Consider the following 144,179-nt stretch of genomic DNA (forward strand, 5'->3'; position numbering starts at 1 on the left):
GCGGGAAACCAGACCTTGCTGGGCGCCCCAAGAGGCCCCCGCGCAGGCAAAGGGAGAGACTGGCCTGGGTCACTGTTCCTTACCAAAGTGGCAGGGGCACTCCTCCCCTTCTCCCGCAGAAGGGCCTCAGGGGAGTGGCAATGACTTCCTGTTGGAATGGGACCCCTTAATGTGAAACGTGCCCAAAGTGGAGAGAGTCTTCCCTCCTCGCCCCCCAGCGCTCCTCCCAGGTACCCCAGAATGTTGCGGAAGCCTGCGGGATCAAACCTAGCAGCTGGGACTTGGCCCTCTCCACGGGCTGCGACGTCTGCTTATGGTGTGCTTGGTTTTGAGTGTGCGATCCCAGGGTTCTTGACAGATGCAGGCTGGTATACATGACACCCAGAGAAGGATGCTGTAAACGTCAAGAGATTGGAATGGAAGATGTTAAAGAAATGGAGTGGTTTGCGAATACTGAGATAGCCCTCCTGTAATAGAGGAGCTGCAGTCACCAGAATTACTCGTGTGTGGCACCCATAGTCCTAAGATGGTTTTATCTAAAAGCTAAGGCCTGAACATCCTAAATACAAAAAATCCCGTGAGCAGCAGTTTAAAACAAAAAGTCCAGTGAGCCTCAATTTAAAACAAATCGGAACTGGTGATGTCTCCCTGGATAATGCAATTAAGATGGCTTTTCCTGCGTTTCCTTTCTCCCATATTGGCAAACACAAGACTGTATCGTTATTTTTAAGTTAAAAACATCTCTTGCTGGCCAGTCACAGTGAGGCCTCCACTGGAGTTGGCAAGAGCAGCAGTTCACATTCGACTTGCACTTTATTTAATGCTTTCGTGTACATTACTTCTGTCTCCCCTGAGGGCAAGATCAGACAGTGGTATGTATCACCCACGTTCTGCACATAAACAGATCTCTCGGAGATACCACCTGACTTCCTCCAGGTTGCTGGCTAGGGAGTGCAGAGCTGATACACAAACGCAAGTGCGCTGAATGGAAGCCTCTTGCCAGTTCCATTGCTAAGGTTGAGCACTGCCTGTGGTTTTGTCCTCTTTCGTTCCCTCCTTGCCATGTCACTTGGCGATAAAGGCAGAGGAAGAAATCACTGCTCATGGTGAAACTGTTTATGATGTGGGAGAAGAACTAATTCACTGAAAAGTTCAGCTCCACAGGCTGAATTGATAACTCTGTTAGGAGCACTTGAAGTGAGGATGTTTTCCCTATTCTAGGAAATTCTTCCATGGAAGTATCTGTTCAAGTGACCACTTAAAAAAAAAAACTCAGTTTTGAACCCTGAAATTGAACAAACCTATTATACAGAAAGAAGTCTTATAAAACCTGGACTGGGGTTGAATACCATTTGCTGGGTCCCCTGTTGAGGGAGACATTTCACTTGTTATTAAGTAACCATGGCTTCTAACATGTATTCAGGTCTTGAAGCCTATGAAAAACTGAGGTTCCGCTGAGAGACGAAATACTTGCCTGCTACAGTCCCAACTTGTAGGAACTAAGGGTTGGGGGTGCGAATCTTTCTTCCTGCCTTTGGGAACTTTTCTGATATAGAACGTATGGTCCTGATGAAATTTTACACGTCTCTACTCAGGAATTACCTAAGACTAGATGTTTAAAAACCTTTCCATGCGTCACCTTCATAACTGTTTAGTTAGAAGTGGTGAGGGAAAGAACTTAGAGTGAGGAGAGAGAGGAGGAGTACGGAAATTGGATTTGAAATAAAACATTTGAACTGATGAGTGTGTAAAATCAAGAGTAGTTCCAAGCTGATGCCACTGTAGGGCGCCAAAGTTCTACTGGGCTAAACCCAGCAGCTTTCTTGGGGCGAGCAGAACAGATGCACTGGGAAGAGAGCGCGGAGGAAAAGGGGGTGGGGCTAGGGTGTCCTTTATTCTCCAGTTAAACTAGCCTGGGAGACTTTGTTACATAACAAGTCTGTGCGTGGGGGGAAGAAGACTTTGTTAGAGGGGCAGAAGGAGGGTGTGAGTGGAAAGAAGCTCTTTAAAAGAAGAAAATCTCGGACTACTGAGCTGACCTGGGAGCACAAACGGTCCTCTTCGCTTCAAAAATTCTTTGGCTTCTCCTCAAACTGGGGCCACGACCTCTTTTAAAGAGGGTGTACGAGGAGGGGATATAGATTTGAATGGGGTCCTCTCCCCTCACCCGCCCCACACACCAGCGACTTTGCCCAGTCTCCCGTCCCTCCCCCCACAAGCCCGCGCCTTCCCATGCCTGGGGGCTGCTGCCTCCAGGAAGCCGGGCTCTTTCTCCTCCGGGGCGCCGCGGGGTTGCACGTCTCCATCTGCAGCCCCCAAGGACTCTTCAGCCGGGATAAAGGGCGGCCTCCCCCGCCTGCCAGCGCCCTGGATGCTCAGCCGTCAGCTGCCGGGAGGCGCTGATTTCATTCCCGCGCGGCTTTCGCTGCGGACCGCGAGGGGCGGAGGGGCCGGGGTCCAGGGGCGGGGCGGGGGCGGGAGGCGGCGGCCGCGGCCAGCGGAGACTGAGCGCCCGGCCCGCCAGGGTTTATTACATCCCCGCCACCCGCAAAGGTTAGGAGCGCGCATTTAGAGACAGGATAATCCGACTTTAAATATTAAAAGTAAAAGCAGAACCAGTGGAATATTTACCTAGAGCCTGAGCAGATCTCCCTTTGCGAAGGGAGAGACCGCCGAGGAGGCCCCGATCCCAGGCCTGAGGTACTGGCGAGGCGCTTCCCGGGTAGCAGAGTCTGGGCGGCCAGGGCCCACCTGGAAAGCCTTTGGACTGTGGGGAGGGGGACTTCCGACCCCCTCGTTTTCCCAAGTAGATAGGGGTCTGCAGGGCTCGGTCCAAATCTTCTGCTTTGTCATATTCTCCTTTTTAAGGGCCTCCCGGACTAACACAAAAGGTGGCGAAGAGTACGTTGGATCAATAGCAAAGATTGTTATTTAGATAAAGAATTAATCTCCCTGTTATAATACTTTTTATAGTGAACTTTGTACCCCTTCCATAAGAAAAAGGAATTTAAAGGAAAAAAGTCTCAAACAGGATTAAGGTTTTAATTACAATTCCCTATCGAAATAGTATGTTTGATGAGCTGATCTTATCAATTAATAGTAACATTAAAGCTCAAGAAACAGATTCACGGAAAATATGCTTAAGGGAGTCTTTTTAAAAGTAATCGCACCGGGGAACTAGCAGGGCAGCAGGCCAGGGATGCTGCGTCCGAACAGGTTTCGGATCCGCGTCTGCTCCATCCAACTCGGCCAGAGCCGGGCGCGCATCTGGGGCGCAGGATGGGGCAGGGGCTGCGGGCCCCGCGCTGAGACACTAGGCCTCACGGGTGGGAGGAAAAAAATAAGTAACAGACGCCTCTTCTAAGCCGAGGCCCACATCAAAGTTGGGGCCCCACAAGGGCCGTGGAGTTCACTGCGTTTGGGTCAGTGTTATATTCTAGGGGGCAAATAAAGTAATTTGAACATGCATCAACAGTTTTCCATAAAATACGAGTTAAAAGAAGTAATAGAACTAATCACTGTCTCCTCAAATCAAGTAGAAAACATTTCAATGCACTAATTAGAGTAATTAGAATAATAAGCCTCTGCCTATATGTGGTAAGACAATGTGTACAAACAACTTTATTTAATGTATACTGGTAATCAGCGATGCGTGCCTGCTTGAATGCTTAGCGCAATAAAACTACCCTCCGTCCGCCCAAACAATCAAATACAAATTAGTTTAATGATTGTGCCTGCTGAATGTCTTAGAAATCCACAGGCAGAGGCGAGTAAATAGAAGCATCCTTGTTTGTATGCGACCCCGCCCTGGCTGGCCGCGGGGCCCGGTGAGTGGCCGCGGGCTGGCGCGGCGGGAGGAAGCAGAAGGCTCCTGCGCGCGGGGCTGAAGCCAGGCCCGGCGCCAGTACAGATCTGCGCCCCTTAACAGTCCCTGCTTCTGCCCTTGGTCGCTTTCCCACCCCTCCCAGCCAGCTTCCTGCCTCGCAGTCCCGCCGCACACCCCAAGCTCCAAGCGCCCCTGGCCTCACCTCCTCCGGGAGGCGAAAGGCCTCATTGGGACTCCCAATGTCCCTCTGGCTTTTAAGGGCTGAGTTTACCCCCACTGAGGGACTTCTCCCAGGGACCTTAGAGGGCGGGGCCGGGGAGGTCTATTTGCCCTGAGAGTGTCCAGCTCATGGAGATGGACGTCAGGCCTCCAGTCCAGGGGTGAGGCCCTTGCTGCTGGAGGGTGTCAGCTCTGTTTTATGATTACAGGGTGCCCAGAGGGGCTCTTGGGGTCCTATCTCTGGGGAACTGACTTTCCCGTGCTAGAGCTGACTTTGGGCTCAGTAGAGAGTGACCGTTTTCTGGAGGTTTGAGAATCGTTTTCTACCCTGCTTCAGCGCTTGGGTAGCAGGTTTCTCTCTACTGGAGGCTAGGAGTTGAGGTCAGAAACAGCCAGAAGTTTGATGGGTGGGAGCTGAAGAGTACAAGCTTAACTTCGCTCACCTTCCTCTGTCACCCTTCATTCTCTGCTTCCGCAGACCAGAAAAAGGCAAATTACTTTATCTGCCGGGCAACTGTGCGGATTTCCACCCAGATTTTCCTGGGATTGTGTCCTTTCCCCCCTTTTTTCTTGGGACATCGTCTCCCACAATTCTTTCTCCCAACTGGGAGCAAGGTCCTAGGCACGTCTTTGGAGAATGACAAGGGAAGGAAGGCAGGAAGAGAGCTAGGAGATCCACACTCCTCTGAGTTCTTGACTCCCCCGCCCCCGCAGTCATCCCACTGCCCCGCTGTACCTCTGCCCCAATCTGGTGCTGCCCTGAGGTGCCCAGTCTACTCCTGCGCCTGGGTTTCTCTTTCCGGAGTCGACTGCCATCCCCAAAGACTTCGTCCCCTTAACCACCACCTCTAGCCTCAGCCTCCCCAGATCAACTCGCCAGTGGTCCACACAGCCCCCCCACCCCTACCCCAACTGACCTCCCTGGGAAGAGAAAGGGGTTGAACTAGACCGCGGCGTCTGCGCTGTCGGCCCTTTCTACCCGGGTCCCGGCTTCGGAACCTGGGTGCAAGGGAGAATTCCTGATTTCCAGGCAGGCACTCTGGGGCTGTTTGTAGCATCCCGGCGCGCAGGCCGGCACTGTGAGTACGGGAAATGCCCGGAGAGGCTCCTCTCAGTTCTCTCCATTCCCTGCACTGGAGAGCCTGGTTTTGTCGGCCCTGGTGTCAGCTGCCCGGGTTCCCCGAGGTAGGGGGCATGCGGCTAGGGCCTGGTGCCTGTGTTTCGGCTGAGGACATGGACCGATGCCCGCCGGCAGTGCACTCATCCGCCTTGCCCAGTCGCTGCACTAACTTTGCAGGAATATTTGTTAGGGGAACAACATCAACAAAAAGTTATTAAGGTGAAATAATTCTCTCCAGAATCATGTGCTGTGGGATATAAAAGGTCACATAAAAATTCCTCTGACAGAATGAGATCTCTTAACAGTAGGAAAAGAGCTCACAACACTTTCACAAGGATTTGCCTGAATCTCAAAGCCAATGATTTACAATGGCTAGTGTTACGAACACACTAGAAACTTTTTTTCCCACTTTGTGGCCATATTTTGGGTTGTGTCGCTTTCTTTTTCTTTTTTTTTTAAATGACAAACCCACAAGAAACACTGGTGGGAGGAAAAATATATGAGCCAAGTTTTAAAAAAGGGCACAGGTTCAAATTTACTACACAGCGAGATTTCTTATTGGCGACGTTCGGCACACCGAGAGTTAATTCATAACAATCAAAATCCCCTCTATATCGCTCAGATGGGGTCCTAACGCTCCAGTCTTTCTAAAATCGGTGGGGGCGTTTATTTCCTTCTTTTTTTCTAAATGACAACTCCCATTCTGAGAGCAAAGAGCGGTTTGCCGCCAACTACAGACCCTTCCAGAGCCTAGGTTCTTGTCACACAAATCGCATATGGAAGTCTCCCCCACCCCCAATCCCAGACAAAGAGCTATAAAAACTCAAAAAGACGTGGAAGGAATAAACTTTAAGATATAGATGCACTTTTACTGATGTATTAAATAACATTTCAAACATTTTTTAAAAAAGAAATACATCTTAATGTTACCAACAATCAGAATTCTAGGAACAATAAGAGAGACTAGGATTATTTTGATGGGAAATGATATGGTTTGTAAAACCTCTAACAGCTAAGCCAAGCAGAGGTGTTTTTAAGGTAAAGGAAAGGTACTATATGATAAAATTAACTTTTTTAAAAAAGGAGGAACAAATTAAATTTCCTAGATTCCTACCAAACACCAGAACAATGTAAAAATATTTTGATTATACCTTTCCATAACCAAGCAAAGCCTTAAAAAAAAAACAACTAACTAACTAACTAAAAAGCCACTTTCTGGCACTCCAGTGCTCATCACTAGATAAGTGGGCATTGAAAAAACACTGCCCAAGTTCTGCAAATGTGGGTTAGTTGATTCCATGATTTGCTAGCTGGGTGGCAGGCCACTTTTACATTGTTTCCCATCCTGAATCAAGTAGTGGAAATAGGTTTCAGAAGCCCTGGTTCTCTCCTACCATTTGTCCTTTATTAAGTGACTATGAATCATTAAAAAAGTAAACTTTCCTAAACTGGGAAAATATTTATATAAAACTTAGCTGTACATCTTATTTAGTCATATTATCATAGAACTTCCAGATGCATCTTTCCCTTTCATTTTAAGCACTGTCCCTTTGCTTCACCCACTGAAATATACAAGCAGACCCAAAGAAACCCTCACTTCACCATCCTCCTCTTTTCCTGTACAAGCCCTATTCTTTACCTCATTCTTTGACTTGTATAGAAATTCAATAGAATATAAAACAGTTTCATGAATTCATTGAAAAATCAACAAAAACAAATCACAGAGAAGAGTGATCGAAAAGATAATTTCACCCTGCTCCCCAGCACTATCTAAGATGCTTCCAGAATAAGAAAAATAAAAAGCAAGTGAATGCAGCCTACTGTGCATGTACCAATGCCTCCAAATGCCACCCTTCCCCCCACTGCTGCTGTTGCATCTTTTTATTAGTTGTTTTTGAAGAGCTAAGAAGATAGAAAGATGAGTGCCTTTATCAAAGCCATTTCACCAGAAATTTTTGCCAAACAGTGTGTGGCCTCCCCTGGTAGGAGCAGGAGGGGAAGGAGAAAAGAAGAGCACTTTTGTTGCTGCCATCAAAAATATAAAGGAGGTTACTTCGTGGGAACCGAGAGTGTTTAGAAATGCCAAGCTTAATATTATTTGTGGCCATTCCCTTCATATGACCTTCAGATAACTCTTTCCCACATGATCATTTCTTCCTCATCTTATACCATAAATCTAAAACATGACATTTTTTTGAAGAAACATGAAAGCTCTGTCAGGATGGCTATATTCTACTTTCTTGTCTTTAGGGAGGAAAGAAAGGGTTTGTTTGTGGCTAAGTCAGTATTTTGGGGATGACTGCCCATAGATTTCTCCCAGTAGCTGTGATTTTTTTTAACTATGGTGTGTAATACATTCCAAAACTGGCATGGAAACTATCTGAGTAGCTTTAGGATCTGAATGGCAAGCATGGGTCAAGACCATGGTATGTCTGTTTAGCATGTGATGTTTTCCAGTCAGTAGTCCCTGTGGCTCTGAACAAAAATGCCTTCTCCAGGTCCACTGAAATGCCCTGCAGAGGGCAGATGCTGCTTGTCTTCTGCCTGTAGTGAAGGGATATTGACCCAGAACTCAAATCTATACATAGCTTAAACATTTTACCCATCAGCATGTCTGTGGTCACAAAACACTTCTTCTTTCTGTCACTTCTTGTTCAGACTATTGATAAGATCATTTGACTGAATCTGTTTGGGACCCATGTAATATTGACTAGGAGTTAGAAAAGATGATCAGATGTAATAAGCCCAGAAACTACCTTTCTAAATGGACATTTATACTTAAACCAATGTTCCAAGGAGGACTTTAAATACATTAGCAAGCATGCAAAGTAATCCAACACTTTTTGGGATTCTCACTAACCTTGAAACTGATTTTGGTAAGTGTAGTGTTTCACCTAAGATTGTCTGAAACAATCTGCTCTTTTCATTATGGCTTGAGTCTCTCCCATAGATCCCCTTCCCCTTTTTTGTTTTAGAGCTTTTTTTTTTTTTTGTTACCTGATCAGAAATAGACAGTATTGTAAAAAATATTTGCAAAATCATTTTCTATAAACCTAACAGTAATAGGATACAGGATCTATTCCTAATCATTTGGCAAACACACATATGACATATTGTCAGGGTATTTTTGGTCAAAAGTTATTTGTTAATTATGAAGAATAATTACCTAACTAAGCCCACTTTTCTGCAGATCCCAAATTATGTGAGGACATGTGGGTAGAGATTAAAGTCCACCAGTTCCACTGATGGTCCCCCCAACAGCCCAGTTGGATAAGGTACAGCTAACATGGAAAGAAGATGTAGGGATATCTGCATATTTTTACAAGGCAAACATCTCTTTGTTGGACCATGAGGTGCAAACAATTTTGAAGCTCAAACCCAATGATTGTTTGGATTTAATGCTACAACCATAGTACTGAAAAATATGGAACTGATAGATCTGGAACTGATGACAGTTTTTTGCAAGGAAAAGTAAATCAGAACAGTAGGCTACATAAAAAAAAAAAAGCCTCTGAAAGTTATAAACATGAAACCTGGCAGTATATGCATAAAATTTATTCCAAAACTTTATGAAGTATAAAGGAAGGGAAGTGTTTTACACACAACTCAATCAGTCAGTATAAGGTCTAGAGTTTCTTTCCCCCCTTAAAACTTGGCACTATCTTTAAAAATAAAATAAAGATTTCAATAATTAGAACAAACTATGAAGGTATTGTGCATTTCTGTTTTATGTAATAATAAAATATTACTTTAACATAAATATATAAGGATCTCTGCGTTTTTATTTTCCCCACAAGCACAACCAAATGTACCAAAACAAAGTATTTTTAAATTGACTGAACAAAAAATTACATCCCATATAGTTTTTGCTCATCTACTCATTTAAAGCTACAGAAAAACAGTTTCCAGAACCTTTTTTGCTTCAAAAGAAATAAATATACATTGAGGCAGGCCACTTAAAAATGATATGAAAATATTTCCCTGGGTAGCATTAAAAAAAAGAAAAATAGACAAAGAAACATTTAAACTATTTCTGCATTTCAAAAGACAGATATTAAACATATATACATAGTGGTAAGGTTCAGCGGTAACTTCATCCTAGTAAACCTGTGGGAGCTAGAGGAGCTGTAGACACACTCCCCTGCACTCCAGCTTCTGACCTTACCTACTTGATAATAAGCATCTGAAAATTCATTTCCGCCCTTTACCATTGGCTCTTTGCCCTGCTCTCGATTGCTTCACTAAAGGCCAGTCCCTACACCTCAGGGACAAGCAATGGGATGCTCCATGCCCATCTTCTTATCACATTCATTGGGGGAAATGAAACACAGGCAAATAAATATGCCCATAATAAGTCACCATTTATCTTGCAAAAACATTGAAAATGAAACAATCACAGGTGTTTGAAAAGACAATACTGTATAAAGCATATTCCCTAAAACCTTAACTACTAAGTGCAATGCTAATCTGATGCTGAACCATAATTTCATGGATGTGAGAATTTACTTCTTTAAAATAAACATTTATCTAATACCTAACCAAGAAAAAAAAGCCCCAAAGTTTTAAGGTTAATAAGACATGTCTTCCCTTTTAGCGCCCTTTGTGCTGATTCTGATTTTTAAAATTTTAACTTGTCACAGTTTAATGGTATTTATTTTCAATAGTTACAAGTTTTTTTTTTTTAATTTTCCACCTACACTTCTCAGCAGAGTCTATTGTGTTGGAAGTCAACCGTTTTCCATCAAGATAAGGTCAAAAATGCACTTAAAACTATTAACAAAGGGGAGAAAGAAGGATTGAAAATGGCATTTTTTTCCACTTCATTTGGCTTCCTTAGTGAAAGAAGGGAGGGGGGAAAGCTGTTCAAGTCAAACTGATATTTTCTGTAATAAATTATGGGAGAAGATACTAGTGTGAGATCCTACACATGACTTGATAAACAAATGAACTAGTGAAGACAAAACCAGACTACTGCCTATGGATGCATGTGGGTATCTGTGTGCTAAGAAACATGGTCTACACATCAAGTTCCTGGGTTATTTTCTTTATGTTGGGGGAAAAAAACTATTAGAGGAAAAACTTTAACCACTGCTGTCAGCACAAATAATTCCTCATATTAAGTTATTAAACCTAAAGGCAGAGAACTATACAGCAATATCTGAAGATACATATTTCCCTAGTTCTCATCAAAGTGTCACTTTCTTTCGGTTGGACAACTCTGGAAATATATTTAACCTCCACATTTCCTCTGAGCTCTTTCACAATGGGCTCGCCTGAAAAAATGAAGTAGTCAGTCACTCACTATCGATTTTTCTTTTTCTCCCTCTAAAACCTCCCCCCCAGAAACACTGCCTGAAAATGAAGTTTACTTTGTGGGTAGTAACAAAAACCAATGCTTGACTCTTATTTTTCTGTTTTAAACTCGATTCTTGCCTTGGATAAAGCGGGTAGACCATACACATTTCCTGAAAGCAAATAATTTATTTTGTATGAAGCCAATCGTCTTGCTTTGGTCAAAGGAGCAAGTAAGTCTTCCACCAATGCAAGGGGCATTTGAAGGTAAGCAAAGTTCACACACATTAAGAACAAGGGGCAACACAAGAAGAGCATTAGACATGGAGAGCAGCCAAGAGCTGGCTTCAATTCTCCCTGCTGAGTAAAGCAAAACAAAACAAAACCCCAAATGGCAATTTCAAAATTAACGGTGGGCATCAAGAGAAAATATGTTTATGAATTTGTTCATGTAAACTTCTATTTTCCTGCAGTGCAAATCTGTGTGGTTAAATTTTGCCTATATTCAAAGAATGTGTGTATTTTTTTCCCTCTTTCCTGATGGGGATCCACATTAAATAAACACAGCAGCATGTGCCAAATTCGAGCATCAGGAGCTGCAGTTTTGTGTTTATCACGGTTTGGTGAATTTTTTTTTCTTTTTGGTCATTTATTTAGTTTTGCCAGGTATTTATCTCAGTGCTTGCCATCTCTCTCTCTCTTTCTCTCTCACTCTCTTTTTCACACACACACACACACACACACACACACACACACACACACACACACACACACAGTCCTCACTCTCTTCAGGAGACACTCTACTTCATTGCCTGGGTACTCGCCTGCAAAGGTCAAAACATCATTACATCTGCTACCGTTTATAGGATAGTCCAGTGTCATAGTTGCTTTTCTTTCTCATTTTTTTTTCTTTTTAAGGGACGGGGAAATAATAATTAAAAATAAAAGAACAATCAGAAGTTAGAGAGGGAACAGTGGTCCGGGCAAGGACCTTGGACGCAAGGGGAGGGGAGCCCCGCGCTCTGCCCCTCCCCCCGCGGAGTTCACTGGACGGGCGTCTGCACCCCGTGGTGTGGTGGCGTGTCCCTACTCCCCCCGTACACATCCTCGGCGCCCGGCAGAGTCCCTCCGGGAGGGGTCATCCTTTTCTCTTTCTGTCTCCTGTTACAAAACCAAACTCTCACCACCTCCTTCTCCAGCTGTAAGCTGTCCGCGAGGGAGGTGATCTCCTGGGCCGAGGGCTTGGGGCATTTGAGGAAATGGCTCTCCAGAGCCCCCTTGACGCTCACCTCGATGGAGGTCCGCTTTTTCCGCTTGCGCCCCTGCGCTGCGATCTTGTCTATGCTCGTAGGGCTGCCCGAGGACGAGTCTGCCTCCTCCAACCACTTGTTCAACAAAGGCTTCAGCTTGCACATGTTCTTGAAGCTCAGCTGCAGGGCCTCAAACCTGCAGATGGTGGTTTGCGAGAACACATTACCGTACAGGGTGCCCAGCGCCAGCCCCACGTCTGCTTGGGTAAATCCCAGTTTGATCCGCCTCTGCTTGAACTGCTTGGCGAACTGCTCCAGGTCGTCCGAGGTCGGCGTGTCCTCGTCTGAGTGCGGGTCGTGGTGCGCGCCCGGGTGGCCCGGCGGGCCTTGTGGGGGCGGTGGCGGCGGCGGCTGCTGGTGTGGGTGCGAGTGCGGGTGCGGGTGGTGGTCGGCATGATGCGGCTCGTCGTGCGCGTCCCGCAGGCCGTGGTGGTGCAGCCCGGCCGGCTGCCCACCGGCGCCCAGCATGCCGTTCACGGTGAAGCTGGGCTGTGAGTAGAGCAAGCCGCCGTTGGACGCTCCCATGGAGGGCGGCAGGTGCGCTGCAGCCGCCGCGCTCCGCCATGCCCCGGGCCCGGGGTGGTGGTTGGCGGCGTGGTGCACCAGATGCGGTGGCCGCTGCTGCTGCTGCTGCTGCTGCTGCTGCTGTTGCTGCTGCTGCTGCTGTTGCTGCTGCTGGTGCTGCTGCTGCAGGGCGCCTGGCCCGTGCAGCTCGTCTCCGCGGCCGCCCTGCTGCACTACCACCGAGGGCTTGATGTCCGGCTGGCCCAGGGGGCTGGTGGACCACGGGGAGCCGTCGCCGCCGCCCCCTCCGCCGCCCCCGCCCCCGCCGCCGCCGCCGCCGCCCCCGCCGCCGCCGCCGTGGGACAGCGCGGTGATCCACTGGTGAGCGTGGCTGAGTGGGTGCCCGTTGCTCTGCAGCGCGCCGTAGTCGCCCTGCACCAGGCTCTGCGCTTCGCGGTAGCCCCCCGCTCCCTGCTGCATGCCGCCGGGCGGCTCAGCATGCACGATGGAGGCGCTGGAGGTGAGCAGGCTGTAGTGGTTAGACGCTGCGGTCGCCATGACTCTCGGAGCCGGACTGAGCGCTCCGATTAAAGGAGCCGCGCATTTGACAGTTACTTTTCCGCCTTGGGCTCCCTCTCCTCGCTCGCGCTGTTTCTCTTTGCTCTCTCTCTGTCTCTCTCTCTTCCCTAGCGGGCAGCTCCGACGCCCGCTCCGACGCCTTCTGTTGCTGCTCCTGATATTACTGCTGCTGCTACCGCTGCCTCCCGCCCGCCCTCGTTCTCTTTCTCCTCCTCTCCCTCCTTCTCGCTCTAGCTCACTCTCTGACTCGCTCCACGCTCCCCCCTCTCCCTGCTCTCTCCAGCTCTCTCCCGCTCTCTTGGCAGCTCCGGCTCGCAGCGGCACGCGCCTGGGCCCCGCCCCCTCCGCCCCCTCCCATTGGCTCCGCGCCCTTTGATTTACGTGGATACCGCTAGCAACCTCCCAGGCCGGCGCCACTGATTGGCGCAGAGCTGCCCCCCTCCTTCTCCCTTGGGCGCGGAGTCCTCCTAGCCCTCCTTCTGGTCCGCCCTAGCCTTCCGATTCAGATTCTCTTAGTTGTCACTCTCCCCTCCCTGCTTCCCCACCCTGGGCTTCCTCCGCCCGCTCTAAGATGGGCCCCGCCCCCCATCTGTCTCCCAGGCTGAGAAGCCGAGCAGGGGGGTGGTCCTGGAGCTCTTATCGACCACAGCCACTTGGAAGACTTGGATGGGGGGGATGTCCATTATCCGTTCCCAATAGGTCTTCGAGGGGGGTGGGAGAGGGCTGGAGGAAGAGAAAGACTGGGTCACACAGAACCAGCGGGAGTCGTATTTTCATTCACCTAGTACACACACACACACCCACACACCCCAGCGTCGCTTAAACCTAGAAGCCAGGAGCCAGACGCGTCCCCCGGTTGAAGTCTCTTTCCTCCCCATGGTTAGAATTTCAGTGCACAGGTGTCTCTTGCTCTTGGGTGTGCGGACACCTTTGCCCCGAATAAAGGTCCAGTCCTTCCTTTTCGCCCCATTATCATTACTCACTTCCTTTTGGATTCCAGACCCAATTTTCTCCCATTCCCTCACCGAAAAGACTCGGTGAGAGGCAGACTGAGCGTATGTGCGGTTTGAGAACGACTCTTGTTAAGGCGCTGAGTTGCCTGCTCTTACAGCGCAGCTGAAAACAAAACTCTAAAAGTCTCTGCCACGTTCACACTCGGGCGCGCGCACAGCTTTTGGTTTAGAGAAATAGTTTGCGGACAGACTTTCGCCTTGTGAAAGTCTGCAAGAGCCTGCGAAGGGTGCACAGCCTCGGGTGAGGTGGATTGCCAAGGGCAGCTCTGGAAAGGCATGCAGATGGGGCTGCGTGCGCTTTTGCGCGCGCTCCTGGCGCTTGACCGCGCAACTTTTCCGTTAGCCGCTTCAAAAGGATGCCGCTTCAAAAGCCGACAGGCCTATGCTAGAGAAACCTTCCTAATCGGTAACTTCAGCCCATGCCAGTGGGTGGGGTTAGTCTAAGCCCTTCATGCTGTAGCTTATTAAGTTTCTTGCTTAGTCTTCCTCGGTGAACTCCAGAGCTAGACGGTGTACCCGCTGCGCCTCTCTTCCTTGCGCTAGTGCGTGGCGCCTTCAGCCGGGAGCAGGCGGCTGTTGCCACTTTCCTAGCCTGAGAGCCTGGTAACTGGGACCCAAGCGTAGATTGAGGCTGGAGCAGCAGGACCGCCAGGCAAAATTCGGAGGCACCGGTGCTGCAAAGCGAATCAAATGTTATTGCTTGGGAGGGGAAGACCCCAGGGGACGTGAATCGCTTCCCTGCCTCTCACCCCTGGTCCCACTCCTTGTGGCACTAGCGTTGGCTCTTTCGGCAGTCATGGGCTTGTGAGGGAAGCCAAATCAACGCTAAGGGGGCATTTTGGGGCCTCTGAGCCTCTTAATCTAGACAGCAGAATGGAGCGGGCCAGAAAATTCATCATGACTAACGAGGAGCGGTGCTCTTTGGGGAGTGGCTGAGCTGTTTATAAATCACCACGTTGAGCACCCGCCCGGGCAGGACGCCTTGGCTGAGAATTTCCACGTGTCCTGTGTTTATGAGCCTGTGTGTGGGGAGACGGAGAAATGGCTAGGGGAGGGGCGAGCCCACAGCAAGCCAGCAGAACGGACCTGCACCCCCACGCGCGCACCCGCGCGGCGAGGCTAGAACATTCACAAGAGTGGCGATCGGTCCCAGCGCAAGCGCCCAGACACTCTGGCAGCGTGCCCAGGGGCTGTTAGGAATTAATAACTTTGGCCCGCCAGGGGAAAAAAAAAGTAAAAGTCCTTGCCTCTGAGCGCGCAGACTCAGCGGTTGACGCCCACGTCTCTTATATTGCTAGCTAAGGGGATGGGCGGCAGGAGAAGCAACCTCTTTCCGGCTTTGGCCCCGCGTCCCCTGCGCTGTGCTCGCGGCTCTCCCCCAGCTTGTGGAGGCACAGGAGGCTCCTCAGCAGTTTCCCCTCCCGGTTGATGGTGCCTTTCTTTTTTCTCCTCCCGGGAATTCAAAGGAGCCTATGGAGGGAAAAATTCATGTGCCTGGAAGGGCCGCCTCAGGGTATAAGTACCATCCCCGGCTCTCGGGGGCAGGTGCCTGCTTTTCTCTAGATTTAATTTCACAGTTCTGGAAGGACAAGCCTTTTGCAGTCTGTAGAATGATACACTCCAGGGAAGGGTGAAGTTTACAGACGCGTTTCGGAGGGAACTGAGGATGCCAGGTTTCCAGTCAATTTAAAAGTTCCTCCTCCTGGTCTCGTTCTCACCTCTCGCCCCTACCTCAAGCATTTGGCGCTAGTGTGTGCATGGTGGTGGTAGTGATGGTGTGGGGAGGCCAGAATGGGATGCACGTGTACATCAAAACTTCCTGTTTGCGATGGGACTTCTCTGGCTATTAATACTAGGAGATCCTTCCCACTTTGACGTCCCAGGTCTCCACTCCACCCCCTAGCCCCGCCTCATTCCTCTAGCGGACCCAAAAGCCGAAACGTTCCCTACTGGGTGAGCCGGAATAGTTCTGTTGGGATTAATGTGCCCAGTAAATTCCCGGGAGAGTGCAAAGCAATGCCCTATTCCCTGGCCTCAGCCTCTGCACCGCACCCCCACCCCAGAGCAGGACCAATCACTGGGCGGACAAGGTTGGGAGCTTTGCACCACTCCAAGTACCGCCTTCCCCTACCCTGCCTCTAGTCACCACCGCCTGGTAGCCTGTCGCTGGGGGCCCGGTTGGCGCGAACGCCGGGTCCTGAGCTGCATGGGCTTCCCGGTCTGCCTGCCAGCGCGGCGCTTCACCGAGACTCCTGGAATCTCGGCTCTCGATGGTCTTATCTCCACATCGGGCCTCTGTACACTTTCCCTCTTCTCTCCCACGCGCTGGCGCGGTTTTTCCGGCTGACCCCGCCAGGGCAGAGTCCTTATGTCTTCCTGCCTTTCTCCGCCTGCATAAAAGCATGTTGAAGGTGTCTCGGGCAGACACCTCCAGATTTTGATTCAGCTCATTCCTCTTCACTGTTCAAAGAAGCTGTTCAAATACAGAGCTGCTTATGCTGACGTGGAGAGGATTTCAAACAACCCTAAAATGCTTTGAACTGACAAGGTGTCTTGGTATCTCCCTCACTCCTGCACAGCATCTCCACATCACTCGTTAGGACAATGGCTGAACAGGCAGTTGGTGCGGGCCTCTCTGCCTGGGGCGCGGACAACCCAGTCCCCAGGACCCCTTCTGCAAAGACAGGCTGGACGCACACTGAAGAGGTCTTGGCGATAGCGCCAGCTTAGGTTCTTCTTGCTCTGGAGAAAGGACTATACTCAGTCAATATTCTGGCTGCACTGTTCTAAAGAAGGGGCGAGGGCTCCCTCTTGTCCGGGTGCACTGAGCAGAGCGGAAAAAAACTCACCCGGTTGAACAACACCGATAACAACAGTATTCATCCCTCACACTTTCATGCTCCTTGAGATAAAGAGCCAGGCTTGCTTCTGGACATCAACCAGCACCTTGACCCAGAGGCCCCCAAATTTTCACCTGAGTAACAGTTACGTAATGATTCCGTGCACTGTAACTTGAACCCTAATTTGTTAACTTGTTCATCTGGTAAACACACTCGGTGTTATATGTAAAATATCATTTATGTGTTTCTATTTGCCAGTAATTGGCAGAAAACTCACCTAATCACTCCTATAATATGCAGTTATTAAAACAGAGGTAAGATGGAATTCATTTGATCTTAGTTTTTCTCACTTATCTAAAGTCAGTATAATAGAAACCAGGAAACGATAGATAACAAAGAGAATTTTCTTAGGAGGTGACCATTGAAGAGTGGAGATGGCAACTGCTTTAAACTTAACTAAAATTGCCCTCTGATTTTTTTTTTTAAGTATTCAACTTAAGAGAGGTTTGAGTCTCCTCCTCCTCCTCCTCCTCCAACTCCCTGTCCTGTCCTAGTCATCCATTCCTCTGCTTTCTGCTCTCTGGCCAGCCCAAGCAGCTGCTTGATTTGGTGGGGACCTCCCCCGCCCCCACACATCTGAATGGAACTTCTTTGCTAAGGGTCTACAGAACGTCAAAACTGAGGCTCCAACTTCACAGCTACAGCTTTAAACAGCCAATCCACACAAAGAGGCAGCTGGCTGCTTTAATGAAAACTGCCTTAAAGCTTCAAGAACTGCAGCCTTGGGGAATGCATTTATAAGGAGCAGAGAAAATGCATTTTCAAGTTGCCAGTTGTTGGGAAAGACACATACGTTTTCTCCTGATTAAAGAATTGTCCCATTTAGAATTATATTCTACTCTCTATACCTACATTTTGCAAATTCTTAATTATGCATCTGTCCCCCATGTCATAAAAGGTCTTGAAGAAAGGTTACGTTTTCTGAAAGTTGGACCTTCCTTTTTTCATACACTTGGCAACTTCGTCCATGCCTCACATGCAGACAATTCTATTTTTATCTTAACTACTGTGTAAACTGCTGAAATGTAATGTACTAAGTTGTTCAGTGGTATATGAAATGAAATTGTTTAGATTCACGGATATTAATCCTTTCCCTTCTTCAAGTTATGGATCTCATCATTAAAAATGATCTGCCCTTTGTAGTCCAACAGTGAATATTTTATAGACAGGCCTGGCTTGAAGACTTCTAACACTGTCATCCTGACAGTGTAGCTATTTCAGGGATTACTTTGAGTAATTTATCAAAGGAAGCCTTACTAAATTTTGAGTGGCAAATGTGAGGTCTTAGGAAGAGAAAACATAAAGAACACATTCCAGCAATGTGTAAGATAGGTTCTGCTTGGAGGAGTTAATACAGTTTGTTCGTATTGAAATCTCAGGAACAGAACAGGAGGCATTTGTGATTCCTAACTCACCCGCCTGAAATTTCATTTTCAATGGACTAACAGTTAAGTGACTTCCTAACAAGGAAACCTAAAGATGTGTTTTCCTCCTCCTCACCTTAAAGCAGGTGGATGGATGGCCACTAGGAGGAAATGATAACTCTTTGATAAATTAAAGTGATTTTAATCTGAACCTTCATAGCTCTAAAGCATTTGGAAAGGCACTGAGATGAAGCTTTGGCTGCAGCCCTTTGCTTCTTTTCATCCTCTGGAGCAATCTGAGAAGCGGAAGGCGAAGGTCCCCGCACACAAGTGCGCACAGGCGCGGGTGGGGGTAGGGGTTCGGGGAGAAAGACGTGACCAACTACTTTACTGAACCAATTTCAAGAACTGGGGTTGGGTCTCTGTCACTGAGCGGAAACAGGCTGATTTTAGTTGAAGTTTGACTTCTGTTCTCTTATTCTGGCTGCACAGGGCACAAATGCAAATCGCTTCTAAAGTATACAAGTACACTTAACAATTGTGTCGTTAATGTCCCGGGACGCAGCCAGGTGGGGGAGGGTGCTTGGAAGAGGTGTTTTTCTTGAGAGCAGTTACCCACAGCGGTAGTAACATGGGCCAGGACCTCATGCTAGGTTTCTGTGTTTCAGCTCTGTCATCTTCTGCAACTCTGGACATAGTAACATTAAGGCTGACAGCATTTTAAAAGACTGGTTTCCAGAATGTGAGTCCTGAGACTGTAGAGGTTGGCATTGCCAGAAAAAAGACCTGGAAAAAGGAGTTTTGGGCAGATGAGAGCAGTAAGAGCGACCCTCCCTTCTCTCTCCCCTTTCCAGAGTTTTCTATGGTAACCTAGAGCAGCCGGGCTCCAGCATTAAATGCAAAATAGGAAGACGGACATGGCCGAGTCACAGGCCTGATCATATTAATGCCCTAGGTCAAAGGGAGAGAATAATGAGTAAGCACGGAGCTTAGTTCGTGGAAGGGAACTTAATTAACCTTGGGAGAATGAAAGAAAGTCAGGGATCACGCCTAGGACCGCGGTCCAGGGTGCTTATATTTACGTATGTGCGCGCGCTGGGGTAGAGGTGAAGTCAGCTTTATGCATTATTCTAATAAATTTTTTAACCCCGAGAAAAAGCTTGAGTTTGTGCTCCTCAAGGCTGTCCAACGGCTCACACAATCCGGCAGAGAACTCCGCCGCGGGAGCTAAGGATCTCCACGGGCAGACCTTGTGTTCTGGCTTAGGTCTGCACAGGAGATCAGCGGGGGTAGGGAGAAGGGGCTGCGGCGTCCCAGAGCCCTGGCTTGACCTCGGGAGGAACTGCTAGAGAGACAGCAGGAGGGTGTGTGTGGGGGAGGTCCATGGCCGTGAAGCACCCAGGCTGGTCCTGGCTGCTATCTGGGGGAGGAAGACGAGGGCGAGAAGCGGGAGGCCGGGCCATTGTCCAGGGAGGGCGCATTTTTGTCAGGATGTTGCTGGTTGCTATAGCGAGGAGGGAAATCCAAACAGAAGGGCTCAGTTCGCTTCCCTAAGGCCTGGGAGCTGCGCTCCCTCCTCTCAGCCAAAATAAAAGTGCCGCCCGGGGCCTGGCACTCCTTCTCTGAGAGAGCTGACTGCAGCATCCAGGAGAGGGGCCTGGGGGACCCCGGCACATAGCAAGGGGGGTGTCGCACCCGGCAGGGAGCAGCCTAGCCGGTTACTGCTGGTGCGAGCCACAGCTGTCGCAGCCCCACTCTCTCTCTCTCCTCTGTCTCAATCTCCCTCCCTCCCTCTCTCTCTCTCTCTCTCTCTCTCTCTCTCTCCTTCCCCCCCCACCCCCCACCACTCTATTTTGTTTAGGAAAGATCCTATGACTTTTCAAACTTCTTAGACTTTCCCCGCGGTTGAAACCCGTCTCAGCCAGATCTGTTGGGCACTGAAGGCCCCCTCTGAGGAGAGGGAGAGGGATGGGCGCCACATTGACAGCTCACGTAGAAGGAGCGACTGTACCTGGCGCACAATGCCCTTCTATGAGAATTTTAAAGTCACTCGAAGGAAAAGTGTGCCCCAAAGTAATGGATATGTAAAACTTCCACATTTATAAGAGACCCTAACTTTGTACTAGTTTTAAAAATACATGCATTGTCATTTAACTTTGAAAACAGCATGTCTTTAAACTTAACAATAGTAAGTCTTTACTGCACACAATTTCTCCCCTACGGTACAGCTCATAACATCAATGGGAGAAGAAAAGTAATATTTAGTTAATTGTGAACTGTTAGCTTCAGGAACTTTTAAAAAGAAGGCATATAGTTTACTGTAGGACAGATAAACAGTTAAGTTTTTATTTGTGTGGATAAGTTACCTACACCAAAAGGAGGGTGAATTGTAGAAACTTAAAAAATTAATTCTTACTCTTCAGGGACTTTAAAGCTAGATTCTTCTTTCTCCGTATCTCCTTTCACTCTGTCTCTTGGTTAGAAGCTTCACAAAAAACAAGGCAGAAAAGCTTTTATTTTTTAGGAAGGTTTTTGAAAGGCACAGTCAAAAGTATTTTTCCACTTCCACCATTTAAAATATATCCTTCCCTTGACAAGTTCCTTTACAAAAAACGGTTTGCACAACTTTGTAAGAAGTCCCTTAATTCCTAACGATATTCACATTTTAAAAAATGCTTGAAAGAAATCATGTTAATGAAGAGAACATTTGCAGTAATTTGGTGATAATTATCAGAATCACCACATATTCGCAGAGGCTTGAACAATACGTGTTCAGAGAAAAGCAAAACACATTATTTTAATAGTCTGATATGCAAACTATGGACCGTTCAATTATGTAGCTTAATAATGCATACATGATGTGATCTTGTTATTGGGATGGAAGGTTTGAGTGAGTCATTCCTAAGACCAAGAGTGCTCTCACATCCAGTGAAATCCATTGCCATGGATCAGGGGCCCCTGCCAAACTGCATTTAAGAGAATAAAAATTAATGACTGAGAATTTGAGCGTTAAATTAACATTAATTATATGACCTGCATGCTGGAAAGATTAAATTTCTTACGCCCTAATTAGATAACGTCTCCTCATACATCAAACAATTTCTATTTTCATTTTCAGGTTTCAGGAATACAATGGCAAGTGCAGGAATACAATGGCAGCGCACAGAGACAGTCGTTAAGCGTTTTCCTTATTTGAAGCCAGCTCTTTCCCTTCTTCCCTTGGCAGGATTGGAGGCCATATTACAGAGAATTAAGCTCATTCTCCACCTTGCCACTGATGGTGGTAGTTGGAGAGCAGGGAGCTTGTCAGAGGGTCCTAGGTAGACCCCGAACATAAGAGGGACTGCTTTGGAACTGCCCCAAACAGGGGTGAGCCATCAGTTAGTGCCCTAGGCCAGCAAAACAAAGTGGCAAAACTTCTGAAAGTCCAGCCAAAATGCGCCAAGAACTCTTTTAATAGAAAAAACTCCTAAGCGTCTAAGTGCAAGGTTGCAACTTGAACCAGTGTGTTTGGAATAGATAAAAGCAGTTTTCTTTTCAGAGGTGGGAGCGTAACCAAAAGCCGGGACACCACCACTCATTTCCTTCTGAAGCTGTTTAGAAGAGGGTAGTAGGCTATCTCTCTGGCGGTGCCCGATACTTCTCAGTCTCACACCATGCTGACCACAGGCACCCATGCTGGTTTGGCCAACTTGGCCTCTGCTTGACCCAATGAGGGGTGAACACATGGCAGGCAGGGCCACTGTGTGGAGAGTGGGTCAGGTTGGGAGGGAAGGGGTGTCGCCCGCATTTGAAAAACTTGTTGCTGATGCGGAGCTAGCAGAGAAAGGGCAAGGTTACGGGGAGCAGTACCCCTCCCCCATGGCAGATGGTAGGTGGTGGCGCGTTCATTCTGTTAGTTCGTAAATCGCAACTTGGAGGTTCCTGGGTTCGGAAGAAAGCTTCCATTCGAATTTGATTTGGAAACAATGTAGCAGGACTTAAATTTCTTTAGGATTCGGAGTTTCTTTCCCCTAGATAGTTTATGTGACTCTGGTTCACGCCCGCAGTGCGCCTCCCTCCTGCCTCGCCTCTCCTTCAGCCCAGACCTTAAATAATGTGGAGACCTTTCGGACCGCTGCCCAGAACCCTTGGCGGGCTGAGAGGAGTAAGATTAAAACCTCCAGGCTACCGAAGTCACTCAGCATAGAGTTACCACGTGTCAGTGTTTCCATTTAGCCACTTGCAGGCGTCTGGAGAAAAGCACAGGCGTGCAAGAGCGCGAGCCTGCACGGGGGTAAACAGTGACTGGCGGGCGGGGGCAGCAGTGTTCGGAAAGTTAGCAGGTGCCGCAGAGGCGGGGGCTCTGCCTGCGGACTCCCCATTCCGACTCTCGGCAGTCGGAGAGGGAGGGAGCATCGCGGCCCTGAGAGGCGAGGAGAGATGCGGCGGGACCGACGCCCTTGGTGGCTCCCTGCCCTGCGGCTCCCGCAGCTGCCGGCCCGAGGCTGGAGCGGGAGCCGCGCGGGCCCTGCGCACCGTGCGCCCGACGCGCGCGCTCTGACTCGGCAGTTACTGCGCGAACTCGCCCCGGGGTGGAACCTAGGCTTAGGATTGGAATGGACTTGAAAGTTAGCTCAGCGGTTTGGGGCTGCAGAATTCCCGCCTCAGTTCCTCGCCGAGACCCGCGCCTGGGGACCCGGGGGTGGGAGGGCGAGGAAGCGGGGCGGGGCGGGGCTTGGCCGCCTGGCTGGACGCAGATGACAGCCTCGTACCGCGTGGCAGGAGCTCGCTCTGCCTCCCGCACGCCCCCCTCTTCTCTCGGATGGAGTTCTGAGTAGGGTAATAATGGTGAGATGGGAGGGAAAAACGGTTACAGGACGCTCTGCCTTTTTGAATGACAAGAGAAATCTCTTGTAAGAAATTTCCCTTTTCCAGAAAGATGCCTTTCCTCTAAGGCCACCACGTCGCAGCTGTGGTGACTATAGAACTTTACAGCCTCGCTCGGGGGACAGAGAGAAGCCGCCGCTCGCTGCTCAGTTCCATCCTCCCGTCTCCGCAGAGCAGGCAGTTTGAAGAGTGTTTCTCTTTTACGCAGACGCCACCTCCCCTCCCAGCGTCCCTGAGAGCGTGCCTTTGCTCCAAATGGCTACTCCTTTTAGAAATTGGAAAATCAATACTAGTTTAGCGTCTTCCGAGAGATGATGCGCTGTGGAAATTCACTGGGAGGGGACCCACCGGTCTGACTCTTGAGCCGGCCAAAGGCTTTGCCCCAGCTTCTGTAGAATTTACATAGAAATTCACAATGAGCAATACTCCGGAGCGCTCCTGAAAATATACACTGTGCTAGTAATATTATAAGCCCCAAGTCACACCTCTTACGTATTCTCTGCTTGTAGTTGAAATTTGGTTAAAAAAAATCGCTCAGAAACTTGCATCGTGTTTATTCTTCCTGTTTTCTTAAACCTCTTCTTGGACAATTTCCTGTCAGTTTTCAGATGCCATTTGCAGCACAGACAGATTTCGTATGCCTTCTGCAGATTGTCTTCCAAAGTTCTAGTTTAAAGAGCATTATGTAAGCTCTATTTACATAAGAGCTTTAACTCAAACCTCTCAGAAAACCATTTATTACCCACGGAAACCCATCCAGGGGAGCAGGGTAACCGACCTGTATCTTTATGACACTTTCAAGAACAGCAGTAGTTCATTCTTTTTTGGGAAAAAAAAAAAGTGGATGGAACAAAGAATTGGAGTATTTTGCATTTTTATTCAGCTTGGTTTTATGTCATTTGAGCATTATTCTTAAACTTACTTCAGGCAGTGGAGACATTTGTAGGATACAATTTTTCACTGTGTGGTTGGTTAGCACTTAACTAGGCCACAGAGATGGTCCTGTCTCCTCTCTTCACATTTAATCCCCAAAGTGAGAACAAAGGTTAGGAGAGTCACATACAAATTTTATTAATGTCTAAAGTATTAAAAGAATTTATGAATACATGAAACTGTAAGTAAAAGTCAATAAAATACATAGAATAGTTTTCTTTCTTTCCCCTTTTCTTTCATTTCTTCTTTCTTTCGTCTACATCCTAGACTTTTGGAACAATTTTTATTGTTATAACTTCTTTTAGGAAAATTAGGTCTGGTGAGATAGAAAACTGGGAAAGTATATGGAAGGTTAATGTCTTAGCCCAGATCACATGGGAAGCTAGCTTTGGGATATTATCATGTCTCTCTTACTGCATTAACTTGGGGGAAAATCATTCTCACTTTTGTGTCATCAGAAAATATCATCCAAGGTCCTACAGACTTCTTTGCTTAACTCTTAGACATTAGAAGATGGAAATATTTCAAGTGAGTTCTTAGAGACTGACATTCCTCTTGGTGACCATCTTTAATCAATGTACCCTCTCTCTTTAGACCAAGATAAGTGCTATTCTATGTCCATGTTTCCATCATGGAACTTGCCTTGTTGGGGAAAAGGACTCGATTCCTAAACATCTTCCCATAGGATGCCCCTTCTAAGTTGTAATAAAGTGGTGTTATGAGTAGGGCTGTTACCAAGAGAAACTGTGAATCAGACAGGTTGTATTTGGAGTCATTTTATCCCCTGTCATTCCTCTCTTGTCTATCATTCTGGACATATAGGTTCCAGGTCTGCCCTTTGTGACATTTTAAATCATTTAAAGTTTTTCTTTTGAGGGACTCTTCACTATTGTCTTCCCTGTCATCATTAAAATGATAAGCTAATCAATACCAAAGTGTTAAAAACTGATAAATGCTAAAAGGCATTTGCTTATTCTTCCAAAGAAGCTTGGAGGGTCTATGTGAAGGTCCCAAACAATAAATCTCTGTAGTGTAATTGGAGTTTAAGACTGTAGTTGGCAGATGGAAAAGATATTTTAGGCAGGAGGAATTTACATCATTCCTAAAATATAGCCACATGGCCATGAGTCACCTTCTTTGTCCTCTCTTTTAAGACCAGCTCTACCTCTGTGAGCTACTCAGATATGACATAGCTACTGCAAAAATTAGTGTCACTGAATTTGTTATTGGTAATTGAATAGCATTGGAAAAGTTTTAATGTGGTTGGTGGTGTATTGGAAAATTTGCTACAGTTCTTTAAGTAACAATTTCAGTGGAACTAACCCCAGTACGAGGAGAGTGTCCCATGATTTGCCAATTGAACTGCTGAACCCCATAGTGATCAGTTCAGGATGGGCATCTGGCCTAAGCAGATCAGTTAAGCCAAATGAGCAGTAGCCTCATAATTTTGACCTGAGTAATAAGGGAAAACAGTTTAATGTTGTTTACCTTATGTATTGGAGGAGCTCAGTTGTCCAGAGTGAAGAGAATATGTTAGAAAGAAACAGTTACAGAGAAATGCAAAAGACAGAGTAAGATATAATTAAGACCTTGGATTCAGTTGTACCTAAAGTCTACTCTTGGACTTTTTTTGTGTGTGTGACAAGAAATCTCTCATTTTCCCTGTTGATAATAGTTAGTAGGACACTTGAAATCAAAGCAAGCAATGGCTGTTTTTATGACGTTCATACTTTTCAGAGTAGAGAATTTAGTTGGTCATACATCTCAATTCATGGCACATTATCATCACTGGTTGATATAAAGCAAGTCATCCTCTTCCCCTCTCTCCTTCTTCTTTATCCCCATATCTCAGTCTGATTCTTGCCCCTATCATAGACCACCATTCAAATATAACTGTATAACTTGTTTACAAAATCTGTATTGCTCTTTTGAAGGAATTACTTTTAATGTCATTATTTAATGACAGTGTATTGGATATGTCATATCTAATTCTTGAATTTTTTTTACTTACTACTATGTATGGATTGTTATCTATTTCTATGTTGGTTTGTGTACATCTGATCTTGTGCTTCTATTTGCTGTATAGTTCTCTATCATATACATATCAATCAAGCTCCAGTAAGAAGATACCATGTTAGGTATTTCAACAGAGAATTTAGAGAGTTCATCACACAGGTGTTGGGGAACTTAAACACCAAAAGGCAAAGATTAGTGAAGAACAGAGGCAATAAAGCAGCAAACAGTAGGGTAGGAGAACAAATATAGAAGATCAAAGTTATTAATGCTTTAAAGTTACACAGCAGAGTCCCAGGGAGCTAGGAGTCATACCTCTGAAGAGGAAGTACAACTTATCTAGCACCAGTATGTTAAGGTGAGACAAAAAATCTTGAACACTGAGACTCAAACCTCAGGAGGTGCTGGTAGCTACTACTGGTGCTTGTGAGTGGAAGGGCAGGATGAGGCTGTTTCTGGTATTGCCCAAAAGTTGGATGTTGAAACATACTGCTGGTGCCCTGGTGAAGTACCATTGCTTGGTAACACTGACAGGAAGAGCCAACACACCAAAAGGAGCAAGTCCGTTTGCCCTATCCCTCCTTCCAGTCTCCATTTACAATCCCTTTTTTGAGCAGAAATAATAAGGGTCCAGCTACAAAGTAATCTGAAGAATCCCAGGCCCAGTTTCACAAAGTAAGCTGTGGAAGGGGAGAGATTGGACTAGAAGGACAATGGCTTAATATTGTGATTCTGTACCTATCAAAACTTCTGTGTAATAATGACTTCATACTTCTGTCCAGTAAGATGCAACTGTCCGTTAGTAGCTCCCTTCCTTCTACTTCCTCTTCCCACCCAAGGAGACTCGATTTTCCAACAGGTATTGTTTCCATGTAAGGCAATTAACTAATCCTCTATTTTAGTCTCCTAGAGACTGAATTATAAATTTTACCACCACCACCAATCCTTATGTAAAACAATAGGAAGAAAAAAACCCAGAAACATACATAATATGTAAGAAGAGAATATGCTTTTACAAGTGGTCACAATGTTGCAGTTGATATTTATAAAGTTTTCTGCTACCCATTCCATAGTTTTCTGGCTTTTAGTCATCACTTCCTCTTAGTTCTTTACCTGGCCAAAGACCCATTCTCACTTTTATGAAATGTTTTGATCCTCAGTAGTTCTGTCTTGTTTGATTACTTTTACTCTTAGAAATGGAAGTTCTAAGAGGCAACTCAGTGTGTATCTCTAGTTTTTCACTACTTGCACTGCATAGCAGCCAAGTTCTCCTTGTTAAGTAGAATCAATCACCTCAGTCAGTAGAGTAATTCTCTTCTTTGCCTATTGGCTCAGGGGCACAAGGACCAATATATGGATATATTGACAGGTGACAGGTGACAGTCTCAGCTTTTTGTCCAAAAAGTATTGTTTAACACTAACATTTGTTAGTGTGCTTGTAGAAGAATTCTTCCTATGGAAATTAAGAACTTAAATCTGAAGAACACAAAGATCTAGGGGATGGAAAGATAAATTTCATCCAGTGGTTACCAGATGGAGTAGATCCTTGTATTCTGATTCTTACATGTCCACTGATTCAAAGCACATGATGGAATTTATAAGGCCCAAACTTTGAGGATTTTCTTAATTGGAGTGGTAATGATTATTTTTAAAAAAAATTTTTTATTTTATTCATATGTGCATACATTGTTTGGGTCATTTCTCCTCCCTTCCCCCCACTCCCTCCTTTATCCCCCTTTACCCCTCGCTACCAGGCAGAAACTATTCTGCCCTTATCTCTAATTTTGTTGAAGAGAGAGTATAAGCAATAATAGGAAGGACCAAGGGTTTTTGCTAGTTGAGATAAGAATAGCTATACAGGGAGTTGACTCGCATTGATTTCCTGTACATGTGTGTTACCTTCTAGGTTAATTCTTGTCGAACTAACCTTTTCTCTAGTTCCTGGTCCCCTTCTCCTATTGGCCTCAGTTGCTTTAAAGTATCTGCTTTAAGCACAGCAACTAAGAGATAGCATAGATAAATGGGACCTCATAAAATGAAAAAGCTTCTGTTCATCAAAAGAAATGGTCTCTAAACTGAAGAGAACACCCACAGAGTGGGAGAAAATATTTGCTAGCTATACATCAGACAAAGGACTGATAACCAGAATATATAGGGAACTTAAAAAACTAAATTCTCCCAAAACTAATGAACCAATAAAGAAATGGGCACGTGAACTAAACAGAACTTTCTCAAAAGAAGAAATTCAAATGGCCAGAAAACACATGAAAAAATGCTCACCATCTCTAGCAATAAAGGAAATGAAAATTAAAACCACACTAAGATTCTACCTCACCCCTGTTAGAATAGCCATCATCAGCAACACCACCAACAACAGGTGTTGGCAAGGATGCGGGGAAAAAGGAACCCTCTTACACTGTTGGTGGGAATGTAGACTAGTACAACCACTCTGGAAACAAATTTGGGGCTACTTAAAAAGCTGGACATCGATCTACCATTTGATCCAGCAATACCACTCTTGGGGATATACCCAAAAGACTGTTACTCCAGAGGCACCTGCACATCCATGTTTATTGCAGCACTATTCACAATAGCCAAGTTATGGAAACAGCCAAGATGCCCCAGCACTGACGAATGGATTAAGAAAATGTGGTATCTATACACAATGGAATTTTATGCAGCCATGAAGAAGAACGAAATGTTATCATTCGCTGGTAAATGGATGGAATTGGAGAACATCATTCTGAGTGAGGTTAGCCTGGCTCAAAAGACCAAAAATCGTATGTTCTCCCTCATATGTGGACATTAGATCAAGGGCAAACACAACAAGGGGATTGGACTATGAGCACATGATAAAAGCGAGAGCACACAAGGGAGGGGTGAGGATAGGTAAGACACCTAAAAATCTAGCTAGCATTTGTTGCCCTTAACGCAGAGAAACTAAAGCAGATACCTTAAAGCAACTGAGGCCAATAGGAAAAGGGGAGCAGGTACTAGAGAAAAAATTAGATCAAAAAGAATTAACCTAGAAGGTAACACCCACGCACAGGAAATCAATGTGAGTCAATGCCCTGTATAGCTATCCTTATCTCAACCAGCAAAACCCCTTGTTCCTTCCTATTATTGCTTATACTCTCTCTACAACAAAATTAGAAATAAGGGCAAAATAGTTTCTGCTGGGTATTGAGGGGGTGTGGGGGAGAGGGAGGGGGCAGAGTGGGTGGTAAGGGGGGATGTGGGGGCAGAGGGGAGAAATGACCCAAACCTTGTATGCACATATGAATAATAAAATTAAAAAAATAAATAAATAAAAGGAAAAAAAAGTATCTGCTTTAGTTTCTTGCGTTGAGAGCAACAAATGCTATCTAGTTTTTTTGGTATCTTACCTATCCTTATACCTTCCTTGTGTGTTCTCGCTTTATCATGTGATCCAAGTCCAATTCCTTCGTTGTGTTTGCCCTTGATCTAATGTCCGCATATGAGGGAGAACATATGATTTTTGGTCTTTTGGGCCAGGCTAACCTCACTCAGAATGATGTTCTCCAGTTCCATCCATTTACCTGAGAATGATAACATTTCGTTCTTCTTCATGGCTGCCTAAAATTCCATTGTGTATAAATATGGAGTGGTAATGATTCTTCATAGGTCATTTCACATCTTGTCAGGCTATTTGTACTTAAGTGATGGTAGGCTATGACAAAACCAGTGAATTCCATGGACATGATTTCTTTAGTGTACTTTTTTGGTTAAGTTCTTTGGTCAAATGTAATATTGTGTGGCATTAAGCACTATTGCATGAAATATAGTAACTTAGACTTTCTATAAGTCTTTGATGGTGGTGCAGGAAGAAGCACTGAGAAAAGAGAAGAAAACCCATTTTTAGAATGTATAAACATTATTATACCCTAGTTAGGACAAATTGTTACTGCATCCATGAAAGAAAAAGTCTGATGTAACTAAGTGAACTCCTATTATAAATAATGCTATAATGACCAGATCATTTTATGTTCCTTTTTGAACTTATGTGAGAGCTCCATACTTACACACATGTATTTCATACATACATATTTTTAGATTCTAGAACACACACATATACACACAGATATAGATGTAATATGTCATGATCCTTCTATCTGAGAGAGACAATGCAATTTATTGTCCAAGTGAGAATATTTGTGACAATGAAAGCAAGTTCTAATTATTGTGTTGAGCAGCAAGGATAAGCCAGGACTGTCCCGGACATATTGAGATATATGGCTACCTTGCTCTATCCCTGAATCCTTGCCACCATGTTATCATCTATCTTTCCATTTTTTAATACTCTAATAGGCATGAATGTTGATTTCCTTGTTATTTTCCTCGGATTATATTTGAGCATCCTTTCATATGCTTATTAGGTTTTATTTTTGAAAGTTACCTCCTTACATTTGTTGTCTATTTCTTCTTTGGTTGAGATTGCTATAGAAGCCTTGTTCATTCTAGATATTAGTAATTAATATTGCTATAATTAAATAATATTAATTAATATTAGTAATGTCACACTGGTGACATCTGTATTTAATCATATACATTAAGTGATGTGATTCATTAAGTGTGTGTGGTGGACACAGTGATGTGCTGTCCAGCTCCCCCTTCAAAGAAAGATTTATTCCTTAGCTATTGGAGGTGCTGTTGGCATACATACTTTAATTCTTAACCACTAGTAGTCTCAACTGGATTCTCTGTTCTTTCCATTGGTCTACATATCTATCTTTGTGCTGGTTCCATACTGACTTGATTACTGTAACTTTGTAATACAAGTTTTGAAATTGGGCAGTGTGAGATCCTAATAGTCTTTTTTTTAAAATAGAGATTTCATTCAATCTATAAATCAACTTGAAGAGTATTGTCATTTTAGAAATTTTAAGTCTTCCTGTCCACAAACATGGGATATCTTTTCATTTATTTAGGTCTTCTTTTAACTTTTTCAGCAATGTTTTATAGTTTGTGGTGGAGAAGCCTTGCATTTTGATTAGATTTAGTCCTAAAAATTTGACTCTTTTTGATACTGTTGTAAGTGAAGCTGGATGTGTAATTTCATTTTCAGATTATTCATTATTAGGATACAGACATGAAACTTACTTTTATATACTTAGGGGAAATAATCTTGTATCCTAATCCTACAATTTTGCTGAACTAGTTTATTGTATCTATGGTTTTCTTATGGATGCCTTAGGGTTTTCTACATAGAAGACCATACCATCTGCAAACAGAGATAATTTTGCTTCTTCCTTTCTTTTTTGTGTCTAGGTTTTTCTTTTTCTTTTTTCTTTATTGTTGTGCTGGGTGGGGGTACACTGTGGCATTTACAAAGGTTCTTACAATGTATTAAATATAGCATACTTGAAATCACCCCTTCTTGTTTCTTCCTTTTTGATGTGGATGCTTTTATTTCTTTTTCTTGCCTGGCTGTCTGATAGTACCTGTAGTACAATGTCAAATATAAGCAGTTAGAGTGTATATTCTTATCTTATTCCTGATTTTGAGCAAAAGATTTCAGTGTTTTACCACTAAGTATGGTATTACATGCAGATTTTAAATTGATACCCTTTATCAGACTGAGAAAATTAATGTCTGCTTCATGCAGTATTTTTTACCATGAAAGGGTGTTATATGTTATAAAATATTTTTTTTGTGCCTATACTAAACTATAGTGTGTCCATCTTTATTCTATTAATATGGTATACTGATTTTCATATGTTTAGCCAACTTTCCATTTCTGGATACATCCCATTTGGTCATGATATATAATCCATTTTATGCTGCTAGATTTGGTTTTTCAGTATTTTGCTGAATATTTTAGATTTATATTCACAAGAGATATAGATTTGTTGTTTCTTTTTCTTGTGATATCTTTTCTCATTCTGCTATCAGAACAATTCTTCATGGAATAATTAAGGAAGTATCCCCTCCTCTTACTTTTCTGGAAGAGTTTGAAAAGCATTGGTATTAATTCTCTAAATATTTGGTGGAATCACCGGTAAATTTTACTCATTGGTTATTAAGGCTACTTTGCATGGTTTCATCTTTAATGATCACTTTTGCATTATCTTGCTACCGTGTAAAGTGAATATTGTCTCTCTCTGTCTCTGTTTGTGTTTTGTTATATACAGAGCAGATCCTAAACAGAACATAAACTCCATATACTCAATTCTCAATACATACTTAACAGAAGAACTTTTTTTCCTTTATTGTTGTGCAGAATGGGGGTACATTGTGGCATTTACAAAGGTTCTTACAATGTATCAACTATATAATACTTGAATTCACACCTTTCTACCACTCCCTTTTATCTCCCATCCTTCCTCCCCCAATTCATGCAAGAGTTTCAACAGGTATCATTTTTGCATTTACATGCATGTGCACATTTGTTGCACTGTTTTCCCTCTCCTACCTCCTTTCCCTGTTACCTGCCCCCTCCCACTGGTGCCAACCCTCCCCCTACTGGCAGAATCTGTCCTTGCAGCTTACTCAATAAACTGCCCATAAGTAACTAGGTTACTAAGTAACCAAGTTTGCTAAGTTAAATCCAGTTGGGCCATCAGTCTTGCCATCCTAGGCACCTGTACAATGATTTTAATGTATAATAGGATGTGGAAATTCCAGTAGGTGGAACCAGTGGTTCTATATGGAAAATATATCAATTAGCCAAGAAGTCATCATCATTCAAATACTTGCTGATTATACATTTTGACATTGTAAAATATACTTGCTTATTTTTTTATTTTGTATTCATATCAATTGTTACTAGCTCACAGACAGAACTTTCTGTGAGAATTTCCACTTAAATGTCTGTTACGATTCGAATATGAAGTGTCATTCCAAAAGGCTCATGTGTTGAAGGCCTGGTCCCCAGCTAGTGGCACTACTGACAGGTGAGTAGATCATGAAGGTGCTAGCTTCATCAATTTGTTAATTCATTGAGTTCATACTGAATGGCTATTAGGAAGTAGGTCAGTGGCGGTGCCTTTAAAGGATATATCTTATTTCTGCCTCTTTCTGTTTTCTGGCTGCCATGAAGGGAGCAGCTTTTCTTTGCCACACCCTTCTGTCGTAATGTTTCTGCCTCACCAGGCCTCAAAACAAGGGAGTCAGTAAACTATGGACTGAGGCCACTGAAACCATGAGCAACATAAGTCTTCTCTCTTTTAGGTTTTTATGTCATATATTTTGTCATAGCGAAGAAAAGGTGACTAGCTCAATGTCATAGTAATTCCACCAAAACACTTAATGGTATGAATTTACCAAAATATAGATAATAAGGAAGTACAGAAATACAAACACTTTCAAACTGTTTACTATGCCAAAGAAAGAGTTTTGCAGAATAAATACAGTAAATATATTACCCTAAAAAATCAGAGTCTCTGGCTTTGTCTTTCAGAGTTCAGAAGTGTTCCAGCATTATTTCTGCCCACTTATCTAATTCTAAGGGGGAAGGAATATGAGAACAAGTAGTTTCTGAAACTGGAAGCAGGCACTACTGGCTGGCTACTCAGGACATTTTATAAGAAATAGTCAATCTAAATAATGCACTGTGAACATTGGTGTTTCAGAGCTGTGAGACTGTCCTCTGTGGGTAGTGTGCTTAACTAACTCTTATGAGCAAAATTACTATGCTCATCTAACTAAAATCTTTAATTGAATTTAGCACTAAAACTTTTCTCTTTTTCATGCAACTCTATTTTAATGAAACATTGAGCTCTTAATATATACCAATGAATGTGAAAATGAGTGGCACTTTGTGAGGAGATGGGGATAGAAAGCAAGTAGAATTGTGATTCTCACAATCTATGAACTCACTGCTTGTTGGGAAAGATGGATAGATATTATAATATGACCTGTGACATCTTCACTCATTTATTGAGTGAATTTATTCATTCTATTTAACATGCTTCCTGTGTGCCAGGGATCTTGCTAAACTCCCAAAAGCTCATGTGTTGAAGGTTTGGTCCACAATGAATTGTTTATAGGTAGTGCTTTGGGAAGTGATTGAATCATCAGGGTGCTGACCTAAGCAATGGATTAATTCATTGATGAATTCATAATTGAATGGACCATTGGGAGGTGGTGGAAACTGTGGAAGGTGGAGTCTGATTGGAGCAAGAAGGTTACTGGAGTTGTGACTTTGAAAAGTATAGCTTATTCCTGACTCCTTCCTTTCTCTGTCTTTCTCTATTTCCTAGCCACCATGAGGGGAACAGACTCCTCAGTAACATGCTCCCACTGTGATTTGTTCTGCCTCATCACAGGTCCATTGCTATGGACAGCTAACTATGGACTAAAGCCTCTGAAACCATGAGCAAACAATTGGTACTGAGAAGTGGGGTCATTGGTATAACTAAATCTGACCATGTGGTTCATAAGAATTTGGAACTGGTTTGTCAGTGGAAGTTGGACATATTTAAAGGTGCAGGCTACAGAGACCAAAGAATTCTGAAAGCAGAGCTGAATGAGCTGTTTTGGAGGAAACTCAGAAGACCAGAATGCTGATAGGAATGTGAACAATAGACTGTGCTCATGACATTTCATATGGAAATGAGGACTACTTTGAAAACTGGACTAGTAGCCATTTATGTTACATTCTGACAAATAACTTGTCTACACTCTGTCCATGTTCTGAGACTTTGTGGGAGGTTAGGTTAAAAGGTGACAGACTGATTAATCTGGTAGAGGAAATGTGAAGGCAGCACAGCATTCAGGCTGTGGCATGGGCATTGCTGGCTGAATTTAGCCACATTTACAGTAAGAGTCATGTGCGAAAAGCAGAGCAGAAGGATTTGCAGTTTAGTCAGAAAAGAAGAACATGTAAATTTGTGGCTAAGTGTAGTTGCTAGAGAGATTAGATCTCAACTTTGAGGGTGGGAAGTGTTAAATCATTTGAAAGACTGTCCCCTAAAAAGAGAGCACTTCTGGGGCACCCTGTCACAAAGAAATGCCAGAAAGTTGTCTTCCCAAGATTCCTTTCACCATTCTCAGCTTCCTAGGAACTTGAAGGCTTCTGCAGTTGTAGTCTAATGGGGATCAGCTACTGCTGGAGTTGATGGCAGATGGTGACATCATCTTCATAATGCTGGCTTTGCAAGCTTGCAGAATGCAAGAGTTTTGGGGTCTTGGATGCTTCCACCCGAATTTCAAAGGAAGGCTTGAGAGGCTATGCAATGTGTGACAGAGTCAGAATCCCTGCAAGCAGCCCTGAAAGAGTGATGTGTGAAGCTTTAAGAATCAAGCTGGAGCTTCAGTGAAGACCCCAAGAATTTAGAGATATCAGAACATGCAAAAATCTTCTGAGGAAGGTCGCAGACAGTGACTGAAGCCAGTCCAAGAGACATGCCATGTGGACTGCAGCTGGCAAGGCCATTAGAGGCAGGGCTGCCCAAGCCCTTTGGAGCTCACATCACACCATCTGGCACAGATGCCAGATGTAGAACTACAGGATTTAATATTTTCTCTGCTTGGTTTTGTTTTTGTTTTGATCCCTCCTTGTCATATCCCCATTCCTTCCTTTTGAAATGTAATGTTTCCTTTTGCCACTGTATGTTGGACGTATGAAACTTGTTTTTGATTTTTTTCAGGGGCTAATAGCTATAAGTTTGCCTTGCATCTCAGAGGAGACTATGGGCTTAGAATTTTGAGAAATGCTGGAACTATTGAGATTTTGGAGACTCTTGAGGGTGGACTAAATACATTTTGCATTATGAGATGGACATGAGCCTCTGTGTTCCAGGGACAGAATGTTATGGTTTAGGTATGAAGTGTCTTCAGTTGAAGTGTTGAAAGCTTGGTCCCCAAAGCAATATCCAAAGGTGGGGCTTTGGGGAAGTGACTGGATCATGATCTAATCAATGGATTAATCCATTGATAGATTCATAGATGAATGGATCATTAGGAGGTGGTGGAAACTGGAAAGTGGGGCCTCATTAGAAAAAGTGAGTAATTTGTATGCATGCCTTTGAAGAGTATATCTTGTTCCCAGCCTCTTACTCTTTCTTACTCTTTCTCTCTCTGCTTCCCACATACTATGAGGTAAGCAGCCTCCTCTGTCATATGTTCCCACTGCTATGATGATCTTCCTTACCACAGACAAATAGAGTCAGCTAACCATGGACTGAAATCCTGGAACCAAAATAAATCTTTCCTGGAGTTGTTAATATCAGTGTTTTGTCACAGCAATGAAAATTGACTATCATATCCACTTTGACTCACATTGAAATCATCTGGGAAGCTTAAGAGAGACATCCTGGATCACCCTTACAGACAGTCATTTAAGTGTTGTGAGCACAGCTTGAGCATTGGAATTTTGAAGAACTCCTTGGTAATTCTAATGTGTAGCCAAGATTGAGAACCACTTTTCTAAAGAGATGAAGATACTCTACCTTTCCCCAGGAATCTAATAACCTCATGTGAGTACATGGACAAGTAATCAGATGATTATAATCCAGTGTGAAAGCATTGCTATAGAGGTGAGTATGGAGAGCTATGGTTTATAGATGAAGAATTTTAGGGTCTAAAATATTAATGAATTTCCCAACATCATAGGGTAGAGCCAAGTTATTAGCGTAGGTCTGTCATATTTGACTAATCTAAACTACTACACTATGCCTCTTAATAGAAGGAAAAACAAAGAACCAGCACTATTTATTTTTACTGTTTTATAAAGAAATTCATGACGTTTTGTATCTTTTAATCTAGAAAAATTTCTCATGTAAATTTCTAAATATTTACAAGGGAAAAGTTATAATAGCAATAAAAAAGAAAAATGTTTTCATGAATCCATATTCTCAAAATATTTACTGAAGTAGATACTTGTAATATAAGAAAAGTCTGCAGAGGTGACATTTTAAAAACATTATTATGATTCCTATGTCTTTCACAATATTCACCTCACATAATTGGGCAATATTTAGTTATCAGTCTCATGAAATGTGATATTAGTGAATATAATTCTGGAATTCAGGGTGGAGACTTTGTTGATAATCTGACCCATAATTATCAAATCTTGAAACATATACCACCATGTAATTTGGACATCCCTCAGGCTTTTTCATAAGTTCCCTTTTAGTTAGACTATTCTTTTTTTTTTTTTTGCTTTCCCAGACTTCACAGCATTCTCTTATTTTTTTATTCAGAAAGTTAAAAAAAATCTGAATGCAAAGTTTCTGTCTAAATTATTCTATTTTAGGTTTTATTTTTTTATAGTTTTACTTTAGGAAAAGTTTTGCCTGTGGAAAAACATCTCAGCTCATCATAAAAAGAGTATACACAGGCAAAAAGCAAAAGAACTTTTCTACATTTTGTACTGATGTTTTATACATTAGTGAGGTTGTGCATGGCATGTCCAAATTGAAAAGAAAAAAAATGGAAGCAGACTCTCTGAGATGTCCATCTGGAGGTTTCCTGAGTAAGGATTATTAACCAAACTCTAGAAGACACCTCCAGCCCTTGCCAAAACAAGGCTGAAGCCAGAGCTAACAAAATCGAAAAGCAGGAAATAAAGCAGAATTTTACTGTTTTAACTAGACTGCAGCAGTAACCCACTGAGAACAAGGGATTCTAGGTAGAGATTCAACTTCTAAAAGTGAATTTTAAAAAGGAAAAAAACCTCAGTGATGCAAATACCTCATGAGAGAATAAATATTTAAGAGTGTCATTGAGATATTTAATAGTTGTATTATAATGCTTTTGATTTGGAGATTTCAGAATGTCTGAAAGTTAAAAATATAATGATTCAAATTATGCATATCTGTAAGGATTCTTTTAAATGTCTTATTGCTGTTTCATTTTATCTGTGAAATTCTATTGAAGTTCTATTGAGCTGATTGTATGAGAAGGTCCTACGAAGTTCAAGACAAATTTTCTCCTCTAGATCTCACTTTATAATAATAATAAGCAATGGTTACTGCTTTTGGTCATTATGTATAATAAAAACTTTGGTTATTTCAACCCATGGATTTATGTATGCATACCAGTTTCTCTCTGGGCTGCATGAAAAAGTAGGTGTCATTCTTTTTTTGGTGTCTCAAAGAGACTTGGCACTGCATGAAAGTTAACATGGGTAACTCAGCATGAGATGTTCCACTCTGGGCATCTGATTCTGAGGAAGTAGTTTATGGAGGCTGGAAATGGCTGTTCTAGGATATAATGTTAGGCATGCAATATGCAACTTGTCTTAGATGCTAATTATGTGTGCATCTGGGCTGTTGTATTTATTCTTCATATTATTTTAATTGTACAAATGTATGGTATAGTGAGATAATTTGACACTTACATGCAGTGTGTGATGATCAAATCAGGGTAGTTAGTTAACATTTCCATCTCCTTAAACACTATTAAATACTAGTGCTAGTAATGAGCATTTCCCTCTTTATTAGCAAGGCTGCAAATAATTACTCCCCATTCTAAACCCAACTGTATTAACCAGCAAGTACTATTATCCCACATACCAAGTTCTGAGAAGGTGCGGCCCCATCACTGTTCATGTTGTTAATTCATTGGCTCATTGATTCAATAAGAACTCTGGGTTTGTTTTCATCATTTTTTTTTCTCAGCTTTCTCCAGCTTTTTCCCTAGCTAACTTCTCTCAGGGTTACAAAAATTGTTTCTGGGCTTCCAAGCACAGCACATGGATACTAGTATGTCAATAATAGAAGAGTCTTTCATCTTATGTGTCTCTATTGAGAGGTTAACTTTTCCCAAGGTCTTCAGCAGACCATGTCCACAGATTGAAGCTGAGTAATACATACATGTCTGAACCTGTTGTTGGCAAAGGAAACAGGATAATCCTAATTGGATAATTAGGATTTACCTTGAAACATACAGGGAGGATGGACACCTGTATTAAAGTGGAGCCACTCCTGGTGAAGAGGGAGGGTGAAATGGTTGATAGCTGGACAAAAAAGGATTGATCCTCAGTGAAGAATAAAGTGATAGAGGAGAAAGAGTGAGAAGAAAAAAAAAACCTCGAAATCAATCTCAGAGATGATTCTCTATCTGAACAGATGGGACATTCAGCTATAGGAAGTAGGTGGCAACAGAGTAGAAGGTCTTTATTTTTAGCTACCTTAAGTAGGCCTCTATGCACACGAGGTCAGGAATGTGGATAAAACAGAAAGGCCATTTGGATGCTTCCTGTACTGGTCATTGTGTTAATGTCAATTTAATATGTTTTTTAAAAAACATATTAAGACAGTTTTGCAATAAATGCTTATAAGAGAAGGATGCTGTGTTTAAGTAACTTGTTCAGGTCTGCACAATAAATTTCATTATTCCCTCTATGAATGTAGCCTGGAAACAGAAATGGGAATGGTCTAGTGTGATTGCCTGTTTCTCCCCATCTTCCATCCATCCATCCATCCAACCATTTATCCATCCACCCATCCATCCATCCATCCATCCATGCATGCATCCATCCATCCACCAATCCATCCATTCATCCATCTACAAATACTTAATGAAAACATATGTGTCAGGTACCATTATAGACTCTGCAGTTAACATTGAATTAAGTATAGTATTTATGTTTTAGTGAGAGAAGAAAAACCACAACCAATCAATCAAATGACTATATAAAGAGCAAGATGGTGATAAATTCTATAGAGAAAAGAAAAAGCAATGCAAAGTAAGGATGAAGTGAGTTTGGTGTTTTACATGGTGTGTTCAGGAGAGACCTTATTAAAAGGATTACTGAAGAGCTGAAGGAGGGAGTAGCCATGGGGATATCTAGGAAGGAATGTTTCAGAGGTAATATTAGATTTAGAAGTCATGGGAAGGGGATATAGCTCAGTGGTAGCACTGGTTTGGGTCCCCAGCACCACACAACAATAAGATAGCAACAAAGCAAGTCTTTTTTTTTTTTTTCATTTTTCTTTTATTATTCATATGTGCATACAAGGCTTGGTTCATTTCTCCCCCCTGCCCCCACCCCGTCCCTTACCACCCACTCCACCCCTCCCGCTCCCCCCCTCAATACCCAGCAGAAACTATTTTGCCCTTATCTCTAGTTTTGTTGTAGAGAGAGTATAAGCAATAATAGGAAGGAACAAGGGGTTTTGCTGGTTGAGATAAGGATAGCTATACAGGGCATTGACTCACATTGATTTCCTGTGCGTGGGTGTTACCTTCTAGGTTAATTCTTTTTGATCTAACCTTTTCTCTAGTTCCTGGTCCCCTTTTACTATTGGCCTCAGTTGCTTTAAGGTATCTGCTTTAGTTTCTCTGTGTTAAGGGCAACAAATGCTAGCTAGTTTTTTAGGTGTCTTACCTATCCTCACCCCTCCCTTGTGTGCTCTCGCTTTTATCATGTGCTCATACGGAGAAAAATTAAAACCATTCCCTCTAAAATCAGGAACCAGACAAGGATGCCCACTATCTCCACTCCTATTCAACATAGTACTGGAATTCCTAGCCAGAGCAATTAGGCAAGAAGAAGGAATAAAAGGAATACAAATAGGTAAAGAAACTGTCAAAATATCCCTATTTGCAGACGACATGATCCTATACCTTAAAGACCCAAAAAACTCTATTCAGAAGCTTCTAGACATCATCAATAGCTATAGCAAGGTAGCAGGATATAAAATCAACATAGAAAAATCATTAGCATTTCTATACACTAACAATGAGCAAACGGAAAAAGAATGTATGAAAACAATTCCATTTACAATAGTCTCAAAAAAAATCAAATACCTAGGTGTAAACCTAACAAAAGATGTGAAAGACCTCTACAAGGAAAACTATACACTTCTGAAGAAAGAGATTGAGGAAGACTATAGAAAGTGGAGAGATCTCCCATGCTCATGGATTGGTAGAATCAACATAGTAAAAATGTCGATACTCCCCAAAGTAATCTACATGTTTAATGCAATTCCCATCAAAATTCCAATGACATTCATTAAAGAGATTGAAAAATCTACTGTGAAATTTATATGGAAACACAAGAGGCCACGAATAGCCAAGGCAATACTCAGTCAAAAGAACAATGCAGGAGGTATCACAATACCTGACTTCAAACTATATTACAAAGCAATAACAATAAAAACAGCATGGTACTGGCACAAAAACAGACATGAAGACCAGTGGAACAGAATAGAGGATCCAGATATGAAGCCACACAACTATGAGCAACTTATCTTTGACAAAGGAGCTAAAAATATACGATGGAGAAATAGCAGCCTCTTCAACAAAAACTGCTGGGAAAACTGGTTAGCAGTCTGCAAAGCAAGTCTTAAAGTTGGAGATTGCCTGGAGGCCAAGAAAGCCAGGATGACTGGAGCAGAATAAGAAGGGAAGTAACAGATAAGCTCAGAGAAGTAACAGCAGCCAGACAATGCAGGGCACTGATTCTCAAAGTTTGGTCCCAGGATCAGCAGCATTAGCATCACCTGAAAACTTGCTAGATATGCACATTTTTTTGGGAAACATTCAGGCTTCCTGAATCAGAAGCCCCTCCTAGGGAGTGGCAGCAATCTGTTTATATGGGCCTTTGCTGCAGCTAGTTTAAGAGCCGATGTTGTAGACTATTTTAAGGAATTTTAAATTTTATCCTAAACGAAACGGGCAGCAGTTGGAGTTTTTTTTATTGTTGTCATTGGTACTGGAGGTTGGACTCGGCCTCTCATATTAGTTAGGCAGGCCCTCTGCCAGCCCCACTTGAGTAGGACATGAGATTAAAAATGATTATTCCTGCTGCTTTGTTAAAAAAAAAAACTATGGGAAACAAAGGAAATAAACAAATAATTCAGTTACAGAATATAGTAATAACAGCTTGAGCAAGAAGCGATGGTAGCTTGGACTAAAATGTGAGAAGTGGTTGGATTCTGTGTATATTTTGATGATAGAGTCAATAGGAACCAAAGATGGATCATATGAAAAGTGGGAGAGTTACATGGTTAGAGGTAAGATAAGAATTCCAAAGTTTTTGGTTTGAGAAAATAGAAGTATGGAATACTTCTTTATTAAGAAGCAGAAAACTGTAGGGGAGAAGTGTTTAATATGACATAAGCCTACAACTTGCTCCTCCAAAAAAAAAAAACCAGGTGAGCATGCTTAAATTAATTTGTCTACTGGGTTTTTGACCAGAACATATTGTTCAGCACATCAAGGTTACTCTATAAAACTTGGAGTACCTCAGCTATGCTCACTGTGGATTAAGGACAGCTAGGTGGTAGTCATTAGCACATTTATTAAGAAAGTGAAGAAGTCTACTTTGTGCAGTAGCCCTGATGGGACACATGGTGGATCACGGTCAGATATACTTTTTTTTTTTTTTTGGCAGTACTGGGGTTTGAACTCAAGGCCTCATGTTTGGTAGACAAGCACTCTACCACTTGAGCCACTTCACCAGCCCCAAGATCACAGTCAGAACTGCAACAAAACTAGGCATTTCCTCAGAAGGAAGTTAAAATGGAGTTGGGCTAAGACTACTCAAGAGGCCCAACAGGTAAGATTTTATCTTTAAAACTTCTTAGAGAAGTGTTGTTACTTGATACTGTACCTACATAAAAATGTTTGGTTGCTGCTGTGTTCATATACCTGCTGGATATCCTGACAGATTTTCCAGGGGTGCAGAATATACCTCTCAGATGATAGAATGATTGGACTTGTATATGGAATTATTTATTATTGATGTCTTAAAGATTTGGAAGATATCAGCCTGGAATTGTAATTTTTCAATTTTTCTTCTTCCTGAAAAGTAAGTGGCTATTAGAACCATTTGGCATGTAACAGCTTTGGTCAAAAAGCAAGCATCGCTAAAAAGTGGTCAAACTAAATGTTTTATTTGGTATAAACTATGTGTGCACTGATTAAAACGTTCAAAATATAGCATGTGATGTTAGTGATACATGAACCCAGCCAGACCATGTGTGGTGGATGCTTTTTCCTTCCTTGTCACCAACCCGGAAACTCTGCTATGAGAATGGGTTTTGGAAGTGTAGCCAAAGTGCTTGGTTCCAGTCTGTTCATAAGGGCCTGGACATGAAGAAGGGAGGAGCAGAATCCTAGGGCTGTGGTTACATGACAGTGGGCTGGGAAATGCAGAAAAATGTCACTGGTTTCGCTAGCCCAGATACTAAAGTTTGCCTTGTGAAGGGTCATGACTGCTCTCCTGGAATTCAAACTGCCAGAACTACATATTTTTTTGATATCACCAAAAAGTCCCTCTTTAAAGAAAAAAATGAATATCTCTGGTCTCTTAGACGTGATGATTCATCTCTAAGTCATTTTATACTTTTGAAATTTGTCAGTGATATAATGGAAGCAAAGTTTTTCCTGAAAAAAAAAAAAGACATAGACTGCTTGTTTCTTGCAAAGGAAGTGAAAAATGAGGAAGCCATCTGGCATTTGCTCAAAATATCTAGATAATTGAGGCCAAAGTATCTTTTAGCTTAATTTTATATCAATGACAGTCCTTCATGCCGCCTTCCATTTGCTGTGTAGAGAACATCTTAAGGAAAGAGACTGAAATTTGCGAACAAGAATTTTAAATACAATGGCTATTAATGCTGGTGGATTCTGTTCCCAATTTCCTTAGAAATTTTACTATTGAATTTAATATATATGTGTATGTATATATATTAATTAGAAATATATTCTTGAAGAGTCTGTGTAGATTAAAATTCCCACCTTCATTTAAAATTTCATAGCATTGATCAGATAGTTTTTACAGGTGATGTGGTCACTCTGTTATCTCAAAATTTGCATTTCAAAGCTGATGGATAGACTATATGAGATGAAGTTAATGTCCTTTCTATATAACAGAGATGTAGGATGAATCTCTGCTAAAAAAAGAAAACATTATTTACTGCCAACGGTATTTCATAAATGGAGTTTTGCATTTCTAACTTAGAGTCATGTTTTCTACCACTTCTTAGAGCTCTGTTCTTAAAGCCCATATTTCTTGGGAAAATGTAGCCATATTTAAAAGGCCTTTAATAGCTGTTTTTTTTTGTTTTGTTTTTTGACAAGTACAGAAACTATTGTTTCATTATTCATTAAGAAATATAATTAAGCCGGGTGCTGGTGGCTCACACCTGCAATCTTATCTACTTCAGAGGCTGAAATTGGGAGGATCATGGTTCGAGGCCAACTCAAGCAAATAGTTTGCTATTTGCTAATCAGATCAAAATGGTTTGGAGGTGTGACTCAAGTAGTACAGTGCCTGCTTTCAAGAGCTAAGTCCTGAGTTCAAGCCCCAGCACCAAAGGGGGAAAAAACCAAATATGATTATATTATGATACCTTCTCATGAAGTTAACAGACATAATTCTTTCATTACTGGTTTCTAATCTGAGTATAGATCACTTTTTGTTTTGCTGAGAATAAACTAAAAAGCTTTGGGAAACAGTGTAATTCCTTAGTTAAAAAATGTTTATTACATGAGCAAATTACTATTCACATCCAATCAAACTTGGAATAATTGTATCAACACCAGTACATTTAACTGGGTTTACCAGTTTTTCTAACTGGTCAGTGTTTGAAGGTTACAGGTGTCACTTTTACATCAAAAGTTTTCCCAGGATTAGAGGCATGGCTCAAGTAGTAAAATGCCTGCTTTTCAAGCTTGAAACCTTAAGTTCAAACCTCAGTCCCACCCAAAAAGAAAAAGCAAATACCCAAACTCTTTAGGCCAGGTGCTGATGGCTCACACCAGCAGAAATCAGAAGGCAGAAATCAGGAGGATTAAGGTTTGAGACCAGCCCTGGCAAATAGTTTGAGGGACCCTATCTCAAAATTACTCAACACAAAAAAGGGCTAGTGGAGTGGCTCAAATGGTAGAGCTTAGTAAGCGTGAGACTCTGAGTTCAAACACCACTATCACAACCACCACCACCACCACCACCACCAAAAAAAAAAAAAAAAAATTCCCTAAAATTCATCACCCTATGTTATTTTACATGTCACACTTTTTTTTAAGGAGTTTTAAAAGGTTTTAATAATTGCATTACTGCAAAGCATCTAGTTTAGAAATGTTTCTTAATTATTCCATATTCGTGAATAATGCATACTACATTGGAATTATTTTTAGTCAAATCAAGTGCCTGTAGAAAGAAAAGGAATAAAATTCTAGATGGCACTTTGCCATCCTTATTCTTTTTTTTTTTCCTTTTTCTTTTATTATTCATATGTGCATACAAGGCTTGGGTCATTTCTCCCCTCTGCCCCCACCCCCTCCCTTACCACCCACTCCGCCCCCTCCCGCTCCCCCCTACCCCCTCAATACCCAGCAGAAACTATTTTGCCCTTATTTCTAATTTTGTTGTAGAGAGAGTATAAGCAATAATAGGAAGGAACAAGGGTTTTTGCTGGTTGAGATAAGGATAGCTATACAGGGCATTGACTCACATTGATTTCCTGTGAGTGTGTGTTACCTTCTAGGTTAATTCTTTTTGATCTAACCTTTTCTCTAGTACCTGTTCCCCTTTTCCTATTGGCCTCAGTTGCTTTAAGGTATCTGCTTTAGTTTCTCTGCGTTAAGGGCAACAAATGCTAGCTAATTTTTTAGGTGTCTTACCTATCCTCACCCCTCCCTTGTGTGCTCTCGCTTTTATCATGTGCTCAAAGTCCAATCCCCTTGTTGTGTTTGCCCTTGATCTAATGTCCACATATGAGGGAGAACATACGATTTTTGGTCTTTTGAGCCAGGCTAACCTCACTCAGAATGATGTTCTCCAATTCCATCCATTTACCAGCGAATGATAACATTTTGTTCTTCTTCATGGCTGCATAGAATTCCATTGTGTATAGATACCACATTTTCTTAATCCATTCATCAGTGGTGGGGCATCTTGGCTGTTTCCATAACTTGGCTATTGTGAATAGTGCCACAATAAACATGGGTGTGCAGGTGCCTCTGGAGTAACCTGTGTCACAGTCTTTTGGGTATATCCCCAAGAGCGGTATTACTGGATCAAATGGTAGATCGATGTCTAGCTTTTTAAGTAGCCTCCAAATTTTTTTCCAGAGTGGTTGTACTAGTCTACATTCCCACCAACAGTGTAAGAGGGTTCCTTTTTCCCCGCATCCTTGCCAACACCTGTTGTTGGTGGTGTTGCTGATGATGGCTATTCTAACAAGGGTGAGGTGGAATCTTAGCGTGGTTTTAATTTGCATTTCCTTTATTGCTAGAGATGGTGAGCATTTTTTCATGTGTTTTCTGGCCATTTGAATTTCTTCTTTTGAGAAAGTTCTGTTTAGTTCACTTGCCCGTTTCTTTATTGGTTCATTAGTTTTAGGAGAATTTAGTTTTTTAAGTTCCCTATATATTCTGGTTATCAGTCCTTTGATGTATAGTTGGCAAATATTTTCTTCCACTCTGTGGGTGTTCTCTTCAGTTTAGAGACCATTTCTTTTGATGAACAGAAGCTTTTTAGTTTTATGAGGTCCCATTTATCTATGCTATCTCTTAGTTGCTGTGCTGCTGGGGTTTCATTGAGAAAGTTCTTACCTATACCTACTAACTCCAGAGTATTTCCTACTCTTTCCTGTATCAACTTAAGAGTTTGGGGTCTGATATTAAGATCCTTGATCCATTTTGAGTGAATATTGGTGTAGGGTGATATACATGGATCTAGTTTCAGTTTTTTGCAGACTGCTAACCAGTTTTCCCAGCAGTTTTTGTTGAAGAGGCTGCTATTTCTCCATCGTATATTTTTAGCTCCTTTGTCAAAGATAAGTTGCTTATAGTTGTGTGGCTTCATATCTGGGTCCTCTATTCTGTTCCACTGGTCTTCATGTCTGTTTTTGTGCCAGTACCATGCTGTTTTTATTGTTATTGCTTTGTGATATAGTTTGAAGTCAGGTATTGTGATACCTCCTGCATTGTTCTTTTGACTGAGTATTGCCTTGGCTATTCGTGGCCTCTTGTGTTTCCATATAAATTAAATCTCTTTAATGAATGTCATTGGAATTTTGATGGGAATTGCATTAAACATGTAGATTACTTTTGGGAGTATCACATGTCACGCTTTTTAAATTTTAGAAAAGAGTAATTTAATTAGGTCATAGGTTTGAATCCAGAGTACTGAAAGTACAGAATTTTTAGTTTTTCTTGGAAACATATATTAGGAATTATATGGCATGAATGTGATTTTTGCCTTTTAATTGTATATTTCAAATATATCTCCACTTTTTCATGTTCTCTTTCTCTTTGACTTCACATTGAATTTGATTTTCAGTGGAAATGGAAGGAACCCTTTAGGGACCACTGTAGGTAATGAGATGAGCAAGACATGGGCAGTATTTCTTCCTGAGCTGAAGAATCAACATGGTTCCCAACAATTATTTCTCTTCTGTTCCCTAGGCCTTTGCCTATCAGGCTATCAGTTAAAAAACATTCAGGGTGGTCATTTCTGATGGAATTAGCCTATTTTTTTTTCTTTGTATTAAAAACCTGACTTAGAACAAATTTAATTTTTATAGCTCAAGCAATGACAAAGCTGGAAAAAAAGAATGAGCTAACAATTTTTAAGACTTTGACATTGGGTAACATAAGACAGTGATTTCTAAGAGATGAAACACAGAACAGTTGAGACCTACCTCTTGGAAAAAGTTTCCAGACCACTGTACAGGGTAGGGAGGAACCCAAGTGAATTTTTGGATGTCTATCAGAATTCTACACCCAGTGAAAATATTTTTCAAAAAATGCTGAATCTTTTCAGACATCTAAAACCTGGAAGAATTCATCACTAGCTGAACTGCACTATAAGAAATGGTTATGGAAGTCAGTCAGGAAAAAGGAAAATGATAACAGGTGTAAATCTGTATCTATGGAAAGAAGTAAAGAGTGCTGAGTAAGTAACTCTGGATAAACACACAATATTTAAATCTCTGAAAGAGATAATTGGCCAGCCTAGGTCAGTGGGTTTTTAATCACACTTGTAATCTTAGCTACTTAGGAGGTTGCGATCAGGAGGATTGCAGTTTGAGGCCAATCTGAGCAAATAGTTCACTACCTCATTCTCGAAAATATCCAACACACACAAAAAAAAGCTGGTGGAGTGGTTCAAGTGGTAGAGCATTTGCCTAAGAAGTGTGAGGCCTTGAGTTCAAACCCCAGTGCCATAAAAACAGAGATAATTGACCTTATAAAAGAAAAATGGGAGTTATGATATAAACAGTAGTAAGATGCATGAAGAAAACAGAAGGTAAAGGAAGAGAGTAATAAAAGTATGCTATTATAATGTTTTATACTATACATAAAGTGGTATCATGTCATTTAAAGGCATTCTGTAATGTTATCATATGAACCCTAAAGCAATGGCTAAAGTAACACAGCAAAGAGCCTTATGTAACAATCCAACAATAGAGATAAGACAAAATCATGAAAAATATCCAGTCCTAAGGAAATCAGAATTAGAGATGAGGAGAACAAAGAACAGATGGGACAAACAGCAAGCAAATAGCAAGGAGTAGATTTACATCAAGTACATTATCAAAGACATTAAATATAAATTGTCTCAATAGCCCAAAAGGCAGAGGATGTCAGATAGGTTAAAAAAAAACCAAACAACGCCAACTCCATACTGCCTACAAGAAACATGCTTTAAGTATAAAGACAGGAATGAGTTACAAATAAAAGGATAGGGAACAATATCCATACTAGTCAAACAAAAGTTAGAGTATTTACATAATATCAGAAAACATATCATCAAGAGAGACAAATTACCTCCAAGAGAGGTACTAAGTATTCATTCCTTTATCTTAATCTAAAATAAAAATATTTCAAAGATTAAAATTTGTCCTGTTCTCACTCAGCAGGGCAACTCTTTAATAAGTTTTTAAACTGTAGATACAGCATCTTCCTCCAGGCATATATTTCTTTTAAAATGTCCTCTTTTCAAAGGTTGGGGGAAGGGGAGAGGGGGGGGAGGGAGGGAGAGAGAGAGAGAGAGAGAGAGAGAGAGAGAGAGAGAGAGAGAGAGTAGTTTGCATCAAAACAAGCAGACAAATATAGAATATATTCCTTCTTGTATAGCTGATATGAGCCAAAAAAAGAAGCAGGGTCAATTTTCTTTCTTTTTTCATGAGGATTTATCTTCTTCTCATTTTCTTCTCTTTGAAGTTGTTCTGCAAGCACCCATACATGCAGGTGCAGATGTCTTTATTTCACTTCATGGTGAGTTCACCTTTTCAGTTGCTTAAGCTAAGAAGCTTTGTGTCATCCTCTTCTGTCTTTTACACATACGTCTTATTGGATAGCCTGTTTACTCTACCTTCAGAACATACATAGAATCTGACTCATCACTTTCATTGGTACCACCTGTCTAGGGTCACTATCCTCTCTCCAATTACTGCAGTGGATTTTTATATGAAGTCCTTGCTTTCACCTTTGGATGCCAGTAATGTGGTTTGGAAATGAAATATCCTCCCAGATGGTTCATGTGTTGAAGGCTTGGTCTTAACCTGGTGGTGCTATTGAGATATGATTAGATCACAAGGATACTAACTTTGTGAATGGATTAATCCATTAATGAATTCATAGCTGAATGAGCTAATAGGAGGTGGGATCTTGTTGGAAAAAGTAGATCACTGGAGGCATGTCTTTGAAGGGTATATCTTTTCCTTGGTGTCTCCCTGCCCCCCGGTATTTCTTGAATAACTTTTAGCTGCCATGTCTTTCTGTCATGATAGATGGAAACCTCTAATGTCATAAGCCAACATAAGCCCTTCCTCCTTTATTTTTTACAGGTATTTTGTTATAGTAATGAAAAGTGACTAATATAGACAATTGGTACTAGAAGTAGAGTCATTGCTGTGACTAAACCTGACCATATGTTTATTAAGGTTTTGAAATAGAAAGTTTTCTGGTTTGTAGGATTTTGAGAATGAAAAGGTTTAAAAAGCTGTAAGTGGCAATTCCTATGCAGTGAGCTTAAAGATGGCACACTTTATATGGAGAGATAGTTAGAGCATGGAAATTAACAGCAAAATCTTCAATAAACCTAACTATGGTGCTGCCAGACACACAACATACACACACACACACACACACACACACACACACACACACACTTGTGCACACAAATGTCTCACTCCCACTTCAATAATCCCCACTCAGGACAGTTGACAAGATGAAATGACCAGTGAAGCTGTGGAGAAAGTCAACCATGGTAGGAAGTCACCACCCACTTCAACATAATCCTTTTAGGCTTTGAGTTTTATTTAAATGAGAGTGGTGGCTTCTTCAATATGTTCGTTACCTCTGCTTGACATTTGCAGTTTAAATTTGCTATGCATTTGGCTTCTAGTATATACAAAAAATTTGTAGTATATACTAGAAATATGGCCAAGAGTCATATTTACATTGCCATTTGCTGCAATTGCATCTCTCTGTTTAGTGTGGTGGCTTTGAGGGCAGGGGCCATGTGTTTTATTTCCTTCAAAATCTTCCATTGCAATAGTGTTACTTGCAGTAGCCACCACAGCAGCCAGAACAACCACATCAAGTGCCATTTATTGATTATCTGCTGTGTGGCAGGAAATATAGCAGTTGTTTTATAAACTTGTTAAAGTTATTGTGTTGTTTTTCACTCTCTGTGGTTTGCTTAGAATGCATGACACTTTGTTTGGAATAGACATTTACCATTTACTTGCCGTACTATTTCAATACAAGGAATGAACAGGTACAGGAATCAGGATTGTGATTTGGGATAGGGATGTGAAATGTGTAGAATTACTACAAGCTAATCTATAAGTAGAAGATTTAACCTAAGGCCCAGAAACAGAGTAACAATTTGTGAGGCCTGCTGATGGAATTTTCTGGGAAGCCGGGTAACTAAAAGAGGAGTGGATACCAAGACTTTCCAACTAACTTACGGTAATCAGTCACTGACCAGTACATCAATGAATTGTGAAAATGTTTTTGAAACCCAAGTTTTATCTTAACCAACTCTAGAACATTAGTCCAACTTGTTTCATTTTTACTGAAATTTGTTTGGATTACCTGAGTTAGTTGGTCATTGTGGAACTTTGGAGAATGCATATTTGATGACACAGAGATTTTCACTGCCATGCTTATTTGGAAATGACAATGGAGAAGTAGGATTCCTTTTTATTAAAACCAGAGTATGCCTGATCTCACTCTATTTTTTTGGATATGAAATGAAATCATAGTCATGATTTCCCCATCACCTTCATTGCTATTGGCCTTGACTGAGTTTCTTATACTTTCTTTCCTGGATTAATACTTAACTGGTCTGTTCAACGTAGAGTACTATAGGCCAGGTTTTGTCTTCAGGACCTGGGGACATGCAAATGAAACATAAAGTACTTTGTCCTTAGGATGCATCTAAGCTTTATTAGGAGAAAATTGATATATGTATCACACAAGGTTCAGTCAAGAATAAGATATTACCTTATTTTATCTCTTTTCTCTTCTTGTTCTTTTTTAGTGGAGGTGCCAGTGAGTTTACACTGAGTCTCTTAACAGATAATTTAATATTGGTAATTGGTTGCATAGATGTTAGGGAGTTGAAAAGGCACGGAGGGGAGACTGAGGTATCCCAAAATAAAAATGATTATAAGAAACAGCTAGGGTGGGGAGTAAAAGGAAAAGATTTAGGGTTATCAAAATCCCAAAAGCTCGAAGATGGGTTCTGCAGAACTGCTTTTCATACCATAAGAGCCACCAAGAGACAGTCTGTGATCTCTAATAGAAGCTGGAACTAGTTGCTGATCTGGGAAAGAAGAGTTCTTTTAAAAAAAGGATCTAGTGGTGTCTCCACTTCCTGTTTTACTGTTGCTCTTTCATCCCCTTATTGATGGAGTCCTCAAGGAGGCAGTGACAAAGGAATCTGGGAAATGTAGTTGGCCGAGTCCCAGCCTCAGCATTATAAAGAAGAGTTTAGAAGGATAAGGGGGAAAATCTAAGTAACTTCCAAAACATTTAAACAAAAATTGATAGGTAGGCGAACTGTCTGAAATATGTAGTGGCTCCAGAGAGAATGTGGGGGAGACACTCAGATCCTATCTGGGTTGGCAAGAGTGGGCAGTTCCTTGCTTACGGCAGGAGTGATGCTGCAGTAAGCTTTGAAAGACAACCAAGCAATAGTAATAAGCACCCATTCAGATGTTCGTTAGCTAAAAGGCAGAACTGGCAAAGTTTTGAAACAAAAGCCAAATAAAATAATAAAATAATAAAAAAATAATGAATTATTTTCCAAATAATTCATAACTGCTTGAGGTTAGGGTTTGAAAGGGGAAAGGAAAGAGGACATAGCTAAAGGTTCACACATTTAACCAATATTTATTAAGAACTTACTGTGTACCATGTAATGCACTGCATGGTGAAGTATACACTGAAGAAGGGAGATAAGCAGCTGAGACAGACTATAATAGCATACACCGAGGAAGAAAATTGATAACAGAACGCAAAATAAAGTCAATAAATGGGATGATTTGATGGAGAATAAACAAGTACAACCTAATTTAGTTCAGTTAGTATGGGAAGGTCTATATGCTGAAGGATGGAAAAAAGTACATGAAGTGTCCAGAATTTAGTATTACACTAGTCCTTGAAGTCAAGGGAAGGCTAGGATGACTAGATGTGTGTGTGTGTGTGTGTGTGTGTGTGTGTGTGTGTACTTTCTCTGTCCATTGCAAAAGTATAAATATGTATGTCATTGGAAATAGCCAGGAAATGCCTCAGCCACAAGGAGCTGAATTCAGAAAAGGGTCTAGGGAAGTAAGAAGGATATTGTCATAGATGGGTCTTTATGTAATGTTCAGGATGGAAAATTCTTCCACAGTAACTTTTTTAAAATTTAGGGTTGATTTCCTTTTATAACCAGGTCCTCCCAGTCCTTTGCAATAGTGTTGAAGAGAGTCCTTAAAAGATTCCAGACATTTTTCCCCTGAATATTTAAAAATTATCTCAAATAGTAGACTAGTCATTTACATAACTCACTAGTGGGTTCTTTTAAGGGATATTATCCTAGTGAAGTTAGTTGGAAATGAATCAGATTCTCACCAGCTAACAATTTAATGTTCTTGAAATCCTATAGTTTACTTTGGTTATGATTTAAGGACCTAATGTATTAGTGTTTCCTAGATTTGTCTGAGGGTTTTCTTATAATCTGATTTTTCTAAAGTTAAAACAATATATAGTATCAGGCACAATAGTTAATTGAGTATTTATTTATGAGAGAGTACTATGTCCATGAATAGTTAATAATTTTTTGGTGGTTGTTACTATGTTGTGATCTTCTATTTAAGGATGTACCTATTGACTTCTGATAACAGTCAATGAGAGATACAGCAAAAAAAGCACTCACAAAGAAAGCAACAGACTCAAATTAGAATGTCATCATTGCTTTCTAGGCAGATTATTTTTCATGTTTATAATCACTGGGACAGATTCCCTTAATTTTTTTCCAAGTCCACAGGCCAATCAGAAAATCTAAGCTTTTTAACTAATGCTGGGGTATCTTCAGTGCTTCATTATGGCACTTTCTCCACACCAATAATCAAAATCCTTGTGATTGCTATTCTCTGAAGGGAATAAAGCCTTTTAACCGTGCAACCGTTTCTGTTCCTGGCTCTTCATGAGGTGCATGGGTCAGATTAGACCTCATTGCCTGCTCTGCACTGTGTCCCAACTTGATCAAATGCTGTGTATAACCCACCAAGCCCCTACAGACCTGACTGTGTCTAATTTCATAAAATTTTTCACTTTTATTTGTAATTTTTATTCACAATTTTTCACAAAAGTACATTTCTTTTTAAAGAATTAGAATCTCTGAAAGGATTTTAGTGAAGGATAGGTGTTTTATCAATTAAAAACTCTTAGATCCCTCAAGATACACCATAGACCTCAAGTCAAGGAACACTGGTATATAAGTCACTGACATTTTATTCAACTTTGGTGTCCTCTAGCTCACATGGAAGCCTCTGCTATGAACAACCCCCCAGTGTGCTCCCTCCACCCAGATCTGTCTCATTCTCTCGGGGGCCCCCTTTCAATCTCAGGCTACTTTTAAGTATTTCTGCTTGATGCCCAGCTTCTTGTTTCTTAAAAACCCCAGCAGTACCTATGTGTCTGTTGAGGCATGCTTTGAAGATTTCTCTCCCCCTCTCTGAAAGTATCATTAATCCATTCCTAGACCATTCAGACTAGGTAATGGGATACTTACTCAACCAGAGGTAGGATGTTCCCAGCCACAGAATAACAGCCTCAGTTAATTTGCACAGAATATCTTATTCCTATGTCTCTCTTATGTAACACTTTCTTTCTGGCGAATGCAAGACTCCTCAAGCAATAACAACTTGCATTTATACAGTCTTATGAACATGAACTCACATAAATCACATTCATTAGTGACTCTTTCCTTCAGAGGTCCCTTTCCCAGGTGACTAGCGTGCCTCCAGCCTGCCTTCCAACCTCTGCTTTGCCTCTATTATTGGTATAATCATACTTGGCTCTCCCAGGGGAAGCCCACCTGCTCCATCCTTTTCCTCACTGTTCCTTGATTCTCACAACAATTTAACTGAGGTCCAGGACCTCCTGCTGCCTGATCTGATAATCCTTCTCCACCTGCTCCTCAACTCACCTAAGTGTCTCTTTCCTATTGTAGTCACTCCTCTATCCTGCTTTCTGGAGAGGATTGAGGTCATCTGTTCTGTCTGAGCACCAACCTCTTAACTCTTCACCCACTTAAAAATCTCCTTGGGTTTTCACCCTCCCATCTTTCTTCTAAATATTGCCTGTCTCATCAAATGAATAAATATTGAATAACACATTAGTGTAGTTAAGAGTGAAAGTGATAGTTGATTCTGGTTTGGCTACCAGAGTTCTTAAAAGTTTGAAAGCTTTTCTTGCCCCTATTTATTTTAATGAGGGGACAATTAAAAAAAAATTCTTTAGGCTCCAGTTTTCTCATGTATGAATTGGAATTAATAATAGTGCTTACTTCATAGAAAACTTGTGACCCTCAGGTGAGAAAATAAATGCACTTACCTAGGGCTTAACCAATAGCCTGCAGCCATGAAATTAGTTTCCCTTTTTAAGCACACTGTTCTTCCGAGCACTTACCAAACGGGCTTGCTGCTTGATCTCTTTGTGCCAAAGAGAGTGAAAAGGTGCATGATTGTTACTTCTTTAAATGCTTGAAAAGATAATGCTTTCCCAACACTGCTTGAATAGTGTTATTTTCTACATAGGCTTAAAATGTTTAACAAGTAAGTATTTCTTATTTCTTATTTTATTTTAGGACAGGAGCCATGTTTTATAATTACTATCCCCATTTCAAAGATGGGGAAATGAAGGTATTGGAAATAAAGATAATTTGCCCAAAGTCAAAGAGTGACTAAATTGGGAAGATAAGGCATAAACCTGGATCGTGCAATTTTGTACCAATATTTTAAAAAATACACTAAGAAACCTAATCAGAATCTTCTGAATAGTAATCATGTGCTGAAAGATGGTGTATTCTTTTTGCATAAAAGATTTTCTGCATTACAGCAGGGGGCCTTACCCTGATGTGTCAGGAAGAAGAAGAAAATTCATTTCTTATACCAGCCTGTCAGCTGCCCTTTATGATTGGACCATATACCATTAGACAATCACAAACAGTGACAAGGGCTTTTGCTCTGTAGTGATTCTCATTTTTGAATTGGTTTGCTGAAATGCTGCACTAAGCTGCATTACCAGAAAACACTACAAAGAGCAGACGTGCAGTGCCATGCAATATTTATCATTTAGATGTTTAATCTGGGTGTTTTAAATATGACTCTCATTTTGTTACAGTGTTTGAAGTGTTTTTTTTAAGATTTGTGTAAAAAACACAGTGATATATTTTTATGAATTAAGTTCTTCATTGCTGACATAATCACATCTTGAAAGTGACTGAAAATAAAAATCTTCCTAATTTTTATTTCCAGAATCATATAATTTCAATTGCGGATTTGTAGTTATTTTACTAGAGTGAATTCACAACCTCTGCAGCTGGTATAATTCTTATACCGACCTTAGGGGAGACTTCCCCTATAGAAGCACAGAAGATATGTGCTCTTATATTAACTCCCAGTAGATTACAAAAAGTAATCAGAACCAAATGGAAGATATACTCTCCATTATATATTTTCAGACTTGAAGCAGTATGTTTTTCCTGCATACTAAAGCAAGAAGGGACCTTTTAAATTATCCCTGGCCCCTTTATAACTCCTTGAGTAAGTGTATTGCAAATAAGCACATTTATCATTGGAGACTGTTAGTAAAGAATATGGTATTTATTCAGACAGTTCAGAGAAGAGTTTTGAAGAGTTTTGAGATTGCTTATTTGGTTTAGAGCCATGTTCACTTTTTCACCAAGATATTGTTAAGTGCTGAAAGTTAGAAAGCTTATCATTTCACTTTCTCTGTCATAGCCAATGAAAATATTAATTTTAAAGAATTAAAATGTAAGGGTAGGCTATATGAATTTTAATAATGAGTTTCATGTTTAAATTATATGAAAATTTAATAGAATATATATTCTTAGGTTAATTTTAAAGACACTGCATTTCTTGAGTCAATATGAATGCTTTGAAGAGATTTCAGGATAAAAAATTAGAATAGAACAAAGCCCACTGTGGAAAATCAGTAACTACCAGCTATGATAATAACCTATTACAAGGCACCTGGTGATAGCATGGATTTGATCACAGAGGTCAAATCATGTTCTCTGTGTAGATAGCAATGTGTGCTGCATCTCTTTTCTTATAACTTGGAAAGTGTACAATAAGGGGGTTCTCTATGTCCTCTGGCTCCTGCATAGTAACAAGATTCTATGTAGGAAGGCCATTAAGACATTTATGAATGCATCAATGGTGACTTAGATGGGAGTCTGCAAAGTGCTCAGAGATAGAAAATTTGTGCTTACATATTTATTTATTTAGGATTTTACCCTTACTGCCTAAAAGGATGTGAGATGGCTTTTGTACTCTGAGCAATGAAGTAAATATATTAAAACAAATATTAGTCTTTTAGACAAACATCTTCTCATTAGTCTTTTCTCTGTGAAAAGAATGAGGTTTAAAAATGGTTTGAAGTTTCTTAAGTCATTATGTTCTGTGGCTTTTCTAAAATTAGAGTGCCACGTTTTCAGTAACTGTGTTTGTATTTACATAATTTTATTAATTTTTATTACAGTTCAAAGCATAGAGCCATTTTACCAATTGCCTTTTTGTAATTAGAATGTTATATCTTCACTTTGTTTTGGCTCTCAGTGAGTACAGTAGCATCACATTTCATTAGCAAATACAGAACAGTATTTCCTGATGTAATTAGACAAGTGTATTTGGTGTTTAACATGATTTTCATCTTCATTAGAGAGAGATATGAAACGTATGAGTTTCCTTTATCACTTTGAAAATTCTTCTGCCTTGAATGAAAGTCTGGAATTTTATTGTTTTTGTTTGGTTTTGTGAGGCAGCATGTTACCTGGATTAGTGGAAGAATACAGGGGTTGGTGTGTGTGTGTGTGTGTGTGTGTGTGTGTGTGTGTAAGAGAGAGACAGAGAGAGCGCGCTATGAAGAGACAATATCTGGAAAGGCAACAGAGGAATGACTGTTTAGTTCAACCTGAGAATGATTTTTGTTGTTGGACCTGCATTCTTCATTGGGAACTTTCCCTTTTTCTTGAGATGGGACTGTATTGGTCACTCTACCTGATTGCCTAAGACTCTCTTTGTGGAAATGGATGCTGGTTTATGGCTCAACAATAGAACATTATGTATTAGTGAACAAAGCATTATTCAAGAACATTAGAGAAGCAAAATGTATAGTAACTATTTTGTCACTAAATATGCTTCTATTAAAAATAGGAATTATTTACTCATTCTGTCTTACTGATTTATGGAAATAACAATAGAAATAAGGCTTTGTAACATTTTAAGCTTTTTCTCTTTGACACTTAATCATGTTGATTATCTTATCTTTCTCCTTTTATTGACAAAATATGGGCAGTTTTTTATTTCTACTTATATCACATTATGTGGTCAGTTTTAATTTGGTTTCTTATTTTTATATAATATTTTCCTTAGGAAAAATGTCATTAGAAATAGTGTTGGCTATATATTTTATAGGATTACATAGTAATTATGACTATTTAAGTTGGTCCTTAAAAATATACAGGGGTTGAAAACATGGTATTTTTCACCATAAAATTGCTTCTGCTGTTTCATAGTCCTTTATGACCTGGTCTGCCTCTGCTGTGGTTTTGGACATAACTTTTAGTTCAGTGGAACAGAAAGATCCCAGGGGACCTTAGATACTGACTCAGAAATTTAGTATGTTCTGGTCTTGTCTTTTAGAAAAGCCACAGAGCATAAAGAAACTCCAAACAATGTTTAACCTTGTTATATATGTTTTCAAAAATATTTCTTAAACTGTTTATATCCTCAAGGGATTTAATTTAATTTATAAGAAGAATAGCAAAATGCTAAAAAGTAGCATAAAGGAAACAAGAGTTAGAACAAGAATCAAGGTCAAAACTCGAATAGGACATATTTGAAATAGCTGTACTCTGTATTAAGGTCTAAACTTTCCAGTGGCCTAAGTGAAAAGAGACAGCAATTGTTCGTTATCTGGGGCATGTAAAACCTTTCTTAGCACATAGCCCTAAAGGAAATTTTTGTCATAGAAGAGCATGTAAGAACACCATGAATGATGCCCTCCCCTATAATACTCCTATAGTCAATGAAATAAAAGATTTCAAAAACAAGGACTCACGCCCCCTTCATTAGTATGAAAGCTGAGTGCAGACTCTGAAGCAATAGTCTATTATGAGCAAGTCTGCCAAAGGTTAAGATAATATGATAGCCAGCAAGTCCTTCAAACTCTTCTCTTATAGATGGTAGGCAGTATAAAGCTGTCTTCTCTGGTGGGGTGCTCTGTGTTGTATACTGAGCTTACGTGGGCTGTGGTGCCGTGGGTGCCTACCTAATACCCACATTTCTTTTATGAGCAAGTCGTTCCTTGTATAAACATTTCCTGCTTTGTCATGCGGCCTTGCTACAAATGCTACAGCCAGAACTGAACCTGGGATAGGTAATTGAGTCAAAATCCATCTTCTAAGCCAACATTCGGAAATGACATTGTAGGAAGGTCTTTCTTTGGGTTTGCTCCAAACTAATTAAGGACTGACCAATTACTAAAATGGCATCTTTGCACTTAGGGTTGTTATCTTGAAACACAGCAACTTTATTTCCTCCTGATGTAGTTATAAGTAATACCAATTAAGATTATTATTATTTGCTTTTTTTGAGACAAGGTCTAGCTTTATACCCCAGTCTGCCTTGGAACTCCCTATGTAGCCTAGGCTGACCTTGAACTCTTGATCCTGCCTCAGCCTCCCCAGTGCTGGGATTATAACATATAGTGCCACACGTGGCTCAAGATTACTGAGACCTATGTTTTTGTTGAATTCATGAAAATATCTAAGGTTTCTATACATAGCAATGTTGTAATATATTTGCCTTAATAATAACAGTGGGCTTTAAAATTGCGCTGTTTTAAAATTGCGTAAGACCTCTTAAAACAACAGTTAAAATGTTAAAGAATAGTACAATTTGGAGGGCAAGGTCTTCTATGATTTAGCATGTTGTGATATCTCCATTCACAATCAGAAGAACAAACAGCTCCTCTGCTTCACTCTTTACTTTTGTGGTTTAGAGAAGCAGTGTTATAGGGCACTTACCCATCTATTTGCAGTAAGAGGAAGATGGAATCCGGAACCTGGGAGCTCTCTCATTGTTTTTTCCTACTGTAAAATTTGAATGTTGAGTTACAATGAGAAAATTCTAATGAAGCGAAGCACATTCCTCCTTCAGCCCCTCAAAGAGCACTCTGCTAATGTGGTCTCCTTTCTTTAATGATTCAACCCAAATCCGTGATGACCTTTCTAATGAAACATAAAACCTACACTATACAATCTTACTAATATATTCTAATGCAATTAGGTCACACAAAGGGCTTGTTAAGTTTGCAGTGTCTGCTTTCACCTTTACCAGAATTTCTAGCTATATCGGAAGTGTGGCACTTCACTGTTATTATACTCCAAAACACAAAAGATTTTTTTTTAAATAAAACTTCTCCCACTATCACTCTATAAAATATATCATAGTGTTTGATGATTAAAAATTATGAAAAGCAAAGGGTAAGAAAGTGTACATCTTAGCAATATCCAAATTATATATTACCAGATTGATAGTTAAAAACTACATGTTTTCTTAAAGAGACTCAGTTTTATAAATGTATTCAATAGTTTCATATTTAATAGTGCTTTGTAGCTGCACTCATTAAGTGATTTCCTCATTAGGAATAATTATCTGTTTAGAACTACTGTTGCCTTCCAAAATACGTTTCTACATTTATACCAATGTCCAGTAGTAGCCAGATCTGAGCTGCTTGTTGAAAATTAGCACTTCAGAGTTGCACCTTAGTTCATTTGAAAATGTTTTAATCAACTGGCTCCTATAGAATTGCCTTACATATATTAAAAAAAAAAAAACCCATGGCAACCTGTTAATATAGTTCCTATTTTGCATGAATAAATATGGAGAGAAGAGAATCAAAACCCTTTGAACTGCAAGCATGCCATTTTATCCTCTTATCTGGTTACACATGGCCACTGAGAAGCCCAAGTTTCTGGAGCTGCCTCCACAGCCACCTGCCTGGCCAATGGCTCTCTAGAGATAGGAGGTTGCTTACTTTTCCTGTAATACAGATAACTGTCTGCCAGGAACTAAACTGAGCCCTCAAAAGTTATTGAAGGTGTGAGATTAGATCCAGCCCTGGAGGAGGAGTGATCCCAGAAGGGATTCCTAGGGAGCCTGCTCTGCTGAGGCGGCACACATGGCCGGGCTCCTCGGTAGGGAAGTCTGGCTGGCATCTCTACAGTCAGCCACCACCAGCCGATGTTGCTGCCGGCACATCAGAATCTCTTAATGTACTGAAGAAGAAAGAGGGTGAGGACAGCAGGGAAGGGAAACCAGGGGGAAAATGTATAAAAAATTCACCATATAAATTAGCTGGGTCTCTTGCAGTAAAAACGAAGAGTTTCATCTGAATATGAATCCCGGGGCTCCTTCTGCAAGTGCCTGGAGAGACTGCATCACGTAATCTACAAGGTAATTATTAAACGTGCATAGATCATGTTGGTACAAAAAATGGAAACTTGTCTCCAGAAAAAACATTAAAAGGTCTGCATATGTCAATGAATTAGAGTCTGTTTGCTTCTAACATCTGCTATTTTGGGAATTCCTCTGAGGATGTTTAAAGAGCAAGTTTTGTATATTGAGGTGGCTGTTCCATTGTTGTGGACAGTTGAAACCGGAGTAGGCTATTGAGGGGAGCTAACGGTTTTGGCACTGGGTTTGGGTGTTAAGTATCAACTAACATGTTTATGCCCGCCCTTCAGATGTCCACATACAAAGACCCCTTTCTCTCTCTTCTGGCAGGAGTCCAGGCCAATCTTGGAATGCTTAGTACTCCGCCCATCATTAAGGGCCCTGTGTTAATCGTGGGGCTTCATCTCAGAAGCCCCCTGGAAAGGAATGTTCACTGACCCATAGTGTCCACATTTCCGCCTCTGTGGAAACGGCAAGCACATGAACATGGGGTTCTAAAGCAGAGCTAAGAAAAATCCAGCTCAAGTACATGCAAAACTACCTAAAGGTTTAATATTTTAGCCATGCTAGTGAGCAAGTCATTAGGTTGTTGGCATCTTTAAAAAAAATCCATGTTGTATTTAAAGTGTACAATCTATATGTATACATACATATATATGTATATGTATATACATTATTTCCATAGAGAACACGGATACCATACCCCTTATTTGATAGCAAGTCTTAGTCCGTTAAAATGATGTTGGTCTGATCTGAAATGATAGGTTCAAATTGAGTTTTGAGGGAAGCAGGCAAGCAGAGTACACAGTCCCTGTGTCTCTGTAGCTTTAAGCTGAGTGCTGTAGCTGTGCTAAAATTAAAAGACATTGTACTTTCTTTTGTGATCAGTTTGGCATTATGTTGATGTTCTGTAGGCTTTGTTGAGACTGAAGATTTTAATGAGCTGCATGTTTACAAATTTATTAAAATAAAATCCACTATCAGTGCAGAAGAAATTTGGATCATCCCATTAATAAACAATTTCAGAGTGGTTTTTAGAAAATAAGGAAGTAGATGGTTTCTTTTCTTTTGTGAGTATTGCAGATTGGACATGTTCTACTCAACATTGGGGAAAGAGTCAAAATAAACACAGTCTCACATCAAAATTGCTAGGTTTTTAAAAATCGTATCATTGATTACTTATTTACTTAAAGTTGACTTATCTGGGTTGTAGACATACTATGATTGCTTTGCACCTGTGCTTAATGTATTTATTTTATGACTCAAAAATGAGTCTTGAGTCTCTAAGAAAAGTGGAAAAATTCTTCCTGGCCTTCCAATAATTTTGCATATTTCTATTGGCCAGTTTTCATCTTTTCCTTCAAGGTATTAGTGTAAGAAAGGAAGAGTGAGTAGAGTAATTTGCTTATTTCTTCTTAAAAAATCCTCACACATTAGTTTTATTTATTACTTCCCAGTTACATTGCCAGTGTGGTGTCTTTTTCAGGCTAGAATAGGCATCATTATGCTTTACCCTTCGGGCAAGAATGGTGGCTTTAAAAATCCCTGGAGACAAGGCCTGAGCTCCTGCCTAGGTGGGACATCTGTCCTCTCAGTGCTGTATGCCAGGCACATAGCTGGCACTCAATAAATATTTTTTTGAATGGGTGATTGGAGAAAAACCTTTGTGATTTTGCAAGTGTGGGAGAAAACATTACACTCTTCCTCTTCTCTGTGTGTAGAAAACTTGGCATCTGACAGGCTTGCAGCCTTGTGTAGTAGCCTGGATAAGGGTCCCTCAGGGTTCAGGAGACCCTTTTGAGGGCCTTTGCCTCCCTGGCTCTCAAACCTAGAGACTAGGTTTCTGTTGTCCTTTGTACCAATGCTGAGAGAAATTAAACTCACCAAGCTTCACATCCTTGTTATCACTGTGGGGCTTAAGTAATTTCTGCTGGAGGGATTAAGACGTGGGGAGTGTGGGACGGGCAGACATATCATTTCCAATACTGTCACACCCATTCAATTCTGTTTCTCCTCCCTGATTCAACAGGGACGCCCTTCCTCTCTTTTCCATTCTGTCAGTTACTACCATGTTTATTGTTTAGTTTCCTGGTGTTATTGTAGGTGTGTCACACTGTAGCATTGCTTTAGAGCTTATGTTCCACAGAACTGCTCCAGTTCTGATATTTCAACATTCTATTTTCTGACTATAATCCAAAAATGTTTTATTTTCTCACTTATGACATCTCTTCCACAGTCTGATAAGGACCACTAGCTCCTTGAACACTTTTAATTCTCTCTCTCTGTCTCTCTCTCTGTCTCTCTTCTTTCCTAATTAACCTAGTTTTTGTTCTTTTAATTATTCTCTTGCTGACAGCCTTCAGCCACTTGTCTCATGGTCCCACACACTTACAGAACCCTAACTCTGGTTCAACCTAGTACTTTTTGTCTTTCAATGCTGTATCCGGCTGCTGTGCCCTGCTAGAAAAAAAGACTGTTTGTCAAACCAGAAATTTGATAGTCAACCCTGACAGCTCATTTCTCACCTACCTGCCTTACCATGTTGTGTGTGTCTTACCTAAAAGCTTCTTAAATCTGTTCTTTCCTCATTTTCTCCATTGCCAGACCCATAGGTGAGTCTACTGTTATTACCTTTTGCTACAAGATTGCCCTCATTTCCTAACTGGTCTTGCTGCCTTCATTCTTACTCTGCTGCTATCCAGACTCGACTAAGCAGTCATAATATTCTTTATACAGTTAAAATAACTTCTTTTCTAATACCACTTAATGGCACATTTTGGTTTAGGACAGAATCCAAACTTTCAAAGACGGCATAAGTCCCTATGTGGCCTGGCTCCTGTCCATATTTCCAATTTACTTCCCACGTCTTGTCTCTCTTTCCTCCAAATCCAGAGGTACTAATAGGGAATCCTTCCTTGAAATTTCTTCTCCCTCCAAAAATATCAGAGCTATGATTCTACCATATGTTCTTGGTCATATTACATCTCCTCCATTATAATACTCAGTACACTGTATTTTAATTGCTCCCAATGTTTTCTAAATCCGTGATGACAAAGACATATCTACCTTGTTCACTATTGTGTGCAATGCAAGTACAATGCTTGAAAGTTAGTAGAAGATATATAAATATTTGAAACAGAGAGTATGAAATGATGGTGAAGGTAAAAGGTAATGAGCCAAACTGCCTGGATTCAAATTCTGTGACTTCCAATTACTTGCTGGATAACTTTGGGTAAATTACTTATCTATCTTATGTCTAGCTTTCTTTCTCTTTCTTTTTTGGTGGGACTGGGGTTTGAATTTAGGGTTTCATGCCTTTCAAAGCAGGCTCTCTACCATTTGAGCCATGCCTCCAGTCCTCCTATGTCTAGCTTTCTTATCCATAAAATGAGAATGATAATAGTACTTTGTACAGTTATGGTCACTAAATTAATACACATAAAGTGTTTAGAACTATGCTCGCACAAAGTAAATAGCCAGTGGCTAATATTATTTGTTAAAATATTTAATATGATAATTAAAAGTAATAGGAATATATAATCTATCTATCCATCCATCTACCTACTTATTTTCTATCTATCTTTAGCAAAAATGAGCATGTCTTTATAGACTTTTTGAACCAGTTGTGTGTGTTAAATGGAATCTATGACTCAATTAGTTATATAGACTAATGAGTCAATTCATTGTATAGTGACCAACCTAGTTTTTCCCTTTGGAGAGCATAGCTACATACCGTCATGCACACTGGCTTGTGTCATTTTCTGTGTATTCTTGCAGTGACCTCACCCAGCAGCAACAGCAGTAGATTTGGCTACCAAGCTCACTGTGTCTGACTTTATGCCAGTCTCTAAAACCTGGCAGAATCAGGCTTACTGCTTTTCAAATTAAGGCTTTCTTTAATTTTCAGAGGCTTGGAATGATTCTTCATCTACATAGGGTAATCTGAGGTTGAGGTCATTTTCTCAATAGGAAGATTTCCTACTATCTTTAATAAGTCGAATTTAGAAGATTGCAATGGCTCAGTTATTTGTCCAGAGACAGGTATCAGTTAATACTGAATCCAGGAAAAAGAACCAGCATTCCATGGCATACCTGAATCCACAATGAAGCATTACTGTAATATATTATTAGGGGAGAAAAACTCAAATCTGAGAACATAATGCATGGTGTTCTCTTTGAACTATGCCTTGGTTCAATTTTCCTCTTCAGGTGAAGAGAATTAATAAGGTGAGGCCCTTCATATATATGTGTACATATATAGGTATGTGTAGACATACAAGTATGCTTCTATGTGGGTATATAGATTATATGACCTGCGTAAATAAATGAAGCACTGGGAAAGACATTAGATAATTTTGCTAGTTTTCCTAGTTCCTAAGGGTCCAGCCTTTTGTTCAACTTTTACTTTCTATTTTATGACACTCTAAGATGAAAATATTTCTTCTGTGTCCTTGTCAGGCTTAAATACTTATAAATACTGCCATGTGAGGTACACTTCTTCTTTCCTTCCTTAACTTGTCAAACTTCTGCTGTGATGCCTGGTGACACTGCTACCTAACTGCTTTCTCATTGGTCCTTAGAAGTCTAGTGACTGCTTCCTTCACTGTACATACAAGTGATGACGTCACCTGTGATCTTCTGACAATTTTTAGCTTTGTTCACCTTTAACTTTCTTTCTAGCTAATGCTGTTGATCAATCAACTATCTATTGTTGAAATACATCTCCTCTGGTGGAAAGGAGTCTGAGCAGATCCAGGTTGTATTATATGGCTTTTCTTCCACCTTGTTCATTTAAGGTTCCTGTTGGATCCTCTGTCTTCTGGCATGTTCAACAAAGTATTACCTGAAGTTGAATCCTTTTCTTTTTTTCTACTGTAATTTCTGCCCTTTGAGAGTTCCAGCCTCTTTCATAATTCTCCAGGAGTTTTGTGAAAAGAGAGACCCTGTCTTTGTCATCTTCATGTCTATCCTTAGGATTCTGTGCAATACCGAGTCATGGTAGGTGATCAGTAAAAGTTTTTTGATTTGAGATTATGCTGTGAAGATCATTACAAATGCCACATCAATAGCTCTGACCTTTCTCCACTTCTCATTCAAATTACCTACTTTCTGTGTATTTCAAATAATAATAAAACAATTATTGACGTTAAGTGCTTGTTGTGGGCTAGCTACTCTGCTAGGTGACCTAAATATTATTTCTACTGTACAAAACAAAAGCACACATTGTCAATACCTAACATAGGAGGAGATGACACTAACCTGAACATCTAGTAAGCATTTCAAACTTAACATAGCCAGATAAGAACTCTTCCCATACCTGCTTATATGAAGTCTTCCCCATTTCAGAAGGCAGCGCCATATTCAAACAGCTATTCCCACACTCTGCTTCCCTTTTCCACATCTAACCCACTAATATGTGTATTTGGACACACATATGTGAGACTATAACAATATCCTCAGTCCACTCACTTTTCTTCATTTCTACCTCCTGATCTTAGTCAGTCATCACCTTTCCTGTATCAGAACAAGAGCCTCCAGCTGGACTCCCTGACTTTCCTTGCAGCATCTACATTCCATTCTTCACATCAATGATCTTTAAACATGTAGAAAAGATCACGTTACATGAGCAATTATAACCTGCTCTAACCACAAAAACTGTCTACCTACCTACTGTTTGATTTGATGGTATTGGCAATGTGGCTACACTGTACTCTAAGCCAAATATTTGAAAATTTACATTAGTTAAAAATATAAACTGAGGATTGATTCATCAGTTTCAGATTTTGACCAACATCAGAATCTACATAGTATTCAAGTGCCACTTAAAATATTAGCTAATTTTCCATAACTTATTTATACAACACTTTATACAAATATATTGATTACATAATGTGGGGAACATTCATACTTACATGTGGATAATTTATGCTGCTTAACCAAGGAGCTTTTATTCATTTCTATGATTCTATCTTTTAAACCACTACTGTGCATTTGGGGTCAGGTTAACTGGTGCTGACTGTGAGATCCACAGATGAGACTTTCATTGCTGGACTCAGATGCTCCATCCAGAAGGAGAGGCCTGGATACCATGAATAAATTCCACTTATCTTGCCACAGTGTTTGTACAATTTTTCTCACACACAGATTAATGTTTATATCCTTGAGAACATATTTCTAATAAAATCTAGTCATTTTATAAAAGGAAATAAGTTTTAATGACAGCGATTTATCAGTAGTAGTGGAGAAAAGTTGCAAGCTGAGAATTATTAAGTGTCAGTGTTTACTTTACTGGTGCAATTTTCACTTCATTGAAAAAATTTACCAATACTATTTGCTAAATGATCTGAGATTGTTCTTATGGAAAAACAAAGGTGGGATCTGTACAAACATATTCAACATGAAAGTGTTTCTTGAGAATATTTTGGTAATGCTTTTGTTTTTTTTTCTTTTGGATGTTTAAGAACATTTAAAAATTTTTATCATAAAATTATTGATTTTGGTGAAGAATTTCTGCCTTAGAAAATTCCTTTATTGGTTACTTGATAAGAATATAGTGACTACTCAGCTATTAAAAGAATCATATTATGAAGTACCATTAAAATTAATGGAAGAGAAATTGAAATATGGGGAAATTGTTACCCAAATATTTATCAGGAATATGATTATATTTATGATTATATTTCATTTAAGATGGTCAGATTCTTTATTTTGTTTTTTGTTTTTCTTTTGTATCCCCTATTTTTTCCCCTTCAATCTTCCCTCCTTTCCTTTTTTCTTTTTTCCTTCCTTCCTCTCTCCCTCCTCCTTTTCTCCTTCCTTCCTTCCTTCCCTTCTTCCTTCCTCTCTTCACTTCTCCCCTCTTCCCTTCTGTTTTCTCTTCTTTCTTTCTTTCTTTCCTCCTTCCTTCTTTGTTTCTGAGCCTCTCTTCCTCTTCTCAGCTCTTCTGCCAGAAGACTACATCTGACGTGATCTCTGCTTTCATCTCTGCATGTGATTCATTATCACTGATAAGTTCATCCACCTCCATGGTTTCAGTCATGCCCATGATAACCACAAGCAGATTCATGTTTTCAGCTTCACCTCTCCTTAAACCCAGAACTCTATATCTAGGAGAACTACAAACTCAACATGTCCCAAAGTGAACTCACTAACATCGTTAACCAAAACTTTTCTTCTTTTCACCTTAGTTGGCACTTGACCAAGGAACTCCTATTAGGCTGGAAATGGAGCCATCCTGGATGCTGTTCTCTGCCTCACTCTCTACATAGTGTTCCCACATTCACCAAACCCTGTGAATACTACAACAAAATATCTTTATTACATTTTTTTCTATGCAGACCCACATTCATGAGTAGAACCCTCACCAGATCTTGCCTCTGCTTTTGCAACAGACTCTCTCTAAACAGACCACATAATGTCTTGCCTCTGGAAATTTGAACATAGGCAGAAAATCAAATGTCCTTTCTTTGGTGAAATTTTCTCTGCAACAGGCAAGTACGTGATTCCAGTAGGATCTTGTACAAACCTTTATGATAGCTGCTGTTGAATTGTTTCACAATTGCTTTTGTATGTATATCCTCAAATAGACAGTTGGAGTAGATGGCCTTATTTATCCTTTTATTTCCACCAGTGCCTATTACATAAAAAATGCTCAATAAACATTAAGGAATGGATTAATTAAGACACTATCTTTTTTAACTTCATGTTGTCTCAGTACCATTAAAAACTCTTTTCCTGGAAGATAAGAGTATTCCAAAGGAAGATTTAATAATTGGTGGGAATGTAAATTTGTATACCCACTATGGAAAGCAGGATGGAGGTTCCTCAAAAAACTAAAAGTAGAACTACTATATGATCCAGTGATACTAATTCTGGGCATATACCTAAAGTAAGGCAAGCCAGGATATGATAGAGCCACTTTCACACTCATGTTTATTGCAGTACTATTCACAATTGCCAAACTTTGGAAACAGCTCAGATCCCCACAACTGATGAATGGATTAAGAAAATGTGGCATATATATACAATAAAATTTTATTCAGTCACAAAGAAGAATGAAATTTTGTCATCTGCAGGTAAATGGACGGAACTGGAGAACATCATCTTAAATGAAGTTAGCCAGGCTCAAAAGGTCAAAGCCTGTTTTCCCTCATATATGGAAACTAGACCTACAAGACAAATGTACACAGAAATACACATATAATCTTATATACATATATATACATATGTCTCTCATCTAAATATATATGAGAGAGAGAAAGAGAAAGAGAGAGAGAGAGAGGGAAGAGACAGCGAGAGGAGAGACAAAAAGAAAGAAAGAGAATACGATTGTATTAATGGGTCTGTCTGAGGGGACTATGGGAGGCAGGAGAGGGAAAGAGATGTTAGAGTGAAAAATATTGAAACATTGCGTCTGTGTATGAAGATAATATAACGCAATGCACTGTAAGCTGTTGAATAATGGAGCAGGGCTACAGAGAAAGAGTAAGTAATGGAGGGTTCATCTGATTAAAGCATGATGTCTGAAATGCCAAGGCTAACTCACCTTGAACTATCAATATACACTTTAAAAAATTGAAAGACAGGAAGGTAAAACAGGTCATTTCTGGGGGGGGGGTGGTGGTACCAGTGGGAAGAGGGAGGGCATAAGGAAAGGTCGAAGGAGGATGAATATGGTAGAGGTATTGTGTACTCATATATGAAAATAGTAGAATGAAACTTGTTGAAATTATTTCAAGAAGGAGGGGAAGGGAGATGAGGGAGAACAATGGAAGGGGTGAATCTAATTAAGATATATTATATGCACATTTGTAATTGTCACAATGTATTCTCTTGTACAACCACTCTATGCTAATAAAAACAATAATTTTGTGACTTGAAACAAATCCATGGTTTGTTTAGGGTGCACATTTTTTCTTCTCTGAGATCTGCTACTTTTGTGATTCGAGCAAAATGAATGCAGTGTTAACCCTGATTAAAATTAGCCTACATTAGGTTTTATTTGATTTTTATTTGGGAAATATAAAATATATAGACAATAATATTTAAAGATAATTCTTTCTCTCCTCTTGTAGTACTCTGCTGATTCATTATTGCTCTTTTATTCTAAAATTTGTTGATTGCTAGGGAAATTGTTGTGTGTTGTGAGAACTTTTAAGTCTAGTCTTGCAAATATCATCGGCACTACTGAACTGGAGTGGCTAAGTTTGGGTTTGAAATCCTTGCCCCCACCCTTCTTCCAATTATTATGTATCAATTAAAAATAAAATTGTATTAAAATACTGTGCAGGATGCATTTCATTGACAAAGATCCCCCAAATCACTCCGCTAAGGGGCAGGAACTTTGAGTGTCAATACTTTCAACTACCCTTGTAAATGCCCGGTGGAAAAGCAGTGGTTCCTTCATTGTGGTGTATTACAAAGCACACAGGCTCTGAAGTCAAGAAGACCTGAACTTAAAGGTTCTTGAACAAAATCCTGCTGTTGTAGTAATTGTACAACTTCTTTCTGAGTTTTTGTTTCCCCTGTAGAATGATGATGCCAGCTACCTAGGGAGTGTTGTTGTAAAGCTTACACAGAGCCTTTGAAATGGGCTTAGTACACAGAAGTATATCATCAATAAAAGATTATTATTTACTATTTATTTTCTTATGTAGTTACTTATATATCCACTGTGTTGTTACTATTTATTATTATTTTTACCTATTTAGATTTTAATAGAAGGCTAACTTTATCCTAGGCAATTTACTGTAGCTGTGTTTATAGGTAATCACATATATTTATTTTAGCCTAAACTTTTGTGCTTGTCAGCGGTCAATCCTTTTAGACACTTTACTCAAATAGTTTTCCACTTTCTGGTTAGGTTAAATTCCCCTTAGGAAGGGAGAAGAAGGTGTCAGTGGAAAAGGACAAGACTGTCATTGGGACAGAAAATTGATAACCTATCCCAGAATGTAGTGTGCTACCATGAAAATGATTTAGAGACTGTAGAATCTGCCAAAGTTAATCAAGGAGTATTAATGGCTTATTGAAATTTCTTATATTTTTGAGGGGGTGGGAAAAAAAGAGATGGTGTAGGGGGAATCCCATTTGGCAGCTAATGTTCAAAGGCAGAAATGTGAAAGGTCTGCAATATTTAGCCTGAATTATTGGCTCCAAAATATTGTGAGTTGCCTCCAGGTTTTACAATAATCTCCTTTTATCTTTTAAAAAAAGTAGTAAAGGTTTACAACCATGGCCAAAACTTCTCAACTTGGACCACAAAGCACTGCTGTTCAGTAATATTGGAGTGCCTACTCATTTGAAAATATAAAATTAGTGTTGTTAACATACCATTTTAAGATTTTTTAGTTAAGAATATTTGACTGGGTGTGGTGGCTTACACCTGTAATCCTAACTACTTGGGAGATAGAAATCAGGAGGATTGCAGTTTGAGGCCAGTCTGGGCAAAAAATTCTCAAGAACCCATCTCAACCAATAAAAGTTAGGTAGGTCGTCATGTGACTATCATCTCAGTTATTCAAGAAGCATAAATAAGAGGACTGCAGTCCAGACTGGCTAGAGCATAAATGCAAGACCCTATTCAAAAACTACCCAAAGTAAAAAGGGCTGGGAGTACAGAGCCTACCTGGCAAGAAGCACAAGGCTCTGAGTTCAGTATAGCCAAAAAAAAAAAAAAAAAAAAAAATTTCAGAGTATTTGTCAACTGAAACCTACTGGATGAATACTTGCTTCCTTTTCTATATGACTTCTCACAGTTGCTGGAAGGCTGGAAGTCAAGGATCATGCAATGACTGTCACTCTCAAAAGTCTGAACTGACTTCTCGAGAGGAAAACTGCCAGGTTCTCTTTTGGATGACATTTCTTCAGCAAAGATTTCATTTGACATATGTAAGGAAGATTGCACTACCCTGTCTCATTTATTTTACTATTTAACCAATAAACACTCCTTTCTGAAATGGACTCTGTGCTATAGTTTTAGCTATATCCATTTGTCTTATGATGGTCAAGCTATATCACTAAGGTTGATATTAATGTTGATTCAATCAGACTAAGTATGAGTGCAAATTTTAATTTATCACAATTTCTTCAAGTTTAACTATAATTGGAAGGGTGTGACAAAATGCTAAATAGTATTATATAAAACATAAAAAATTTATGCTCTTGTACACAAAATATTTAATGCACAATCTGACAAGATAATTGGTAATGAATTGATAATGAATACACCTAAATTTTTAGGTGTGATATTTTCAGTATAAGCAGTTTTGTACTACACCAAATAAGTCATATATAACTTGAATCCATTTTTATATTAATCTTTTAAAACATACTATATAGAGCAGTGATTCCCAGTGTACATCAGAATCACTGGAGGGCTTCTTAAAATATTGTTGGCCTTCCCTCCTCCCTTGCTCTCCTTCTCCCACCTCCCAGTCCCTTACCTTGCAATTTTAACTCAGAAGGTCTGTATAGGACTGAAAATTTGCATTTCTAGAGAGTTTCCAGGTGGGCTGCTGCTGCTGATAGACCACACTTTGAGAGATATTCCTACAGATATTGTAGTATAAGAGAAAGGACAGAGTCTCAGAAAATGGATTCTAGGACCACTGGCTCTTTCATATAAGAGCTAGGTAACTTCACATTCATTTTCTTTGGGGGAGGGTTGCATTTTCATTTGAGATAGAGATAAGGATACTTGTCTTATCTACCTCCAAAGGGTAAATACAGGACAGTATTAACCTTGTACAAAGTAGGAATTGCTGGATGGAACCGTTGGCTTCTGAAGCTATTATTTACAAAAGGGTCCTTTGAACTCATTGACAAGACCTGTACTATAGAATCAGAATTCTATCCTCTCAGTTTTTTGAGAGTTGTCTTAATTTGCATGCTGCATAAATAGTAATATTTGTAGAGAACCTCACGACTCCAATACATAATCAGGTCAGAGGAGCTGATTACAGAGACAGTAAGTTAATCTTCTTTTAGTACTAATTAGCATAGAAAACCTGGTCTGAGTCTGCATTCACTTGAGACCTCCATCTTTTCCTTGTCATTCTTTTCTTATTCAGAAAGGATTGAGTGAGGGCCCACTGAGTGCAGAGCACTGATCTAGGAAGGGTAGTCAGTGTACTGGCAGCCTGCTAAAACACATTGTTGTAATTCAAAGTGAAAACTGTTTCATAGAGGAGTGTGCTAACAGTGTAGGAACACAGAAGAGGGAAGACCTGATTCTGCCTGAAGGGGTCAGGGAAGTCTTCCAGTTAATGCTGCCTTCTTTAAAAAGTGAATGTTAAGATGTGGTTGAGGCAATTCCAGAGTCCCAATCAAATAAATCGCCCTCCCAACCAAAGGAAGGAGGACAGCTGAATAGAGAGGAAATGCAGTGTTTATTTAGGAAAACAAACACCTTACAGCAATATAGGATTCCTTCAATAAAATTCACTTGCTCCAGAGCATTAAATAGGTTTGGTCATTCATTCATTCACTCAACCCCTCACTCTTTCCATCTCTCTATCAGTCACCCAATCTGAGCATTTTAGGTGCGTTTCAAAGCACTTAACATAAAATCTCAACTGTTCGTTGTGGCTGAGAAAGCCATGTACAATATGGCAGTAGCATAGTCACTGTCTTCTTAACCCTTTGCCACTTGAGCCACATCTATCTTGTTTCCTTGACCAAACCGCTCTTGTTATTTATATTAATACTTTTGTTTGCTGTATATTCCACCTTGTGCTTTGTGTAGTTAGCTCTTCCTCTCCTCTGGTTTCAATGCATATGTTTCTTCCTCAAAACGTTTTTCTGCTAATCAAACCTCAGGTCCCCACCCCTCCCTCCCCACTCACTAATTCACTCTTATAACCCTCCCAGGTTTAAATGATATATTGGTTTGCTACTTGTTTGCTATCTGTCTTCCTTACTCTGTTTTGTTTCCACTGTCACATACAATTTTTTGCATAAAAGTGTTTTAATACCCATTTATAGAATGAATAAATAAGGCTGATTGTCAGTATCAGGCTTGAGATGAAGCTGAGAACATTTTTGGCTGGACTGTACATCTAAGGGTGAGTCGAATGCCAAACAAGTGCTCAGCTTTTTGAGTAGTGAGTTTGGAGTTTCAGAGCTTCTTTCCTGTAACTTGGCTCTCAGAGAGAAAAGGGGAATTTGCGTTCTGGAAACACAATCATGGTACCTATTGTCATTCTTTGCCTCATGAGATAATTATGGTCCCTCCTCTAAGGCCTGCCACAGTAAATTTGGGAAAATACTCTGGAGAGAGCAAGAGCATTCTGACTAGGTTGGGACCCTTCTCTCAGGTTATCCATCTAGCAAGAATTTGTTGAAAACTCAGAACCCATAGCATTAGACTAGGTAGGTAAGTGTTTTAGTATGATTTATACTGCTGTAAAAGAATACTTGATGCTGGGTAATGTATAAAGAATTTGATTTGGTTCATGATTCTGTGACTGGGAAGTTCAAACAGCATCATACCAGCATTGGGTGAAGATCCCTGGCTGTATCGCAACATGGCAGAGAAATGGAAAAGGAACTCACAGCAGGCAAAAGGGACATGTATGTGAGTCAGGAAGCAAGAAACTAGGGAGGGTCCAGACTCCGTTTTTCCCTCTCTTGCTAAAACTAACCCAGTTCTATAACCCAGTCCTATGACCCAGACCTCCAAAGATGCTGCTCCCATGACCTAATCATCTTTGACCAAGACTTACCTCTTTTTATTTATTTATTTTTCATTTTTCTTTTATTATTCATATGTGCATACAAGGCTTGGTTCATTTCTCCCCCCTGCCCCCACCCCCTCCCTTACCACCCACTCCGCCCCCTCCCTCTACCCCCCCTCAATACCCAGCAGAAACTATTTTGCCCTTATTTCTAATTTTGTTGTAGAGAGAGTATAAGCAATAATAGGAAGGAACAAGGGTTTTTGCTGGTTGAGATAAGGATAGCTATACAGGGCATTGACTCACATTGATTTCCTGTGAGTGTGTGTTACCTTCTAGGTTAATTCTTTTTGATCTAACCTTTTCTCTAGTACCTGTTCCCCTTTTCCTATTGGCCTCAGTTGCTTTAAGGTATCTGCTTTAGTTTCTCTGCGTTAAGGGCAACAAATGCTAGCTAGTTTTTTAGGTGTCTTACCTATCCTCACCCCTCCCTTGTGTGCTCTCGCTTTTATCATGTGCTCAAAGTCCAATCCCATTGTTGTGTTTACCCTTGATCTAATGTCCACATATGAGGGAGAACATATGATTTTTGGTCTTTTGAGCCAGGCTAACCTCACTCAGAATGATGTTCTCCAATTCCATCCATTTACCAGCGAATGATAACATTTCGTTCTTCTTCATGGCTGCATAGAATTCCATTGTGTATAGATACCACATTTTCTTAATCCATTCGTAAGTGGTGGGGCATCTTGGCTGTTTCAACAACTTGGCTATTGTGAATAGTGCCGCAATAAACATGGGTGTGCAGGAGCCTCTGGAGTAACCTGTGTCACAGTCTTTTGGGTATATCCCTAAGAGTGGTATTACTGGATCAAATGGTAGATCGATGTCTAGCTTTTTAAGTAGCCTCCAAATTTTTTTCCAGAGTGGTTGTACTAGTCTACATTCCCACCAACAGTGTAAGAGGGTTCCTTTTTTCCCCGCATCCTCGCCAACACCTGTTGTTGGTGGTGTTGCTGATGATGGCTATTCTAGACTTACCTCTTAAAGATCCATTACCTCAATACTGCCACATAAGGACCAAGCTTCTAACACATGAACCTTTGGGGAGCACACCATAGCAATAGGCTATGTTACATTTTAATTCAACCTTGTAAATTTTTTTTCTTAAAAAGATAATATCTTGTGCTCAGCTTTAATATGAAGTGGAAATAAAAAGAAATAAAATTTTTGATATGTAGTTCTTAAGATACTTCCAGTTTAGTTGGGGAGACAAAAAGATGTGGTGAGGTAACTGTTAAGTCAAAATGTGAAGCAATTTGTAATCATAAAATGGACTTTGACTGATTTAGGACTGAGTGATATATGCACACACACACACATATATAAATATATGTGTATATATACATATCTATGCATATAAATTTATTTATCTTTGCAATACTGGGGATGCATATTACATTCTTATAAACTTGTTCTATCTCTATTGGAGACTAGCCATGGTTTCTAATATCAAAGAACTAATAACCTTAGCTAAGGCAATGTTTTCTGGTGGAACTTTTGGCAATAAATGTTTTATAACCCGTGCTGGCCAATAAAGTAGCCACTAACCACATGTGGCTTCTGAACACTTAGAATGTGTCCAGGGCAACTGAGGAAGTAAAATTTTAATTTAATTTATGCTAAATTAAATTGAAATAGCCACATAGGATAGTGGCTATTGTGTTGAACAACTCAGGCCTAAGGGGAAGAAGAGAATTTGTCTCCATTGGAAGGTGCAGTCTGTGTCAGAAAAAATTTTATTATCAGAAAATAAATTATCAGGGATAGCACTGTGGCACAATATGTGCTTGTTGTGATAAAGTAATAATTCTAAATAATATGTAGACTCTTCTGTATTACCTTTAAAATGAGGTGGCTTAAAGGAACACTTGTTTCTATTTTTAAAGCATGGATTCTTGGAAATTCTCTTGAGTTTGCAAACTTTGGTGCTGAGACGTCTATAATTTTCAAATGATTGTGATGACAGAAGGGAAAAAGTAATTGGAATTGGAGTTGAAGTGGGTACTCGCAGAATTTTCTTTCACTAATTTAAATAAATCAACATTTTCCTTATATGTAAAATTTTTGAAATAAGTGCAAAATTGTGTTAAAGGGCTCATAAATATCCATGTACTTTCTGGATATTATTTAGTTAAAGGGTGAGAGAGAAGAGAGAGAGAGAGGAGTTATTTTTTTGACTGAAATTTCAGAATAGTCTCTAAAGTTAGAGGACTGCCAAAGACATAATTTGCATAATCCATTCATCACAGCCCATCTAACAAATATAATCCAGATCAATAACCCACCAGAATTTAATCAATATCCCATAAGGGCACAATCATTCACCAATCCTGCCCACTTCACCTACCACCTCCTCATAAATCTTGACTCCCTCAGAATATCAAGCAACCCTTACTTGCTCTTACAGTACCAACCACCATCAACTATAATACGGAAGGTCTTAGCCTATTAAGCTTTTTACAAATAAAAATCCCAGCCAACCCACCAAACAAAACCTGCATAGCATCGTAGGTCAGAGCTGTTCTTAGAGAAAATGGAGACAGGGTTATCTGTCTAGATTGGAGTGACTTTCATCATGTCGTGCAGAAAAGGATTGACGGGATTTTGAAGAACGCTCCTACCTGCTATAATAAGTTGGACAGCTTCTCTAACTTCTGATCACTACTGGCTTTTTGAGAAAAAAAATTCTCTGCAACAAATTTTCATCATTGGATGTTATGATTAGGTCACTTTTGGTCACCAGAAGTGAGAAAAAAAAGCACAGTAATACTTTCTGCTCCTTTGTTTAGGGGTAGAATGGTTTTGTCATATTTTCTTAAAGTTCACAAAACATTTATTTGATTTTTAAAACATTCTATAGACTAAAAGGAAGTCAAGGTTCTGGAAAAGTTTATCAAAAGGTAAAAGCTAGGGCCAGGCATGGTGGTGTGTGTCTGTAATCCCTGCTACTTGGGAGACAGAGATTGGGAAGGATCAAAGTTTGAGGCCAGCACAGGCCCCCATTTCAACCAATAAGCTGGTCACTTTGGTATGCACTGATAATTCAAGATTTGTGGGAGGCATAGATAGGAGGATCACAGTCCTAGGCCAGTCCAGGCAAAAACTCAAGACCCTATCTAAAAAATAATTAAGAGCAAAACAGGGCTGGAGGTGTGGCTCAAGTGGTAGATTATCTGCCTAGTAAGCACAAGGCCCTGAGTTCAAACCCCAGTACCACCAAAAAAAGAGAGAGAGAAAAAGTAAAACCTGGCAGTGCTATACCACAGCCAGTCTAGGCACATCATGAAGAGATTAAACATGAAAAATGCTGTAAACTCCCAACCAGAATCTCTGTGGAGTGCATCTCTGAATTCCAGAGTGTGTCTGATGGTTAAAGATACACAGCAACTGCTGATCCCAGATTGACTGATTGCACATTGGGACCTCTGAAAAGAAGTCTCCTGCTTTAGAACCACCCTTATGTCCAGTCACTCAGTAAACTGGGGTCCAAGAAGAAACATCTCTTCAGAGAGCTGGCTTACCTGAAAGGTGTTGATCTTTTTTTTCTTTAATAAGAGGTAGGTACCCAAGGTAACTTTGGTTTGCTTGCCTTTTCTTCCCTACCTGCTGATATAGAAGGCTCCTAATGGGACGACCCCAGTGAGAGAGTGTTTATGGATATTGGGGCAGTGTTCGGCACCGTTCAGTAGTTGCTGGCTTCGGGGAGCTGTCTGGTGAAAGTCGTTTTCAGGAAAATGCTCTAACCGGTACACTATGGACCAGTTCAGGTGTTTTAATTGGGGCTCTTCAGCATCTGTCACAGTCCTGCTTGGAGCTAGGGAAAAAGAAAAGGTAAATAATGGAATTCATATAGAAAATGAAATTAGCTTGTGTGCTGGGGATCATTGCTTATATGAATTACAAAATGGATATTTTATGTTGACAGCTGAATTTTTTTTTTTAAATAAAGGCTTTGGATCAGTTAAAGAAGTATAAATTTTATTAGTCTCATCTAGGAGCTTGTTAACACTTCACACCTGAAAAGCTTGTAATTCTCATATGCTACAGAAACATCAGACTACTGATGAATCATAAATGGCCAATTAAGCCATTTTAACTGATGTCTCATGTATAAACTCACTTGTTTCCCCCAACCTGAATTAGTGTGCTCTAGATCAAGATATTCTTCTAAATGATTCTCAGAGATTCTGAAGTTCTTTGATTGCTAACTCAGGTTGCCCAGGTGGGGTGGTGGTAATATTTAGAGTAAGACTCTCAGGAGGAGGCTTCAGGCAGAGTGAAAGGGTTTGCAGGCTCCTGGAGTCAACATCTGAGCGGGCCAGTGTTTGTAACGCAATCTGACTTTGTCTCTATGAAAAGAACAGAACTGTGTCTTTCTATAAGGATGCTCGTGCTAATAAGAGGTGTGAGTTTATTTTGGATGTAAACTTTTGAAGTTTACTTGGATTGAGGATCTAACACATAAGGCAGATAGAAGGATTCTCCAGACCTGTCTCAATGCTCAGCCCCAGCAGAGTGAGTCAACTTCAGACCAAACAGGGAAAGGGCAGTTCAAATATGTCTAAAAAGAAACACAGGAAAGATTACAACAGCACTGTTGTGTTTTTAAAGCAGTGATTCCATTACACAGATGGCTGTCAAATGCTTTAACAGGGCATTGAAATTGAAAGTGTGAAGTTGCACAGTGTATTTATGTCCTTCAGAATATTACACCAGTTTAAATGACCCCACCTGTGGGAAAATATGTAGATGACTTAGATGTCACAACCACCAATTCTTTTGTGGTTTGGAAAACCTCATGCACTCATGTGGGCATTTGCATTTATCTTAGGTGAAGGTAATGTTTGCTAGGGGGAGGGAGCATATATTCTGGGAGAGATATTTAGATCCACATAGCCATTAAGAGGGTAGCAATGTCTGCTTTACAAAAGAAAGGGCCAGGGTGGGACAGAGGTCAGCAATTGTTTGCCCAGGAGATCTATACAAAACATTCTAAGTCAGCTGCAGTGTCTCAAGCCTGTAATCCTAGCTACCTGGATGTGGAGATCTGGAAGATCACAAGTTGGAGGGCAGCACAGGTAAAAAGTCCCTGAGACTCCATTTCAACCAATAGTTGGGCACAGTGATATACATCTGTCATCCCAGCTACATGGGAGAAGCGCAAATAGGATTGCAGTCCAGGCCAGCAGGGGGAACAAAGTGAGACCTTGTCTCAAAATAAATAAATTAATTACTTAAAAAAAACAACAACAACACAAAAGAGTTGATGGAGTGACTCAAGTGGTAGAATGCCTGCCTAGCAAGCATGAGGCCCTGAGTTCAAAACTCAGTACATGCACACGCACACACACACACACACACACAAACCTCAGAAGAAAAAGACACTCCAGAGCAGGATCCTCCAGATTAAGGGCATGATTTGCTCTCAAAGCAGCCAGACTCTCGAGCAAGATGCCTGGTTTTGAGTCTGAGTACAGCCACTGGGCAGTGTTTCAGCATCTTGGTGTTTCAATGTCCTTATTTATAAAATGGGAACTATACCTATATTGTTGGGTTATGAAAATTAAATTAGCTATTACTAGAAAAATTCTTTCAATAGTGTCTGTACATAGTGAATACCACCCAAATGCTCATTGAACAAACATATACATTTATTGAGTAGCACGACATAACAATTGGCCAAAACTGATACTTAGGACAGAAGTGAGGAGATGGAAAATTCCTGTTCTATCAGGCTGTCCACCAACGCATGCCACATATCTTTCTCCAGAACGCTTATGTAGTATAATGAGCTTCTTGTCCTTGGAGCTCCCCCAGGTGGGGGTTGTGGAGATATGGGTCAGTCTTCCTATAGAAGCTAAAGGTCCTTGGGATGACATTTGACAAGGGTGAATATCAGATAATCAAATAACTTGCATAGGCTGGGAATGAAAGCTTTAGTTCAGGCCAGATATGTAAAGCAAAGTTATGCCAGGCTCTGAAATGAAAGTCATTGCTGGTTAGAATAGTAACCCAGAGAAAGACCGAGGAGTGAAGCAGATGGAGATGAAAACTCCAGCTTTATTCCTGATGGACACAGCTAAGGTAAGTATACAGACAAGGAAGGACTCCCTAAGAAAAAGCCCAGAGGTTACTTGTCCATTGCAGGCAGCACAGGAGAATGGCAGGCAGGATGGAGGAGGTGAATCATGTGTTCTGTGGCAATAGATGGGTTCCAAAGTAAGGGGACTGAGTGGGCAAACCAGACATACCTGCTTCTTTATCCTAAAGTGGTGATTCTCAAAGTATGGTCCTAGATTCCTTGAGGTCAGAGCTATTTTTGTAATAGTAGGATGTTGTTTACATTTTTACTGTCTTTTTCTCAAAAGTAAATAGTGGAATTTTCTATAGGTTACATCATATGTGATATCGCAAATGAGTGGAGACGTTGATACCATAATACATCTTTTTTCTCTTAAGACAAACATTAAAGGGATTTGCAAAAAATGTAAAGCAGTTCCATTCTTTTCACCACAAGTTTTATACGGAAAACAAGTTATCCTTTTCATAAAATGTTATTTATGTTTATGTATGGTAAATTTATTATTGTTATTTAAAGAGCAACCTTAATGATATCTGGGGCAGCAGCTGCTTAAGTGGTGTTTGTGAATAAGGATAGCAGTGGAAAGTAGGATAAAACTCTTTCAATTTCAAATAGAGTGACATCACTTTTCTTTTTCTTTTTTTTGCCTTTTTGTGAATGGGGAATAAATACCAGGTTAGAACCTTAAACTGGATTTTGACACAGGGAATTGTGTTAGAGTGTGGAAAACTGCAGGCTAGAAGAAAGTGTAAGAAGAATCATACTTACAAGAAGGTAGGAGGATAAAATAGCTGACACTGTACAAAACTTGTCTACTGACTAGAAATAGCATCCTGACCAGATGCTACCTCTGAAGTAAAAACCTTCCTGAGAGATTCCAGGGGGTGGTGATCAATATCTACCCGCCACCAACTTGGATTACACTTTTTCCCACAGTGAGTTTCTCTTCTTATTGGGTATTTCTTCTTCAATCTATTCAACATATAAATTAATGCATAGGATTTGACTAAGTATAGACTGGGAATTGGGACTCAGTGGCAGCAAATAGGAAAAAACGGCAGGTGTGATTATATCCAGATTGCCTGATCCTGGAGGTAGCAAGACCCAGCCTTGGACTCAGTATTTGTTATACTAAGGATATATCCCAAAGTTGGTTCTCAAAATTTAGATATTTGAGGTGATTTCAAAATAGCATTCTCTTAAATGTGGGTAATTTTAAGATGAGAATAATTAGATAAGAATGATTAGTAATTAGATAATAATGACTGAGGGGAAGTTATCGAATGAAGATTTTTTTCTCTCTGAAATGACAGGCACACAACACCCACAATGAAGCAGGAATGGTTTTAAGTACTGTTATTTGATGTTCAATTCTCACAGCTACCCTGTGCACTAAGTTATATTATTATACCTGTTTTGTCTATGAAGGTACTGAAGAACTGTGCATGGTGGGAACAGGGTCCGACCTCCAGTGCCTAGCATAGCTGAGCCTAGCACTCTAGAGCCTAGCATTACCTGCAGCCAACAGAAGAGCATATTGAAAAGAGTTTCCTGCTACTGGGAAAGACTGATTCAGTTTCTTTACATTTCCATGTTGCCTTAGAAGGATGTGTTGGGATTGATCAGTTGTGCCAAAAATTAAGTTTGGAATTGTTCCTGCAATTCTTTGGTCATCAAACATCAGCCAGAGCTGCACATAAAACTCCTGATGTCAAACCCTCCATTTCAGTTTGTTCCTCTCCAGGTGGGGTACATCTTAAGAAGTCTGTCCCCGTCTTCCTCAATGAGGGGGAAGAGGGAGCATAAGAGCAGAGGAGAATATCCATGATGAGAGAAAACCTCTCCATGTATTTCTTCTTTTTCATTCACAATGGAAATAGTTTTATTGCGCTCTCATCCTCAATCATTTACCGAGGGCCTGCTCTGAAAAGAAATCCAAACAATACTAAAAATTGTAAGCAAAAAAATAAAAATCAACTTCAATCCTACCTCTCTAACTGGGAACATTAATATTTTGGTGAACATTTTTTTATGCATCTCTTTATACATACAAACACCTCATATATCATTTTATATGAATGGGATTATATCTTTTTGTGTTGCCTTTTAACATAGGACTTTATTTATTTATTTTGAATAAATTGCTTTTATTACTTACAGATATTCAGTAAGGGAATTCTGTACTTAAATTAAAAACTAATTCACCTGTAAATAATGACGATATTAATAACACAAAAAACCATGGCACTGTAGTATACTTCCTGTATGCCTCCCATGATCCTTAAGTTGTAAGCCCTTCATGTTACTAACATAGGACTTAAAATAATTTTAAACTTTTTCTTATATTTTCTTCATCTTAATTTTCTCTCCCATTGCAAATCATACTTCCTTACCCAAAGGAACCCATGTTAAAAATCCATTGTCTTTTCTCCATATGTGTACATTTATATATGTACACAGACATACAGGATACCTGTACATAAGGATATGTACATGGAACAAATGTACATACATAATTTTTTGATGTCTTTACAAAAAGTGAGAACAGATATATTACATGCTTGGCTCTATTTGGTTTCTTTCATTTAACAGAATCTTACAAATATTTCTCAAATTGAAAGTCATAATGCAATACCTCAAATTGAAAGTCATATGGATTCTTCTAATGACATATTACAGGAAGTAGAGGTACCTGATCCCTTCAACCACACTCTTACTGACAGGCATTTATTTTGTCTCTTTCCTCTTTTCTAAATGAAAAATTTAAGGCACTAGTGGTTCGCGCCTATAATCCTAGTTACTTGCAAGGCTGATATCAGAATTGGGGTTCCAGGTCAGCCTGGACAAAAAAAGCTTGGGAGAGCCCATCTCAAGGGAAAACACTGGGTGTAGTGTTGAGCACCTGTCATCTCAGTTATTGCCAGAAGGACTATGGTCCAGGCTGCTGGGGCAAAAAGTGAGACACTATCTCCAAAACAGCCAAAGCAAAAAAAAAAAAAAAAATACAAAACAACAACAAAAACAAAAGACTGGAGGCATGGCTCAAGTCTTTGAGCACTTGCCTGTCTAGTAGGCCTGAGTTCAAACCCCAGTACTGCCACCTCTCCCCCCAATTAAGGTTTGTTGCAGCAATCTAGAGACCTTAAAATTTTTGTTTCTGGTGGAAAACCAGAGTAAGATAATTCACATTCTATATATTAGATATTGATTGAAAACATCTTTAATATTAACAATTATGGGAGATGAATAATGCAAACTCATGAATATATTGTATTACATTTGAAAGAGGAAGTCATTTTCTTTGACCTTGAGAATGTGCAATTTCACTGGAAAGTAGAAGTGTTTACTGTAATTTTTAAAAATAAATCACACAATTAGAAAAAGCACTCAAGAAAAGAAATCTCTGCATTATTATAAAAAGAAAGTGTGCAGACATCTAAGGGGCCAGTAGTGGCCAGCAGAATTGAATCTCTTATGAATATACTGTGTTTTATGAAGCTCCAGATAAGGCAGACCACACGCCTGTGGCTCTGATATAGGATTGCCTTCTCATTCTCTGCGTGCCTGAACAGAAGCAGGAGAAACAATGTGAGCCTGGCACTGTGTGTGATGCATGGCGTCTGACTGCAGGTCGAATGGTTCAGAGGAATCTTGGAAATAGTGATTCCAGTCTCATTGTGTTTGGGATCAGGCTGAAAATGAAAGTGAAACAAGTAAACTTTGAAGTGGCCATTTTTAATAGAATGCAGAAATTGTTTAGGACAGGTTATGACCTGACGGAAGAAAAATAAACCACAGCAATAAAATTTCGCAGAGAATTGGAACAATGTTTAAATGAATCAGCCAAGTAGTAATTAAAATATTACAGTCAAAACAACATAAAGGGCATAAAAACAATGTATTATTAAAAGGGACAGACTAAGAAAATATCAGTTGAAGTCTGCTGAGGGAGAAAATAAAAACAGAATGAAACAAAACTTAGTTAAAAAATAAAGTTCCTGGGTTTCCCCCCAGATTCTCCCCATTTTATTTGGTGATGGATAAGATGGTGAATGTTACATTTTGGAAACTGGGATATGCTTTCTCAAAGAAGAGAGGTCAAAGTTCCAAAGATGCTGCGATCAAACCTAAGGAAATATGGGGGAGGGAGAGGGAGAAGGAGAGGGAGAGAGAGCTTTTAAATTATAAAGAAAGTGTTTATAAGCCTTTCATCAAGGGTAATACAAGGTCTATCAGAGAAAATGAGTACATTTGAAAAGAAGTCCCAGGGTTCAAGGAAAGTTTCTCTACAGCTTTAATTGAGCTGTCTACCATAAATGTAGAATTTTGGAGCACAAAATTCTGGGTGCATGAAAACTATGCTGATTTGGTTTGGTCAATTCTGAGCCCCCTGAATTGGACATTATCACTTGATAATTGGTGAAATATTCACTTTCAAGATGATTGGTGGCTACCTAATGCAGACAGAGATGCAACTATTATAAAAACTTAATTATGGTAACTTAATTTATATGATAAAATCTGGTTTAATAAATGCAACTATGATGGATTTTACTTTATAAAAATGTATTATGGTGCTAGTGACTTAAAAGTGAAAATATATAAACATAATAAACAACTTAAAAACTGAATGCAACGTGGATATTTTAGAGTCTCTGGTTATAGAAAATCAAAGAAAGTGAGAGCTAGAACCACATGCACAAAATGTAGCATTCATAGTCAGTTTTGTTTAACCTTTTATGAAATCTGCCTCTATTGCTATTGTATGTTGGGAATGGCCTGTAACAGTTTTTAAACCATTTTAGAGACAAGTAAACATGGGTATACATCTTAAATATAAAACCAAAGGTAGCATTAAAGATGACAGTTGTGGAAAGAAAATGACATAGCTTTTGTGTAGATATTTTAGCATGTAATTTTCAGCACACAATTCATATAATCAAAAGGCCTGAGTTGACCTTGAGAGGTCATCAGGCCCATCCTTCTGCTATTATGGGGGACAGTTAGCATACGGCACTGTGCAGTGATAAGCATGAGCAGGTGAGCTGAGGGCAGTATGCCTGCCTTATCTAAAAATCACACTATTCTCAACTGAGGTTAATACAAGGAATGACTTCCTAATAGACACATAACTCTTTGGAACTTATCTAAATCGTGTAAGATAAATCATTTGGACTAAGTTACATTTTGTTTTACATTTTATCGTTATGTGGTATAGCTTTAAAACAGTCATCATATATTGAAATAAAAAATATTTTTAATTACAAAATCTTCAGAATTTGTGCTATAGCTTTGGAAGTCTACGTATGGCTCTCGGTTCTACATTTGATTATCTTCTTCCCAATCTGTCATTTGAAATTATTATTGTGAGTTTACTTTTCAATATAGGACACCCTTTCTTTGAACATATTTCATAGAAGAGATTCCCTTTGAATGTAACCAGTTGGATTATGGGGATTCAGATGGCAGAATAGAGAAAGATCAACAAGCTCTTTCCTCCCTAATCTAAAAAAAATAGTAAAAGAGCTGGCCTAGAATTCATAACACCAGTCAAGTAAGGAAAAGTGTATACTTCTTTTTATTAGCATACGTTAATAGCACAAGGGGGTTTGATTGTGGTAATTCCATAGATGTGTATCATGTTCTTTGAAAAAGTTCACCATCTAAATAAGCTTCAAAAGTGGTGAAAGTAAAAATAAATAGAAGATTCTGATGTAGAGAGAGTATTAGTCCTCCAGTCTTCAGGAAGCATACAGAAGAAAGAAATTGAGAAGAAGATAGGGAGGGGGAGGGGAAAAAAGAGAGGGAGGAAAAAAGAGAGAGAGAGAGCTATTTTCCTAATATTTTATTCTAAAGAAAAGTGAGCTGAGAAGATACTAATTTTTTCATGGAAAAACCCTGGGAAGGCAATTGCAATGTGAGTAGGGTAAAAGCCTTTCCCAGGACATTGAGAGGGCTAGACACGCTCTTGACTATGTGAGACCACAGTGTTAATAGGCATCTAATGGGATTCATGAAAGAGTTCAGACCCCAAACTCCTTAGCACAGCTACATTCCAGCTCAGGAAGTAGTCCCCACTGGCTTGTGTGATAGTTAACTTTATGTGTCAATTTGGCTAAGCCATGATTCCCAGAATAGCTAGCAAACATTATTCTAGGGATTTCTGTAAATGTTAATAAGATTAATATTTAAGTCAGTAGACTTTGGGTAAAGCAGATTACTTTCCATAGATGTAGGTGAATTAATACAATCAGTTGAAATTCTTAATAGAAAACAATACCACCACCACCAAAACCAAAACCAAACTAAACCCAACAAAACCCCCAACTGACGTACCTGCACAGAAGAATTCTGTTGGCAGCAAACTGCACCCTTTTTTTAGGTCTCTATCTTCCTAGCCCACACTGCAGATTTTAGACTTGATAAATCTCCAATCTTTCTCTCTTTCTCAACACATATCCTATTGGTTCTGTTTCTCTGGAGAACTCTGGCTCTAATAGAGCTTAGCAAAATACTATCTCATTTCTTGCAAACTCAAAGACTGATGCTCCTGGTTTAACATATGGCCCTCTACTTAGTTAATTAGGGATCTAAGCACCTTCTACCTTGCATTTTTATTGACTTCTAGGGCCTTGAAACTTCCTTCTAGAACTTTTGCATCTGACTGGCAGACTCAGAGAGACATGGGGGGGTTTTGTGGGCAGACTTAACATGGTACACTTTGCCTTGCTGTTTGTTCCTTAGGCTCAACTCAGTGCCTCATTCACCTGGCAGAAAGGCTAAGAAATACCACATGTCTGTGTGCCCAAGAGAGAAAAGCAATGAGCTTTGAGAACTCAAGCCAGTTTCTGTCACACTCTCTTACCTAATTCACAGATTTGCTCAGATTACTAAATGGGAAAGTGCACTAAAAAATCAAAAATATGTGCATTATTATCATCATTATTTCAAATCTTAAGGTTCTGCAAAGCAGCCTGATTTGTCAATTGCTTGGTCAACTCAGATATAAATAATCAAGAAATATATTCAATGTGGGGCTTTTGAATGGTCTACTTAAAATAGTATTTATTGTTCTTACTGATGATAAAATAATGTATTTAGTATAAGATATGCAAAATAGGAAAAAACATAAAAAGAAAATGCCAGGCATTCTCAGTCCTTTTGTATTCAGCATCTGTGCAATTGAGACTCCTTAGGTTGTGATAACTCTTACCCAAACTGGATTGAGAAGAAAAAGGAATTTATTAGTTTGTGGAAGAGAGCATGCCAAGGTGCATCTCTGGCTGTAGGCATGGTTTTATCCATGGGTTCATGAGTTAATTTTTCTGTGATTTTCTCACTTTTCCTTCTCTTTGCACTAATGTTGGTATCAAGACGGTCCTCTTGTGAAAGCAGAAATGGCTGTAGCAGTTCCAAATGGCATGTTCTTACACTGCTCTAACCCGGTAAACAGAATAACCTTGGTTGCATTCTCTGAAGAGTGAAAAAAGCCATTTTTCTTTCCTTTCAGAAGTTTCCAGAAAAATCTGTGTCTCATGGGCTCATTTAGATTATGTGCCCATTCGATTATGGATGCAATTTGCTTAGACCAGACAAGACTTTTCCCAAAAGCTGGGGAAGAGGCAAGTCTCTCTAACTAATTAGGCTCATAGGGAGACAATGTGTACCTGATGAATGTTGGGAAATACTTTTAAAAAATGGGAGAAGGATATGGATATTTTAAAGCAGCAAACACCTACCACACAGCCACATATGCACACAATCCCACCACTTTAAAAGAGAATCAGTATTACAGAACAGGCTCTGCCTGAAAGGGAGGAGGGTGGGGGGAGTGGAAGGGGGTGGGGAGTGGGGGGCCTAAGTGGCCCAAACAATGTATGCACATATGAATAAACGAATAAAGGAAAAAAAAAGAGAGAATCACTATTATACTGTGCATGTTGTTTCTTTCATAGCTCGTTTTATTTTTTCCATCTAAAGGTACATTATGGCCAGTTCACTATTTTGTTAAATATTCTTTAGAATATGGTTGTCAGAAACTTCAATTATTCTATTCTATGATCCTCCATAATTTATTTAGTAAATCTATTATTAGCCATTCAATAATTTCTAGAGTTTTTTTTCTAGCCATTCAATTATTCTATTCTATGATCCTCCATAATTTATTTAGTAAATCTATTATTAGCCATTCAATAATTTCTAGAGTATTTTGGTATTATACTGTAATTACATCCTTAGATTATTTTTGGTGTATCTTCAATAATCATAGTGATGCTTAAACTATCATTTTAGTTTTATGTTATTAACACTGAATTTAATCAACATTTCATTTTTATATCATATTCTAATTTCATAATCAATCATTAGACTTTGAACAAATTTCTTAATCTCTTTGTCCCTCACATGTAAAATTAAACAATAGTAGTGTCAATTTCATAGGTGAACATTAAATGAGATGATGAATGTAAAGCTAGTAGAATGTATTCTGAGTGCTCAGCATCACTGTTCATGTAGTGCTTACTTTCTCCTTTACCACGTGGCTCGGTAGGTTCTCAACCACTATTAACTTGTTGAATAAATGAGGTAATATTTGAAATTTGAAGTACATTGCTGGTCATAATATCACATAAGTGATATTTCTTATCTTCACCATTCAATTAGATCTCTAAATTTAATACTTATTATTATGATTTCTTGAAAGTAACAAATCTTATTGCACCGATTTTATTGCTGAGAATATTCTTAGACAAAGAGATGGAAAAGCACTTACACGAGGCAAGTTGTGTGGTGGCACTCAGTATATAAACTCTAAGCTGCACAATATCATTTTAGTAGGTACTGGTTTTTAGGAAAAGCTATTAATATATTAACAAGGAAGAGTTAGTTTGATAATTCCCCACTGGCAGATGTGCTACATAAAATTTTCACTTAGCTTTGGGCAAGGTCAGGTTTGGGGCTGAACAGTGCTTGGTTATGGTATGTGCTGGGTTGGAGGTGTTGAAGTTGAGTCTGTCCCCAAGTGCTACTGCTGCCACTGCTTGGACTGTTTGTTCACTCAGTGTAGCTTGAGATGTGCAGCATGAGGCTTTGTGGTTTCCGGGAGGGCTGCTGAGAAATGCTCCCACTTGCAGTCCTCTTCTCCCATCCAGCCATTGAATCACGGCTAAAAGCGTACATATTGTCATGGAGATGACACTCTCTGTGTAGGGCTGAACCTGATGGGTGTATCAATAAGTAGCATTGAGCAATCTGAAAGAAATCTGGCTCATTTTCTTCATTACTTGCTCCCTTTTACTAAGAAATTAAACCTTCTGTTATTATTCAAACTTCCATATTGAAAGGTGGTTTATTAAACTTATTCAAGCAGGCATAAATTAAAAAAATATATCTAGGATGCCATTTCCATTGTGTGAGTTTGTATTTCATCTCCATTGGTCTATATTTAGAAATATTTCTTCAAATTCACATTTTAGGTGTAGTTTTCAAATCATTCAGATATTCAGGAAGAAAATATCGTAGAAGGTATTTCCTTGTTTAATGGATGATTACAAATTGTGATTATTAGTAAGATAGCATAAAATTTAGTTTCAAATTGCTCTTAAAATATGTGTGATCAGAGAACTAAACATATAAATAGCTTTGATTATGGGCCTCATTCTGCATGAGTTTATTATTTTGAAAATTGTTATCTTGAAGGGGAAAAATGTTAAGTTCAATGGACCAGGCCAAAAGTAATGAGACTAGTATTTTTATATGCATGTAAGATCTTAAATGTTTACCCAAGCATTATACCTTCTAAGAAGCTATCTTTAGAAGTTTATTTAATAACATTGGTTTAAAATATGTTTAGAGTTCTTTTATAATATCATTTTCAAGTCACACAAGAAATCAATCTTTTTCTACATTATTTTTAAACAAAATGGTAGTAATCAGCTGATTCAATGTTCTTATTCACAGAATTCAGCACTGAATACATTTTATTTTCAAAAATTAAATGCTTTGTTTAACAATAAAGATTTCTACCACAGAAAAATGCTAATATAAGCCTGGTGTGATGCTAGATGATCCTAACACTTGTGTGTGTGATGGGGGTGGTGGCTGAGGAAGGAGGATTTAGAATTTCAGGCCAGCCTGAGCTGTTAAGTAGCAAGTTCAAGCCAGGCCTACACAGTGAGACTGACTCAAAAAAAAAAACCAAAAAAACAGATAAAAGAAAATTCTCAAATGAATGCACCATGTCCATGACGTCCAAATATTTAGGACAGTGGTGGCAGGGTTGCAATACAAGTATTGCCTTTCAGAGGACAGTGCATAGTTAGATAAAAAAACTTCTGATGAGTTTGCTAAACTCCATCATGTAATGTTGAAGTTATGGATCCTCAGAATTTTTTGTAAATTAATTTTATGCCACGTTCACTGATTTTGGTAGACTGTCATACTGCTCCAAAGTTCTAGGTTTAGACTTGGCTGGGTCAGTCCTACACTTGCTTTTGTTTCCTTATTAGTCCTTATCTGCATTTTGAAATAATCCATGTGTTTTAGGACAGAGCTGATACTTATTTACTTGTCTTATGAGGGAGACTGTAGAGTCAAAGGGCATAGCCCATATAGGCAAGAAGTCTGTCACTATGCACACGCAAGTATGAAGTGTCAGTAAGACAAGTAGACTTGGTAATTTTGGTGTTGTGCTACAATCACATCAATGCCAAGATTAAACACAGTTGCCAGATTCATGGAAGAGATAGACTACAAACCCACCATATCACTTAGAACTCACTCTATATTGCAATTGACAAAGAAATTTAATCTGGATTTAAACCAAAAACCTATATAATTGGCTCATGTAACAAAATGATATAAGAATATTAGCTTGAATAAGAATACTGGTTAATCATGGTTTGAATAAGATTATCAAGACCTGGTTCCTTCCCCCACCTTCCCCTCCCACTTCTCCCTTTCCTCCTTCTCCCTCTCGCCTTTTCTTTGTTCTCCTTTCTCCTTTTCTTTCTTTTTCCTCCTTTTTCTTCTTTCTCCTCCTCCTCCTCCTTTCTTTCTTCTTCTTCCTTTTTAATACTGGGGTTTGAATTCAGAGCTTAAACTCAAGACTGGGCATGTTAGGCAAGTGATCTACCACTTGGTCATCCCCACAGGTCTTTTGCTTTTAGTGATTTTTGAGATAGGTCCTCCCATTTTTGCCCAGACTTGTCTCAGACCATAATCCTTCTACCTTTGCTTGCCAAGTAGCTAGGTTTCTAGGCATGGACCACCATACCCCACCCTCAAAATCTTGTTTCCATCTATTGGCTCTGTTTTCCTCTGGATCTTGGCTTCCATCTCAGACTTCAGGTGGAAGAAAAATGGCAGTAATAGTTTTATTCTACATGCTTCAAGGTTAAAGTTTACCTGGAAAAAAATCACTTATCTGTTCCAAAATTCTCAGCAAAAGTCTCTTTGGTTGGGATTGGGTCCTATGCCTGCCACAATCACCTTGGGAAGAATAGGATGTGCCAATTGGCTTAGGTCAGTCTGGATTAATTCTTAGAAGTGGCAACAGGGTTAATCCTGCTCAAAAACCTGTTGAGAATAGAGTCAGTATTGTTTCCTAAGGTCATTTTGGAGCATAGGTGCTGCCTGGCAGAAACAACAACATCCCCCACAAGTATAGACATCTCTACTTTTCTACTTTATGTCAGATAGTATGCTAGTGCTTACATACGCTGCTTCATGTAGTACACAATATGTTTTCTCTTGGTGATGTTGTCTCATCTGCAAGCTCATCCTGGAATGTGTGTGCGTGCAAGTCAACTTGGGGTGACTTGGATATGGAGTTCCCAATCTTAAGTTAATTCTTGACTTTATTTTTGTTTTGTAATGGAAAAGAATTGCTCTGTAGCTTGATTATATGAATTAATGACCCATTGGACTAAAGAAACAAATAAAGCTAAGTAGCAACGTTTGAGGTAGCAGAACTAGATAGTTGTATACTTCTATATTGTACTCCTTCATATCAATTTCTTGGTACTTCAAGGAATAGGTGATACAATTTTGAGGCTATTCAAATGTAAATGAAAGTAGCCATTTTTGTATTCTACCTACTATCTAGCATAGGACCAGGTGACAAATAAAATGATAATTGTTAACTGATGTTTCAAAATTTAGATGTAAAGTTTTCTGCTTCATAAGTCATATACACAAATTCTGACTTCAGGCTTCAATTTGACAGCCTAAATAGAGCTTGTGGAAAATAAAAGAATGCTCTTCTGGAGAGATACAGTCCTTCAAGGCTGAGTCAGGCATAAGAGAGGAGAGATAACCAGTTACTGAGCAAAGCCTGTCTTCCTTGTCATCCTGACTGGAAAACCTGCACTTCTTCCTACTCCTTCCTGTTGCTTTCCATAGGAAGTCAGAAGGATGTAGAAGAGACAGTATTAGTGTATTCCTAGCTGTAAAGAATTAAACCACAGGATAATTAAATAGTGGCTAAGGGAGAGTTACATTGGTTAATTTTAAGTCTATTCTATCAGAACCCACTGGAAAATGTTACAATTATATAAGAGCTCACATTTACACTAGATAAGCTCCATGTTACAAAAGTTAGTGCCCTTTACACATTTCTATAGTTTTTTAAGTTCATAGTTTTGAAATTACTCTAAGATGGCCATATCGTGGTTGTGGGGTGGCTTCTGTGAAATCAAGCCCTCTCCACTCGTGGACACTTATTCAACCTAAGAGGTAATCTCTGAGAGAGGTGAAGTTTTCTTTCAGAGCTATAAAGCAGTCAAAATTCACAGAAAGGAAGCTTTAAATTTCCACATTGGGAAGGGAGTTGTTAAAGCTGGCTTTTAGAGGGATGAAACTGCAATGTGGTATTCTGAATGCCGTCTCTGTTATCCCCTCCCTCCCTCCACTCTCCCTGTCTGAGCACTTGCATTTCGGAACTGGTAGAACGTTGTCTGCATTAACATTGCCTCCTTTCTCCATTGATTTCTGTTGTGAATAGGCTTCCTTGAATTCATGGTCATCTGCATCTTTAGGGTTCCCCTAAGGGATATTGGATTTCCTGCTTCAAGGACTAATCAGAACCATTAATCAGCCATGAAAATAAGCATTGGCCTATGTAGGCCAAAGGCCTGAAGGAAATTAAGGCTAGCTTCTTGAAAATTAAGCAGTAGGTATAGAAGAAATATATTTATTTATGAATACTGTGTAGTTCTATAAAGGACTTGAAATGGCAAAAGAAAAAAATTTTTAATGTGTGTGGACATTAGTGGTTCAGAGCTTTGGTTCAGAACAAGGTAGAGGCTGCCAGGAGGTGCTCAACATGCTGTACCAGGCCCAGGGCCACGGGGCACAGTGGACAGTCCCTGGGCTTTGGCCACAGGGGAATGCATAGGTACCTGCATTTTTCATGCCATTGACTTGCTGACCTCCATTTCCACATCTATAATTAAATAATATACTATTATTCTAATCTCTACAATCATTTTTCTCAGTTGGTTGTTGTGGAGACTAAATAATGTGGTATATATTGCAAAATAGGATCTCAAAAACTGCTATTTCTTGATTTAGTTTGGTTTTTCCTGAAGCATGTCCTAAGCCAAACATTTAAGAAGATTATGTGGGAAACATAGACAAAATGGTAGGAAAACTAGGAGAAGAAGAACAGGGAGGAGAGGCAGCTAATTAAAAGGAGAGGTAGTCATTAAAACATCTGCTGTAGTTTCAGTATGTCCTCCAGTGCTCATGGGTTGAAAACTTGATCCCCAATGAAATAATGTTGAGAGGTAGTACTTTAATAAATGATTAGGTCATGAGGACACTTTCTTTAAGAATGTTTTAATGTCATTATCAGAGAAATGGGCTAGTTATTATGACAGTGGATTTACTATAAAAGTAAATTCTGCTCTCTCCACACTATTTTGTTATGTGATGCTTTCTGCTATGAGCCATGTAGCAAGAAGACCGTCACCAAATACAGTCCCACTGAATTTGGACTTCTCAGCATCCAGAACCATGATCCAAGTAAATTTCTGTTCATTATAAATTATCCAGTCTGTGCAGTATTCTGTTTTAGCAGCTCGAAAAAGACTAAGGCACTAGCTGGCACTGTAGACAATTGTAGATTAATCATATAGGAAACTGTAGGGAATGAGATAAGGTTCTTATCTGAGAGTTTTTATACCTAAAGGCTGAGGGAGCTGAGGTATTTATACAAGTCCTGGAAGTTATTGCTTTGTGTACTTCTAGCAGCTATCGATCTACCAGTATTTTTACATACTTCTACAATATTTGTTGTGGACATCATGGCTTTCTGCATACCAGTAAAAGGAGTCCTCAGGTCTGGAGTGCAGACCTGACAGTTGCTACATGCCTGGAGCACTCTCAGTGTTTCAAGTAAAATGAGAAGGTGGGTTACTGATACCATCTGCAGGTAAAGGAGACTGGGTTTATCCTAAAGAAAGGAGTGAATGTGACATCTCCCAACCCACTTTATTAGGAAGATCCCTGAATCTGTATCCCAACAAAACTGAGGATATAACAAAGAATGAGAAATCATGCAAGGCAGAAAAGAGTAGAACCAACCCAAGGAAGCCATGAAGGGGAGTCAGAATTAGAATAAAACAGCATATTTGGAGAGCAATCAGTCTATGTTAGAGAAAAACGGGCAACAATCCTGGGATGGAGGTTTCTGGATAAATAGAAATGAACAGAGTACTCAATTAGATGGAGAATTAGCAAAGTGAAGAAAATGACAGATACTGATATTAGTTGCTAGAAAGAAAAACAATGAGAAATTCCAGGAAAGAAATAGCTATATATAAAAGCAAATGTAATTGTATTTTACTACTTGTGCTTTCCAATGAACAATATTTACATACTCAAATTTCCTAATTTTGAAATTGACATCCAGAAATGCAAAAGACATAATTATGATATCAGAATGCAATGCAAATATCACCAGCAAAGATAGAATTTGGAGGGTAAAGGAAAGCTAAAGGAAGGGAAGGAGTTTTAATATTGTCTTCTAAAGTGGAGAGACAAAATCTGTCTCTAGATGCTGGAACAAAAGTATGAATTGGTAAATGTATTTATTGTATTGTTTTTCTTATACAAACATTTGTTGAACACATTTTTGTTTTGGTGGGACTGGGGTTTGAACACAGGGCTTCATGCTTGCAAAGCAGGTGCTCTACTGCTTAAGGCACACCTTCAAGACTGTATTTATTGTATTGTTGAGGGTAACAATAACTTCTTGATTGAATTTTTGTTAAGTATTTGACTTTGAAAACATTTTATGACTAGGTTAATGATTATTTTATTTAATACAAAAATATGCAATAGATTCCCAGAATTTTAGCCATTAAGAGTCTTAGAGATGATCTAGTCCAGCTTCCTCATTTTAGTTATAGCAACCAAGATCCAGAGAGTTCGACTAACTTTTCCAAATTTGCATAACCAATCAGTTAATAGTAAAGAGAAGCCAGGATTTCAGTTAGTTGGTTTGAAATTCTTCTGTCCTTTCTTTACCATTCTATAGGTTTAGAATCTTGGATGAAGAGTTGTTAGGATGTTTAGCAATAAGAAATGGCCAAAGCCACAGTGGGAGGCATACTAGTACCCATCGATACCTTATTCTTTTCTGGAAATAAGGAAAAAGACACTTCCCAGCTCTTTATACTTATATTCCAGGTGACTCATTTTTCCATTGAGGAGAAGTATTTAATTGCTAGTGAGATGCTCCCTCTCTTTTCTCCACTTACCTTGCCAATGACCAAAAAGGAGTTATTTTGACTTAGGGTTATCCATTGTTGTTGTAAGTGACTATAGAGCAAATCCTGCTGTTGAAATGCAATGATGTGTATTATAAATTAGACACAAAAATAAATCTTACAATGATAAGTCACTGAGATTTGGGGATGTCTGTCTTACTACAGACATCAAGACTGTTTTCATTGGAATTAACATAATATCCATAAAATTGAAATCTAAAATGAAATAATTTGGTATTATAATGGTTTAGGCATGTATGAACAAGGCAAAAATTACACCTATCTTACTTTAACATATTCACATGGAACATTCTACTTTAAATAGAAAACATACATATATTTCCAATAGTTTCAAATTAGATTACTATATAATCTCTAGAATGGATTTTTTGTCCTAATTCTTTATTTAAAATCTAACTTTACATTTTAGCATTTTTTCATCTAAAAGAATTTTTCCTGAATACATGCACCACCATAACCACTTTATTATCCAGTAATACATTTATAACTTCCAGTTTTTATCGTGATAACTTGATATCTAAAACAACTTAAAGAGAAATAAAAATGATTTAAAACTTATGAACATTAATAAGATGAAACATAATTTATTTGTCAAATAGGACTTTAAAAATATATAGAAAACCAGTTATCAGTGAAACATTTATATTTTTTCAAGTTTAATCTGCATGTACCCTATCTTTTGTACCTGTTATTAGAATTGAGAAGTTTTATAATTTTCCCTTTTCTTCCAGGGTGTTTGCATAAAGCTTGACTTTCCTAAGTTTTTTTGGAGGGTAAATATATTAATTTTTAAATTTTTAAATAAAAGCTATATATTAATATATGCAATGTATGTTTTGATATAATAAAAATAGTAAACAAAATACTATGGTCAAGCTAATTAATATATCTCTCCTTCCAGTTACCAATTTTGTTGAGGTGAGAACACTTACGGGCTACTTTATTAGTAAATTTCAAATGCACACTTCAGTATTAGGAACTATAATCTCCGTTTTATATGCTAGATCTCTTTTTTCCTTTTCGGCAGGGCTGGGATTGAACTCAGTGCCTTGTGTTTGCGAGGCGACACTGCCACCTGAGCCACTCCACCAGCCTATGTGCTGGAGTACTATCGCACATAACTGAAACTTTGTGCTCTTTGATCCACGTCTCCTTCTCCCCCATCTCATTCCTACATCTCAAGGTGTTGCTCAAAATGCTGTTTCTTATTCCAGACCTCCAACCGCAGGCATTTTGACACAATTGTCAAAATGAAGATAGAACTCATTGTATCATTTTTTTTCTTGAGCAGACCTTGGACATCACATGGAAATAACCATGACTAGAAGACTTAAGGTAAGTAGAAAAGCCAGATTTTTAAAAATTATTATTTTACTTTGTTGGGAAGCTTAGTGTTATGCATATTTAAATTCTTTTCATTTGCTTTTTAATGCATAACCAATATGCTTGTACGTATCTGATCAAGTGAATAAAAGTAAATTCAAGAGGTCTTTTCATGAATAATTTACTAAGTCTCTGATATTAATGTTTTTCATGAGGAAAATGGAATCTGGCTTAGATTATGTTTGTGAGGAGTGTGTGTGTGTGTATGCAGGTGTGCTTCTCTTCCTCTGTCTACTACAGCACTTTTCTATATACCACCTCTTCTACATTATATTCTCCTGGAAAGGCAACATCACACTTATTTTCTTTACTGTCTCAGCTCTGAGCATAACTTGGGCGATTACAGGGGTCAAAATATTATTCTGAATGAACAAATATATTTCTTTAACCTATGTATCATCTTTTATACCTTTCATCATTAACCCAATATGTACTATTTTATTTGCTACAATAAACAAAATCTCATTTTTCTTTTCCCAGGAACCTTCCTTTCTTCCTTCCTTCTTCCCTCCCTCATTCTCCCTCCCTCCCAGCCTTCCCTTCCTTCCTCCCTCCCTTCCAGCCTTCACTCCCAGCCCTCCCTTCAGCCCTCCCTCCCTTCCTTCCTTCCTTTTCTCCTTCCTTCCTTCCTCCCTCCTTCCCTCCCAGACCTTTCTTCCTTCCTTCCTCCTTCCCTTTCCCCTCCCCTCCCCTCCTCTTACCTTCCCTTCTTTTTTCCTTTTGTTGTTTCTTTTGTAGTTCTGGGATTTGAACCTAGGGCTTTGTGCATGCTAGGAAAATCCACTACTATTTGAGCTACACCCTCAGCCAAAAACAAAACTTGTGATCACCCTGCCTCTACCTCCCAGGAGCTGGGATTACAGGTATGCACCAACCACACCTGGCTAACAGTTTACTTTCTAATATTCTTTCCTATTTTACGTCTCCTTGTTCCAGACCAGACTTCTCATCCCCATGGCCGATCACAAGCATTTGCATTCTTCCCACGTTTTTTCTCTCCTGTTTTTGGTTTTCATATTTCTTTCTGCCCATTTCTTTTGTCTCTCTCAGACTAGATTAGTACTCGCCTTTTCTACTTGTAGTTGTAGTATGGCCTTGATCTTTAGGGCCATCTTATTTGACATTGTTTCTGCATTTTTCTCTATTTGAAATTTATGACCCCACTCTGTGAAGTACTCTATCCTACTTTCTGACTCTGAATATCCTTAGTCCAGATGTGAATTTCTGCATCTTTTTCCCTTTTCCCATTTTTTCTGCCATTGTCCTTAGTTCCATCTTCAGCTTTGTTCTTCACCTTGTCACCACAATCAGTCTTGGAACTTTTTGAACTCATGTTTTTTTCTCTCTCCATGATGCCACAATGTCCTTTGCCACTTGGCATCAGCTATTTAGCTGTGTACCCCACCTGGGTCTCCAGATACCAAGGCGTGTTCCACCTGTGCTAAGATTACTTAATGTGGTAGGCCCAATCTAAGCCTAGAAATCCAGGAATATAAGAAATCTAGAACAGGTGAGCCCTGTTTTACCTGGCACTATAGGATACTCTGTAGGGCTGTCTAAGTCTCTTTCTACTTGGACACAAGCCACAGTCAGTTCTTCCCCATGGTCTTTCTATCTGCTCATGGCTTTACCCTGAAAGGGCCTCTGCTCCTCTCAGATATCCTAAACCCAACTGTGGATTCTATCATTGCCACTCATCTCTCTCAGTTTCCCTCTCCTAGTATCTTTATCTAGCTTAAGGTGGTATAGCCTTGTTAGACTTTTTCTCTCAATTTTTATGTAGGACTCTAGTCTCATCAGAATTGAGGCTTTTGAAAACATAAAGCCCTTTTTCATTGCCTTTTAAGGTAGCATTTCTTTTCTGATACGAATGCAAGAAGGGTGTTGGAAAGGAAAACATAAGAGAAAATTCCAGAAGAGAGAAAACAATTAATATTGTAAACATTTTGCTCACTGCCCCCAGCCTTTCTCTCTCTGGTCACAGCTGTCTTTCCTACCATCCTTGCCCCTTACCTCCCACATCTGTCAACACACCCTTACTGCTTGTTCTTGGACTCCAGAGCAACCACAGCTACTCATCCTTCCTACTACACTGAAATCCTCAGTCTCCAAAGGCATCACTGGACTACTGAGCCTCCTAGTCTTTATCAAGTGAGCTTCCTTAATGCTAGGGGAAGAAGATAAGATTTGGAATTAGAAGACCTATTTCAACGCTGTCTCTAGCTCTCAGTAGCTCCATGATCCTGTGATAGGTTTGTCCCATATTTTCTCTTAGTGTCTAATTTCTTTACCAGCAAAATAGCAATAATAATCTGTTTCATAGCATTATTATAGAAATCAAACATTAGCATGTATACAAAAGTGCTTTATAAATGGCAAATATCTATAAATATAAATTATATTTCTCTTTTTAGCTTTTCAACTTTTTGCAACACACAGATACCTCTCCCCATTCTGAATCTTGGGGTATAAAAAGTATACGCAACAAAAAATAAGGCAGCTAATGAAAGTGCCTGTTCTTTTCCTTAAACAGTTGTGAGAATTGGAGATTTGACTTACCTTAGGTTCTGTTTTTCACTCTCAATCCTGAGCTAGCAGAGATTTAGTTAAGTGGGATACAGAATTACAGTGACTGGGTCTGTCCCAGCTTCAGGTCACTAATTTTGTGTCTTCCTCATTTCCCAGCATACCTCCTGTGCTGTTTAACCAGATATTCATGTGCTTCTAATCCTTGGTTTCCTTTCAAATCACAATTGGTAATAGAGTGCCTGGCACAAAGTTTATGCACAAGTCTTGCTGGGGAATAAACGTGTGATGTCATACATATTCATGATTATCTTCCTCCTTTCCTGAACTATCCTGTTTTCTTTCTTCTAAATACTAAATGTAGATATCCTCAAGGGCTTTTGTTTGCTCTTTGATCTTACTCCTGCTCTTGCTTCTAGAGCAGACAACTCCTGTATTTACATCTCCCAGGATGTCTTTTTCATGAGCTCCTAGTCTATATTCCACCCCTTTATGAGCATCTTGGACTGTTCAACGCCTCACATTCAGTATACCACAAACTGTAGTCGTGATATTTTCCAGCTCAACTTCCCACACTTCAGATCAGTCACCATGGCACCCATATCCTAGACCTGTTGGGTTGATGGAAAGGAAACTGTGACTCTAAACCCTTGAGCACAGTGCCTAACACATTGTGGATGCTCATAAGTTCATGGTATTACTGTCATTATGTAAATGAGGTGAGGGGCTCATAACCACCCATATTTGTGAAGTAAATTTCTGCTTTATAATTTATCTGAATGATGATTCTTTAAGAAATATTTGTTAATAGTAGCAGCTGTTTTTACTTAAAGTTTAAAGCTGCAATTCCAAAGAAGAGAAGAGAAAGGAGTGTTTAAGAAGAAGCACAAACCACAAGTATATTCTATTTTTCTAAAGTTCAATTCAAAAATTTCAGGTCTCTGCATTAAACATGGCAGATCCTGTTGACTAAAAAAAAGAGTCATCAAGGCATTCATGAAGATATGAACATGATCTTAGGTCACACCTGTGATCCATTAATGAGTAAAACTAGTTGATTACCTGTGATTAGATAGATGTAAGATGTAAATGGAGAAACACTAAAAAAAATACACTGGAAAGAGTTTTGGAAATAAAAAAGACTTCAAAGTTTTCAAATAGCTGTTGATTTGCAAAAGACTGGCACCTATTTGGTTGGCTGTTCTAAACAGCAACATGTAGTTATTGTTGTATTTTAAATTGGACTTTTAGCAGCCAAGTGGTATTGAGTTCAGTCAGCATAATCATTGTAATTATTCACTTAGTTTAGCCTTGGCAGCTCAATACATTTTGATGAAAAAAATCTAAAACTATCCCTTCATTCTTAGACAGCAGGTTAAATCCAGCATAGAATAAAATTATAAACTTTAATCTGAATTTTAAAGCAAAAATTAGGAAGGAGGAAGTGAGACCACTCTGCATTTTTCATATGAAATTTGAATCTTGATCTTAAGTTTGCAGAGTGCAGAGAGCATTCTCCAGTGTTACCATCAAGGTCCTTCTTCTCAGTCAATTTTATTTATGTAGAATCTTTCATCAAAAGATCACAAAGAGCTGTCTAACCAGCTATAAAGAAACATAAATCAAAAAAGAAAATGAAATGCTCAAACAATAAAATTATACATTAGAGGCCCATTTAAAGCAGAGCATTTTAAGATGAGAGAAAAGTCTTGGCTGGAGTATACAGAACGTACGTTATAATGGGAAGCTATTTCATAATTTGGTGAAAAATGAAAAAGGCCCACTCCTAATAGTGGAGAGCCTATTATTAGGAACGATCCCTTGCATACGAGTGCTTTAATGAAGGGGGCGAAGAGCATGATAATGTGAAGTGGAATTGACAAAGTACGGAGACACTCTTCTTGCTGCTCTGAGGAGGGAAAAGAAAGAATATCTATTTCAAAAAAATGGGCACCATGCCCACAGCATTGCACTCTTTGGCATGCCTATTGCCTGTCACTCTTAAGCCTTTTCAGGGTCTGTGCTCAAGTCCCACAGCACATATATAATGTGCACATCATATTTATGATATATATCTCCCACACAGCAGTCTCAAGGAAGCCAAGGGGAATCTTTCAATCTCTGCTGTCATCTTTACTTGCTTCTTCAGCACAGATTAATTCAGTGTCCCCCAAGTCTCAAGAGTTCCAATTCATAATCTGAAATACGTTCATTTTAATATTCCCAAGCCCAGGGAAAAATATAAGAATCTTGTAACAGCATTGCTTTAACAAAAACCAGCAGAAGTCCTTTTAAGTTTACTTCCATAGAGAAACTAAAGATTTTTGAGACATCAGTCTTTTGTTTTATTTGCATTAAAACAAATATCAAGAACAAGTTCTTTGGCATATAGGATTTGGATTAAAGCAAACATTCTGAATTTTAGAATTTGAAATATCTCTAAGTTTTCAGTCCTTTTTTGTTCAAGTATTCAAGTCTGACTCTCTAGGTAATTTATCTTGTGGTTTGAGGATTATGTCTGCCAACTCGTGGTAAGGATACTCATACCAAGTGCAGTATTTATACCTTTATTATGGTTAAAGTTCATATTCAAAGACATGTACACTGTTTGCATGCAATATATGTTAACATTAAATGATAATAGTAGTAGATGTATAAGTTTGTTTTTGTCTTTTTATATGACCTAAGAACATGTGGTTTATTGTTTATATTCTCCCAGCAATTAAGAGTTGTCAAGCAATGGACTTAGCTGCATGCTAAGGATGAAGGAAGAAGAAGAAAGGGAAAACAACATGGGAACAGAATCATCTCTACCACCTGAGATGATCTTTTTGAACTGGTGGTATTTGGACTAAGAACCAAAAGAAGAAAAGAAACTAGCCACACATACCGGGAAAGAAAAGTGCTCTCAGCAGAGGGAGCTGAATGTGCAACAGAAAGGAAAAATTCAAATGTTTGAGGCATGAAAGAAGCCTTATGAACCTGAATGCCTTCAACATGGTGAAGAATTTGATAAGAATGAGGGTTCCCAGGTCACATTTCATTCAGTTTCTTGGTTTCAAACAATGGAAGGAGCTCCTATGGTCTGAACCATATGTCCTCAATATCCATGTGTTAAGAACAGTTTTTGGAAGCTGTGCATTTTGGGAGCTGTTTAGGTCATAAAGGCTCGGCTCTCATGAACAGATTAATGCTGAGAGAGAAACTCTGGTGGGTGGGAGTTCACTTTCTCTTTCACGTCTACATTTTACCATGTGTCAACACAGCCAGAAAACTTTACTAGATACCAGCACTTTGATCATCCATTTTCCAGCTCTCAGAAATGTAAGAAATAAATTCTGTTCTTTATAAGTTACTCAGTCTGTGGTATTTTGTTATAGCAGCAAAAAAATGGACTAAGACAGCCATCATGGCTATTCTAAGTAAGAAGCAATTTATTTTAAGGTCATAGATAACATCCACAATTGATGGGAAACATGGAGAAATATCTTTGGAAAATGAGCAAGAACCAAATAATGATAAAAAGAGCAAATATCTTCAGTAATTGTTAGTGTTTGTGTCTATTAGACAGTTAATGCTGCTAATTTGTGTCAGCCAGGAAGAATTTCTTAACTACCTGTATAGATTTATGGTCTTTTCTCAGGAATTGAAATCTCACTTGAGGGGTTCAACTGGTCAAAGTTAGGTCATGATTGATTGTGCTACTGCTGTGTGTTAGGGAAGGACTGCTCCAGTCCTTGGATTCAGGAGGATATATATTAAATGGTGATCTCCCTCCATATAGGAAGGGAATTTGGATGTCAGGCAGCCAAGTGGCCACCAACTCCTAGAAGGGAATGTAGGTTTCATGTTGATGCCATGGGTCAGTAGCAGTTCTGAATAGAGGTGGTGTAGTTCTATGCTTCACATAAAGATCATCTCAGCTGACGTTATTCAACATGCTATAAAGAAGAGTATGTCAACCCCAGATAGGTCAAATGGAATATCTGTAATAGGATAATGCCTTTTTCATACAGTAGCTAGAACTTAAAACCTGATCAGCTGAGGTATAAATGCTCTGGATATTTTCCTCTCTTAGACTTTAACAGCCTCTAGCTTCCCACCTTTCAAAGACAGAACTGAGGACATTTTAGTTATGACCTCCAGTTGGACTCTGGAGAACTAAAGTAGGAGATCAAAGAACAAAACAGGTCTATAGAAAGCACTGAAGCCCATACCAAAAACTTGGTAAGATTTCAGTAAAACTCAGAAGTGAAACTGGACAGATTTTTTTTTTTTTTAAAACAAGAGCACAAAGCTACCAACAAAGCATTTGGCCCTCTGAATGCTGGTATGTTAAAAATTGCTACTCTTTTCATTGTGCTGTCTTTGAAAGTAATTTTGGGAAAGTAGAAATAATTTAAAATAGCATTTTTTTCTAGAGTCATAGATTTTCAAATCACTGCAGACGTGATGCAAATTCTTAGTGGATCTCTTAAAGGAAAATTCCAGTTGAGAAAGGACTGAAACTCACCCCACATTAGTTTCCCGAAGTGCACAATAAGGATATCATTTAGAAGGGAAAAACTCTCCAATTTTCTCTGGTAGTCAGCATCATAGTAGTAAAATTCAGGTAGCCAATGTATTTTAAAAGCACTAGGTTTGTAACCTTGACATGATTTAATGAATTTGCTAAATGATTAATAATTCATAAAACAGTCTTTTTGTAACAAAAAATTAAAATTTCCCTGAATGTATGCTCCAGATAAAAATGAATGGGAAGCATTTAATAAGAGCAGCTTTTGCCAGAAAGGCAAATCAAGTCACAGTGTGATGTGTAGCTCATTTCTGCACACACACACACACACACACACACACACACACACACACACACATACACACACACACACATGCGCGCACACACACACGCATACCTCTGATTCATATAGCAAATTAGTGGTGCTTATTTGATCAATTTGTCAATTGTCTTTCAGATTACTCTTTTTAAAGCTAATTAGATTTCTATGTAGAAAGAGAAAGAAAGAAAGAGGGAAGACCTAATGTTTGCTGAATATCTCCTCATCTTCAATGCCAGGCTGGAACTGTGCTTATTTGATGCTTTGCATGTGTTTTCTTCTTTAATCCTCATGATAACCTTCCAGGTAACAATTGTTATTTGATAGATGTTAATTATAGATGATAATTGTTATTTGATAGATATCAAATTGTTATTTGATAGATTAAGGGCTCAGAAAAGGTAAGGATTTTTACAAGGTCATAGAGCTAATATGTAGGCAGACCTGAGATGAAAACCATCTTTGAATGACTCTCAGTTTATACTTTCTAGTATACTAGGAAGCCTCCCAGAAAACATGTGTATTACATTTTAAAGTTAAGCTGCTATAATTTAATGCTAGAGTGTATTCTGGTATTCACTCAAAACATATGAAAATTCTAACACTAGGTAGCTATAAAATGGAAATATAAACATTTTCACTGAAATAATAAAAACCTTGAAATGGTGGTAAAACTCCATTGCAAATAACGATGAAATTTATTTTTGTCATTAGTTATTATCTGATCATAATATTGTGTTCATGTAAACAGTGAATTCTAAAATTATTAGAATGGTTTCGTGCACACAAGTGTGTAAAAAGTGACTTAAAAGTGAGTTTCTAAACAAAAACAAGAATGTAGAACACCACATGAAATAGATTAAAGCAGATAAATGAAATCTTTCTGATTTGCTCATGGTAACACAGCATTATTAAGCATTAAGTGTGCCTTTGTGGAATTGGCAACTAAATTTCACTCAGACATAAAATATCAAACCCACTAAGTTATTAAAATGATTATTTAGAACACATTTTGACAAAGGTTGAGAACAAAAGTGTTAGATACAAATTTAAGGTGTAAATGATTAGAAAATTCTAGTATGAAAGTAGTAGATGATAGCTGGTAAAGTACATTTACTTTTCTGATCACATGCTCTGAGTAAGTAAATCACTCATCAGAATGAGTGCAAAATTCTAGTATCTATGTAAAATTGATAAACAGTTAAAAATTTAAGACACATTTTCATACATTTTAAGATCTTTGAACCAATTAGCCATATGAACTATTGGCATTAAATTGGAATTAATACAATGGAGAAGAAAGGGCTTGAATTGTGTCCAAACTAAACTCCCATTGATTTGGTTGTCAATTTCATCAGCTCTAAGTAGGAAATATTCATACATTTTTACCAGGATATCAGAGCAGATATTCACATGAACTACTTAAATAGTTATTTAATAATTAATTCATGAAAAATGTATTCAGTATCTACTATGTGTCATCAAGGATTCAGAGATTAATAAGGAATCTGCTATGATTATCTCTAAAACTCATGTTGAAATTCGATTCCCAATGTTACGCTGAGAAGTTGCGGGACCTTTAAGAAGTGTCTGGGTTATGAGGGCAGAGTCTTCAGGAAGGAACTAATGCTGCTCTTGCAGGATTGGGTTATCTCTCTCTGGAATGAGTCCTACTCTGGTTCTCAAGGGACTAGATTAGTTACTGGGAGATCCAATCTGTTTGCTATAAAACCAGTTTGCCCATTGTGGTCCCTCTCTTCCACATCTACCTGCTTATCTGTCTGCTTTTCTGCTTTATTGTGATGCAGCATGATTCTGTGGCCACTTGATTTTGGACTTACCATCTCCAAATCAACAAATTAAATAAACTTTTTTCAATTATGAATGACCAAGTCTCAGGTATTCTGTCATAGCAATAGACAACAGACTAGTGCAGCATCTCAAAGAAGTTCTAAGGAACTTGAGTATGAAAATGCAAGTCTTCTTGCCCTTTAAAGAACGTGCTTTTTTGAGAGCACACAAGGGAGATATGAGGATAGGTAAGACACCTAAAAAATTAGTTAGCATTTGTTGCCCTTAACGCAGAGAAACTAAAGCAGATACCTTAAAGCAACTGAGGCCAATAGGAAAAGGGGAACAGGTACTAGAGAAAAGGTTAGATCAAAAAGAATTAACCTAGAAGGTAACACCCATGCACAGGAAATTAATGTGAGTCAATGCCCTGTATAGCTATCCTTATCTCAACCAGCAAAAACCCTTGTTCCTTCCTATTATTGCTTATACTCTCTCTACAACAAAATTAGAGATAAGGGCAAAATAGTTTCTGCTGGGTATTGAGGAGGTGGGGGGGAGAGGGAGGGGGTGGAGTGGGTGGTAAGGGAGGGGGTGGGGGCAAGGGGGAGAAATGACCCAAGTGTTGTATGCACATATGAATAAAAAAAAGTGCTTTTTCTTCTAATGGGGAAGTGACAAAACCCATTGGAGGGATTTTCATGGTGTAGGAAATACTGACTCTTTTTGTAATTATACTTATTGTAATATAAAAAAAACTCTCATGTTTGGATTCTAGAAAGGGTCTCATTATGGCCCCTCTCAAATTAAATCCTATTATGACCAGGAGGAAACAGCATTGAGAGGGTCTTTAAAATGGGAAAAAATAAAATGGAATGGATTTTTATTTATTCTAGGGTCAAAACAAGTCAAAGCATCATTGAAATTGTGAAGTGTTATATAAACCAAAACATGACGTTTTTCCCAGAAAAAAGACACATTTTCGTAAGACTTGATACAGAAGAACCATATTAATCACCCATTTTGTTTGAATGATTTGATAGGGATTTAATCTAAGAAGACCTGAAAGAAGTCCCAATTTGGTTTCAAAGTCATGCCGCAATGACTCCCGAGTGTCTGGTAAAATTCTTGAATTCATTATATAAGACCGAGGCTTAACATCACTGTTTTCAAAACCACAGGTGTGGGTTTTTCTATTTTTTTTCTTTTTGATAGTTGACATATGGATGACTAGAGAGCCACTACCTGAATTTATCTCCTCTGAGAATGATTATGAGGAGATTGGGTTGGGGATTTGGAAGATATGACTTCTAATGTGAGCACGGAGATTCAATTTAACCTACAAGATTCCATGGTTGGGAGAGTCAGGCTTCTAGCATAGTAGAGTGAACACTGTGTATTACCATGGAAATCACAACCAGGCTTAGGATGAATTCTAGTACCCTGGGAATGGAAAAGTCTTATTTTGGTGGACACTGTCTCTAATTCCTAGCTCAGGAACCATTCACAGAAATTTGAAGATTAGTGCTTACAAAATTTTGGCATCCTCTGATCTTATATTTTCTAATGCCTGTTCTGTGAAAGATTTCTCAGAAATCTGGTTCAAAAGTTAATGGCCTTAATGTAGTAGAAAATTGGGTGAGTATATCCTTGCTTTTTGCTGTTTTAACATCAGTAGCATAAGATATCTTTTGTTGGGGGGGTCATAGTCTTTGTAGAAAACTTTTATGACAGTGGTTTCTTGCTTTGTCAGACATGGCATATAGAAAAATGATAGTATTTTTATACAGCACTTTGAGGTGACATATTGAGGTTGCTTGCAGCAAGAGAGGACTGAAAATCTTGTCTAGCCTCTTTGAGGACTGAGGGGATCTATATCCCTGGTGTGTCCATTCACAGCTGAGAACTGGCAAGTTTTGCTTTAGGGAAATTTTATCTTTTTCATAGTGAAAAAACGGCATATCCAAGCTTACAATTTTGATGGTAAACATACTTACTACATACCATACCTTGTTCTAAGCATTACCTCTTTATTAATTCACTTATTGTTCACAACTACCCCAGGGTATAGATATTTTTGTTATTGCAATTATATATGAGAGAAATGAGGCATATGAAGAGTAAACAATTGGCCAAAGGTCACACAGCATGTCATAGTAATGGACAGCACCAAAATATGGACAGAGCAAATCTGGCTCCAGACCTGTATTCTTAACTACTACATTATATTACACAAGGGAGGCAGTTCCAAGAAGGAGAAGGCTGAAATTAATAACCTATGTAATATCAGAGCCAAGGCTTTGGGGTCTCTAATGATTTGAGAAGAGTTTTGGCTATAAAAAATCTCATCAAAGCAGGTATCAGACCAATGCCAAGGTTGGGAATTAGAAAAAGTAAATTTTGAAGCACAAAATCATAACCAAATTTGGGGGATAGGGTTATGAAAATTGTATCCCTTGAGTTTTGAGCCTAAAACTATTTACCTTCAAGAAGTAGGGGACTTGGCACAGGAACGGTTTATTTATTTATTTATTTATGCTGGGAATAGAGTCTGAGGCCTTGTGCTGTTGTTCACTAAGCTATACCTTTAGCACCCTGGGACTCTTATATACAGTGGTTTTTATCTTAAGATAGAAAAAGAAATCTCAGTTATCAGGAATTCTGGGCCCAGAGGGAGATGAGGGAACAAAGATTTGGTTCCATTCCTGACTTGGCCGAGTGGAGACTGCCTAAATTCTACTGGACCCCTCAGTACATGGTTGAAGAGAGTATGTGGCAGGAATCTTCCAGGAGGGGCAGGACTGGGGTGTGGAAGGCTGGGGTAATTATGTTGAGTCCTGGTGGGTACTTTCCAGTGTCTTATGTAAATGTAACAGCCTCAGAGAGCCAGATCAGACTTGATTTAGTGTCAATACAATTTGTATGATTCCCTACGACAAAGAAACAAGATGGAAACAAAAAACTCCCCTGGCTTTCTAACCTTGCAACCATCCAGTCAGAAGACAGCATTGCCTCATTCTATCAGGAGAAGGAAATGAGAAAGAGGAGATATCGATGATAAGAGATCTTGTCAATAGTTGATAACACAAAGAGAGTTGGTTGGAGTCTAAATTGCTTTAGTCTTAAATTGGCCTAAAGTTTGTTGAGGAACAATTTCCCTTAAAGGCCATGAGATTATTAGAAACTAAACTAACACGTAATCACTAAGGCCTTCTTTCTCCTGCGTGCACACTAGACTACATCTCTTGTTTAGCTAGGTGCAACCATGTGACTGAGTACCTTGACCAAGTGCTGGCCAATGAGATGTGTGAGGGAGAGGGATAGGCCTCTTCTATTCTTCTAGGCCAGGACCATAAACACTGTCCTCATGATTCTTGTTGCTCCCGCTTGCTCACTTTCCTGGTCTGCTGGCTAGGAGAGAAGATTCAACCATGGACTTTAAGACTCAAAGGGATAGCAGAGTCACAAGATGGAAGGTCCTTGGGTTGTTGAGTTACTATAAGGAGTAAATCTGCCTCTCTGATCAGAACACTTAATTGAATTTTAAGAGAGTGAGAATTCTATCATGTTAAACCATTGAGATTTCCATGTTTGTCTGTTGTGGTTGGTAATAGGAGAATTAATTCAGTGTTAGGAATAACCAAAAAACACCTACACCTATATAATGCTTCTATGTACCAAATGCACTTAATATACATTAACTCAATCCAAATAAAACCACACGAGAAGACACTCTTATTGTCATAACTTAAAGATGAGGCACTGTGACTGTTAACTTGTCCAGGTCATACAACTTGAGGTAGTTTAGACAGAATTTTAACCTAGGCAATCTAGTTGCAGAGACTACTCTATTTTAACATTTGTTCCCTAAAGTAAGTTTTCTTTAGAAGAAAAACTATGATTCATTTAATCGAGAGAGGTAGTATGATTTTGGCTCATGGATGACATTTATGATGCCAGTTAGTTTCTCTGAGCCATGAACACAGGTAAGAACTGGCCCAGGAAGGGGCAGAGCAAGGTCATGGAGGTGATTACAGGCAGAATGAATTAAAGTCTGATCTTCTATAGCCTTGAAAGAATTGAGGGTAGGGGGTTGATGGGCTGAGTGAATACTGCCCAGTGCCCCTAGTGAAGCCCACTGGAAATAGAGGGGAAGGAGGCTCTATTGCAGCCTTGGTTGACCCCTTAGAGAGCCTCACCTTGCACAGGAGAGCAAGACACAGTGAAAGGAGGGGCCGTTTTATCAATGTTGCAGGGGCTAGGGCATTTTATTGCACTGTGTGGGTCCCTGTTAATTCCTGCTCTTAAAAATGCCTCAAGTGGATCAGTGATGGTGTAAGGTGATTCATGACCTCAGTAACCTTAGGACCATTTTTGAAAAATCCACAGGGAGAAGAGAATTTGTCCTTCTTCTTCCCTTCCTAGAAACTGTCAAGCAGACAGGGACATCAAGAATCCTGCCATTATTGGCTACTTGTCCTAAGAGGCCAATGAACAGCTGCTCTTGCTAAAAAATGCTTTGGAAGCGCTCCCGAGGGCAATGACCAAGGATTTGAAGTTCTTCGTTTCACTTTGTTCCATCAGAAGCAGCTTGCTGCAGACTCAAAGGAACTCACAGAAGTTTTGATGAATAGCTGAATGATATTGACTATGTAGGTTGTTGGAAAGGCTCATTTCTGAGCATTAACATTTAAAAACAACACAGCAAAGACAACAATAAAAAAACCCCAAAACAAACAAACAAACTAACAAAAAACAAAAAAACACCAGCCAAAACCCCAAAACAAAAAAATCCTCATTCTAGTGATTAAGACACAGGTTCTGAAAAACTGAAAATGTAATATTTAAATTTCTTCCTTTTGATATATACTCTGGAATAACTTTACTGCATTTATTTGTTTAACTCTTGCTGAGAAACTGTTATTAGGGTACTAATAGCTTTGTGGAATTGGGTAACTACTACTGGTTAAGGAGTAGTGATTAAAAAGACAATACATAATTCCTTGTGAAACTATTCCTTTGGGGTAGAGAACATATACACAACTTACAAAACAGAATGAATAACAAGAAAATGGGGGAAAAGAAAATGCTGAGTGTGAGCTAAGTATTACAGTGCTTATTCAAAACTGATAATTAGAGTTATATGGGGAGGTGGAGGACAGTGGGTTGGGGTTAGATGGATAAGTCATCTTTAAACCCTACCCAGCAGCAATCAGTAATAAGTGGCCCTACTAAGCTGGTACCAGGTAAATTGGTTGAACTTTGGCACACCATGTTTTCCCTTGGGAAGTTTCTTTGCAAGTTATTCTATTAATCCTTTAAATAAGGAATTTTTACTTCCCTTCCATTAAATATGAGTGGGGTTCTATGATTGACAGCAAGCTACATGCACAGACACTCTGTTTTGGGAAGAAAAACTGGGGGAAAAATATACTTTTTGACATTTCAAGGAGGCCGCTCTGTGTGAGTTATTGCTGAGCACTCAATGGCTGCTGTATTTGTTTACACCATGCCTGCACTGCTGTTGTCGAATTCATTGTTTGTAAAGCTCTTTGGGATAATTTGTATATGAAGGATTCCATATAAAATCAGTGTTTATTCCTTTTTGCATTATGCTTTTGCAGTCTGACACATAAGGGTGCTTTTATATGCAGCATGAAGGAAATTAAGCACTCAACTCCTATTAACACCACTAGGAACTAGGCTCCTGGTGTTCTATCTAGGGCAATGGAAAGGGGCTCATAGGTATGCAAGTAAATTGAAACAAAGACAGGAGAGAACTCAGATATTTATTCAGCTGTTGAAAGTTTTATGGGCAACCAGGCCACAAATAATGTGAATAATTTTACTGAGTGTTTGCTGGAGCTTACACTACCCCTTTCATTTTATTTCTGGATGCTGTACATACATAATAATGTGCAGAAGTGTGTGTGTGTGTGTGTGTGTGTGTGTGTACAAAAAACAAAATTTGCATGACCAACCTCTTGTTATCTGGGAATGTCTATTAATTGGCATAACTGGGATTCATTGATAAAATGATGCTATTAATCTGTATCATAAAATACAAAATCTTATGGCTCCTTTAGATTCTAAAGACTTTAAATTGAGTCTTGTTGGGTTTTGATGTTTGTTGTTTTGAATTCTTTGAGCAGAGATAATTAATATGACAAGATGTAGTGGTTTTCCAAACTATAGGATTATCAAAAAATATTTTACATTAGATCATGTTGAATAAAGGAGTTTATACTAAAAGTGACACAAACTCACATCTCATAATAATAGCAAATAAATAGCTCATATTTTTAAATATATACAAACTAATAAATTATGCTGGTCATATATGTAATTATATACTACATAATATATGACATAAGTGTAAACATATATAGATACATAATACATGTATATGACAATTTTGGGCCTCATTGTGACACAGGAAATCAAAATGTTGCTGATTCGAAACTTGCAAAATTGTGATAAATCTCTCTTGCTTGCAATCTAACTATAAGAAAGCCCTTTGGTTATAATGGAAATGGTTTTAAAGCAGTCAGGTGGTGTCAATGAGCTGTACGATAGAAGCAAGAGTGATTTAAAGTTCTCATTTAACATGTCCAAAGTACAATCCCACAAAAACCCTTCTGTGTACATTATACCCACTGTGTTGGACTCTGAAGTGTGCACCTGATATGAGTTTATCATGTTTCCATGAGTTTAAGGTAGCAGATTCTGATTTTCCCATGATGACCCTTGGAAATGCTATTTAACACAGGTAATCCAAAAGTTCACAGACCTCATCAGTCTGTGGGTTTGAATGAGGTCACTTCTACTGATGCTATAATCACAGTGGTTGTGTGACTTTGGGAAGTCATTTAACCTTTAAAAAAAAAAACCTGTTAGCTCATCTGTAAAATGAGGATAATAATAGGACCAACATCATTTTGTCTGCAGATTAAAGGAGATGATCCATATAAAGCTTATAGCAGAGTGTCCAGCACTTAAAAGCTTAAAAATAAATAATGCTAATAAGGACATTATTCTATTTATTCATTGGTTTGTGTTGTATTTTTAAGAGGATTTGAGATGATAAAAACAGAAGGTAAAGTAGGGATTGATTTTATTTATTTCATATGAAGTTTCTTTACAGCAAAATATCTGAAAATAGCAATCATTAAAACAGCAAGAGTTGTTAACATTTCAAAAACTCAATTCAAATATGCCTTAAAAGTTAAACCTTAAAAGGTGAAGTATTTAATATATCTTTTAAAAATTATTCAATTTCTATATTTTGAAGATAGATTCTGTTTCACAGTTCTTTCTTGCCTGCAATATGACTAAAATATGGAGTTTTCGTTTCCCTATCAGACTGAATTGCTATCAGATTTTTGTAAGCCATTCACTCTGCAAGAATGCTTTGTTCTGGAAAAGGAAAGTGCAGGGGAAAACTCAGCAAGGCAGCATAGCTTGTTCTTTGAAAACTAGCACTTGATAAGGGTGTTGACTGTGAGATGTAATTCCACTTAGTTAAGGGATCATTGAACAGAATGGATGCAATGATTAAAACATAATTATACACTGTAGCTGTAATTATTTTGCAAAGGAAAGGTACATCTAGCAAATAAAGGAAATATTCAATCATGGACATGCAGAACAAGAAAAATCCATTGCTTAGAATGAATACAAGGAGAAAGGATCAATGGAAATAAAAGTAGTTTGGAAATGTTTACATTGAAATAATTGGAAGAATAAAAAGCATCAGTTATAATTTAACCAATCACAGCAAAGCTGTATCTTGGACACCAAGTACATTAGACAAGATATTTCATAATGCAAAACATAAGAAAACAAACGAATGAAAGTCAGGTGAATTGAAGAGCTCAGGGACCTTTAAAGTGTAGTGTGCTGCCACAAGAAAACAACCAAATTAAGATGTGAAGTTTAGTCTAAAGCCCCTTTCACAATTTACCATCTTTAAGGCATTAATTGATTATTTCTTTTCTTTAATTATAAAAAATAAAAGGAATAGCAAGCGATACTAGCATTTGGAAAATAATTAGCAATGAAAACTTCACATAAAGAGCTTTAGATAATGGTGGAAAAGGGGGAAAACTGGCTTGACATGGTAGCTCACACCTGTAATCCCAGTTACTCAGGAGTTGGAGGAAGGGAAGATCATTGTTTGAGGCTAGTCTGGACAAAAATGTAGTGAGACTCCCATCTTAACAAATAAGGCAGGTGTGGTGGCACGTGCCTGTCATCTTGGCCACATGGGAAGCCATAGGTAGGAAGACCATGGTCTGAGGCTGATCTTGGACAAGAAAAAACATTGCTACCCTAAAAAGTAACTGAGGAAAAAAAAAAGGATGGGTTTGTGACTCAAGTGGTATAGCACCTGCCTAGCAAGCATGAGGGCCTGAGTTCAAACCCCAATATTGTCAAAAAGGGAGGGGGTGTCAAACTATAACAATTTGCTTTTGTAGGGGTGATGTATTGCTCTGGCATCATCAGGCATGGTAGGCTGTAGGCTTTCCTGCAGGAGCAGCCTTGGAGAACCCATGGCCAGGCTAGGGATAGGGGCTAGACAGTGAAGGAGGGACAAAAATCCCTATATCAGAAATCAGAAGGAGCACTTTGGAGTAGTGAGGAGTGAATCTTTGGGGCTTACATAGTACTTGTGGCAGAGTTGGAAAGGGAGAATTGCCTAATAAGCTGTCTGGTTAATGATCATGTGATCTGAACAAGGAGGTAAGGTTTTTTTTAAAGAATCTTTAAAGTCTGTTTCTTTCACAATTTATACACAATAAACTCAAATAACCTAACAAAAAATGTGGGGAGTGGGTAGGTCTCAACAGATCTACAAACTACATGTAACAATTGGTACTACTTTATTTAGCTATTAGGGTTTTATTTGTGCTTAATTTTATTCTAAAGGACTAAGGGAATTTTAACCTGGGATGGGATTCTGGTTTGCAGATGTCAAGGTGTTAGTTTTCAGTAGGTGACCATTAGCTTTAAGAAGCCCCAAAGTTTTTTCTACCAAGGAAGAAGGTCCCTTTCTTTAAGCTGGCATTAATTTGATCCTTGGATATAGTAACATTGTCCCAAAGGGAGCCATCTAGTCAATGGTGGAGGTCACTTTGGCAGACCTGTTAATGTTCTTAACAAGATGACAGTCACCACATTCAACCAAGACAAAGCATTTGTGTCCCTAAAGCAATGACGGAAATGAGTTTACTGGCATCTTAACTTCCCTGTGTCCTGTGGCCATTATCCTTTAACTTCTCAGATGAAGGCCAAGCAGACCTCCTACATCTCATGAGTTAGAAGGCCGGGCAGCCCCAGAAAGAAGAAAAGTGTTCCTGTTGCCCGTGTCTCCTCCATTTGCTGAGGCTGGAGAGCCTGCAAAATTAGAGTTTCACTATGGCTCCTCGGGTGGGTGGTCGTTTTACAATTTGCCAATTTCTTGCAGTGTGTAGGATTGCTACAATCTTATCATTTTCAAAAACTCATCATTACTTGCTCTCTCCGTGCAGATCATTTGTAGTTATGAGGAAAACCTCCCTCTGCTTTTAATCTCACACTGGGGTAGGTTTTCATGTTTCACTTTTCAAGTGCACTTCCACAAAAAAAGAAATAAATAGGCATTCTGAGTCTCTCAAAACCAGAATGCTATCATAACTTGTATCTTTTGCCACTCTAAACTCAAGGGTGGGTAGAGACGTGTTTTCTTTCTCTCCTACAGAATGAATATTAAAAGTAAGTATCAAATTTGTATTGCCCAGGCAAAGAAGCAAAGATGGTAAAACGAGCTTCTGGATAGCTTTGGTCATCAATACCTGTTTACACTAAACAGAGAAATAGTTCTGAAAGTGTGGTGCTACAACTTCAAAGAGCACATATACGTGTACACATATGTATATAGTGTGTTTGTACCTATGCATCTCCATCTATCTCATGTATCTATATCTAATATTATTATTAACTTGAAGGTTATAGAATAGACTCTTACAATTCAGCTAACAATAATGACAGAGTTCAGGTAAAGCAGACATAAAGAACTTCAAATAAAATACTTGGTCCTCTGCTGGATCTAGCAAACTTAGCATCTAATGTGATGCATTTCTTAGTTATCACATAAAAATCAAACTATATGATATTACAGCTAGACTTACAGAACACAGGGAAAGAAGTGTGTGTATGTGTATGTGTGTGTGTGTGTGTGTGTGTGTGTGTGTGTGTGTGTGTATTTGTGTGTAAGGAAGGCCTAATAAATTGCAGAGGATGGACTTAGAGGGAACTATTTTGGCCTGTTATTGGATGACTAAGGAAGAATAGTCAGGAATGTGAAAATTAATTGAGCCATGAGAAAAAGTGCTGTTTACTCTAGAGTTTTAATATGACAGAAAGTTAGAAAACCATATTGTTGGATAAAATTGACTTTCTTATAGTTCAGAGAAAATGTGGGTGTGATTCTCTGACCAGATTGTAAAAAGATAGCAACCTATGTAAGATAAGAGGTCCTGCCAAAAAAGTCTTATGTGACAATAACAAACCTGCTTCTTGCATCTCTATCCAGGAGAATAATTTCTGAAGTGGAAATAGTATAAGAACCATAATTGTGATAGAATTGAGGTCATGAAAAACTAACTTCTCACACTCAGATGAGTTGCATAGAGGATATTGAAATAACTTGCAGATCTGGTTTGACGCAATGCCTATATGGTTTGACAACATCCCATATGCTACTCTGGTAAGCATAGTGAGATAGTCAAAGAGTAACAAAACAGTGCCTGTAAGGTTTGACTGCACCCTATACACTACTCTGCTATGCATAGTGAGATAGTCAAAGAATAAAAAGCAATGGATGCTCCACTTACTTGCCTGACACCCACTGTTTAGGAGTGTTTATGAGAGGTGGGAATTTGGGCAGGGCAAGAGCAGTCATTTGTCCTTGTGGGTGACTTGTATGTTCTGCGTTGCTTAGTAAATTAAATACCTTTGAATATTTCTTTCAAGGCGGGGGCGGGGGGTACATTTTTGTTATTAACACCATTATGTTCAGGCACATTCTGTAATGGATTGGTTTTGAAGACTTAATTTTCTCTCTGTTTTATTGTTTGGACAGAAAGCTGAAGTTTTATACCCAAGAATCTGGAATAAATGTCCCAGAATCATAGTTTGGTTATTCTGATTGCAGACTGGACATTGAATTGATTTCTTCATTCTAGATAAAGATTACCCAAGAAGCAAATTAAACTCAGGGAATAATGACTTTCTTTAATTCCTTAGTTCAATAGTTAGCCAGTTAGGAAGACCTTCATGGCCAGTTAGGCTAAGAAGGTGTCACATGAGTGTACAAAATGATGAATAAAACAGTGCAGAAGAACGAGGTCATTGAGTTGAATATTTTTGCCCAGCTGCAGCATTGCTTAGAATTTATGGTTGTGCCAGCCTTTTCACCTTCAAAACCTTTTCCCAAGTATTTTAGGATCCTCACATAAATATTGCTGCAGTAAGAATCATCAACATTTAGTAGCTGTTTTTCAAGAATAGCCAAGTGACATTATTATGGTCTGTCATCAAACCAGGGGAGGTACAGAGGTGTCCAAAGTTGATCATTGGTGATAAAGACAAGTTTTATACAAATGTACACAGCAGAGTAGATGTGCAGGCACAAAGAAAGTGCATGTATTTCAACATATTAGTCGAGTCTTCTGTCTGCTTTCTCTACAGTGTTCTTCACGCATTCTACCTAAATATCCCTAATGAGGGAGGAGAATGAATAGAAAATTAATAAATAAATTATTGAAAGGTTCTATGGATTTTGTATCCAATTAAAAATGATCATAGGTGGACATGGTGGGTCATACCTATAATCAGAGTCCTCAGGAAGCTGAGGCAGGAGGATCATGAGTCTGGGATAGCATGGACTACATGGTGTGATCCTGTCTCAAAAATAAAAGATTAAACAATAAAATAGTATTTCATTCTTGTCCATTTCCCAGCTGTCTTAGGAAATTATCACTACTTCTCATACTTCAGTGCATGTAAGGATCACCTAGATTTTTTTTTTAAATATGAATTCCTGGTGTCCACATCACCCTTATGCTCCAGCTTTTTATTAGGTGGGTACAAGGTGACTCTAGCAGTAAATGCACCAGGAAATGCTTTCTGTTTAGATGACTCAAATACCATGCTATGAGAAGTTTGGCTCTGGAACAGCCTTGGAAGCACCTCTTGAGAGCCATTAAGATGCATATTGATTGAATGGGTGGTTCTATGAGAAAGAACTGGTATCTACAGTTGAAAAGAACACAGCACCAGAAGAAACAATAGTTGTTACTTAATTCTGGTAATGTAGTGATCAATAGGAGCATGTTACTTTTCATTAGAGATGTTTCTCTTAATTAGGTAGAAAGAAAATCCAAAAATAACAGTATAATGAAAAATGGATATTTGGGCCCACAGAATGTATAATACAGAGTGAACCTTAATGTAACCTATTGAATTTAGGTAATTATTATGTATTAATATTGTAACAAAAGGACTACACTAATTCAAGATGTTAATAATATGGGAAACTTGGAGGGGGGAGTTTGAGAGGATACATGGGAACTCTGTACTTTCTATTAAATTTTTCTGTAAACTTGAAACTGCACCCAAAAGTTTCTTAATTAAAAACTCCACATATTTGATAATAAGAGAAAAAAGAAAACAGATATGGTGAAATAATAAGAAATTAGTGTAGTCAATAGAATTCACCTAATGCTTGTCATGCATACTGTCAAGAGTAGGAGAGTGGGCCTGGCTAGTTATGGTTGGGAGTACTGTCACAATGGTTTGCACACAGCACTGCTTACATATTCTTCGAAATGAGATTTTCCTATTTAGCAACATAATAAAGCATAACTATCAATAGGTGAGCTTGAATCTTATAATTAACATTGTCCAAGATTTCACCTTATTATAAATTAGAGAAGACTTGGTAAAGCAAATGTTTGTGTGCATTTATTAGAGCAAAGGTGGAACAAGCTATAGAGAGAATAAATTCTATTGAGTTTAAAGAATACTTTCAGTGGAGTGAGGAGACATGATATCGCAGCAGCCATTCATGGTTTGACAAGAAGAGTGATGAGACAGAAAGAGAGAAGAGAGAAAACAAGCTTCTTAGAGCTGGGCTCACAAATTCAGCAGCTCATTTTAGAGGGAAAAATAACAATTTTCAAATTATATAAAGTGTTGGCATCTAACTGACTCAATGTAGAATATCTGATCGCAAAACTGTTCAAAATTATGGAGTCAGCACAACCTGCAAATCTGAATTGTTTTAACTCTTACCAGGGTTCTCCATCCTCCATTTGGTATTACAGCAATCCAGGATCTGCTTCTATTTTGTTGCTAAGCCATTTTCATGTACATTAGTAAGTATATAAAATTATATATACTTCATATGCATTTCTCCATAGATAGAAATGAGATGTTTGCACCTAGTAAATGTTTGTATTTAGCTTTATTTTCTCCTACTGATACAGAGAATACCATTTGTAGTTTCATGAGTGCTTTGTGTCCACACCTGAACAAGGTATGGTGGTTGTATATACTCTTAGGGCAAAAGTTCTCCATGTAATTGACTGAGACAGGTTTTCTTTGTTGTTGTTTTTTTTAGAAATCTAATCATCACTGTAGAGAACTGCAATGCTTCTCAAACTTCAATGTGCTAAACCAACTGGGGATTTTACTAAGATGCAGATTCTGAAGGCACGGGTCTGGGCTGGGGCCTGAGAGCTTGCATTTCTAACAAATTCCCTGGAGAGCAGGTGTGCACAGGAGCTGCCTCTTACCTATCATATATGATTATTAACTGATCTGGTCCCTTTATTTTTTACACTGTATAGTAAGCTGTGGACTTTCAGAGATGAGGTAGTTTGAGTTTTTCATTGATCTTTTCAGATGCTCTAAGGATTTACAAACTGTTTTCTTCCTACCTTTTGTTATAAGATAGTGGATGTAAGAAAGTTTGTATAAACACCTCTAAAGACTTTTCATGCTATAGCATGTGGCATGGGAAAAAGAGACTGTGTAACTAGATAGTAAGCAGAATTATCAAAGATTAGATGTCTTTTCTTGCTCAGAAAGACAGAGGGCAACAAAATTAGCATTAAATAGCAAATGGAGTGCTCACTTTATGCTCACTAAAAAATGTACACTGATAATTAAGTGAGCTGGTGATTAAAATAGACATTTTTCTGTGTTTAGAGATGATTTCTCAGTGGTTCATTCCCATGGAATCTTCTGTCATCTGCACATTTTCACAAAATTTCATGAGTAAGCTTTTTACAGACAACATAGGACACCTTATGTCATTATTTCTTCCATAAATATATTTTTAGCGCAGACTGATCAATGAATTCACCAAGATTTTTCTCTAATTCCAGATTTTCCTGCCAGATGAATGCTCTATCCTGCAGAAAGTACTTCGTGGAGAAGCTGAAGTCAGGGGAGGGGAGGGTAGAGGAGGAAGGCAGAGTGAGAATAATAGGAGGGAAAAGACAGCTTTAGCAGAGGGAATTCACTGTGGAGGAAGAAAATGTGTCCTGCTCCTCAACCTTGCAGGTAGCATGTTTGACTGCCACAGGAGCACATTATTTGTTCTTTTTCCCTGACACTGAACTAAAGAATGCATTGTGGGAAAACCCATTCTGACATATGACACAGCGCAAAGGAAGATCACAGCGTGAGGCAGCATCAAGGGGTTGACATGGCCTTGATGCACTCAGGCACAGCACGGGGTGGCCAGGATGAGTGGCTCTTCCAAGGGAAGCCCATGTGCAATTTGCACAATTCTCCTGAGTGCTCCCAGTGAAGACCCAAGCCCCTATAAACTGGCCAAAGAGGAAAGTAAAGACCCTACCCCCTGCCTGGAGACACACAAAAGGAGGCATTTCAAAGAAGCTTAGTTAAAAGGAGGAAAAATTATATACAAATATTAGAGGAAAATCGGAATAATTTTTTTTTTAAAGAGTCTAACAGTACAAATGGGAGCAAATGGGATGGGGAGAAAATTGAAAGTTTAGGGAATTGGATAGCAAAGCACAAATCAAAGTGATGTGCTAAACTTTCTCTTTATTTTCTTTCCCCTCTCCTTTCCTCTCCTCTCCTCCCCTCCCCTCTCCACCCCTGCCCCTCCCTCCCCTCCTCTTCCTCGTTCCCCTCCCCCTTTCTTTCCTTTCCCTTTCTTGGCAAGACCCTTGGGAATGCTCGAGTGAAGCTTATTTGTTTTGGTTAAAGATTCTTCTTTCTTCTCACTCTCAGTTATCTATGTCCAAATGAGAGTTTGCATTTTTCAGAAAAGGAAAATCAAGCCACCCCAATCAGCATTTCTTCCTATTCTGTCTCTGAGCAAAAGACCCACCTCTACTCCTTCTCCCTTGTTGCTTTCTTGTTCATCAAATTTACATTTCAAATTTTTTGTGTTGCTGTCATATGTTAATTATTAAGCTTCAACCAGTCCCTTCTGTAGAAGCATTTTAAACTTTGATTTCACTATCCATCCTGAGGAAAATAAACCTTAATGACAAGTGAAAAGGTATTTGCCTTTTCTCATCCCATGAAGAATTTACCCTACACACGTGTTAGATAAGTACTTAGAAAAATCTTATTGGATTTTTTTGAAGCATCCTGAAACATTGAGATTAAAAATGTTCACTGTTATGCAGAGCCAGTGAAAGCTCATGGGCAATTCTGGGTTAGATTACAAATAAGAACTTTACTAAGATTGATAAAGAATTACAGATAGGGTAGTAAAAAAAATAACCAATTTTATTTTGATTCCACTAACCACCTGCCTACCATTCAAGCCAATCCAAACTGTTAGTTATTCATATGTCCCCTGCCTTTGATTGGGTCTCCTTTGCTGTAACCCTAGTTGTTTTAGCGTTATTTACTGAGTTCATTGCACATTTAATCAAGACAAATAGATCAAACTTACCCTTTCAAGGTATATTCCAATATGACTTCATGATTATGGTTTTTCCCTAACTTATTTCTGTCTCCAAAATCAGCTTATGTCTTGTAACAGTTGTTCCTATTGTTTTAAGGGGGGAGGGGTCACTTACCACTTTAAGAATTTGATAAAAGCTTAAAAAAAAGGGGAAATGTATAAATACTTTCTTTAGATTTTTCAGGGAGTTCATAGGGTCCTAAAGATTATACATAGACCCTTTGAGGTTCTTGGACTTTAGATTAAGATCTCATGATAGTGATGTAGGAGTCCCTAGGTTTTTACTGTCCCCTTTCTGCCCTCTATCAGCTGAAGTCTGCACAGTGTTTAGTATCCCATATAAATGGTCCCATTGCGATGTCTTGTCAATTCTTTGGTTTAGTGGCTGTGCAGAATTTTGGATGCTAACTCTATTACTCCTTGATACTGCAGCTGGATTTATTTGGTGCTACATTCTTCTTGTGATCCTCGAGGTTTCACTTTCGTTAGGAAGCTGTTTGATTTTGCAAAAACAGTTGAAGGGTCACAGCTCATGAAGGAAAAACCACAGGCCTGGAGACAAGAGACAGGTGAGACCTTCTAGTGTTATTCTTGCTATAACATGACTCTATGACCTCAAACTTTGTCTATCCTGACTTCAGTTTACTAATAATAACTATCACTTATTGAGTTCATGCAATGTGCTGGAAAAGTGCTTAACGTATATTGTCATCTTTAGTTTTCATAATGGCCTTAAAGGACAGTTTTTGTCAGTCTGAATTTACAGTTGAGGAAAATTTAGCTTCAGAGAGGTGGAGGTAGGACAGCCTAAATTTCAACTGAAGAGTCTGTGTTTAATTACTTTTCTACTCTGTGTTCTACACAATTTACTGTGTAAAATGAGGCAGCTGGACAAATGTTCCACAATTTTACAAGAAGTCATTGGGAAACATATTAATTAGTAAGCTTTCTAATCCTTTTCCTTTAAAATTTAAAACAGCCTTACTGAAGAATAACTGACATACAATAGATTGCCCATACGTAGAGTATATGTACATCATGTCACAATAGGTTAATTTACATTTCATTGAATTAAAAAATAAGTGTAGGTTTTTTTTATTGTGATTTAATTTTCATTTCCCCAAATGAGTAAGGTTATCAAGCATATTTTTATGTACTTATTAAGCTAGTCATATATCTTCTTCAGGGAGGAATAAGCTCCACTATTTAACTTATCTTTAAATTGAATTGTTTGTTGACTTTTGAGAGGTCTTTGTGTATTCTGAATAAGTGATTTATTAGATGTATGATTTACAAATATTTTCTCCCAGTCTATGGTTTGTAGAGTGTTTTGTGAGCAGGAGTCATTAATTTTGATAAAGTCTAGTTTATTAATGTTTTTTCTTTTATGAATTATGTTGTAATTATACCTAAGAATTCTTTGCCTAACTCAAAGTCACAAAAGTTTTCTTCTAGAAGTTTCATAGTTTCAGTTTTTACATTTAGGTCCATAATCCATTCTAAGCAAACTTTCATATGTGGGTCAAAGTTTTATCTTTCACACATGAATATTCAATTTTCCAACAATATTTGTTGAAGAGTCTATTAGTTTTTAGTGAATTGCCTTTGAAAGTCTTTCAAAAATTAGTTGTAAATGTATGTATATATGTATTTCTGAATTTCCTATTAGTCTATTTTTGTATTTACCACTCAATTTTGATTACTATAGCTAGAAAATAACTCTTGCAATGAGTTAGTGTTAATCTTCTAATTTTTCTTTTTTGAAATTGTTTTGGGTATTTTAGGTTCTTAGAATTTCCTAATAAATTTTATAACCAGTTTCTCAAATTCTGAAACAATTGCTTCTGAGATTTTGGTTTGGAATATGTTAAATCCTTTGGGAGAAAGTGACCTCTTAACAATATGGACTCTTTCAAAACTCATGAAAACATGGTAATATTCTTTATTTTAAAATATGCTTTGTCTGATATTTATATGGCCATTCAAATTGATTTTGATCAATTTTAGCATATTGTCTGTTTTCCATTCTTTTACTTTTAACCTATTTGTGGCTTTGTGTGAAAGTTTATGTATTATAGGAAGCATAGAGTTAGGGCTTGTTTTGTTTAATCTGAACTTCTTCTTTTTAAATGGGGGGTACTTGATAAATTTATACCCAAATTTAGTATCAATTTTTAAATATTTAAATTTGATCCGCTTATCTTTTGTGTTTTCAATTTGTTCTACCTAGTCTTCTTTACTTTTGGGTTAATTGAATGTTTTTGCGATTCCATTTTGTTTTATTTTTGTTGGCTTACTAGATTAACTCTTTGTTTTACCATTTTAATGGTTGATTTAAGGTGTAGAGCATACACCTTTAACATACTTTGTCTAGAATCAAGTCATATTATATTGTACAAAAAACTTATGGTAAAGTAATTCCACTTTCCTCCAGATACTTCTATTGTTATCATGTATTTTACTTCAACGTACATTATAAATTCCATACTCCTTAAAATTTTGGTCTAAACAGTTGTATTTGAAAAGAAATTTAAAGAAGAGGGAAAAATGTTTACTCTTACAGTTATAAACTTGTGTGTTTTATAGCAGATCCCTGTTTTCTTTTCTTTTTTAAAATTTATTTTTATTATTGTTGTACTGGGATACATTGAAACATTTACAAAAGTTCTTACAATTTATCATAGTTGAATTCATACCCTCCATCATTTTCCTTTAGCCCCCCTTCCCATTCCTAGAATAGTTTCAACAGGTCTCATTTTTCATTTATATACATGTGTACAGAATATTTCCACTCTATTCACTCTCCTATATCCTACAACCTTTTCTTATATCCTCCCCCTCCTATTGGTATCTACCCCCCAGATAGGATCTGTTTTGCCTTCCTGTTCTCTGTTTTTGTAAAAAAAAACCTTTTTTTTGTAATAGATAGCTATACAGGGTATTTTATCATGACATTTCCATGTATATACGAATTATATCCCAGATTGGTTCATCCCTCTATTTTGCTGCTTTCTATCTTAGTCCCTTTCTTATGGTGCTGTCAACAGGTTTAAAAGCTTCTATATTCATTCTTGTATAAATGTATAATTTCTCTTTTCTCAAAATGATTTCCTTTAAATTTCCTCGTCAATGAGAAAGTAGTTCTTATATTTGTCTTTTTCCCCTGTTTGCAATATGCCTCTTCTCTGGATGCTTTCAAAATTACCTTTTTAACCACTATTATGAGAACTTGATTAGGGATGGATCTTGGTATGGATTTGTGATTTTTGTGCTTTGGACTTTGTGAGTTTACTTGATCTGTGGATTTACTGTTTTTAGTTAAATTTGGGAAAGGTTTTAGCTAATATTTCTTTAGATATATTTTTCTGCCTTCTCTTCCAATTATAGGCACTTGCTAAGCAGGTGCTTTACCACTTGAGCCACACCTCCATCCCTTTTGCTCTGGTTATTTTTTCTGGTTATTTTTCAGATAGGGTCTCACTTTTCTTGCCCAGGTCATCCTGGACTATGATTCTCCTATTTATGCTTGTAGTAGCTGGGATAACAGGAGCATACCACTGTGTGCAGCTATTATTTGAGATGGAATTTCATGAACTTTTTGCCTGTACTGGCCTCAAACCATGATCCTCCAGTTTTCCATCTTCTGAGTAGGTAGGATTATAGTCATGAACCACCAGTGCCTAGACCTCCAACTATATTCTTAAAGTGATTCTGCAGATACTTGATGGCTCTGTTCAGTTTTTGATTCATTTTTCTCTCTGTTTTTTATTTTGGATAGGTTTATTACTATTTCTGCACATTCAGCAACCTTTCCTTTTGCAGTGTATTATCTAAAACTATACCCAGTACATTTTTCATTGAACACATTGCAATGTTTATTTCTAAAGTTTGATTTAGGTATCTTTATTTCTAATGTCTTTGTATGCTGATTCCAATAGTTGTGCTAGATTTATTGATTTTTTTCTCCTCAACATAGGTCATCTTTTTCTGATTCTTTGCATGATTGGTGATTTCTGATTGGATGACATGCAAGTTTATTGAGTGCTAGATATTTTTCTATTTTAGAGTAGAGTCTTACATATATTTTAGGATGTAGTTATACTATGTTAAATAGCTTGATCCTTTTGGGTCTTGTTTTTAAATTTTTTATTTGCCAGCTGATTTTGGAGCAGTGCTCAATCTAGACCTAATTCTCCCCCACTATCAAAACTAGACCTCTCTCTATACTCAACCACACATGCACTATGAGTTGTAAGGTTTTTTTAGGCTGGCTGAGGAAACAGAAGTATTCCTGTCCCAGAATAAGTTCTAGGCACTGTTAATGCTAATCCTTTCACATGAGTCTTTTCTAGACACCAGGTAGCTTTCTCACACATATTCACAGGTAGATATTCACCGTATATTCAAGGGAAGCCTCCTGCCAATCTTGCAAGCTCTCTGTTTTGATTCAGAGGATGGTATTATGCAGGAAAGTGGGATTTGAACCATGGGTGTGCTTTCTATAGGTAGAGAGAAGACTGAAAGGTGTTTAGATAGGAGAGCTCCCAGAAAACATTTAAAAATGCAGACTTACAAAGCAATATAAATAAAGGAAACCCTTCAGGAGATAGTAAGAAGACTCAGTTTAAACTGAAGTTTCTTGTGGTGTGAAAGAATGCAGTCTTTTTGGAAAGAAGGCTAATGCCTCTTACAAGGGCATTTGACTCAAAACAATAAAGGATGGAATTAAGTTCATCTATTTAATATTTCTCAACAGTTTGACAGTATTAAAGGATCCTAGACAGTGGGTAGACACAAACACCCAGTTTTTGTCCCAAGGGGCTCATTTTTCATGCAGGTGCAATGGGTAGAGTAAGGCACAGATTGAAAATGTTTTTAGTCTCTTCCTTAGAAACTAGGGATCCATGAGTGCCTCTGCAAAGAAGCCTGATGAGATGAAAGTCAAAGGTCAGGAAGAATTTGGAAGTTATGAGCTGCATGCATGGGACAGAAAAGAGCATAGAGAATTCAGTAAGGAGATTATTTCAGGATTGGATGTAAAAGATTCAAATGGAGGCAGTAGGAGTGGTCAAGGAAGGGGCAAGTACCATGAGAGAAAAATGGACTGGCTTTGGAAAGAGATTTCTTATGCAAGGTGAAGACAGGAAGCAGCACAGGATGAGTTGAAGGCTTGGAGGAGGCTTGATTGATAGAAATATGGTTCCAGGAATAGAAATAGAAATGACAGAAGAGGAGTTTGCTTCTGAGTGAAGATGACAAATTTATTTTTAGGTGTTTGAGTTTTGAAGTGACAATGGTATACCAAACTAGATATGTACATCTGTTGGTGGAAAATATGGGACACTTAGAAGAGTTCAGGTCTCAAGGTATAAATTGGGAGCAGGGTCACCTAATAAAATTACAGTTCAGATGCAGGAGCAGGTGAACAGATGAGATGCTATAGTTTGATACATGCTATAGTGTTTATGCCTGTGGTAGAATGACAGAACATTGCAGTTTCAGTCAAATCCAGGGTAGTGTGGCTGAGAAAGCACCTGGAGGAGGTGTCACCTGAGTTGTATCTTCAAACAAGTTAGAGGTTAATCAGTCTGAGAAATGGGTAAAGGGTACAGAGGCAGAATGAAGAGCAAGTGAAGATTTGCAGAGGCAAGAGAGAGCCTGGCACATTTGGGATCAGTTGGAGAAGGAAGCAAGAGTCACACTTTGCACAGTGTTTGGTGGCTTTGTAGGACATCCAAATGGAGATTCTCAAAGACAATGGACTCCGACCTGTGGGTAATGAGACTTTATACCTATTTTGATCTTAGAATCAATTTGGCAATGTAGAATGACTGTTTGTTCAGTAGTGTAATCAATTGTTTGGAAGAGGTAAAGGCTAAAGTCAGGGAAACTAGTTTCAGTGTTAGTTTAGTTATTGTGGTAGTTAATATTGATTTTCAACTTGGTTGCATTGAAAGATGCCTAAGAGATTAATAAGCTATACTTCTTTGTGTGACTGTGTGGGTATTTCCAGAGATGATTGACAAGTGGGGGACAGTAACTGAGGAGAAAAAAAGTAGCTCTGAATGTGGATAGTACCACCCAATAGGTTGAGGGCCAGATAGAATAAAAATGGGAAAAGGAAGAAGTCAGTCAGTGCAAGCGTTCTCCCACTTTGTTTCATGACTGCCATGAAGTGAACAGTTTTGCTTTACTATGCCCTTCTACCATGATGTACTGCCTTGCCACAGGCCCAGAAACAAGGACTGAAACCTCTGAAACTCTGAGCTAAAATAAATCCTTCCTTCCTTAATGTATTTTTGTAGGTATTTGGCACAGCGATGAGAAAGTATGACTAACACAGAAAATTGGTACCAGGAGTGAGGTCATTGCAGTGATTATTCTTGACAATGTGGATCAGAAACATTTGGAACTGGTTTGCAGAAAGTGTTTGGATCTGTGGGTTAGAGAAATAATATAATCTTGTTATAAAGTTTATAGTGATTCTTGTGGGAGCTCAGAACTCCAGAATGCTCTTAGGAGTTCAGTAGTGACTGCTCAGGAGATTTCTGATGGGAGCAAGGACTCTATGGGATTTGGGACAGTAGCCATTCATATTACGTTCTGGCAAAGAACCTGTCTACTACAATTTGCCCGTGTCCTGAGACTTAGAGGGAAACTGAGTGTAAAGATGATGGACTAATTAATCTAGAAGAGATTTCAAGGAAGTCCAGCACTCAGGTTGTAAAATGACTATGGATAGCTACTTTCAGCCAGGTTTAATAAGAATTGGGAGCAAAAAGCAGAACAGAAGGATTTGAAATGCTTGCTGTTTGCCCAGAAAAAAAGGAAGTTTAAAATTGTGGTCAAAGAGGCAGGGTTGTTAAAGATATTAGAACCATTAAAAAGAAATACTTTTCATTGAGACAGTAGGAAAGATGCCCTGAGGACATCTCAAGAATTGACTGGACCCCACCCATTGTATGCTCAAGGGTATACAGGTTGTAACTCACTTAAAAAACTTTGCTTTGAGAAGAGAGATCTGGAAAACCTTGATAACTCAGAGACACTTAGGGAAGTGTTTCAGTCATCCAGGCACTCAGAGGCCACTGCTGTGTGGTCCAAGCGGGCCCAGCCACTGCTTGAGTTGCAGTAGACATTGGCATTGTCTGCATGATGATGGCTTTGGAGGCATGCAGCATGCAACAGTTATGGGGTCATGGAGTCTTCCACCACATTTCAGGGAAAGGCATTGGAGGCCAGGCAATGTGTGGCAGGCTCAAGATGCCTGCAGGAAGCTCTTTACAGGGTGAGGTATGGATCTGTGAGGGTAAAGCTGAAAGTGCAATGGTGATCTCAGGGTGTTAGAGGTGCTAGGAACATGGAATACCTGCCGAGGAAAGCTATAGGTAGTGAGCAGTTCCATCTCAAAAGAGAGGCCATGAAGATTGCGAATGGCAAGGTCATAGGGGTGAGTCCTTTGGCGCTCACATTGTGATACCATGTGTCTTGCATACTAGACAAGGAACTATAAGATTTAAAGTTTGCCTTTCTGGGTTTTGGTTTTGATTAGTTCCAATCCTTCCCTTCTGTTTTCCTACCCCTCCCTTTTAGAATGGAAATGTTTACTCTGTGCCACTGTATCTTAACAGTATGCAGCATTTTTTATTTTTGACTTTACAGGGGCTCACAACTAAGAGTTTGCCTGGGGTCTCAGAGGAAATTTCAATACAAATTTTTGAGCAACACTGGAACTGGAATGTTGGGAAAGGAATTACCATGTTTTCAGGGGTATGCAGGATAGTTATATGATATTAGGTGAAATTATGACTTTGTTATTATCTTTATTTGGTGGTTAATCTTGACTGTCAACTTGGTTGGATTGAGAGATGCCTAAGAGATTAGTAAAGCAAGCCTTTGGGTGAGTGTGTTCTCTGAGACAATTACATATGGTGCAGGAATGAAGGAAAATATCCACTGTGAATTTGGGTGGCAGCTTCCAATAGGCTGGGGACTCAAATAGAACAAATAGAAAAAGGAGGAAGCCAGCCCGTGCAGGCATTCTCCTACCCTGCTTCCTGACTGCCATTGCCATGAAGTGAACAGCTCCGTTTCACTATACCTTTGAGCCATGATGTACTGCCTCACTACAAGCCCAGAAACAGAGAATCAGTCTACCATAGACAGAAGTCTCTGAAACCATGAGCCAAAATAAATCTTCTTTTAAGTTAGGTTTCTCAAATATTTGTCACAGCAACAAAATTCTGACTCAGTTTTGAAGGTGAAATGAAGAGAGCCTGAAAGAAGGCAGTGTTAATGGAAATGGAGGAAAAAAGGATAGTTAAGAAGATCAAGGAATTATGATAGGAAGAATGTCATGACAGATTGGACTAAGAGATCTGAATTTGGATTCACCAGTCTGTAAGTAATGTTTCAATTATTTGAAGGGAAGAGCTTCTCTAAGGAGTTTGGTGATTAAGAACAAATAGTATCTACTTAGGGCGATACCTCAAGATCTCTCCAATGCTGGGCTTCCTGTGACTTGATGAGTTTTCTGAGGAAGAAGGTATGAAGAAAGATCTCAGGGTAAAGGAATGAAGCTATATGAATATCACTACTTAAGAGGACGGAAAGAGAACAGGAATTAGCAGAGGAAAAAAACAAAGAAAATAGGGATGGTGTAATGTCACAGGAGTGCAGAATCTCAGTGGAGAAAACCTGGTCAGCAGTACTGTAAAGGAGGATAAGGACAAAAAGGTAACACCTTTGCAGCATGAGGAGGTCCCGGGTAACCCTAGACAAAGCTGTTCCAGTATAATGTTGAGAAAATAAGCCAAATAACCTTGAGTGGACTGAGAAGATGTTGAGAAAGTGGATTTGGTATGTTTAGATGAAATCAATTGCATAATGCTAAATATCTAGCATGCCTAGTTATCCTGATTATAGAAGAATATCACATCTTAAAGTTAGTTCTGATAGGTTTTGAGAAATAGGCAAAATTGGAGATAGAACCAACTATCGATACTATGGTAGAAAATCAATGTAATGGTGTTTCCTGGAGGTGTCTCCTACAATATTGAGTATATATGCACAAATTTTATGAAAAATCATAATTAAAATAAGAACACACTCTCTGAAGGGTCTAAATGCAGCTTCAAATAGAAGGAATGTGTTGATTAACAAACAATAGATTCCAAGTTGATACTTCTAGATGTCCCCAGTCCTGGGTTTTGTGTGATTTGATGAATTTTCTGAGGAAAACTTATTTTGTGAACTATAGTCTAAAATTTCTTTTGCTACCACATTTTATCATTTCCTGGTCTCATGACAGAGACTTTCCTAAACTGGAAAACACCCTTCTGCTCTCTCTGTCATGTTAGTTTATTTCTCAACTTCTTGTGAAGCATGTTCCTTCTATGTGCAGAAACAGATGGTGGAGTTAGAGACTGGTAAAAGGCAGGTGGGATGGGCAGCCATGGGATGTTATGGTTGTGCACTTACATCATAGGTAGAGATGTCTGGCAAACACCTAGACAGCCCAAACACATGAAGGGGCTTTTCTTGCTCACATTTAGGTCCAAAGACTTCTTGCTGTGTAATCTATTTTCAAGTAGAAGGTCTTTTTCTTTCCACTTTTATATCTTTCATTTAGTTTCCTACCTTGAGATTTGCAGCAGTGTGAATTAGCTGATAATATTGATGGTAAAGTTATGGTTATAGACAACTTTGCAGTTCAAAGCAAACTTTCCACATACTTGATCTCATTTGACCCTCAAAAATTAATCCTATAAAAATCACTTCACGTTATATAATAAGTGAAAAATACAGTAAGATGAAAAGGAAAATCAAACAATGGTTGTTCTTTAATCAAGAGTATCCAATGAGAAATATTAAACCAAATGGTGGGCTTACAAGGGAGATTAGACAAGTATACATAAAAATCTTTATGCTACATAAATTTGAGAATTTGGGGGAGATATCAAGATGTAAACATAGCATTGATTATTCTTACAAAGTTTTTGTATTGTAAAAATAATTATCTAGACATTTAAAGAAAAATAAAGCAAATATTTCAAAACTTAACTGCCCTTAGTATAATTTTAGGTTTTTAATTTAATTTTTAGTGGCAGTGACAAGTTTAGATATACTTTTTCTCAGTTCCCCTCATAATCAAGATTGAATTTTCAGGCAAAAAATAAATCAGGATATATGTCTGGCAAGTCCAGACACCTACAGGGTTTTAAAAGCACATTTAGAACATGACTGGAGTTGAGTGGTATCTTTGACTGAGAACCAAGATATTCTCACTTGAGAAAATGAGCATAATGGCAGCTGGGGTCTTGCTGATAGGCTGTTAGTTAAAAGGACTTCTAGAGCAGGATGTGATGACAAACACTGTAAGCCCAGCACACAGGAGGCTGAGGCAGGAGGATCGTGAGTTTGAGGCCAGCACACTTACTAGGACTACCCAGTAGATTCCAGGGCCCACTGGGCTCCAGGACAAGACCCTGTCTCGAAAAATAAGCAAACAGAACAAACAAAAACATTCTGCTGAATTAGTAGGCTAGTTTAGAGAACAGTGCTAAATCAGAAAGATTAGAATCACTACATCATGGCCTACTAGAAACCATCAACCAGCAGAAAAGCAGCCAAACCGGAAGCTAAGATGCATTTCTGTATAACATTTTTGTTCCACCATAAAAAATTACATATCTTTCTAAAAACATCATTACTTACTCCTAGTAGTTTTAGCCTTTAACCAATTGAAGTGAACCTATGTTAAAAAAGGGACATTTTGGGGAATTCCAGTTGTAGTTAAATTTCCCAATAATTTAAGAACCTCAAACTCCTATCCAATATTTACCATTTTCCTGACAGACAACTCTGTGTTTTTCCTATAAGTTAAAAAGTATCCTGAGTTGCTTTTGACACAAATTATAAACATACATAATAATTTTCCTAGGATATGTTTCAATCTCTAGTTTATGTGTCTTACAATTAACTAGGTAAACTCAAGTGGAAGAATTCTAGTTCAGGACTCAAATTAAGAGCAAATAACTATAAACAAAGTGCTTGATCCATAAAAATGAACTGCACACATGTGCTTCTGCTGCTGCTGTGATACCCTGGAGTGTGCTTTCTTTTCAGCTAAGTAAGAATAGTAAAATCACATAGATGTGTAGTAATGTATAAGTGTCAGTCACATTGGAGTACATTCCACATGTAAATAAGACAAGAGCAATTGCAAGTAGATTTTTCTAACCTTTAAAACTACCAAGTATTGGTCATATTACTTTTGGTTTTATTAGAGAGCAATCCTCCTCAAGCCTGGTTCTCTTTTTCTCTCATCATGCAATGCTTTTGCTGTTACTGTATACATGAGCACTGACACATGTATATGTCCATTCTGGCAGGAAAGATGAAGAATGGACATTTTGTTAGACTCTTGATATATACTATGCTTTGTTTTTTTTTTTTACCTACATTCAGTTTCTGTTTGTAAACAGTTTAAGAAAACCCCAAGCCCCATATTTGCATTATTTCTGATAGAAACATCTCTACTTTTTCCAAGATTTTAGTGACTAGTTTGCAAAGTTAATTTCCTTCTGCAAACCCTCTATTGCACACCCACATTGAACTTATGAGTTGGTATCAGTTGGTATCATTACCTTTATTATTCTGGAGGAACAGATCCAGAGGAGCCAGTTCTTATGCATGGAAGCACAGTGAGGATTTAAATCTGTGTCTGTCTGATACTGGACCTGAATAGTTTTTTCTGAACACAAATTATGGGATAATCATGTGCCCCTCATCAGCTGTCCTAGCTGCACAATTAATGTTCTTTTCTCCTCCCATGCTCATGAGCCTTTCTCTTTCAGTAAGTAGAAGGTAAGGGATCTGTAAGGAGTAAAGAAGTCCTGAAGAGTCTTATTTCAGATATTATTTCTAAATTATGAAAGCCTCATAGGCACAATTTTACATGGGAATATTTGCATTTTAAAAGAGGAACTTATTCAGCTATAAATGTATGCAGGATACCCCATTCCTTAAGAAAAAAATAAACAACAAAAGCAAACACTTTGTTAGGAAGACCATCTGGGTTGTAATGGGATAGAAGTGAGAATACTGACTGTAAATCTTGTGACAGCATTGGGTCCAGATTTCAGTAAGCATTCATAAAACCTCACAAACAACAGGGAACCCGGTAATATCCATGTAATACTGGTATTGATGTGCACAATATCAACATTTTGTAGTTGGTTCAGTTTTACTGATAGGTTGCTAGCTACAACCTATTGAATTTATTAAACTCAGTCCCTGGCTTACATTCAAAAGTGCTTGAGATTACAAAAGACACCCTCATCCATGGGGATATGTTCCAAGACCCCCTGAGATAGTACCTTGCATAGTAGCAAATCTTACATATATCTTTATTTTTTCCTATACATATATACCTATGATAAATCTTACTTTATAAATTGTGCACAGTAAGAGATTGACAATAATAGCTAATAATAAAGTAGAATAATATACCTTGATAAAAGTTATGTGAATGTGAAAAGTTATATGAATCCTTCTCTCTTTCTTTGTCTCTCTTAAAATACCTTATTGCACTGTACTCACCCTTCTCGTGATGATGTGAGATGACATGTAAAGGAAGCACTATATTATCTGTCTTGGGTATATCAAAATTACTAGTATCACTACTCAGTACTTTGAGGCTATTCTTAAGTAAAATAAGGGTTACATAAACACAAGCATTGTGATACCATAACAGTCAATCTGATGACCCATATGACTACAAAGTGAGTAGTGCCAGGTAGAGTATGCAGCCTGGATATGATGTACAGAGGAAAGATTCAAGTTCAGGGAGAAAAGGAGAGGGGCTGGCAAGAGATTTCATCACATTACTCAGAATGGCATAAATTAGAAAATTATGAATTATTCATTTCTGGAATTTTCTATTTAATACTTTTGGACTGTGGCTGATTGCTTATAGTTGAAAACACAGAAAGTATAACAATGGATAAGGGAAAACTGTGTAGACTAAGTCTGATATGAGTAAAAAGCTTCAAGATAAAGTCAACTCTTGGTAGAAGGAGAACTCAGTGGTTTCAGACATCACATTGGTTTTGTTTTCCATAAAAAATGATCTATACAGGTCTCAGTTTGTGACAACTCATAATATACATATTTATTTCTAGAGATAATTAATATATGGAAACTAGTTTCTTTTCCACAGCAAAACTTTAGTAGGGATTTGAGTCCTGCATATACAGCACACAATAGCGATGCTGTTTAGATATACTATCTTTAACCAGACCCCTGTAGATTACTTTCTTCCCTGCAGATTCCCTTTTACCCTCTATCTAAAGTGGGATTAGAAGATGTATTCAACCTGTTTTATAATACCTAAACCTGCTCAGCTGGAGGACTCTTTACAAGGGCTGACAGTACAATTTGAATAGCTTCAAACTATAAGATGTCTCAAATGAACTCTTAGCAGAGATGGTTATCACTCTATTCCTGCTGCTGCTGATGCCTTCAGTAAGCAGTCATGTATTCTAAATGGTATATGCAAGTAAGAATGATAAATCTTGGACTGATAAGACTTTTGGTATTATGTATCCTGTGACCTTGTTTTCTTCAAAAGTTTTTCCTTTTTTCTTGTAGTTCTGGGGTTTGAACTCTGGTCTTCATGCTTGGAAAGCAGGTAACCTAGCACTTGAGCAACACCTCCAGTCCTCATCAAAATCTTTGAGTTATTTTTTGGATATTTTAATACGTACCTTTCCCTAGGTTGTACAATGTCCTGGGTTAGACATTGTCTCCAGGAAAAAGGGGAAGACTAGTGAGGCTCATTTTTATATCTCATAACTGCCCCCTGTGGACCTTAATGCCCAAAAAGGAATTCCACAGAACTCTTCCCTAGCTCCTGGGATGGCACTTGGGATGTTAGGAATCCTTATACAACTGAAAGGAGACTGTGAGAGAAACAGTAATTTCTGAGCATAGGTTGGGTATAGGGCTTGGCTCTGATGAAAGACAGATATTTCAGATAACTACTCCTATGTAAAAAAGAACACTGCCCAACTCAGTGTAAAACAATGGCTTATTATTCTCTTTCATGGCTTATTCGAATGGCTAGGCTCTGACAGTGCTAAAGCAGCTAGGAAGGACCAGGCATGTCTTTCTCATATGTAGTTCTTCTATCTGGCTTGCCTGGCTTGTTCAAAGCAGGTACTTTCAGTGTAATCAGATCTTATGTAATTTCTTGCTTTCTCCAGAGTGAGAATTCTGAGAGACCCCTATGGGAGCTACAAATCTTTTTCATGGCCTTGTCTCTAGAGTCAAGCAGCACTATCTCTGCCACATTTCACTGGCCAAAAGTGAGTCACAGGGGGCATCCTAGATTCAAGGGGAGGGAATCTGCACAAGTATATGAGTCCAGGAGGCATGGTTCATGGAGAAGTCCACTTTGGAGACTACTAACCACAGTAGAACAAAGATTTTCTGAGAATTTCAGACCAAGCTGAATTCTTGGCCTTTGAAAAACATCCAAAAAGACATGAAAGGAAGTCTAGACCGAAAATGGGTGTTGTGAGCCCATTCTGTAGTCACAAACCTCAAATTGCCCCTGAAGTAACTATAAAAAAAAACCTAAGGAGACTGCTTCCATGGTGAGGGAAGTTTGGTCCTTTGTTGGAATTTATTATTTTAGAACTAGAAAAGGCAAACATCTAAGAGGAGTGACATAACACATGTTTAAGGAAAAGTCTGCACCCATAAATAAGTGAACAGTGGTTCCACAATGCTACACCTGGATAACCCCTCCGGCTGTGAGTCATTCTTAGTAGTATTAATGTTATTAATAACGATAAAGCAAAGTAGGATACAGGAATTGAGGGACATTTCTTGGATCTATGGTGACCTTGTGACATTCATTCACTTCTCAACGTGGAAGAAAGAGTTTATTTACAAAATCAGTTTGTAATATCTGCATCACCCTTGGTGTCCTGTCTGGGTGTGTGGGGTCCCCAGCAGACAGCTACATGAGGGGCTGGGAGAACAATGCAAGGCAGAACTTTCAGGTTGCTCAAGACACGGTCTTCTCAACCCTTCAGCAGCCATCCTATCTCTTTTCTTCTCTTTACTCCTATTTCAAATTTTAATAATAATAACCTTAAGAAGACAAGCAAGAAATATAACAATAAAAATAATAACAATTGGGAAAGAGATAATAGAACTGCTCAGAATTCCAGGTGACAGGAAGCATACTTACAGAAAGAATAACTCTACACATTTACAGTTTCTGGATACCTTAATCCTGATGAAATTCATGCCAAGAATGTAATTTTAAAATCAAAGAAACAAACAACCTGGATGGTCACAGCAGAGTGGGTAGAATGAAGATCAAGTTAATGAAGGCATTGCCTAGCCAGTCTCCGGGGGCCCTGATTTCAGGAAAGTAAAGTAAGGGGGAAGAACAAGGAGCAGAGTGTGGCAGAGATGATAATAAAGGAAGAGGAGGGGAAGGCACATAGGAAGAAGACCAGAGAAGTTGGAATGAGGCTGCTCTTGGGGAAGAAAATACAATAGCCACCAAACATATTCTTCATTTAATGGTGAACATAAAGTTATATGTAAAGTTTACAATAGTAATTTTTCTGAGAGAAGTAGAGAGAAGTTGAGGGTGTCAGAGAGAGGATGGTGGGATAAATATCATAGACAGTGTGATATAGGGAGAGGGTTACAGCCATACCACCCTGAAGGCGCCCGATCTCGTCTGATCTCGGAAGCTAAGCAGGGTCGGGCCTGGTTAGTACTTGGATGGGAGAGGGTGGAGTGCAACTTGCTCTATAGTAACTTGAAAGCAAAACCCTTATAGATTGGGCTCACTTTCATTTTTTTCTAGGCCAATATTTTTGCTAGGATTGGAATAAATACTCCTACCTGAAGAGGAAATATTTTTTTCACTCCTAGATTCATCTCTGAAAACTCCCTTTGAATTAAGATGTAACCAAGACAGTAAAGGGTAGTGATTCATTGTGTGGCTTTAGAGTCAGTTCCTGGCTCTGCCACTTAGCAGTGTCATGACCTTTACAAGTTATTTATCTTTGTCCAACTTCAGTTTTCTCATCTGCAAAATGGGAACAGTAACAGAACAGGCCTCAGTTGTTTGTGGTGAGGACTACATGGAAATATGTGCAAAGTCTGAGCACATAATGCATGAGCTCAGCACATAGTAGCTGGTGTTGATATGACTCCATTGTTATTAGTAACAGTAACACAGTTCAACTTTCCCACTTCTGTTGTAATTATAACTCCTTCCCCTCCACCAAGGACATACTCTGGCTTTATAATCAAACATATTTCTTTGCAAAGTACACTGATGTTAATGAAAAACTTCTGAGAGGCCACAGGTGGCAAAATTTGGACTGAGACATATTGTTTATGCAGGTACATTGGTTAAGCCATATAAAACTTTTTATTTTTCTTCCTCTCAATTATCTCTAATTCTTGACGCCACTGCTCCTGCTTTTCAAGTGAAAGGGATTTTGATGGTACACTGACCAGCTGGATTAAGCTGTACTTAAGTTACTTATATGCAAAAGTAAACTTGTCTTCTTCCCTCTTATCCTTCCTGTACAATGGCACATTTCTGCTAATTACATTTTTCTTAGGGACTCTCCTGGGGTACTCTGACTTCAGGTAGAAGCAATGTTACAGGACATATGCTTTTACGCTTTATTGGCCACTGTTATCCACACCCTGACACTGAAGCTGAACAAACAGTCCAGACCCAAATGTGAAAACCCACCGATCCTCAACTGCATGAAGTCTGAATTTGATTAGAGTGCCATTTCCCTGCCCTTTCCCCTGTGCTCATAAGAAAGAAACAGCTCTGAAACCCCTAAGAGATGCTGCTTGATTTAAGCCCTGTAAAATTCTAACCAAAAGGTAATAGAAAGGAGAAATCAAGCTTATCAAATTTACCTTAGGAGCATTGGTCTGTTTCACCTGTGGTAATTGGCCGAGCTCAGACCTGCACTCAGACAAGCTGCAGGAAGTTGCCAGAAAGAACCAATAAATAACCCAGTGCATTGGAAAACAACCTTTTATGCTCTCTGGTATTGATTTAGATGAGATCTAAGAGGAGTGTAGAAGTACACGGGTGAATAAGCGAATTGGGGTGACTTTTTGGGGGAAATAATAGCATTGGTTAATGATGAGAAGAATTTTGATGCTGTGAGGTTGTTAATTGGATGAAGGACACTGTATGGAATGAAAGCATTCTAATAGGAGAAGAAGCCAATGAGAGAATATTGCTTTCTCTTTCAGACACAGATAATTTAACCCATTTATTGGAGTATGTCATAAAGAACAAAAGGAAAAAAAATCTCACAGGTGTCTTTTTAATGAGTGCAGTTGGGTATTGTGACCAGAATGGCTCAGGCTACCAGGCCTTCTGCTGAAAGGGTAGTTCATAGAACCATCCTCTGGAAAGGTGTCAGGAATGAAACTGTTTATGACATAAAAAGGGACATGAATCTTAAACAGCTGACTCTGAAAATCTGATATTTAAAATAAGAAAACTCATCAGAGCATTTCAGGAGTGTTTGACAATCATATGCCAGTCCACGTCAGCTTTGCCAAGTCTGATGTTCACATGCATGGAATAGTTCACTATGGCTCAGTGGGTTTTGATGAAATTGAAAATTAGAGACAGAGTTGAGGATAACTTGGTTCATGTTTTTAGTGGTGGGAAGGCACTTTACTTTACTGTCCATGAGAATGGAGTAAGGGGTAAAGAGTAGGAAGATAAGATCAGATATGTATCAGAGCAGCTTTGCTTGTCAAGAATGAGGAACAAGATAAAAATTAATGCTACTTCTTGGATATTCTCTATCAAAGGGTAATGCTTCTTCTGGATCATCAACTCAGTTTTTTGTTCTTTTAGTTTTGTATGAAGCACAAAATATAATTGACATCAAAGCAAGAAAAAAATCCGAAATGATTTTAAATTCAATGCTGCAAATATTTATGGAGCACCAATGCACTGGATACTGTTCTGTATCTGGACATGTTGGTGGGTAAGAGATGATAAGTGACTGTCAATAGAAGACCATCTCTTTACTTTGGAAGGGGAAATCAATGTTTCAGATAACTTATCCCAAATTGTTCTGTATCTGAGTTACCCTTTGTTAGACAACAATGTCTAACAATAACAAATGTTCTTCATTCCACAAATGAAGTTGTTTCTCAGGCTTTGTGTTGATGTAGGCATAGCCAGAATGCCCCTCTGACAGCATTTAGTGCACCATTGTGTCATTTTCAATCTCAGGTAGTATTAAGAGGAAACAATTTCCCTTTATTGCAGAAATCAGTACAGGGAGAAAGTGGAGGCAATAGAAAAGCAGCAGGCATGTTTTCACAAGTGCCAGATTCTCCTGCTGCCCCAGGCTACATCCTGGCAAGGTCTGGGCTCCACAACCAGGAGCTCTGCCTGTTGTCAGCTGCGGTGACACTACAGTCCCTTTGAGGACTGGGAGAACGTGCCCAGGATAACAAAGACACACATGTAAATAAGAAGCCTCTAGGGTTTGTAAGCTTTTGACAGTTCACCAGTGTCCATTTGTTGAATTCTGCCTTAGTGAAACAATAAGAATAGTCTCTGACCTTTTGGTATGAGCAAGAAGACCAGCTGGGGGCCTGAAAAGTACATAATGACAAACTGGCAATAATATTAACAATAAAACTTTTGAGAAATGGGCTTGTCCCCTCCCCTTCTCTTCCTGGCTTCTTTCCCATTCCTAGCCTTGGCTCCCTGGGCTGGAAAAATATGCATCCTGGTTTTTCTCTCTCTGGGGAGCCACGTAGTATATAAAGTGCTCTCTCTGGGTGTGTTGTCCATTTCTCTTATGGTTCTCTCTGCAGCTTGCTGGAGGAGTTACCATAAATCCCCTGAGAAGGCACTGGGTCCAGATCTTTGAGTCTGAGTCCTTTTCAACTGAATGGGGATAATAGTCCTGAACTGGGAGAATACATAAACATTTTAGCAAGTTTAACACTGAATTCCAGAGAACACAGAGTACTATGCATGCACTTCATGAATGATATCATTAATCTGGCACATAATACATAATTCTTTGTACTATAACTTGTCTGTCTGGAAAAGACATTTTTTCCAGATTAGAAAAAGAATACAAGATTATTGAAAAATCTTAGACCATACTGAAAAAAAATAATATATCACATATAAAAAAGAAATAAAGAATGAATTAAAAATCATTTATAATTGTATTATCTGGGGGAAACGTTAATATTTTTTGCATTTCTTCTTTTATGGTATGTTTATTTATGTCGACGCATACATATTGATTTGTAAAAAAAAATGACTATACTATTAAAAGTATTTGACAAAGTCCTTTATGTTTCCTATATGAACAAATATAGATCTTAATTTCTTTTGGATGATCTCAGTATTTCATCATGTAGATGAATGATAATTGGCTCAAGCTATCCATTGTGGGTAGGAGAGAGGGTCTCATTGCTGCTGCTATCTTTTCTCAGGCTGGGTTTCAACTCATGATCTGTCTGCTTACACTGTATGTGGGATTACAGTAATGTGCCACCATGCCTGGCTCATTTCTGATTTTTAAAAAAAAATCTTTGCTCTTGTATAAGTATAGCCCTGGTGAGCATCCTCTTCACACACCTGATGCACTGGTAATATTCTTGCTTTTGATGAACTCCTAGTAGTGTAATTTTTGGATCAGTGTATTAGCTTTTTTAAAAGCTTGTAATGCATATAACTCAAGTGAGGTTGTACCAATTTATTCTGCCAGCATTCCATTAACCAATCCCTACTACCATTCTGAGTGAATCTTTCCCCCATCCTAATGAAAGCTAAGGTATTGGCAACATTTTGGTTTCTGCTAATGAATTTGTTACTTTATTCCACTTTCATTGATTACAAGTGACATTGAAGGTATTGTCATTTATTTATTTGTTACACTCATTTTCAAGTATTTACTGAATGCCTAACATGTGCCTAGCATGTGCTATGATCTGGGAAAGTAATAGGAAAACAAAGAATTGTTATCTTCATGGAATTTAGAGTTCAAGGGGAGACTGCCATAATAAAGTACCTCAAAATGGGTGGCTTAAAAACAACAGAAATTTATTTTCTCAGTTTTGGAGGCTTGAGGTCTGACATCAGTGTCTTGGAAGGCCTGTGTTCCCTCTGAAAACTGTAGCAGAATTCTTTCTTGCTTCTATTGGTTTGCCAGGAATCTTTGGTTTTCTTTGGTTTATAGATGTATCACTTCAGTCCTCTATTTTCAGGTATTCTCCCTGTGTCTATGTTTTGACACAGATGTCTTCTTATAAGGACACTAGTCATATTGTATTGGGGCCTACCCTATTCTACTGAGATCTCATCTTAAGTAATTTTATCTGAAGTGTCCTATTTCTAAGTGAGGTCAAATTCTGATGTCCTAAGTGTCAGGATTTCAACATAACTTTTTTAGAAAGTGGATATGATTGAAACCCTAGCAAAACCTAGACATGAATTAAGTAGTCAATCAGTTACATAAAAAATTATACTTGAGGTTGCTGTCGTGAAGGAAAGTTGCTGGGGGCTAAGAGAGAAGAGGTTTGAAGGAGAGGGAAGATGTGGAGGAAGGATAGCCATCAGGGAGCCATCAGGGATCCCCTCATTCTGAAAGCATCTAGAGGGCAGGGAGGGGTCGGTGGGGAATCCAGGACCAGTATGGCCCAGTAAGTAGGGAGTAGGGCCAACTGTGTGAGGTGAGACTGGAAAGGTAGAGAGCGACATACAAGTGGACCAGAGGAAGCTTGATTCTTAGAGCAATGAGAACTCACCAAGATGATTTGTCTGTGGAAGAGGAGAGGATGACAGGATTGGATTTGTTCTTCTAAAAGATTACTATGGGAGACAGAGGCAAGATGGCA

At 39.0% G+C, this 144,179-nt stretch overlaps 1 protein-coding gene and 1 long non-coding RNA gene across 4 annotated transcripts; one reads left to right on the forward strand and one right to left on the reverse strand.

The window, feature by feature from the left end:
* Nucleotides 1–8,704: 8,704 nt before the first annotated feature.
* Pou3f2 (POU class 3 homeobox 2) lies at nucleotides 8,705–13,087 on the reverse strand. Its single transcript, XM_074077898.1, has one exon. The coding sequence runs from the start codon at nucleotides 12,827–12,829 to the stop codon at nucleotides 11,501–11,503; it is 1,329 nt and encodes a 442-aa protein (XP_073933999.1). The 5' UTR covers nucleotides 12,830–13,087; the 3' UTR covers nucleotides 8,705–11,500.
* A 20,886-nt stretch (nucleotides 13,088–33,973) lies between these two features.
* LOC141424459 (uncharacterized) lies at nucleotides 33,974–105,803 on the forward strand. 3 transcript variants are annotated; one of them, XR_012449382.1, is made up of 6 exons: nucleotides 33,974–36,441; nucleotides 42,249–42,413; nucleotides 60,994–61,077; nucleotides 97,981–98,024; nucleotides 103,318–103,922; nucleotides 105,572–105,803. It is a non-coding gene; the product is annotated as an uncharacterized lncRNA (long non-coding RNA). The 3 variants fall into 3 exon arrangements; XR_012449386.1 differs by lacking the exon at nucleotides 60,994–61,077; XR_012449388.1 differs by lacking the exons at nucleotides 33,974–36,441; nucleotides 42,249–42,413 and adding an exon at nucleotides 60,759–60,915.
* Nucleotides 105,804–144,179: the final 38,376 nt, after the last annotated feature.

This window comes from Castor canadensis, chromosome 1 (genome assembly GCF_047511655.1).
Source record: "Castor canadensis chromosome 1, mCasCan1.hap1v2, whole genome shotgun sequence".
Classification (NCBI taxonomy): Eukaryota; Metazoa; Chordata; class Mammalia; order Rodentia; family Castoridae; genus Castor; species Castor canadensis.

Excerpts from the sequence above, each read along its gene's own strand:
- Pou3f2 (XM_074077898.1), bottom strand. The coding sequence starts at position 12,829 with ATGGCGACCGCAGCGTCTAACCACTACAGCCTGCTCACCTCCAGCGCC.